The 144,179-nt window shown below is 43.4% G+C and overlaps 1 protein-coding gene across 1 annotated transcript; it reads right to left on the bottom strand.

Moving 5' to 3' along the window:
- Positions 1 to 50,633: 50,633 nt before the first annotated feature.
- On the bottom strand, positions 50,634 to 121,635 carry RBM19 (RNA binding motif protein 19). The gene is given in 26 exon segments (XM_044275319.1): positions 50,634 to 51,278; positions 52,331 to 52,413; positions 53,734 to 53,854; positions 58,437 to 58,542; positions 59,593 to 59,709; positions 63,276 to 63,331; positions 65,642 to 65,721; positions 79,944 to 80,004; positions 80,902 to 81,032; positions 82,039 to 82,153; positions 84,150 to 84,350; positions 85,774 to 85,884; positions 85,971 to 86,039; positions 86,041 to 86,068; positions 93,157 to 93,272; positions 95,292 to 95,422; positions 95,966 to 96,166; positions 99,901 to 99,972; positions 102,107 to 102,185; positions 102,809 to 102,883; positions 105,126 to 105,307; positions 105,649 to 105,844; positions 107,935 to 107,967; positions 118,575 to 118,700; positions 118,780 to 118,962; positions 121,514 to 121,635. Coding segments are annotated over 25 exon segments (2,706 nt in total). The 5' UTR covers positions 121,550 to 121,635; the 3' UTR covers positions 50,634 to 51,278; positions 52,331 to 52,333.
- Positions 121,636 to 144,179: the final 22,544 nt, after the last annotated feature.

Genomic DNA, 144,179 nt, shown 5'->3' with positions numbered 1-144,179 from the left:
ACACTGATGTCCCCTGCCTCACTTCAGAGTAGACAGGTGATTACTTTTTCATCGTCGGTCACCGTCATATGACACCCACCGCCCCCCACCCCTTGCAGCACTGGAGCTGCAATGCGCATGTATAAGGAATCCGGCCAATAGCACAGATCGGGGCTGCAAGGCGCCGGAAAAACCTCCCGCATCCCTTAGTTAACCTGGCTGCCTGCTCGGCAGAGCTGCTTTTGCACCCCAGTTCCCAAACGATTATGCCTGGTGGCCAGGTGTTCGTTGCGCAGTAATAGTATGGCGCTGGGTGGCAAGTCACGTCCCGCTGCACTGTACTATTATGGCGCTGGTCGGGAAGGGGTTAAAGCGGCCAACAATGAGGGGACAACACAATGTACAGTAACAGAAAACAACAACACTGGACACTAACTCTATAATCTACATAAAAAACAACTAACCAAATAAATAACATTATACTCTACTTAACTATCACTAACTAACCAACTATATAATTAGCATAAATATAATAACTAACTGAGATGTAAATCGGCAGTGCTTAAACAAATACTACACACAATGCACTAATTGCCTCTTAATCTGAATTGCAAGTAATTTTCTTTTTCTTTTTTTAACAAAACAGTACTCAGTAAATTTAAAACACTCCTGAATAATATGCAGCAGGAGAAGAAAACAAACAAACATGCAGGAGATCGAGGAGGGGCAGCGGCAGCTGACAAAGAAGGTGAAGGAGATCCATGAGCAGCAGTTGAAGATTGCAATTAAGGTGCAGCAGTTTGATGCGTTGCATCTAAATCAGATGCAGGAGTTGTGTGACCTGCATGAGCTACTTAAAAAGTTGCCATAGAGCCATGTTTGGCTTCAACTTTTGGATAAATAGTTTTTGCAGTTAATACGTGTGCGTACTTTTTTAATACTGTTATGTTTTCATGTAATTTTAAACGATAAGGTTGCAGTAAGGCCCCTTTAGTCCATAACAAACTCACCAGGATCAGGACAGACAGCAGCAGCAGCTGGTAATGGTAACGGTGGAGTATAAGGCCTACATATAACTCAGCAGGATCAGGACAGACAGCAGCAGGTAAAGGTAATGGTGTAGTATAAGACCTACACATAACTCTGCATGATCAGGGCAGACAGCAGTAGGTTATTTGCAGCAGGAATGTGTTCCCAGGAATGGGCCCCCACCAGACCGGGGCAACACCACAAATAAACGTAGGCACCTCAGACAGCAGCAGGTTCTTCATCTACAGCAGGAATGTGTTCCCAGGAATGGGCCCCCACCAGACCGGGGCAACACTACAAATAAACGTAGGCAACTCTGACAGCAGCAGGTTCTTCGTCTAGAGCAGGTATGTGCTCCCATGCATACAAAATGCAATATCTTCTGTTGAAATAGTTTTTTTTTCCCAAAGGTATTTTAACTTTGTAAAGCCCACAATAAATTAGTACAAATTTAGCTCCACACACTGCCCGCTCCGGTCTGCTCTCAGTTTCCATATCGGGCACATAGAGTCTGGAGCAGAACACTGCGGTAACGTCGTGTGCTGATTGCTCCAAGCCAGAGGGCAGCAGGACTGGCGGAGTTTAGCAGCGGCTCTCTTATCCTCCTTTTGTCTGTGGTTTTCGGGGATCCCTGGTGTTGTCCGTGGCTGGGGGGGAGGAGACCGAGGACGACATTTTCTTGGGCGATGAGCAGGAGCCAGGGCGCTCCACCGCTTCCAATTTAGTGCAAATTGGGGCCTTCATGATCCAGTGTTTGAAAAGGGACCCCCATATAAAAAGCATAAAGGGCAAGGACCAGTACTGGGTGGCAACATACTTAGACCCCCCGGTACAAGCACAAAATGGCGGACATGTTACCAGCATCACAGAGGGTTGTCAGAATGCAGCATTTCCAGGCCTTGCTGCGAGAGATACTGCATTCTGCTGTTGCGGGCTCTGGCAGAGCAATTTCCACCCACAGCGAAACAGGTGCGGGTACCAATGCTACCGCGCCTGCAAGAAGAGGGAAGGTTTAAAGATATGTTGGTCACTTCGGATATGAAATCATTCTTGCAGCCAACCCATCGACAGCCGCCCTCATGATCCAGCCTCAGCGAACACCTAGACCGACATGTGTCTGACTGCATCAGGTTAACAGCCGATGCGGACGCTCTGAGAAGCGAGGAACCCCTGGACTACTGGGTGTGCAGGCTTGACCTGTGGCCAGAGCTGGCATAATTTGCCATGGAACTCTTGGCTTGCCCCTCGTCGAGTGTCCTGTCCGAAAGGATGTTCAGCACAGCAGGGGGATCGTGACCGTTAAGCGCACTCGCCTACCTCACGACAGTGTGGACTACCTCACATTTCTAAAAATGAATGAGGTATGGATCTCGGAGGAATTCAACACCTGTGACGACCACGTGTAACTTAATTTCCTCATGCCAACCCACACATATCCGCCACCTCACAGAACAAAGAATGGTCCTTGTCTTATGTATATACAGCGGCATAAAAGGCCTTTTCGGTCAGGTGAATGCCTCATTTTTCGGGCCTCTACTCCAGTGGCCTACAGTAAAAAATTTATCCAGTGACCCTCTAATGTACCTTCAGCCACATCATCACAAGTTCTTTTCTGTCAGGGTAATGCCTAATTTTTGGGGCCTGTACTGGCCTACAGTAAAATTTTTAGCTGGTGACTGCCTAATGTACCTCCAGCCACATCATCACAAGTTCTTTTCTGTCAGGTGAATGCCTAATTTTGGGGGCCTATACTGGCCTACAGTAACATTTTTATCCAGTGACCGTCTACTATACCTCCAGCCACATAATCACTTGCTCTTTTCTGTCAGATAAATGCCTAATTTTTGGGGCCTGTACTCCACTAGCCTACAGTAAAATTGTTATTCAGTGACCGCCTAATATACATCCAGCCACATAATCGCTTTTTTTTTTCTGTCAACTTTCGGGGACTGTACTCCCGTGGCCTAAAATAAAATGTGTCTAGGCTCCAGCAGGGCACATTTTTGAGAGTTTCCCTTTATGATGCATAAAAATGGCCCCTGATTAAAATACATATTTTTTGTGGGAATTTTTGCCATTGATCCCCTTCTTTTATGTCACTATCCATGTTGTGGCACTATTTGTGCACTTCTAGTTAGTATTTGGTGGCTGCAAATATGACCTGAAGGTTTTTCAGGTTCGCCTGCCATTAAAGTGAATGAGGCCCGCCGCGAACACGCGGTTCGCGAACATTTGAAACGTCCTGGCCGATGTTCGTCCTTCACTACTAGAGAGGAAGGGTAGGGCCAGCCCTGCCTAGCTACTTAAGAACTTGCATTCCCTATACAACCTTATGGAATAGTAGTAGATGCATATAATACATGAAATACAGTGATATAAACACTTCAGTGCTTTGCAGTGTGGTTCAGGACTCTACACTAGCCCTTGCACTCTGGTGCAGGACCTCTGGATAAGCAAGGTCAGAAGTGAAGCCCAACCAGAATTCCACAAGTAAATGCCGATAATAAGTGGCATGGGAACTGAAACCTCATAGATGCCTGTGTGCAGAGTGAGCATCAAACAACCACAAGGAGACAGTGGCATCGCCTGTGGAGGGAGTTGAGAGATTGCTGTGGCCTGTCAAGCTGCCAAGACATTTTCATTACTTTTGACCAGATAGATACTATCAGAGAGTTGTTGCTCTGGAGTTGGGTACGATTCCTGCAGAGTCAGAGTCAGAAACTGTAAGCTTGTTGCCACTTATAGAGACAGTGGGGGAGATTTATCATGATAGGATTGTTAAAGGAGTTGTGTCACTTCAGCAAGTAGCATTTATCATGTAGAGAAATTTAATACAAGGCACTTACTTATGTATTGTGATTGTCTATATTGCTTCCTTTGCTGACTGGATTAATTTGCCCATCACATTCTACACTGCTCGTTTCCATGGTTACAACTACCCTGCAATCCATCAGCAGTGGCCGTGCTTTCTACACTATAGGAAGAAGTGCCAGCCTCTCTGGTGGCCAGGAGCATGGGAGCTCACCAGTGGCGGATTGGGCACTTAAAGTGGCCCTGAAAAAAAAAAAAAAGTGGCCCCATGTTGTAGGAGTGTATAAATTGACCGGAGGTGGGGCAACATTAGTAGGAAGGGTCAGCAATACCATAGCGCAAAATACCATATGCCACAGTGCAGCACAATGTATTGCCTCAAAAGCTTTCCCTCTGTGTTGGCCATCAATAGCTGCCATTTTCTTTTCTCCTCATGCTTCAGTTGTCTCTGATTAAGATATGGCGCAGGGGGCTTAGGAAGTGAGATGCGGGCCATAGTTGAATTCAGGAGGACATGTGCGGTCACTGGCTGGGTACATAAGTACTTGATTCTCACAGCATTAATGACTGCTGAGAGCTCATTATGTGCTCGGCCAGTAGCAGAGAGTGGGGCTTGGGTGGCCCCCTGAGCATCGGCCCACGGGAAATATGTGTCACGGCTGAGGATGGGGGAAACCCTCAGCCGTGTGCTGCCAGATGTTGTAGTGGCTACTCGGCCATGAGAACAGGATAGGGAGCAGGTCACCTCCTCACGCATCGCTAACCTGACCCTAACTCCTACCTGCATGGGCCGACCTTGATGGTAGGAGGACCCATGCGCAGGAACCTCGGAGCCCTGACTTACCCTCCACAGGTCCCTGAGCTAGGAGCTGGGTAAGACGACCTACTCCTCCTAGGCACGGAGGAGCAGGAGTCTCAATGGCCAAGCTGAAAAGGGGAACATGAACAGCCTTACGGGAATGGCAGACGAACGAGAAGTTCCACCAACCTGCCACAGCCTTGCTGACTGGATCCCTGAGCAGACAGGAATCCAGAACCGTACGCTGCACCAAATACATAGGAAGGTCCCAACAGAATATAACATACTACAGGCAAACTTAAACATAGCAAAAATACTTTATGACCACAGGGGTGGCTCTCACTGGCAAGGAAGATGGAGGTCACAGGCGGCTGCTCCAGCAAGCATGGCTGAAGCAACCCACTGAGCCATGCTAACAGTGAGGCTTTATAGGCCAAGAAGCCACACCCCACAGACAGACACACCCAGTGACACAACACACACACTGGGAAGGGAGTTAACCCTTCCAGCACCACAGAAGGGAAACTCACATAAAGGGGAAGTGTCCAACAGTAGCAACACACTGTGGTTGTTGCCGCTGGCAACGACATGGGTGGCAACCGTGTCCTGGGAGATAGCCCGAAGGCCGGGACACAGCCACCACATGTACAGACAGCCAGACGTTGCCACGGGCAACCACAGTGCAGGAAGAGTGTCAGTGCACACCACACATACTATACAAAGTGCACACAACACAGATATCACACACAACCGCATGCACAGCATAGCAAGCTGCCACATACATCCTGTTGCCAGCGGCAACCACAGGTGAGGCAAATACCACAGGCCTCACCTGTGATTGACAAGCAAACTAAACCGCTGACAACCGCATGCGGTTCAGGAGTCACGGTCATGGCCATGGCCGTGACAATATGCCTGTAAGTTCTATGGCCAATCGGCCCCTGGAGCTCACATAGGTTGGTGCTTTTTCCATTGCTGGATAGCAGGGTGGCAGTAACCATGGAAAAATGAATCCAGCCAGCAAAGGAAGCAATATGAATAACAATACAATAGTAAGTGACTTGTATTAACTTTCTCTACATGATAAATGCCATTTGCTGAGGTGAGACAAACCCTTTAACTCAGTTTTTATTTACATAATGTTTTCCAAATTTATCAAACATTATATGTTGTTTGATAAGTTTGTGCATCTTTAAATGTGTCTAGAGATAGCAACTGAGCAACTGGAGTGAGATTGTGCAATATTGTGCCTCATTTCAGAACTCCTGCTACTGTTACACTTCTGTCTGTTGGTTTCCTTAGGCCATTCTTGAATGGGGAGCAATGTATACCTCTCCCTGATCCAAAAACATCCTCATTAAGGCGTGACCCCCCTTACATAGTTAACATGTACTGCAGGTATTCTTCATAAAAGTCATGGAAAGTGTTTGAGACATTGAAAAGAAAATATTTTCATACACTCATTTGTACTAATGAAGCCAAATTCTACTTAAGCATATGATTTATAGAGCTCAAATCACAATGGTGTTGTTTACTGAGATCCAGCAGTATGCATTACAGGGTGTACCCAGCAAAGTACACACAAGGAATACGAATAAACATTGGGGGTCATTTATTAATCTGAAATACACCTAAATTAGGCATATTTCAGGCGTAGATGTCGGCGCAACTAACTGTTACAACTTTTACTGCTCACGCCAGGTCTAAAATTGTGGGTGGAGAAGGGGACAGACCGACAGGCCTGTCTCATTCATCATTTTCTACGCCTGTTTTAGGTGTAGAAAATTGTCTAAATGTAAGACAGCAAGGAACTTTGGCGGATCCACTGCCAGCTATGGCCCTTTATTAAAGGGGTTCTCCGGGAATTAAGAAAATAAAAATACTTAAATATTACTTCATTATAACTATATTCCCAACTACCTTATATTAGTTATAATGGCTCGTTTTGTCTGGGGAGCAATCATTAGGAGAAATAAAATGGCCACTGTCCTATTAATACACACAGAACCTGTCCTAATCACACAGGAGGACAAGTTACTTCACAACACTGAGGTAAAGAGCTGCCTCCTCCTCCTCATCCCCCTGCTCTGCTTGTCAGGAATTATGATCCTGAATACAGATGATAAGATCTTTAGCTGAATCTCTGTTGGAATTGAGGTCATGAGCAGATGTGGCTAATGAGCAGCAGCACTTGTATGCAGTCTCCGTTACCACAGCCTGTCCTGTCCGTCCTTTCTGTACTTCATGTCTCCTCATGAACTCCATTCCCACAAATATTCAGCTAAATATCATATTAAACTGTATTCAGGATCATAATCCCTGACAAGTAGAGCAGAGAAGAGGATGAGGCAGCTCTTTACCTCAGTGTTGGGAAGTAACTTGTCCTGCTGTGTGATTAGGACAGGGTTTGTGTGTACTAATGGGACGGCAGCCATTTTCTTTCTCCTAATCTTTGCTCCCTAGACAAAACGAGCCATTATAACTAATGAAAGGTATTTGGGAATATATTTATAATAAAGTAATATTTAAGTATAATAAAGTAATATTTAAGTATTTAAATTTTCGGAGAACCCCTTAAAAACTGGGGTCTAAAACACCGGTCTGAATAAATGTGACCCTTTATTTTCAACTGTAATGGATAAATCTTCTAATAATATAAAATGTTGGAGGGGGTACAGTGTTTAACATGTTTCTTTGTTTACATATGACTTAGCAACATCTCCTAGGCAACTGTTTTATATAATATTATATTCTTTATAAGAGGTTCTATATGTTCCTTGTGATGATGCTTTCATCACTTGCATCTGGAAGCAAGCTGCATAAGGTGCATCTGTCCTCAAAGCTGGGGCCATTATAGATGTCAATTTGGAATAAAGAAGGAATTTTTACCAACATTCTTTTAGCTTTTATAACTGGCTTGTACAACACATCTCCTTGACCTTAAAGGGGTAGTACAGGTTTAGAAAACTTGACTGCTTTCTTCCAGAAACAGCACACTTGTACATGAGTTGTGTTTTGTGTTGCAATTTAGTTCAATTTTAAGGGGTTAATCTGGAAATAATAATGATGACCTATCCAACCTATCTTCAGGATAGGTCATCATGTTCAGATCGGGGGGAGGGGGGGGGCAGTGTGTAAGCCCCAGCACCCCACCAATCAGCTGGAGCCAGGAGCTCCTTGTGAGCGCAGCCAACTCCCTGCATCTCTGTGCTTGGTATTGCAGCTCCATCTTATTCACTTCTATGGGACTGAGCTGAAACTAGGCCATATGACCAATGATATTTCAGGCAATTATCGGGAACAAACGAAATATAATTGTCTGATCGTCAGAGGAGGTGAGAGCTGCATTAACAAGCAGTAATCACCTCGGCTGTATGGGAACAAGCGATGAATGCAGTTCCTGGGCAGCAGATCACTGTATAGACAGAGCCGTCAGCTGCACTGAAATTGGATTTTTGGTGCCGGCAGAATGACAGGATCATCTCATGAATGAGCGTTTGCTGGCACCTTTACACAGCCCAATTATCGGGAACAAACAAAAGGCCACGTTAAGCTTTCTAGAATGTTTTTTCTACCAAGGGTACATGCACAGATTTCACAGCATTTCTGCACCAAAATCTGCATGTGTTCTTTGTGAATGTTAATGTGATTTTCCCCAGATCTCACCTTTTCCTTTGCAAATGGTGAAATCTGCAAATAAAATCCACATAAACAATTTAAATGCTGCAGATCTCAAAATCTGCACCAAAGGAAATTTCCACACTGTGTGCATGAGATTTTGACAATGTCATCTAGTTAGCTGGTACTGAATTACACTGCAGATTTTTCATATGAATATCTGTGTAGAAAATCCATGCGTAATACGCAAGCATGTGACCTAAAGGTCTGCAGTTTGTAGGCACACAGCAGTGCATTGTCCTTTTTATTGCTCATATTTCACCAAACAACCTCCACATTAACGTAACACATGCTAATATTTTTAGCTTAATGGACCCAACTTATGTGACTGGGTACTTTAATGCTGTACAATTTGTAACCACCTGATGGCAGCCTTGTGCACCTAGGATCTGTCTGATTGAAAAAGTCAACACCTTGTGTCAAGCATGACCACACAGCCATGCCCCTACATACTATTAGATTTAGTTTTCACACTTATATATGAATGCATGGTTTAGTAGGAAACTTTTTATTGCTGAATGCTACAATAGGAAACATGATAAATATAGCTTCTTATAGCTTTAAAACATTCATTAAAAAAAAGTTAATAGTTTTCTGCAGCAAGAAGACTGTCATTTTCTTGGTATAGTGTTGAATGTGTCTTATTGGTTGCTTTTGTCAATATTACTTTATGTAGCCTCTTATTGGTGAACTGTAAGAGAGCTGGGGATTTATAAGAGATCATTTTATCATCTGCTCCAGTAGAAAAAAATATGCTAAATTGTGGCAAAAGTTGCAATTGAGAGATCAACAAATATCATTGTTGTGCATCATTGTGTGGAAGTTGAAGATGAATTCCAGTATAAAGTGGGGAATAAAGAAAGAGAAACAGAGACTCACACCAGCAATGCAGGTTTAAAGGGATTCTGTCACCAGTTTTTTACCCCCCCATTCAAAAATATGGTTATGTTCATGGAGCTCTTGTGATTCCTAATGTGGTCTTATAACCTAAATCTGTAGGCTCATTTTGTCTAAAAAACGTTTTATCTAACCTGTCATTCATCTCACTAAGGTGCCCAAGGGGATGCTCGTGTCTTCCAGATGCCGCCCGCACCCGCCGCCCTTCGTGCCCAGCTCCTCCTTTGCTGTCATCAGCGCCGCCTCAGAATCCTTTGCTACGCCTCCGGCTCTCCCTCACTCCCCCCTCCTTCTTCTCTAACATCCCGCGCGTGCGCACAGGCCTGTGCCTGATGCGCCCGTGCGGACTTCTCCGTTCCGCTTCATGGAGCGAAGTGCCGGCGCATGCGCACTTCGCTCCATGAAGCCGAATGGAGAAGTCCGCACGGGCGCATCAGGCACAAGCCTGTGCGCACGCGCGGGATGTTAGAGAAGAAGGAGGGGGGAGTCTGAAATTCGCATTGTAGGTGCATTCCCACTCTGAGAGACAGAATAAAAATAAAAATAAATCAGGAAATCTCATTGTATGATTTTTAACCCCTTCTACCCCGGACCGCTCTTCTGCCTAGGCCATTTTTTGCAAATCTAACATGTGTCACTTTATGTGGTAATAGCTTTAGAACACCTTCACTTATCCAAGCAATTCTGAGAATGTTTTCTCATGACACATTGTACTTCATGTACAAATTTACAAAAAAAATTTAATAATTCTCAAACTTTCAAATTTCAATTTCTCTACTTTTTAATAAATAGTGATATCTAATATAATAGTTATTACTTTACATTTCTCATATGTCTACTTCATGTTTGGATCATTTTGAAAATAACATTTTATTTTTTGGGGACATTAGAAGTTTGGAAGTAAATCTTGAAATTTTTCGGAAAATTTCCAAAACCCACTGCTTAAGGACCAGTTCAGGACTGAAGTCACTTTGTGAGGCTTACATAATAGAAATCACCCAAAAATGACCCCATTTTAGAATCTACACCCCTCAAGGTATTCAAAACAGATTTTACTAACTTTGTTAACCCTTTAGGTGTTCCACAAGAATTAGTGGAAAATGGAGATGAAATTTCAGAATTTCACTTTTTTGGCATATTTTAAGTAATTTTTCCAGTAGCAAAGCAAGGGTTAACAGCCAAACAAAGCTCAATATTTATTATCCCTGATTCTGCGGTTTACAGAAACACCCCACATATGGCCGTAAACTGCTGTATGGCCACAGGGCAGGGCGCAGTAGGAAAGGAACACCATATGGTTTTTGGAAGGCAGATTTAGCTGAACTGGTTTTTAGATGCCATGTCCCATTTAAAGCCCCCCTGATGTATCCTTACAGTAGAAACTCCAAAAAGAGACCGCATTTTGGAAACTATGGGATAAGGTGCCAGTTTTATTGGTACTGTTTTTGAGTACATATGATTTTTAATTGCTCTATATTACATTTTATGTGAGGCAAGATAACCGAAAAATTGATGTTTTGGCACAGTTTATTTTATTTTTACCAACATTTATCTGACAGGTTAGATCATGCACTATTTTTATAGAGCAGGTTGTTACGGACGCAATGATATCTAATATGTCTACTTTCTATGATGTTTGTTTCAGTTTTACATAATAAAGCATTTTTGTAAACAAAAATTAGGTTTTTGTATCTCCATTTTCTGAACGCCCTATTTTTTATTTTTCTGCCGATCGTCTTGTGCAGGGGCTCGTTTTTTGCAGGACGAGTTAACGTTTTTATTGGCACCATTTTTGGGTACATATGATTTTTTTATCGCAGTTTTTATTTATTTATTTTTACAGCGTTTACTTGAGGGATTAGGTCATGTGACTTTTTTATAGAGCAGATCTTTACGGACGTGGCAATACGTAATATGTCTACTTTTTCTTATTTATTTAAGTTTGACACAATAATAGCATTTTTGAAACCTAAATAATGATATTTTAGTGTATCCATAGTCTGAGAGCCATAGCTTTTTTATTCATTTTTGGCAGAATGGGGTGACGGTTTGATTGGTACTATTTTAGGGGGTAGATGCCTTTTTGATCGCTTGGTGTTGCAATTTTTGTGATGTAAGGTGCCAATTATTTTTTTTACGGTGTTCACCTGAGGGGTTAGGTCATGTGATATTTTTATAGAGCTGGTTGTTACGGACGTGGTGATACCTAATATGTATACTTTTTAAAATTTATTTCACTTTAGCACAATAATAGCAGTTTTGTAATAAAAAAATTATGTTTTAGTGTCTCTGTTCTGAGAGCTATAGTTTTTTTATTTTTTGGGCTATTGTCTTAGGTAGGGGCTCATTTTTTGCGGGATGAGGTGACATTTTTATTGATATCATTTTGCGGAACATACGCCTTTTTGATCGCTTAGTGTTGCACTTTTTGTGATGTAAGGTGACAAAAATGGCAGTTTTTTTACGCAGTTTTTTTCTTTTTTTATGATGTTTATCGGACAGCGTGGATCATGTGATATATTTATAGAGCCGGTCATTACGAACGCGGCGATACCTTATATGTGTGGGTTTTTTTCTTCTGTTTTTTTATTATAAAATAAGGGGAAAGGGGTGTTTTTTTTCTTTTTTTACTTTATTAATTTTATTAAACACTTTTTAAAAAAAAAATTCGTTACTTTATTTCTTATGTTCACTTTTAGGGGTCTTATCCCCTCTGCAATGCATTACAATACATCTGTATTGTATTGCATTGCCTGTTCGTGTACTACAGTGAGTAGTACACTATCAGGTTGCCTAGGAGACCCAGCCTTAGGCTGGATCTCCTCGGCACCTGTAGAAGGCAGGTCCCAATGCTGTGCAATGCATTAGGCAGCCTCTGCACGGCACTGAGCTCCCTTGTGACACATTGAGTCTCCGCCACAGCAGCGTGAAGACTCGATGCGCTCCCTCACCCGACACAAACCCCTTCTATGTCGCGGTCTGCGCGGACCGGGGCATAGAAGGGGTTAATCCGTTGGCATCGGCTTTTACATTGATGATGGCGGATACAGCAGGGGCCCGGCTACCAGGGACTGTCAGGCCCCTGCAGTGATCACGCGCGCACCGCTCCGGACCCGGTAGATCATTTCCTGCAGATCATGCATTTCAAAGTTCCTCTCACATAAAACAGTTAATGGTTACTGGGTTAAGGGGAATTCATAAAGCATCTATACTCCTCAACACAAAAATTGCAGCACCTAGAAGGACAAGCAATAAAGTTATGCAAATAGGGGGAAATAGCAGGTGTTACTTAGATTTGGAGATGATCAAATTTTCAAACAACTAGCTCCAATCTGTGGGATGTAGGAGGGCATAAAAGCCAAATTAAAAGCAAAGTTTTTTAGCCACAAACCTCAAAAGTCAGATCGGCGTGTGGGATGATTGTGAGACGCCTTCTGGTCATCGCCGTGCCAGTTATCCCTAATTGTTGCAAATCGAGAGGAACACAATCCTTGACCTGAGAGACCTTGTCAGCACTGTTCAATATTGTGTGTCCCGGTGGTTTGGAGAATTACGACGAACTGGCATGACAGCAAGGGGTGCGCAGAGGCAAACCTGTTCACGGGCAGATCGTCTGATTAAAAGAATGGCACGTAGTGATCCGTTTTGTTCTGCAAGTGAATTAGGACATCACAACCCAAGCCTAGGGCGGCAGAGTGCCTACTAAAAAATCATCAGAAGGCTTTTGCACGACATTGGGCTCTGACCCAGATGTCTATCTATAGGTGTTCCATTGACCTTATGCCACCGATTTAAAATGCTATCATGGTGCACAGCAAGACAGAAATGGAGCCTGAAATGGAGGCCTAAAGACCATGTGGGGAACGCCATGAAAGGGCCTTTACAAAAGAACATCACACCGGTCCTACTTTCAGGATTATGGTGAAAAGTGGCATAGTGTATGGTATCCAGACACCTCTAGTATTCATTTCAAGTACACTAACAACTCAGTGTTACATTGATTTGACTGTGAAACCATTGGTATGGCCATTTCTCTAAGTGTCCTAGGAGCCATTTTTCAACAGTACACCAGGATGCATGTGCTATGGCTTTCGGAGTCTAGAGACTTGTCTGCCAGCAAGCACATCTGGGACGTCAATGGTTGGCAATTGCAAAGGGAGCTGCCAGTAGTGGATCATGATGATTTGCGTGCCCAAGTGCATTCAGCATGGCAGAACATTCGACAGACAACTATTAATAACCTCATTGATAGCATGCCAAAGAGTGTGAGTGTGTGTATTTCTGTGCGTAGAGCTCGTACTTGATACTGAATAAATCAAGTTATTTTGAATACTTTTTTTCTATTTTTTATCATCTGAATATCATTAACATGTCTTTTGAGCCTGTTATTTGCATAATTCCATGACTTGACCTTCTTGATGTTGAGGATTGGGTCATAGAGACATGTTAGAAGATCACATCAGTGACAATGAGCAGTCTGTTCACTGTTTTCATGGAGCCATCTACCTGCATACATCTACTTAGTAGAGCAGGGCATTGTGCTGAAGCTCTCTGCTTACAGCTGATGCCAAGTGTCAAGTCAGACCCCCGCCTATCCTGAGAATTGGCCATCAACATTCTGATCCCAGAAAAACCCTTTTTAATGTGATGTGCAAGAAATGGTGTATATTACTGTAGCAGCAATATTACTTTCTCTTGTAGATAGCCAGAATATCTTCAAAGCTTTCTTTGCATAAAAAGTGTGACAACTGCTGATTGGGCAACAAGAAGTTTGTTAATATAGGTTATATCTATTAATCTCATCTAGTTAGCAGTTATATTTTGACTGCAGAATTGCAGCAATGGAGCATGCAGAAATTCAGCTAGTTAGGCCAGGGGGTGTAACAGCTGGTTCTTTTCCTGCATGGTCATCTCACTGGAACACAAATATACCCTTCTTGTGTACCTGGAAGGAATAAAACTAATTTTACCTGTTATTTAAAGGTGTTTTCTGGGAGTAGATCATCAATATCTGATCAGTTGGGGCCTGATACTCCGCACACCCACTGATCAACTGTTTGAATAGGCCACTGCACTCCAGTGAGAGCTGCAGACAAGAAACATTGTATAGTGGCTGTGCTTGGTATTGCTGCACATAGGCCACGTGACTAGTGAACGTGCCATCACTAGATTAGAAAGAGGCCACTGTGCTCACTAGAGCTCCACAATCTCTACAAATAGCTGATCGGCAGGGGTGATGGGTGTCCGGCCATCACTGATCACATATTGATGGCTTATCCTAAGGCTTTCTCCATCATCTGCTATGAGACTTCCAAAAATATCTGATCACTGGCTCAGCTATTTTTAGATGTTTCATAGCTTTGACTGGAAAGGTGGCCGTGCATGCTTGACACCCTCTCCATTCACTATTATAGGACTTCCAAAAATTGTCAAACATGCTGGCTCAGCTATTTATGGAAGTCCCATAGAGGTGAATAGAAGGGTGGCCGAGCATTCTCTCCATTCAAGACAGGGGCCCATTGTTCAGATAGGAGCAGGTCCCAGAGAGTCAATATGCCATAAATGTCCAAATGGGACAACCCCTTTAATGCAATGAAGAATATTCTTTCTAAAGTTGAATGCGTTTATGCCTGATGTTTTTCAATGACTTCTTTCTGAGAAGAGTTCACCTCTTGTTATTTATGAGGGCATAAAATGGTTGTTCTCAGTGATAAATTCTAAACATTGAGTAAAATAAAAACATGACACGTCTGTATTCTTCTACATCCAGGCTACTGGAAAAGCATAGTAATAGAATATAACAAAGTCTAATAACCTGGTTTAATATATTTGACAGAGGTGGGCATCATGGCCCAAGAGGACCATAAATCCCAGAATTCAAGCCATGGAAGAAAATCTTACGTTGCCAAAGTTAAAGATAAAATGTATGTCTTCCTGGAGGTACAGGGTGGCTGGAGTTTAGAAAAGGCCAAGTTTAAAGAAAATACTAATCAAAAGCAGAATCCAAGTGCCAGATAGATATCCAATCTGGAAACAGATTATACATTAAATTAAGGTATTTTGCTATAATTAAGAGGAGCAAGGCTTTATGGGTTTCAGGATAATTCCTCTCTAATCCAGTCTACCATCTAATCCCAGATGCCTCTATCACCTCTCATTGTATTAAAGCTGTGTCTTCGAGAAATTTGTCATGGTACAGACTGGCTTTGTGCTGAACTGCCATTAATTGCCCTTACTACTACATTCTGCCTAGTGTCTACCTGCTGACACTCTTTCACCCTTTGAAACACCTCTATGAAACACCATACTGCAGGAAAATGGCTGCTGAAGGACTGCTTTGGAAAACTGTGAAAAGGTAGTCACTATCACAGGTAGTCTACTCCAGCAATAACAATGCAAAATGACCTAATCCTGACTTGCACGTCAGTTTCTAGTTTTATCATTTCTACAGAATTTCCTACAGGTAGAAAGAGAAATTTATCAAACCTAAAAAAGTAAAGGGGCTGTCACAATTATTTTTAAATGTAAAAAAATTATTCTTAAGATTCACACCGCCCCCCCCCCCTCCCTTCAGTGCTTCTACTCCATCCTCCCCGCTTGCAGCTGTGAATTGCCCATTTACAGTTGTGTTCAAAATAATAGCAGTGTGTTTAAAAAAGTGAATAAAGCTCAAAATCCTTCTAATTGCTTTTATTTCCATACACACAAATGCATTGGGAAAACTACACATTCTATTCCAAATCAAAACATAAAGAAAAATATCAGTATTGTGTTTTTCCTCTAAAAATGTTTTAAGAAAAGTGAATATTAGACTGTTAAAAAAATAGCAGTGTTTGTATTCTTCTTTACAAACTCAAACATTCACTATATAAACTGAAAAATGTTTGAAGATGTTGCTTTCCTTTGAATCACTTAACTAATATTTAGTTCTGAGAACTGCTGTACATCTGTGTTGCATGGAGTCAACCAACTTCTGGCCCCTGTGAACAGTAATTCCAGCCCAGGGTGATTGGACTACATTCCACAGTTCTTCTCTATTTCTTGATTTTGCCTCAGAAACTGAATTTTTTATGTCACCCCACAAGTTTTCTATTGGATTAAGATCCAGGGATTGTTGGTCTGGAACCAAGATGTTGCACGTTTACTGGTGTGTTTTGGGTCGTTGTCTTGTTGGAACACCTATTTCAAGGGCATTTCCTCTTCAGCATAAGGCAGCATGACCTCTTCAAGTATTCTGATGTATTCAAACTGATCCATGATCCCTGGCATGCGATAAATAGGCCCAACACCTTAGTATCAGAAACATCCCCATATCCTGATGCTTGCGCCACCATTCTTCACTGTCTTCACAGTGTACTGTGGCTTGAATTCAGTGTTTGGGGGTCATCGGACAAACTGTCTCTGGCCACTAGACCCAAAAACAACAATCTTACTTTCATCAGTCCACAAAATGTCTCTTTAGGCCAGTCAATGTGCTTTTTGGCAAATTGTAACCTCTTTAGCACATGTCTTTTTTTCAACAGTGGGACTTTGCGGGGGCTTCTTGCAGATAGCTTGGCTTCACATAGGCGTCTTCTAATTGTAACAGTACTCACAGGTAACTTTAGACCTTCTTTGATCTTCCTGGAGCTGATTGTTGGCTGAGTCCTTGCCATTTTGGCTATTCTTCTATCCATTTAAATGGTAGTTTTTCGCTTTCTTCCACATCTTTCAGGTTTTGGTTGCCATTTTAAAGCATTTGCGATCATTTTAGCTGAGCAGCCTATCATTTTATGCACTTATTTATATGTTCTCCCCTCTCCAATCAACTTTTTAATCAAGGTACGCTGTTCTTCTGAACAATGTCTGGAACGACCCATTTTACTCAGAATTTCAGAGAGAAATGCACTGTAACCAGCATGTACAACATTTGCTGCTTTCCTTCCTTAAATAAAGGCAATAATTGCCACCTGTTTTTAAAAGAATGAATGACCTCACTAATTGAATTCCACACTGCTATTATTTTGAACATGCTCCTTTTAATAAGTGATTGAATTACAGAGAATCGGCAGCATGCATGTCACAACTGTTGGGTTTCTATTACTCTACTACACCTGCTAGTAAATTATTTGCCATGTAGAAATATCATTTCTAAAAAAAACTGTGATTGATCAGGTTAGTGATATCTGACTGCTATTATTTTGAACACAACTGTACCACATGTGACTGCTGTGGCCAAATTGTTGACTAGCTGTTGGCATTAGTGATCCTGTGCTGTGTACCGCTAAGGCCAGTGATTGGCTGCAGCAGTCACATGCTGTATATGGGCATGTCATCTCTGCAGTCAAAACATGACATCATGGCTGCATAAGTGGGGAAGTGAGGAGCGGTGGCACTGGAATTGTATGATTATTATTATGAAAACAACATTAGGACAGAACATAAATATGCCTAAACAATCCTAACCCTAATTTCATATCAAATATGTTTTAGCTCCAGTAGATTAAGTTATAGCCTCTGTGCTGAAAGAGACTTTGGAGGAGACTGAGATGAATTGCAAATTACTTCTGGGGAGATTTCCCTGCAGGATGACTGAAATGTAAAAACAATTAGTGGTCTGGAAAATGGAAAATTCCAGCCTCACATGTTTTAGACTTCAATCACACCAAATACTTCTAAAATGACAAATGATCCAAAATCCAAGAATTAAATAGTAACAAAGAAAACTGTCACCTCACATGGCCTGGATGTCTGGAATTATTAGGCAGGTGCACATTTAGGTACATGTAACAAGGTTCATGTTAGCCCTATGTTTATACATAAACATATCTACTGTCTACAGGGAGGTCTCCTATTTGGATGCTACAACCATCACTCAGAGCAGTGGGCAGGGGCTGTGAAGCAGGTCAATGTAAAAAATAGAGGGCACTTCACAGTGAAGCTCCACCTCCAGGACACTTGCAGGAGTAGAATCGGGCATAATAAAAGCTGATATTCACTCTACTGCTGATAAGTGTCACAACCAGACAGCTGAGAAGCTCTGACAGAAGCCTTTCAGAACCTCCTCCTTGAGTTTTCTTTGTTGTGGTGTTCAGTTCCTCATCCCGTTAGCCTCTCTCAGCTGTCATGTAGTTGGACTGATTACATCCCTTTAAATTCCTCCCCATAAGGCATTACTGGGCGGCTTATAATGTCACGGACGGTGTACAGGAAACAAGACAATGCAACATGCATATATGACTCACTGGATCCAAAGCTAAGGAACCAAAAGGGAGACCCCTGCACAAGACCTGGCACTTTCCCTGGCTGCTCAGCCTATGCAAAAATCCCAAAGGTGGATGGTTGCATATCCACGTACCTCGACTATATAACACCTGAACACCCTACAATAGTGAGGGGACACGACCACCGGCTCCCTACACCAGACACGGAGGGAGTCAGGGTCACCTGGGATCCAGCAAACAGAAAATAACAGATAAATGTACAGCACTTAACTTAGTAGCAGACTGGGAAATAGGATCAGCATGCACACACACTCCAGGAAGAAGTATAAGCCGCCCAGTAATGCATTATGGGGAGGAATTTAAAGGGATGTAATCAGTCCAACTACATGACAGCTGAGAGAGGCTAACGAGATGAGAAACTGAACACCACAACAAAGAAAACTCAAGGAGGAGGTTCTGAAAGGCTTCTGTCAGAGCTTCTCAGCTGTCTGGTTGTGACAATAAGAAAAGCTCCACAAAGGGTATCTTTGTAATGCTCTCCCCAAAACTGCTGAGATTCCCTTTAAAGGGTTTTACAGGATCCAGTAGGCCTTCTTGATTACGGATATCTCACCTGTGGAAGAAAGCTTCTAATAAACTAACCGTGTCATAATTACGTAGATCACATGCTTGTGAATTCCGCCATGTTTACACCCTTGTATCTTTTGACATTGTGTCTTTTTTCAGGTCAATACAGCACTCCCAATTTTGGTGGCGCATGAATAGGATCCCACTGTTACATCAGACAAAGGGATGGGGTGTTTAGTAGATTAAATCTGCTGTGATTTTTATTTGCCTTTCAAACCATCTACGGGTGAAGTGCTGTGGAGTATGGGTCTGACAGAGCTGGCATTATACCCATTATAAGTGCGAAAACCATAAGGGTCTGTGACGAATACCGTACCCCGACTGACGTTGGACGTCAACTACGTAGAGCCAGCGAGATACGGTATGGTCACTGGTTACCAAGGCATGACGTTATGCCCTCCTGGAGGAGCGGGTAAGGTCAGTCTTGGTACATTTTTTACAGACTCCTCCTGTCCACACGGGCACAGAGAGGCAACAAGCTGAGAGAGACTTTTCACTGCCCCAGTGAAACAGCGCGTTCTCAGCCCAGGAAGACTGCCACCAGTTTCTTGTTTGATATAAGCCCAGTCCGCTAACGGGATTATATAGGGTAAGAAAACAACCCGCGGTAGCGTATAACTAGGCCGGAACATATACGTGGGGATTTGTGATCGAGATACAAGACAGCACAAGATTAAATGATATATTTAATCGCTTTAAGGGCTCACTAAACAATACACTATACATACAAGGATATATAGGTTACAAATACAGATGGCGTGGTACAAACAGGGTTCAGCAGAACAAAAGTCAGTTTACCAGGTATAGGAGTCCTTTGGGTTGTGATGAGTTTAGCTGTGGTCACATGGGAAGCAGTAATGTCAGCTGGTTGCAGGTCCCTCTAAACCAGTGTTTGCCAACCAGCGTGCCTCCAGCTGTTGCAAAACTACAACTCCCAGCATGCCCAGGCAGCCTTTGGCTGTGCAGGCATGCTGGGAGTTGTAGTTTTGCAACAGCTGGAGGCACGCTGGTTGGGAAACACTGCTCTAAACACATGGCCCGATGTGACCTCCCTTCAGAAAAAGACACGCCCGCTTGCTGGCACAAGCCTTTTAACCTGTAGCCGGCATCTCCCCTCCCGGCCTCTGGGAGGGGTCCACCCCTCTCTGCTGGGCTGGCAGAACATGAGCCACAAAACCGATTAGGGCTCATGGCTCCAGAACAGAATGTCGCAGGGAGGTGGTTCTGGGACCAATGGATCCACCTGGGTTCCGGCTACCAATAGAGTCCAAGCATGGATAACGTTATTTGGTTTCTGTGGTGAGATATGTATATCTCCCCTCCCTGGCATCCCACCACCAAGCTATGACTACAGGCCTGTTCATCGTGGCCACAGGGACACAAATATGCATCTCGTTTATGTCAGTGATGGACGGGCGGTTCATAATTCCTTATGAACCGCTGGTTCCATGATGTCTGATAATGTTCATTGAACTGGGGAATGGCCTAGATCCCCTGCAGGGAAGTTTTTCCTGTTCCATTAGCTGGGTCCCTGGCTGGCTGAATGGAGGTGAAAAATGTAAACAAAGGTGCTAGAGGCTCTCTGCCATCTGGCTGGCTTTGAAGCAGGGCCCCCCTGTGGAGCTCACTACCTTTGCTACCTTTCAGCAGATGGTTGGTGTGAGAACATGGCTGACAGTAAATACTAATCCATATTCCTCACATGGTCCATTCACACGTCTGCAACTGTTTTGCGGTCCAAAAATTGCGGATCCACAAAACACGGACACCGGCCATGTGCGTTCTGCATTTTTCAGACCGCACATGACCGGCAGTATAATTGAAATGCCTTTTCTTGTTTGTGGCTGCAGACAAGAATAGGACATGTTACATTTTTTTGCGGGGCCGCAGAATGAAAGTGCTGATGCGGACAGCACACGGTGTGCTGTCCGCAATATTTTTCAGCCCCATTAAAAATTAATGGGTTCGCACCCGTTCTGCAAAATTGCGGAATGGATGCGGACCCATTTTGCAGACATGCGAATGGACCCTAACTGTATGGTTAGGGATGGTAAGGGTTCATGAGCTCAGTAGTGGCAGTGGGTGTCAGCTGTTACACTGCTGCAACCATCAGCAGCCTTTATGTTCTCATTTTAGAGGTTTATTATGCTACTAATGTTTTAACCCCACTGAATTCATTAGGGGGGAAAACTACAGAAATGTGACAAGTGCTACAACAAAAACTGCAACATATTCTGAAAGAAAAAAATATGCGTGATTCTCAGTCACACTGTGTGATTAGGATTTTATAAAAATCTACTGTCTACACTGTAAGTAAAACAAAATGGCCATATTAAAAAGAAAAAAACACTGAATGTTATATTCTTATGTAATAACTATGTCCCTGGTTCCTAGATGGAGCATATAGGGAGGTACATACACGTGACAGCAGATTAATATTCATCACACATTACGCAGCAAAATATCCAATATGCCAGTCAACACAGCATGCTCCATTTTTCAAAATACGTTCGGTTTATGAAAATACACCTGTAAGAAAATATGCCATGGCTGAATGAATCACGCATTTAAATCCCTCCACATTCAGCATCTCTCAAACACATAGCTAAGGCTACTTTCACACTCGCGTTTTTGGCGGATCCGTCATGGATCTGCAAAAACTGATCCGTTACAATAATACAATCGCATGCATCCGTCATGAACGGATACGTTTGTATTATCTGTAACATAGCCAAGACGGATCCGTCATGAACTCCATTGAAAGTCAATGGGAGATGGATCCGTTTTCTATTGTTAAAAAAAAGACAAAAGTAATAGTGGCTCACTGTACCTTTAACAAAAGAAAGGTGCTACAAAGCCCCGTTGATCCACTCAACTAAAACAGGTATATATAAAAAAAACTAAAGATGGGCTGACCACTCAAAAACTGGAATAATATATATATATATACCAAGTGATAAGTTAAAATATTGAAAGTATTAAAATGTTTAATCCCTGCAAGGCACATACGATCAAAAGGCATTAAACAATTATAAACTGACATAAAATGACATAAAATAACATATAGGTTCTAAAATATGCTCTGCATTAAATGGATCCGAATACGACGGTATACTCCAATATCTTATCAGTCAATACTCCCACATCAAGGGGTTAAAATCACAGAAAAAAGCAGAATCAACACTGTTTGGTAAATTTCCACCTCAGGTTAGAATGGTAGGTGTGTGTGCACACCTCAAATTCAGTTAACCCGTATCATTGATTAATCTGCAGGTGTGTTAATCCATCTACAGGAAAATACCCACACTATTCCTGGTCAGGGTTTTATGAAAAGAATATCTATAAATACATCTATAAATGCACATGTATACCAGTTTGTAACATATTTTTTGTACCCAAATTATTTTCAGTTCCATTCAAAATGTTTTATGTTGCATTTAAGCAGCTCTGGTGATAAAAAACGCATCATATGGAAAAAAACGTATGAAAAATGCTGTCATTTTATGTCAGTTTATAATTGTTTATTACTTTTTGATCGTATGTGCCTTGCAGGGATTAAACATTTTAATACTTTCAATATTTTAACTTATCACTTGGTAAATATACACTCACCTAAAGAATTATTAGGAACACCTGTTCTATTTCTCATTAATGCGATTATCTAGTCAACCAATCACATGGCAGTTGCTTCAATGCATGTAGGGTTGTGGTCCTGGTCAAGACAATCTCCTGAACTCCAAACTGAATGTCAGAATGGGAAAGAAAGGTGGGCTACAACAGCAGAAGACCCCACCGGGTACCACTCATCTCCACTACAAATAGGAAAAAGAGGCTACAATTTGCACGAGCTCACCAAAATTGGAATGTTGAAGACTGGAAAAATGTTGCCTGGTCTGATGAGTCTCGATTTCTGTTGAGACATTTAAATGGTAGAGTCCGAATTTGGCGTAAACATGCCTTGTTACCACTGTGCAGGCTGTTGGTGGTGGTGCAATGGTGTGGGGGATGTTTTCTGGGCACACTTTAGGCCCCTTAGTGCCAATTGGCCATCGTTTAAATGCCACAGGCTACCTGAGCATAGTTTCTGACCATGTCCATCCCTTCATGACCACCATGTACCCATCCTCTGATGGCTACTTCTAGCAGGATAATGCACCATGTAACAAAGCTCGAATCATTTCAAATTGGTTTCTTGAACATGACAATGAGTTCACTGTACTAAAATGGCCCCCACAGTCACCAGATCTCAACCCAATAGAGCATCTTTGGGATGTGGTGGAACGGGAGCTTCGTGCCCTGGATGTGCATCCCTCAAATCTCCATCAACTGCAAGATGCTATCCTATCAATATGGGCCAACATTTCTAAAGAATGCTATCAGCACCTTGTTGAATCAATGCCATGTATAATTAAGGCAGTTCTGAAGGCAAAAGGGGGTCCAACACCGTATTAGTATGGTGTTCCTAATAATTCTTTAGGTGAGTGTATATTATTCCAGTTTTTGAGTGCTCAGCCCAGCTTTTTTTTTTTTTTATATATCTGTTTTCTATTGTCCCAGATTGTGTCAGAGAAAACAAATCTGTCCCCATTGACTTACATTTTGTGCCAGGACGGATCCATTTGGCTCAGTTTCGTCAAGCAGAATGAAGACTGATCGGAGGCAAACTAATGCATTCTGACGGATCCTTTTCCATTCAGAATGCATTAAGGCAAAACTGATCCGTGAACGGATCTCACAAACTGAAAGCCAAAACACGAGTGTGAAAGTAGCCTAATAAGAATAAAAAAGTACACTAACCAGTAATTAGGTTTCCTGGAAAGCTCTACAATGACACCCCTGAGATGGTCTTGCCTCTGTCAGAAACAGAAAAAAAACACACAAAGAGGTTACATTTTCCCTCCCACCTTTTCAAGAACCTGAGTAGGAAGATCTATGATTTAGATAAACTTAGATGCACTGAAAAGATTAAATATTATTATCATATCCACTCCAAACTAAAGGAAAGGAGACATACCCATCTCTACTATATTTTTATTTGTTAGGAAGGGAATGGAGACTTCCAGGAAACTTAATTATCAGTAAGTGTAATTACACTTTTCCACCAGTTGTCTCCACAATGGCCCCACTGAGATATATCAAAGATATATTTTTAGGGAGGTCCGATCACCTAAAGGACTTTGCGTCCAAAGGCCACATCCGTATTTGATGGTACATCCACTATGAATCGTTTTCCAGGTAGTGGTCCAGATTTGTTCTATAGAAGCTGATGTCCTCTCTGCCCAGGATATCACTACTGTCCTCATGTATGGGTCTTGAGACCCCTAGGAATTTATTTCCCTACTGTATTGAAAGAGGAAGCAAAGGTCTAGGCTGATCCACCAAAAACTTAACATTTTGGCAGTTTTTCTCCCTCTGTTTGGGTCTGTCCTTTGTAGATACATCAGTATCAATCTGCAAACATTGATCTTACATAATTCCCTCTCTCATTTTTCAATTTATCACAAAAAGAAGGAATAATAATATCTTATGAAAGGATGATACTACTTTAGGTAAGAAAAGAGGGGTTTAACTCTATTCTAAAAATAAGTCTATTCTCAAAGCTCTGAAAAAAAATGGAAAATTATAGAAAGAGCTTGGATCTCACTGACTCTATAAGCAGATAAAATGGCCATTAGAAACACAGTCTCCCAAGTAAGAAACTTGATTGGTAGGTCATCAATAGGTTCAAAGAGAGGTTTAGGAATACTGTTAAGAGCTATGTGTAGATTCCATCATGGAACCAGATTACGGAAAGAAGGTTTTAAGAATGCTGCTAACAAAACCCTAGCCACTAACATGCTCAGAAAGCCCACCTACATCTGGACATAACATGGATCCAAGGTTAATAATAATTTTTTTTTATTAAATATAGCAAAATACCATAATTAATAGATTAAAAACAAATAAAAATAGGGATTTTTCCCCAAAAAACTATGTGCACTTAGGTATAAAAACCGCAGATCATACATATGTTAGTACTTCCATAAACACCAAACTAACCAACTTAAATATAACGGGAATTAAAATAGACAGGTTATCACCAATGGCAATGTGACCTGATAATCATTCCTTGTATAATTATAGCCAAGATACCACCCGCGATGGGGATTGTAATCTACCGGGCATTCAAAAAGTCATTGGTAGTGCGTGCTAGTAGAAACACACCGATAGTATTGCAATAGTGGCAAAATATGTTCACACTAGTGATAACATGATAATGTATACCGCGATTGTAATTTATCACAATAACGCTTCTGCGTTTATAATCCTATCAGCGGCCTACTGCCATCTAACAGAAAACGCAAAAGTCCAGACCGCACCAACGCAACCTCTCTGCGTGGCCGAACAAGGTAAGTGCTCAGAGTCTTATCTGTATCTCATTTACTGTATATCCTATATCAATCAGTTCAAATGACGATTTGCATATGTGAAGCACTCAAATGTACCGTGTTACAATAAGAAATATTGCCACGATCCTACTGGTTAGTATGTATAATGATGCAAGTTTTTTAGCAATGCAAGTTGTTTGGGCTTCTATATACTGTGCAGATGATTTGTCAATTGTCCTCTATATTTAGTAGAGAAAGAAGTCCAGACAATAGTGCTTGTTGATATTGCTGTCAGTCATTCACAGCCTTATATGATCACTTGCATATATATGTATTTAGCCTTTGAATTGCCAGCTACTCACTGTTTGTAGACTTACGGAGGAGTTCTGTATCTGCTGTGGCGTCCCACGTGTATTGCAGCCTGGGAAACGCTTACCTCCGAATCTCCCTTCCAGTGAGTCCCGCTGCACTATGTCTGCTGGGCATATACTCGTGGTGTCAAACCGACATCTCCCGATGAGGAGTGATCTAATAGAGTCGGCGTCCCACGTGTCCTGCATAGTCCAGGTGTAACTTTAGTATGCTGGCAAAAAGCTGTACATTTCCCGGGAGCACTCCAGATTGTATTAATAAAACATACAAACTTTAGTTGTTTTCTCAAGTGGACTGTTCATACCAAACGCGTTTTGGAGTTAGTAGTATACTCCTTCTTCAGTGGCTAAGTCCTCTATGTTTTCAGTGTACTTAAATACTTTATTTAGGATCTGGATGTTGGATATATCCAAATTCTGGAGTGGATCTACCTATATAAATTCTCTCACCAATGGGGATTTATTAATATTGGAAAAAGATGGTGAGAGAATTTATTTAGGTAGATCCACTCCAGAATTTATATACATATATACATAATGTCCTTCTTTTGCAATTGTTAAATACGAAAGATAAAGAACTTACATCACAGATTAGGTATCATCTGGTGAAACAGCTGGGGAAATCCTTTTTACGGCATAGGCCAGAGGCTCAATCAGAAGAACACCAAGTTGATCCTACATGAGGCATCCCTCTATAGGTGAGCTTCTTCTCTTACCATGCCTTGAAAAGTCCTAATTTTTATACCATATTAAACAAAGAGCTAAGCAGCCTAATGTTGCAACTAGCGCAGATATATTCTACAGGTCATTGTGTTGTTCACCCCGTTTACTCCCGCATCCTTGAGTCGCCAGCTCCCAGATCCAGGATACTCACAAGACCATCCCCAGACATGGCTGGCTATATGCCTAGATAATACTCATTCTTATTTATAGCACACAAGGTTATATTTTATACAAAATATATAACTTACAGAACACTGCATTATAAGTTAGTGAAATAGGAATACTGAATACAGAATACTGTCTATACACTTTGTAACAGCAGCTGCTATGCGCCACTGTTCCCCTGCTTGCCGCCGCGGTCCCGGGTGCTGTGTTCAGCGGTGATCTGCGGCCGGTGCTTCCCACTCACCGCTGCAGTCCTGGGCTCTGTCTGTGTGGGTGCTGTTGTTCTGGGATCCGCTCCACAGTTTGCTCTCAGCCCTTGCCACAGCATGCTTGCTGCTTGTTTCCTGCAGCACTTCCTTAAAAAGGACCTTTCATCAGGCTAGCTCTAGTCTAATTACTATCCTACCTTATAGGGCGGCCCCCACTGATGCGATGGCACTGTTTTTTTTCTCTAAAGAATCCCCCGTTTGTCCGCTGTTGGCACTGTATATTTTGGCGCCTTATATTATAATGAGGCGACTCGGTTATACTAGGCGGAGACTTGCATTTTCCCTGGGAGTGGTTATCTAGGGAGAATGAGCTCAAGTTCTCGCGAGCGATTCTCGAAAGAACTTGAGCTCATTCTTCCTGGCTAAGAGCGGGGCGCTCTGATTGGATGCGCTCACAGCCAGGGAGAAGATAACCACTCCCAGGGAAAATACAAGTTTCTGCCTAGTATAACCGAGTCGCCTCATTATAATATAAGGCGCCAAAATATACGGGGCCAACAGCGGACAAACGGGGGGTTCTTTAGAAAAAAATAAAAAGTGCCAGGGCATCATTGGGGCCGCCCTATAGGGTAGGATAATAATTAGACTACAGCCTGATAAAAAGTCCTCTTTAAGGGCCGGCGCGAGTCACTTCCTGGGCTTTATGGGTTAGGTCATGTGACCTCGCTGACCTATCCTAGCCCTCCTGCGCATCTATAAGTGCCTCAGCCCCCTTTCCAGATGCCCCAGTGTCAAGGTCCTTGTGTCCTGCTAAGGTTCCTTTTTTCCGCTAGTGTTCCTGTGTTCCTGACTCGTATCTGTATTCCTGGACTCTGCTACCTGTTAGATTCCTATCTGCTTGCTTGACTCTCCTGTTGCCGACCCAGATTGCCTGACCTGTACCTGTGTCGCCTGCCCTGACCTTTTGCCTGTCTGACTATGCCTCGGCCTCATCCTTCGGTCCGGCACCTCTGGGACTTTTCTCAGGTACCTCCTTATCCGCCTGGACCTGCTGCCTTGTGTGCCTATCCTCCTCAAGAGGTAGCGACCTGGTGTTCCCCTCAAGAAAGTCTATCCCCACCATTAGGGGTACTGTGAAGATCCAGGGGTTCACTTAGACAACGCCCTTAGAGGAGGTAGGACACGTGGCACAGTGAGTTCACACGCGCTGGTTTGTGACACACTTGTCCAAATGTCACAACGGGGAGTGGGGGAAACCCCCCACCTTGCGGTGCCAAAGGGTAAAGGGGATCAGCCAGGCCAAAAAGGAGTGATAAGGGAGCAGGTCACCTCCTACGGCGTCCCTAATCGTCTCCCTGATTCCTCACCATATGAGCAGACCCCGATGGTGGGACGGCTCATACAGGGGATACCTAATATCCTGAGTCACCCTGGTAATCCCTCACATAGGAGCAGGGGAGAGACTACCTGTTCATCCTCAACACGGAGGAACAGGAGTCTCTAACTAAGGCCAGGCTGCTAGGAGGGGAAACACATACAGCTAAAGGAGATGGCAGGTAAGTGAAACCAGTAACACACTTACCTGCCACAGACACACTGACTGGAACCCGTGCACAAGTGCTAGTGTCCACACCAACATAAAAGGACACCGCACACACCACAAACCACACAGGAACCCAGGACACCATAGCTGAAATAACTTGAGACAGGGAAATGACTAGTAAACATGACACCAAACACAACCAGACATGTAACACCAAACTAGAGACACACCTGCTACAAAAACACCCTGCACATAACCAACTCAATGCAAATAGGGACAAGAAGCGAAGGAGAGACCGGGATGACATAGAACATCTATGACCACAAGGGTGGCCCTCACTGGAAAGATGGTAAAGCCAGAAGCAGAGAACCACCAGCATACACCAAGGCTGGAAGAACTCAGAGCTTCAGGCATCCAGCAGAGGCTAAATAGCCCAAGCAGCCACACCCACACCCACACCCAGTGTTCACAAAACACTAGGAAGGGAGTTAACCCTTCCAACACCAGACAAGGGAAGGAAGCCACTTAAAGGGGAAGTGCACACACAAGCAAACTAAGCAACATGTTACCACCGGCAACAGCATGCATGGCAACCATGTCACGGGAATCACCCAGAAGGCAGAGACACTGCCACCGCATGCTCTCACAGCAACACGTTTCCGCGGGCAACCGCAAGTGTGGCAACAGTGTCACAGCGCAAACCAAAGGCCGTGACACCAACCTTGTTCAAGGAACAATAGATTACACATAACACAAACATGAATACTGAATGCAATGAGTGCATTAAGAGTCATTCTAATATGAAATGTCTTCTGAATATAAAATGGAGTCTAAATGATCATACAGTCCTGATCAAAAGTTTAAGACCACTTGAAAAATGGCAAAAAATCATATTTAGCATGGCTGGATCTTAACAAGGTTCCAAGTAGAGCTTCAACATGCAACAAGAAGAAATGGGAGTGGGACAAAAAAAATTTTGAGCATTCAATTTAATTTAATGAAAACAATGAATAAACTGAAACAGGCTGTTTATCAGCTGATCAAAAGTTTAGGACCACACCTCCCCAAAAAACTAACCCCCCCAAAACAGAAATCCAACTTCCAAACATGAACTCAGTAATGAGTAGCTCCGCTGTTATAGTTTATCACTTCAAAAATTCGTTTCGGCATGCTTGATGTAAGCGTTTCCATGAGGTGAGTGGGAAAATTTCTCCAAGTGGTGAAGACGACCGCACGAAGGCCATCTACTGTCTGGAACTGTTGTCCATTTTTGTAAACTTCCCTAGCCATCCATCCCCAAAGGTTCTCCATTGGATTTAGATCAGGGGAACACCAGGATGGGCCAAAAGAGTGATGTTATTCTCCTGGAAGAAGTCCCTTGTCCTGCGGGCATTGTGTACTGTAGCGTTGTCCTGTTGAAAAACCCAGTCGTTACCACACAGACGAGGGCCCTCAGTCATGAGGAATGCTCTCTGCAACATCTGGACATAGCCAGCGGCCGTTTGACGCCCCTGCACTTCCTGAAGCTCCATTGCTTCACTGAAGGAAAAAGCACCCCAGACCATTATGGTGCCCCCTCCACTGTGGCACGTAGAAAACATCTCAGGTGGGATCTGCTTGTCATTCCAGTAACGTTGGAAACCATCAGGACCATCAAGGTAAAAAAAAAATCATCAGAGAATAAAACTTTCTTCCACCTTTGAATGTCCCATGTTCGGTGCTCTCTTGCAAAGTCCAAACAAGCAGTTCTGTGGCGTTCAAGGAGATGAGGTCTTTGAAGACGTTTTTTGTTTTTGAAGCCCTTCAATCTCAGATGCTGCCGTCTGATGGTTATGGGGCTGCTGTCAGCACCAGTAAGGGCCTTAATTTGGGTCGAGGATCGTCCAGTGTCTTGACGGACAGCTAATTGGATCCTCCGGCTCAGTGCTGATTACATTTTTTTGGGTCTTCCACTTGACTTTTTTGTTCCATATCCCTCAGGATAATTTAAGAAATTCCAACTGACTGTCTTACTGCGTCACACCTCAGCAGCGATGGCGTGCTGTGAGACACCCTGCTTATGCAGTTCAACAACCCGACCACGTTCAAAAAGGAGAGTTTTTTTGCCTTTGCCATCACAACGTGTGACTACCTGACAGAAAATGACAATGAATCTACATATTTGCACAGATTTGGCCTTTTAAAAGGCATGTGGTCCTAAAATTTTGATTAGCTGAAAAACAGCCTGTTTCAGTTTAATCGTTATTTTCAATTAATTGAATGCTCAAAATTTTTTTGTCTCACTCTCATTTCTTCTTGTTGCATATTGAAGCTCTACTTGGAACCTTGTTAAGATCCAGCCATGCTAAATATGATTTTTTGCCATTTTTCAAGTGGTCTTAAACTTTTGATCAGGACTGTATATAATCATTCACACATTAAAGACTCAAATCAAAAACATTCTGAAACAAATTTAAAATCACTGGAATACAAATAGTTTTGTAGTCTCAGTCCCCAGAGACACACCTGCTACAAAACATTCCATAATTGACAGCAAATACTATTAGTAGAAGATTTACAGTTTGCCATCAAGGTACGTTTCTATAACTTTGTCAGAATGTCCCTTGGTTTCTAGGTGTGCTCGTTCTACATTCATGCCCTCAAACCTAGAGAACTGAGGTCTGGATGAAGTATTGGTTCCTGGGTTACAAGCTGTGGAAAAAGAGGTAGCATCAGAAGACACAGCCAACATAATCTGGGCCAAAAATGGGGCTATATATAGCACTTTGGCTTTTTCCCTCTGAATCTTTTGTAGTACTCTTGGAAGTAGACTGATAGGAAGGAATGTGTAATAGAGATGTTGAATCCATTTTATTGAGAGCACATCTATGACCAATGGCTGATCTTATGGCATGAGCAAAACCTCTACAGATTCTTGTTTGTTCTTGTGGTGAACAGATCCATCCATGTAAGATCTGAGGTTCTTATTGTCAGTTTGACAATACCATGGAAGAACCTGTTTAAATCTGCTCACAAGTTTTCCCTTTACTTTTACATGAACTGCTGATAATGGCAGATGTTTCTCTGCCAAATTAATAATTTCCCTAATAACTTCTCCCTCCCTGATGTTGACTGAACGCTACTGCTGTAATGCTGTCTCAATATACTTTCAGATGAGTTGCTGTGACTAGGTGTGCTAAGACTCTTAAGGCTTGCCAAACCACTCAGAGTTCTCTGTGATTCGATAAGGGTTTGGCTATGTGATCATTCCTTGTTCCTTGAAAAGAGTAATGATTTATGTGAGCTCCCCATCCTCAGACATCCACAGTCATCAATTGTATCAGTTCTGGAATCCAGTTTACTCCTTTCCCTAGATGTGTTTTCTTCATCCACCATGCTGGTGAATTTTTCACCTGATTTGAAAGAGTAATGGTCTGGTCTAATCAGAGAAGAATTATGTTACAGTTTTCTAACACCAACTTCTGTAGAGATCTGGAATGATACTGAGCCCAGGGAACTGCAGGAATTAACATTTCATGTGTCCCAAAAACTGCACCGCCTGCCTTATCGATACCTTGTTTTTACTTTGATTTGTCTGATGAGACCCATCAAATTCACTATCTTGCCCTGAAGTGGAAATGCCTTTTGGGTCCCTGAATCTAACATCATCCCCAGAAATTTCTTCCTCTCTGACGGGATTAAATCTGATTTTTGCCAGTTTATTATCCATCCTAGATTTTGAAGTGTGGAAAGAACCAACTGGATCTGATTCTGAAAACTTAAGTATTTAGACTCTATCAGTGGCAGGTTGTAAAGATAGGGTACCATTAGTACCTCATGCAGTGTAAGGAAAGCTGAGACCTCCACCATAACCCCTGTAAATAACCTAGGTGCTGAAGAGATCACGAAAGGCAGGCACACAAACTGATGACAGACTTTTTTCACCTCCTGGACTGCAAACTTGAGATATCTTTGATGCTATTCATCAGACCTATAGTTACCATCCTCGTATTATTCACTATTAGCAGTATCACCATTTTTATGGAGTCCAACTGGAATTTAACATACAGTATATACCGGTATGTTAAAGGAATTGTAACATACAGTATATACCGGTTGAGAATTTTCAGAGTGATTATCGTTCGAAAGGATCCATTTGTTTTGTGTTTTTTACTAAGAAAAGAGATGAACTGCAGCCATGAAATCTATCTTCTCTTGGAACAGGTTGAATAGCACCTAAACATAGGAAATCCTCACTACCCTATAACAGTTTTTTCTGAGTAATTGCACAGGGAAGGGAGGTTAGTCAGAATTCTTCTGGAGGAGAAGCTACAAATTGTATTTTGTACTCTTCTTGTAAAACCTGTAGAATCCAAAAGTTTTTTGCAATTTCTTGTGATTGGAGTAGAAACTAAGCTAACCTTCCCCTAACCCTTCTGGCATCATTTAGAGTACTGTTGCTTGGGATCAAACAAAAAGGGCTTGCTTTTATACCTCCTATCTCCTACCTACCTATAGCTCCACCTACCTGTTTTACATTGTCGAATCTACTTTGGCCCTGAAAGTTACTTTTTTTGAATGGTCTACCTCTACAAGATCTATCCTCTGGAAACCCCTTCATTTTATCAGAGCCATTGAAAAGGGATGGAACATATCTTTGTTTTTCAGGCCATGTCACCTTTCCATGATCTCAGCCATAAGACTTGCATCACCGAATTTGCCTGTACAGATGTCCTGCCATAGAAACTAATTCAGCAGAAAAATCTGCTAAAAACTCTGAAGCTATCTGATCTGATCCCTAGGCGTTTTCTTCATTATCTAGCCAGCCACAGAGAGATTTAGCCACACAAGTAGAAGATACTCCTGGTCTAAGCATGGCAGAAGTCATTTCCTATGTCTTTTGGACCATACCCACAGCTTTTTTTATCCATAGGATCCTTCAACTGTGTGGCAGAAGCCAAAAGACCAGCACAACTCGGGCTGCAATCCATGTTCAGAAACAGGATCGGACGCCCCAATAAGATGTTGGTAAAATCGTCTCTATCCTGCATGATCCAGCCTGCAACCTCCAGAGCATGGCATGTGCTAGTCAGAGGCTTCTGCCCTCTATTCATGCCGGTATCAGATGGTGCTCCCACATTCCATGGCCTGTTTCACACAAACCCAGCAGCTGCTTGGAGATGCCACCTGCACTCCAGTCAGTAGAAGCTGCATCACTTACCTATGAGATTCCAATGTTGGCAATACTGCCATAATCCTGGAAGTGTCCATCAGAGCGTCAAATTAAATTCTGTCTTCACCAGGGCCTCAGCCCTAACCTCTCAGCGTATCCTCCCTGAACGGACACAGGAAAAACAGTGAGGGTTGGGAGGGGAAATTTATCCTGTGTGTTTTTCCTATCCCTGATAAAGGCAGACCATCTTAGGGGTGCCATTGTAGAGTCGACATGGGGAAATAAACTTTTCATAATACGTTTTTCACTTTTTCGTTTTAATCGTTAGTAATAACTGGTGACAGATGCTGGAATACCTTCCAACTTTGATCGTATAAGGCCGGTTTCAGATGTGTGCGGTCCGTGAAACAGTCTGTGTTACGGTCGCATTTCATGGACCAAACGCTGTTTGTCTGACATATACAGTATTTTTCACCCCATAAGACGTACTTTTTCCCCTCCAAAAATGAGGGGAAAATGCCCCTGCGTCTTATGGGGCAAATGCTGACATTTTTACAGGCTGCGATGTATGAGCGAGCGGGGAGGGACTGAGAGGAGGAGCTGGGGGTCGGCAATTGCGGAGGGGCCGGTGCAGTCACTGTACTCCGGCCCTGCCGCTCCACTGATGCACTATACAAATAAAAAATGTCTCATTCAATTAAAAGGGATTAAACATGCCCCCCTACTTTTAATATTACCGTACACCCTAACAGCTTCTGTAGAATGCAGGCAGGCCGGGCGGCAGCGTAACTCCCTGATGTCACGTGCCTGCGCCACCTACTTTATGAATAAAGCAGGCGGCGCAGGCACGTGACGTCAGTGAGTGACGTGCCGGCCGCCCGGCCTGCCTTGTACAGAAGCAGTTAGGGTGTACGGTAAAATTAGGAGTGAGGGGGCATGTTTAATCACTTTTAATTGAATGAGACATTTTATATGTGTATGCTGCAGCACTGGAGCGGTGTGTGTGTGTGGGGGGGGGGGGGGGAATCTGTGGATGATAGTTTTATGGGGACATCTGTGGATGGCACTGTTAAGGGGTGGGGGGTCTGTGGATGGCACTGTTTTGGGCTGGGGGATCTGTGGATGGCACATATATAACAGTGCCATCCACAGATCCCCCATAACAGTGCCATCCACAGACACCCCCCCTGTAACAGTATCCTTCACAGATCCCCCCCCCATAACAGTGTCCGTCACAGATCCCCCCCATAACAGTGCGTCATCCACAGATCCCCCCATAACAGTGCGTCATCCACAGATCCCCCCCATAACAGTGCATCATCCCCAGATCCCCCCCATAACAGTGTCCTTCACAGATCCCCCATAATAGTGCCATCCACAGATCCCCAGTAATAGTGCCATCCACAGACCACCATTAGTTCCAAACCCACCAAAAGCACACCTTTTGGTTAAAAATATTATTTTTCTTAGTTTCCTCCCCAAAAACCTAGGTGCGTCTTACAGTACTCACTTCATCATAGAGATCTATGACACTGTGAGTTCCAGCCCGACCATGCATCTACTGACCCATACTCACATGATGCTCTGCTGGATCGGTGCAGACCATGTCTCGCAGATTGCACAAACTTGTCTGAAACTGGCCTAAAGATTTCCAGCAATCTTTATGCAGCCAGTGTAATGCTAAAATGCACTTTACTTCACAGTTTGTTAGCATGGAAAATAATGATGTCTAAGCATAAGGGTAAGGACCAAAGTGAAGTAACAGCACATGAATAACAGTCACAAGGATAATGTGCACAGTTATTAAGGTCACAGCGTATCACAGTACAGGGATTTTACAAAATACCACTCTCTGGAGCTCTGGGTGGGGTCTGACCCTTCTAGTCAGCGGTGAGAATGGGTCCTAGAGGAGAGGGAGCAGACTGTAGGCACTCCTGTCCTCAGGCATTCGCTTAGAAGCATCCAGAGACTGACAGTTCCTCATGTGTCGTCTACCACTTATACAGGAGGAGAGAGAGAAGAAAAAGGAGAATTTCAAAGCTACAGTGTGTGAGTCAGATAGGGAATCAGCATCAAGCATTACAGGCCTTGCTGCAGTGGAGGGAAAACAGGGTAAAGACAACCTTTACACTTCAGGTATGATTTTGGACAGTCATATCATAGAAAGTATGACTGTGGACATCGTGATAAATTGCTGTGGTTAGCTGGAAATCCTAGGATTAGAGACTGTAGCAGTAGCTTCCATCTACTCATACGAATCCTGCTTGTACAACTGTATGGACTTTGTACTCTGTGTGCATAAAGACCAAATGTACTATAACTCCTATTTGGTGTATAGTAAAGGGAGACTTTGATTCAATTTAATCTGCCTGGTTATTGACTCTCCCAGCATCACAAACTGGCCACTGCCTCCCCTGAGAGCCCTGCCTTGCACCCACTTGGACATAAACCAGGGCACCGACTCCAGGCAGCCTGAGGTAGGATACAACTTAGCAGAACTACATGGGTCTGAGTGTTAAAGCCATGATACAGTGTATGGTGGGTGGACACATCTTCAAGGGATTGCACAGATTTAGGATAACATAAATGCTTTCTTCCAGAAACAATGGGACACCTGTCCATGGACTGTGTATGTTACAATACCACACACAACTGTAGGTAGTTGTGGCATTAGAAAGCAGACATGTTTTTCTAATCCTGTACAACCCCTTTACCATGGCAGGTTTCATCGGTTGTTTTCTGCCAATGACAAATGAAAAAAATTGAGGAAAAATATAGTAAATCTACTGCATGGAATACCTGTGCAGCTCTGCCCACTTTTTCCAACACCCTGCGAAAGTATGGGCCAGCTGGTGAGCCGTGTTCTATGCTTGAGGGTATTGAGCTTGCTGTATATTCCTCCCTAATAAGGTAATTGAAGGGGTGAGGGCTTACTGTTCCTGTTCTTTCTGCAGGCAAAGTATATAGGCAGTATGAACAAAATGTTCCATAGGTGCAAGAATACAAACTCAGGAACATTCAATGAGTTCCATTTGTAGTGATGGCTAAACTTTGTGAATAGTCTATAGAAAATTATTAGTTTTTTTTCATATAAATCCAGATACATTTAGAACAAAGAAAATGTCTTGACATTAGGTAATTGTCATTAATTCTATTTGCTTCGATTATTTCCAAGATTTAACCCCTTGGCGATCTTCGCCATACAAGTACGGTGGTAGTCGCCACTTTAAACATGGCGCCCACTGTTTCAAATAGCAGAGACCTGGGACAGATGTATGCGATCAGTCCTAAGTCTGACTGCATACATTAAACCCCTCAGATGGTAAAATGTGAACGCCCCTAGTAGCGTTCCCCGGCTGAAACCGGTGAAGCTGTTATGTTACAGTAATAACCAGGAGCCTCAAGCAGTCTCCGATAGCTAATACTGGAATATACCAATACAGGTCAGCAGGCGGTATATAGTAAATGGTGTGGTCTGTGATTGCCAGTTATAGTCACCCAGGGTGACTTAAAAAACTGTAAAAAATTAATAAATTATATATATTGTATATGTTTAAACCCCCCAAAAATAAAATAAATAAAATTATAGGCATCATCATGTCCAAAAACGCTGTACTATTAAAATATAACAATATTTATCCCAATGCCATAAACAGAAAAAGAACTCAAAATGGGCAAGTCGCCATTTTTTGTCATTTAATCTCCCCAAAAGTTTTTTTTCCCCAGTATTAAAACGCAAGAAAAACTATACAAGTATGGTATCGTTGTAATAGTACTGACCTGGAGAATGAAGGTAACAGGTCAATTTTACCTCATAGAGAACATCTTAAACCCCCCCCCCCTCCCCCCCACCCCATAAAACTGTGACAGAATTGCTTTTTTTTTCCAATTCCACCCCATTTGGAATTTTTTGCAGTGCCACACAACATCATATGCAACATTAAATAGTGCCATTAAAAAGTACAACTTGTCCTGCAACAAACCAAGCCCTCATAAGGCTATGTGAATGAAAGGATAAAAACGTTTATGGGCTCTGGGAAGGCTGGGAGTAAAAAACAAAGATGCAAAAAGTGAAAATCGCATGGTCTTCTAAGGGTTAAATAACTACATGAACAAACACCAGAAGAAGAGTTAGGAGATAAAGCTCATAGAAATATCAAGGATGACTCTAAAGAATCTTAATAGAATTTTGCACAGGAGAAGTGAAAGTGATGCAGATTTCACATGGACATAACACAGCTACATTTTAATGTCCATATTGCCATAACATATGCCCCATATGCCCCATATTCCCCACCCCCACCCCTCCGTGGTTCTAATAGTTTATTCAGAAGAACCACAGGGGGTCCTGATGTTGCAGCACTAATGTAGATGAAAAAATGTGGCCTATTGATTGTTTGGGTCTCAACAGCCTTGGTCTATCAAGGCATGATCTCCACATGATCTCTGAAGGTATCCTGTGGTATCTGACACCAAGATGTTAGCAGCATATCCTAGGGGGAGCCTCCATGGATAGGCCAGGTTCACACTTCATTTATTTGGTCATTTATTTCCATAAGTTATTGGGAGCCAAAAACATAGAACACGTGCAAATATTTCCATTATACCTTATCTCTGAGTCGGCCTCACTGCTGGTTTTGGCTCACAATGGCTGATGGAAATTACTGATCAAATAACTGAAGTGTGAACTTGGCCATAGGGATTATTATTCCAGCACAATGCTCAACTTGATTGAAATCTGAAGGCCAGGTCACAATTTTCAACTCTGCCATGTTCCTCAAAACATCACTGAACAATTTTTGAAATGTGGTAGACAAATTATCTTGCTGAAAGAGGCCATTGCCATTCAAAGAATACCTTAGCCATGAAGGGTTGTACTTGGTGTGGAGTAATGTTTATTAGGTAGATGGTATCAGTCAAAGTAATATTACATGAATACCAGGTACCAAGGTTTTCCTACAGAACATTGACCAAAGCACCTTCTTTAGTGTATCCTGATGCCATTTCTTCCCCAGGTAAGCAATGCACATGAACTTGGCTGTCCATTTGGTGTATAAGAAACCATGATTCATCAGGCCAGGCCAGTTTTCCCTTTTCTCCAGTTCTGATACTAATGTGCCAATTCTAGATGCTTTTAGCAGAAGACAGAGATCAGCATGTGCACCCTGATTTGTGTTTTCTGTCACCTTTCTGTTTTTAATTGTTTTAGCAATTTATGCTATGGTAGCTCTGTAGGATTGGACCCTCACAAACTGGCTCCCTAGTTTTCCTACCTTGGAACACAGTTGGTAGGTAATAACCACTCCATACCAGGAACAGTCCCATATGTCTTGCCGGGGGTGTGTGTGTATGACTGTAATCATTGTAAAGAAGAACAAAAAATGTAAGAACTATAACAGCAGAGTCCATACTATAGATAAAGTACTATAAGAGAGGTCTGTACAGAGTTTTGACAGTCTGTTCAGTGAGACAGAAATACCGGGATGCCCCTGCCAATGACGCATGCGGGTTGGCGGCTATGACTATGTTGAGACTACTAAGAGATAAACATAAGAACATATAACTGATCCATCAAGTAGGCAGATCCAGTAATAAGCAATGGCAATAAAGTCAAACCATATCCAAGAGAAGTCTTGAGAAGGTTCCTTGTGGTCTAGTGAAGGTTCCTTATCTTCTCAGGGAGCATGATCGCAAGGTCAGCCATTCGGTGTGGCGAGATATTGATCTTTCGCCATCAACAACATAAAGCCTAGCAGGATATGCCATAGAGTATGGTATATCGATTTCTCTCAGATGCCTCTTGACATCCATGAATGTGACAGGTTGTTTCTGCAGCTCTATGGAAAACTCCAGGAAAATAGATACCCTGGAATATTCATACTTAAAGTATAACTGTCGTATTTTTTTTTTTTGAGTATTGGATTGTGGTGATTAATATCTCCTTGGTGGCCCTATTTCAACTTTTCACTGTGTATTCAATTACCCCTTAATTCCACATTTTTGTTCCCTGTACTGCCTGCTTTTACCTGTGCTTAAAATCAGGTTGCTAGGCATGGTCCGTCTATGTGTTGAAGGACGGAGGACGCAGAAGCACACAGCGTGCAAGGTCACATCCCTGACAGCCAGGGACTGTAAGCAAGTGATTAAAGCCAGGTCCTCCCCAGCAGCTGATAACAGTGCCTGGGCTGTGCGCACTTCTCCCTGTCCCTGCGCTTGGCAGACGCTCCCTCACTCAGCAGAGCTGGAGAAGTAGAGTTGAAGCAGCGCAGACCAGGGAAGGGGGATCTGCCGTCTGCTCAGTGTATAAATGAAAGCAACATGTGGTAAGAGGACCCCTTTGTGCTGCAGGAGATTAACCCTTTAGGGGGAGGGCTCTGGCTACTGACACTTTTGGGGGGCTATTGTTACTGGCTAGTGAGGGCAGGCTGGATTAGCCTCAGGGTGAGGGCAGTGGTGGCCATCTTAACTGAATAGTGGAATTGCAGTTTTATGCAGACTGGTTGCTAAGGGCTGAATCTTATTAAATATGGGGTAAGTCAGTCTAATAGTAACTGATTCTGGAATATCATGTTATTAGTAACTACATATATGAAAATTGAAATTAGGGTCTAAGTGTGACAGTTATCCTTTAAGATCCTTTTGCTAGCCAGACAGAAACAGGAGATTCTCTCGGTCTTTGCAGTTTAGGAATCTAGCCTAGGAGGGGACCCTGGAGGGGGGTTTAGCTTGTACTCTATGTCCCCTTTCAACAGCAAAGGGCAGGGAAAAAGTTGCATCTGAGAAAATGCTTCCTAGTCTCGGATTAGGCATTGAGGTCTGAAATGGACCTTGGAGCAACAGCATCTTCTATACGTGAAATCTGCATGTTGTCTCTCAAGTTGTGTAGGACCTGGCCCAGGAACCCCAGGTCAGGACTTAAGCAGATACCTGCTTAAACAGGCTGACATGGTTCAGAGCTAAACCCGAACATAAGCTCCCCTTCACTTTTTTAGCCTGTATGAGTGGAGCATCTGCTTCCCCTTGCCCTGAGCTGCATCATGTAGAGCAAGGGCTTTTTCTTCCCTACCAGTGGCTTACCGGGCTTCTTATGGGTATGCTAGGCCGAGGCTTCCACTTAGCAGTGAGCCTGGTGACTAGGGATGAGCGAATCAACCTCGGATGAAAGATCCAAAGTCAATTTTCATAAAAATTCATTAGAATACTGTACAGAGCAAGCTCTCCATACATTATTAGAATGTCTTGGCTCCTATTAGCTGAAGTTATTCCTTTGCGAAGTCGTGCGAGACTTTGTGAAGTAATAACTTTGGCTCACAGGAGCCAATACATTCTAATACTGTACGGAGCGCTCGCTCCGTACAGTATTCTATCAAAGTTTAATGTGAATCATCATGAAACATCCGAAGTCGATTCGCTCATCCCTACTGGTGACATCACCAGCACAAATGGGCGGTCTTTAGCACTGCCCTAGTCTATTTTACAAGATGGGGCAGTGCTAAAGACCGCCCATTAGTTCCAGTGACGTCACCACAAGGTGGAAGCCTCTAGCATACTGAGAAAAAGCAGTCACCGGCAGTAAACAAACAGCCCTTGCTCTGTGCTATGCAGGGCAAGGTGGGGCATCAGAGCTAGAAATGCTCCAATGCTCCACTCATCAGGTTAAATGAGTGAAGGGGGGCTTATGTCTGGGTTCAGTGCTGAACCCGGACAACGCCTTTAAGGGTATATTCATCAGAATCCTCCTGAGGAACATATCAGCCACTGTGAATTCTGTAGCAGTGCTATCTCTGGTGTGAACAGGGCACTGCAATAGAGGAGTAAACCCTCCTCTGGTTGTCGTCTGCCAAATTCACGCTGACGTTCAATGGCACTCTGTTCCTTCTGTGGAGTCATTTTGAACTGCGTGTTGCAGTAAAGCAAGGTAGTCAGAGAAGCAAGTAAAGCAAATGGTGGATAAATAAGTAGTATGATTAGCCAAGGGACACAGAGTCACTGTGTAAAATCACTGCAATAGTATAATACTGCCGATTGGGGTATGCTCAGAAGGTGTATAACTTAAGATATAACGAAGCACTCACAGTCAATCCGAGAGACCTCTGCAAAACAATGAGTTGAGTGTGGTAACTTATTGAGGAGCACTGCAAGGTAGTTAGCAGACTGAGTCGCAGCAGCACATTAAGTGAGGCCCTGCCTTTCGTCTCAGTGCTGAGTCTGGTTGAGAAAGTGGCCCTGTGGCGGGGAAAACCATGCATCAAGTGAAGATAAGTCCGCCAATGTGGTTTTACCTCCAGGACGATTCATCCCATCACCAAGGACTCCCCAAGGTCGAGGCCCTCAACGCAAAGGGGGACACAGTGCCAGGAAGATGCCCCCACGATCTCCAAGCAGCACTGTCCAGAGCGCTCCAACAGAAGAGAGGATATTGGCTCCCGATAAGCAAGTTTCAGGTAAGTGCTAGCTCTGGTTCCGGGTGATATCCGCAGCAGCTTGGATGCAGAAGGAGATTCAAATGTGGTCAAATTAGCTCAGGATTTATCCTAGCAGAGCATACACTGAGGAGCCCTGCTCAAGCATGTCCAGTCATCTTAGCTGCTAGCCAAACCATCCCCCATAGTTGTAATTACACCTGCTTCCCGCTGCAGTTTGCGATGGTGAGCAGGTAAACACAGAGGGCAGTGCTCGTATGTGCGCTGCTTTCTCTTCAAACAGCTGATCGGCTAGGGTGTCGGGAGTCGGTCCCCCCTCTGTTTAATCTGAAACTGATGACCTACCCTGAGGATAGGTCATCAATATAAAAAGGCGCACAACCTCTTTAAAGAGCTCCTTTCACCTGGATATCCTTACTCTAATTATTATCCTACCTTATAGTGCGACTCCAACTGATGTCTTGGAACTTTTTTTTTTTCTAAAGAACCCCCCATTCGTCCGCTGTGGTCCCCGTATCTTTTGGTGCCTCATATGCTAATGAGGCGACTCTGTTATACTAGGCGTGGACTTGTATCTCTCCAGGGCACGGCTATCTTCTCCCTGGTTACAAGCGCATCCAATCAGAGCGCCCCGCTCTTAGCCAGAGAGAAGGAGCTCAAGTTCTCGCGGGAGAAGGAGCTGCGATTCTCGCGAGAACTTGAGCTCCTTCTCCCTGGCTAAGAGCGGGGCGCTCTGATTGGATGCACTCGCAGTCAGGGAGAAGGTAACCGTGCCCAGGAGTCCACGCCTAGTATAACCGAGTCGCCTCATTAGCATATGATGCGCCAAAACATACGGGGACCACAGCGGACAAACGGGGGGTTCTTTCGAGAAAAAAAAAAAAGTGCCAAGACATCAGTGGGGGGTCACACTATAAGGTAGGATAATAATCAGATTAAGGATATCCAGGTGAAAGGTCCTCTTTAAGGCATTCAAACACTGGGATCTGAGATTCAAATACATGCTCTACATTGAGCTCTCACATCAGGTGAGTGAATAGGTTTCTCCCTGGTAGAAGCCCCATAAGCTGTATACTTTATCTTACTGCCCCGAGAGAATCAAGTAGAATGATGGAGCTTGTACTGGCTGAGATTTTGCACATCTTTTAACATCTTTTGAAAGTGAGGACAGTTGTAATTCACATGCCCCTTGGGGAAGGGGATCTGTCCCATCCTGCCACCTCTTAATAAACAAAGCATCCTTTTCAACCAAGATCTGTAGCAGAAGCACTTCCAGATAGTGTTAATCCCCCTGGCTTTGATCAGACAAGGAATGAGGGGGGCATATGATGCTGATGCACAAATGTCATTTCAAACTGAATGCAAAACATACTGCAATTGGATATACGTGATTTTATATATATATGTATATATATACACATAAACACAGAGTATAGCTTGTGCTCAGCACTGATGGTATAAGGAGAAATGTTTTTTTTTCTTGTTCATAAGAAACATGCCCCTTGTTAAAAAGGTTTACTATTGCAGATGCTGAACAGTAAAGAAGTTGCGGTGTGCGTTGTGCAGCACATCCTACTAGATCACATTTTTGTCACCTCTATATTTTTAGGCTGACCTATGGCCTGACAGGCTAGGCCCATGTTAGATATATGTTTGGGGCGACTGACAGTTTCTTTAGGGTAAGAATTTGATGTACCGTGTGGGGTATCCATGCAAAGTACTGACTACAGCCCTGGCCAATCAAGTCTCTTAAGAGTCTTCATATAGGTTAAGGTATAGGGTTTACCCCTACGTTGACTGGTCTCTGCTCCTCTTCACAAGCATTCATCAGCTATGCTCGCTGTGTTTTTCTTTATATTAATCATTAGTCAAAATAGTTATTCTCCTGTTTCCTCCCTGTCCATTCCTTTCAGATTTCATGTTTCCCATTTTCTGCCTTGCCGCATCATTTAACCGTATTGTCTTCTTTCAGCGCTTTGACGGATTTTCATTGTTAATTTGTATTTCACTTGGTTAACTAACCAGTATCACATTCTATGCAATAATGCAGCTCTACAGTCTCTGTTATTCCTCCATGCCTACCTGTTCTTGTCTGCCTTTTTGCCTGGTCTTATTCCTTCTCTTTCTTGTCTCTGCCTTCCATCCCTCATCCACCCGCCACCCCCTTCTCCTCGCTCAGCTTTCTCTCACTGAGCAGTAAAACTGATTAACCCCAGGTCACCCCCCTCCCTCTCTCTCCCGCTCCCTATTGCTTCTGGCTCTTCTCTCCTCTGATTTACACGCTGCGTTCCGCTCACCACATTTGCATATGGTTATTGCGATTTTATTCTACATCAGGATTTGTATTTTAAAGGAACAACTGCATAAGAAAAATGAGCCTTGGGGGTTGGGAGGGGAGAATGAATGATACAAATGTAAAAGGGATGCACAAGTGCCACTCAAACAGTTAAGTCATTCTGTAAGGTTAGCCTTCCAATAAATAAAGAGTCTGCACCTGTAGATCCCAAAATGGTTTTAGTTTTCAGTCCAGCGCTGAATGAGTTAACAGGCTCTCACAAACCCACACATGCTTATACAGTGTTGGGGCTATAAATCTGCTAGGTTTCATGATTAGTGTGGAGGACATGCAATTTCTGCAGCAATTAGTCATTTTAGTGGTCATGGTTAAGGTGTGTTCTGTGCCTACCAGACTTCTGGTTGTATTGGTTAGCATCATTTATGAAAAGAAGCGAATGGTCACAGCCACAGATCGCCACATTGTTATAGGTACAAACATACATAGACATTTGGATGCTAGGAATAATAACTTTCAGATTAAATATAAAAAATAAGAATTGGGAAAGGACTTTTTTTTTTTTTTGCATTCCACAGAAGGAATGCAACTACTTCAGTTTTTAGCGCTAAATACCCAGCCGTAACATTGATCTGCAACACAAGCCATGTGTAGTGTGTAAGGCCTTATATAGTATATTACAGCCTATAAGACCTAAAGGGCATGTTCTCACTTGCCGTATGGCATTGGTAGCAAGTAGTTGTAAGTAATTACCAAGTGGCAAAATCATGTTTTTGACCACATAGCTTTTATACCTGAAAAAAATTGATACAATAAATGGTCTAAAAACTGGATCAGAAAATCATAGCATTTTGCTAAAAAAAAAAAAAACTCACAGTGCAAGTTGGTATGCAAGAATGCACCCTACCTCGTTAAAGGGAATGTCATCAGAATATTACCTATTGTTTAAAAACATTTTAATGTATTTTTTTTGCATTTTTGGTAATTTTTCTTCAATGTTCCATGTCATCTATAATTTTTTTTTTTTTATCCTCATATCCAGCAATTTTCGCACTGCCAACTAAGCCTGAGGGTCCATTCACACGTCCGCAAAATGGGTCCGCCTCTGTACCGCAATTTTGCAGAACGGGTGCAGACCCATTCATTTTCAATGCGGCCGGAATGTGCTTTCCGCATCCACATTTGCGGATCCGCACCCGAAAAAAAAATAGAACATGTCCTATTCTTGTCCGCAATTGCGGACAAGATTAGGCATTTTGTATTATAGTGCCGGCGATGTGCGGTCAGCAAATTGCGGAATGCACATTGCCAGTGTCCGTGTTTTGCGGATCCGCAGAACACTTACGGACGTGTGAATGGACCCTGATATGTTTTGACTTTCTGTTGTGTACTGATCACCTTGCAGCAGTCATCTCATTATCATCACAGGCAAGATTACAAATGACAGATGATACACAGGATCCACCATTTAAAATAGGTGTTGGACATGACTTATCTAGTCCTTCCTTTTAGGGTCCATTCACACGTCCGTTGTTTCTTTCCGGATCAGTTCCATTTTTTTGCAGAACGGATGCGGACCAGTTGCATACCCATTCATTTTCAATGGGTCCTGAAAAAATTCCGTTGTTCCGTTCCGCACGTCCGATAAAATATAAAACTTGTCCTATTATTATCCGCAAAAATCGGTCCCTGGTACAATACAAAGTCAATGGATCCGCAAAAAATGGATGACATACGGAAACATTTTCAGGAACAACGGATCCGCAAAAAACGGACCAAAATTCGGGATATAGAAAAATACTGACGTGTGAATGGACCCCAACAGTGACCTCCGCATAGAGGATGCCTAGACTGTCCCATAGCAGTCAATGAATTAATGAGCATCTGCTCAGTGTGCCTATGGTCCATGTGGTTGCTGTCAAAGAACAGGAAGACTTGACATAAGGCCTAGTGACCAGTACGAAACGTGCCGCATTTTAAGATTTTTTTAAATACACATAGTGGAATGGAATAATAAAAAAACAACAAAAAAAAACACAATATTAAAAATAAAATATAATTATAATCCAGTGGCTCTACTATAACTAGGCACAGTAATGGTGCTCACTTCAGTAGACACCCTCGTTGTCTGAAGAATAGTTAGTAGAAAAGTGACAATCAGTTCTTTTCTACTAAAAATAAAATATGTTTAAGGGTACTTTCACACTTGCGTTGTTGGATTCCGGCAGGCAGTTCCGTCGCCGGAGCTGCATGCCGAATCCGGCAATCTATATACAAATGAATACCATTTGTAGACTGATCCGGATCCGTCTCACAAATGCATTGTAATACCGGATCCGTCTCTCCGGTTGTCATCCGGAAAAACGGATCCGGTATTTATCTTTTTAACATTTTTAAAAGGTCAGCGCATGTGCAGATTGCAAAACCGGATCCGGTTTTCCGGAACACTTGGGGCTGGATCCGGCGTTAATGCATTTCAATGGAATATAATGCCGAATCCAGCATTTCAGCAAGTGTTCCGGAATTTTGAACAGAGAAAATACAGCAGCATGCTACGGTATTTTCTCTGTCCAAAAAACGTACAGTGACTGAACTGAAGACATCCTGATACATCCTGAACGGATTTCTCTCCATTCAGAATGCATTAGGATAAAACTGATCAGTTTTTTCCAGTATTGAGCCCCTAGGACGGAACTCAATGCCGGAAAAGAAAAACGCTAGTGTGAAAGTACCCCAACACAAAAATGTCATTTAAAAATGTCATTTTCTGATAGTACACTGCAAGGAATTTCAACCTGTAATAACCAGACACAGTTCACAAAGGTTCTGGCAAAACCGTAGTTTATGTAATTATCATCATCTATAGCGGCTCTCCAGCTGTTGCAAAACTACAACTCCCAGCATGCCCACACTGCCTACAGCTATCAGCCTACAGCAGGGCATTGGGAATTGTAGTTTTACAAGAGCTGGAGGGCTGCAGGTTGGCCACCCCTGATCTATAGTGACCTTGATCACTAGAACTGAGCAGCCTCAGTTATAGAGAGGGAAAAAAAAAAAGTTTTTGGGAAATTAACTACACTTGTCACAGTAAGTGCCAATTCTGGTTTACTAAAAACTGCTAAGCTTTGGCATACTGGTACTGGTAGCTGAAAAATCATCAATCATCCAAGGAGAATGAAAATATAAAAGTGAGGGATAATTTGGCAAAATAAACACAAAATAAAACATAAATGTACACAAAGTTGAGGTAATCCAGCGGTAGTTTGAGCACTTGGTTTTTAATACATCCATCAACTATGGCAGGACACACAATTTTACTTCTGACATTGTGATAGGGTTGACAGGGCATACGGAAAGAATGATAGAAATAATCTAAAACAACATCTAGCTCACAAACTTTTTGCATCTAATTGGATAAATGAAAAAAGACTAGAAATAGGGGCAATCAACTGAAGTTGTCAAAAATCAATATATCTTTAAAATCATACATGTACAGTATTTAGACAGAAATATAGGACATAACAGTACATCTTCCCAGTCTTTACCTAACTCACATAGGGGGTCATTTACGATCAGAAATATGCCTATATTAGGGGTATGTCTGGTGCAGTTTGTCACGCAAAGATTGTTTGCACTGCAATTTGTGAATTTTCCCCACCAATGCTAGGTATCAAAAAGTGGGCGTGACATGAGGGGGGAAGGGGGGGCCTGTTTTAGGCGTAGAAAATGGTCTAAATGTAAGCCAGCGAAAAAGCTGGCTTACATTTAGATTGGCGCTGGATACCCCAAAGTTATGTAGAGGCCGGCGCCTCTTCATAACTTCAGTGGATTCACCACCAGCTACAGGGGTTATTAAGCCCGACGTCTAAAACGCTGGTCTTAATAAATGACCCCCACAGTTTTTTTTTAGGTTTGAGTAGTTCTGCAGAAACTGGTGATCTGCTTCCCATTTATTTGGCCTTCTATTTCCAACACAGACAAAAGCAAATATGTCGGGAGCAGTTATATTATCACCATTTAGTCCAAACTCCTATCCCATCCAATCCAATTCTCTAAAGGGAGTGTGTCATCAGAAAATGACATTTCAATCATTTCTTTCACTATCCACATAAAAAGCATACTAAAATATTGCCGATTTCACTCAGGTCACTGGGGCAGGCACAGTACGATAATGCTTCCAGCTTTTTGTAGCTCACTTGACAGCTTTGTTGTGTAAACTGTGACAGAATAAGCAGAGTCATATTGCTATCAATAGAGGGTGGGCGCTATTGTACTGGTTGAGGCCTACATAAGGCAGGGCACCAACACTACACGCACAACTATTGATCTCTGGGGGTTGGGTTCTGAACATCATCACTTTCTAGAGTCTAACAGACTATGAAATCTGTCAATTGATTTTTATCTTGCCATAAACCACACATCCTGCTCTACACAGTCTACCCATAGACAATACACAAATTAAATGTACGGTATAGCTTCTATATGGCAGGCCCAGTAAAGTATAAAAAAAAAAAAAAACAAGACTAACAACAAATTTATCAACAAGGCCAGTTTTGATACATTAGACCTGTTATTTCCCTTCTATGGAAGTCCGTTTTATCATTTAACTATCCTTATTAAGGAGATGTGGAGCTCTCCCCCTATAGAAATATAATATTCGCTTAGCAGATCCGTCCAACAGATTCCATAAACACAGATACCAAAGGAAGGACATCTGTTTGCATCTCTTTTGCACAGACTGGACAGAGACAGATGTGGATTTTCTTTAACATTGAAGTCTATATAAAACAGTTGCAAATGGATGCCCTTCCGTTGTCATCCGTTTTTTAGGTATCTGTTAAATGGATCTGCTAAGCGGATGACAGAAACGTGATAGATGGGAACCTAGCCTATGGCTGCTTTCATACAGTCAGTGTTTTGGTCAATGATTTCCACCAGTGATTGTGAGGCTAAAGGGTCCATTCGCATGTCCGTGGTGTATTGCGGATCCGCAATACACCCGGCCGGCACCACCCCATAGAACTGCCTATTCTTGTCTGCAATTGCAGACTAGAATAGGACATGTTTATTTTTTTGCGGAACCGCGCTCCTGAAATGCGGATGCGGAGAGCACATAGAGTGCTCTCCGCATCCCGTTCTTCCTCATTGAGAATGAATGAGTCTGCACCCGTTCCCGATATTGCGGAACGGATGCGGACGTGTGAATGGACCCTAAACCAGGAGCAGAGTCTACACAGAGATAAGATGTAAGGGAAAGATCTGCTCCTGTTCTATGTTAAGAGCAGCACCTGGTTTTGGCTCAAAATCACTGATGGAAATCACTGACCGAACACTGACCGTGTAAATGCGGTCTTAGGATACTTTAACATGACAAAGAAACCATTTCAGAACCATCGAAGTCTGTTGGTCTAGTCAAAAAGTCATTTTTTTTAACGGGCCTTAAATACCTGTTTTCACGGACCGACAGCCCCTATGCAATTCAAGACGGACGTTTTGAATGGCCATTTTTCAGAAAGGCATAAAAAATGCTGTATGAATGTACATCACAAACTGCTCAGGCTGCTGCTCCATTTTGTTTGACAAGATGTCGGATATACGGGATCGTGCTCGAAGAAAATGCAAACTACGACTACATACACGATACAGGATTCGATCGGAACCAAGGATTGAGAAAAATCCTACAATTAAAACCTGTCGCACCATATAATGAATACAGTTGTGAGTAACTTAGTTTATTGTATCAATCCCAATATTATTGTAATAAAGCTAAATTTAAGTAACTTTCTATGTTTTCTTTCTGCTATAAAATTCTTGACATTTTTGAATTACCCGGCAGCGGTTGTGGGTACAGTCTTGGTGCCTTCTAGCGTTTAGGCTACTGCATGGATACCCCAACATGGTGCAATGTACAGACACAGTATAGTACGAGGCTGCAGACGTCATGCTGTATATGTGAAATGACATCCTATGTATATCTGTGTGTCGGTGTAGAAAGACAACAGAACGACAATGGAATACGCTCATTGGGCCAGTATAAAATGATAGTAAAACCGGTAGCTTAGAAATAAATAGTACTCTGTCCCATGGCTGGACATCACCTCTGCCTGGTTTTGGATGAGCAGGGATGAAGCGAAGGGTCCCTTGAGCAGCCGCCCCCACCCTGGGGAAGGGCTTCGCACTGACAGGAGGCCAAAACCATTTAACATCTCATCAGGCAGCATGGCGGTCCGGCTGTCACCGTGGCAACGCTGAGGCTCAATTTCACAAATGTCACATTGCGTTAACATCTTCACACTGCCCCACAACCCAGGGATTAACCCTAGACAGTCTGTAAAAGGTTATAGCTCCAATACTAGTAGCCACTTCTACTTTGATGATTTTTTTTTATTAGTAATAAATGGCATTAAAAATATATTAACACTCATAAAAAAAAAGAACATTGTGCCCATATTTACAAAGATTATGCTGATACTAAAATCTGAATAAGCCTCTCTCTTTCTCCGGTATGATATTTCTATAGACTGGGTGTTTTTTTTTCCCCCCAAGTTCTCAATATTTAAAGGAATCAAGGACCATAAATATGGAAAAAGCATATTTTAATTAAACAAGCAGGTCTTCTAACTGCCCCCCCGGGCCTATGATTAACAGGACATGTCAGAACCGTCAAGTCCCATAATGCACTGAGAGGGTAATGGCTGACCCTGTTAACCATCTTGGAACCTAATATATGCCCTAAACAGATTACATGGTAACAGAAGCCGATGATGGCTCTCACGATTGTGCTTTTACATTTTATCTTTAAAACACATCTTAAAAAAAAAAAGAAAAGTCCATTGACAGCAAGCTGCAGGTAACGCCCGTTCTGGTATAAAATGCTCTCTTGTATTAAAAGTCACAGTGGGCCAGAAGTCACGCAATTCCATCAGTGTCCAATGAAGGCCTTGAAATAGGGACTCAGTCGTCCACAGATGTTATAAAGGATGAAAATGGCTTCAAAGCCATGGAAACCTATATGTTGTGGGAGAGAGAGAAGGTACAGTTAACCAAAAAAATAATAAAAAATACAAGCGGTGAAAATCAGAAGCTGGCAGGCATGATATTTGAGAGCCGACGGCTGTGCCTGCCAAACGCGTGACAGGCCATTGTAAATGCATCCAGAAAATGGTATTACATTTTACACGCGGTGGAATATTACGATCAGCTCAAAACGGGGCAGGGGTAAACAGGTAAATAGCTAACCAAAAAGCGGATGAAAGCGAGAAGAGGGAAAGGAGAACAATTAGCTGAAGAAGGAATACAGAAAATGTACAAGTGAAGTGTGTGCTAGAAAAGTACTGTGACTATAAGTAGAGGGGGAGGAGATCCGGAGCAAGGAGAAGAGAGCAAATACAAACGATGGACAGAATGGGCATCCAGAGGAGAGAGGCTGCACTTGGGTGAGAAGGGGGAGAGGAGCCCATCTGGCCACCGTGTTACACAGAGATTGCTGGTATTAAAGGTTCTCTCGGCTGAGTGGAATCAGGGGACGGCTGGTAATGAGATGACAAAACGCTGGCAGTCTGGGAGGAGCGGCTCGGTCACAGCGCTGCGCGCTCAGCTGGGTCATTTGTAAGTGTCAATCACATGGTGCCCAGGGGGAGGAAAAAAGGGGGGCATCGTCCCATTTCATCTGTCCAAGCGGAAAGCTGTAGCTCGACCAGGTTTTCCTAGCTACCTGCACTATGTGCTGACACCACCTGTCAGCATGGGCATGCATAAAGGTAGATAAAGGCATTTGCATACAAATATAAAACACATTCATAAATTAGTGCCAGGCTAGACCTGTGTAATACAAAAATACTACAATACAAATACAAGCAAAGAACAGGAGCAAATCATCGGAATATGTCTGGCACAGATAAACAGCTGTATTATATATTTATGGGGCAGACAGTGGCAAATAAATGGCACTGCTGCACAGCGTATTTACTGGCTGGCGTTCTGTTTGCGGGTGGACGTGGACTCTATCGCCCTCCCTAAATGCAATAAGATGTTGTTGTCAGGAAAACTATAAGCCTTACATCTTACTCATCCGCATCATCCGGCTCTAAGCTCCCCATAAAATCCTCCATCAGGGCAGAGGATTTCTTCTTTTTCGGCAGACCTGTATAAAGGGAAATGAAAAATCGGAGACTGATCAAAGATTTCGTAAAAGACGTTTATGTGTAAGTGGCATTGTTGGCCAATCTGAATATTCAAGGAAAGGTTTTTCATGGCAACAACTGTAAGGTTAGTATGAAAAGTTCTTTATGCACATGTATGGATTACACCTGCAAACCAGAGCAAAATGCCCATCTGAAGCTCCTGGCCAAAAGACGTGCTTAAGTAGCTCATGCACTGGAGGGTGACTGCCTGGATGAGTGGCACAGCTATATTCCCCAAATCCCCGGCATTATTTCTCACTGTTGCCCTGCTGTCTTCTCCAGGGAAGTTCCTTCCTTTGAGGATGGAGTGGGAGGCCCCACTGACTGACATGTTTACAGAATGCAGAAAACTAGTCAATACTAATTAACCTGCTAGGAGACACAGTTGCTGACAGAGAAAAGCAAGGAGGGGGAAGCGAAACACAGATGGAGTAGGAGGAGAGGTCTGCAAGAATTTGGAAGAAAAGTGAGAGTGACTAGAGGAAAGTATGCAAATGTAAAAGGACAAAAGCTTAGGAAAGGCATGAGCAACATAAATGGGACCTGGGTGAAGATTACAATTTAGCTAGCAGAGATTTCTAGATATTAAGATCACAAAGTAACAATATAATAGGGAAAAAGCAGTAGGGATAAAAAGGAGAAAGATAAACGGCTGGTAGCACAAAGTAAGGATTAAAAGATAAAAAAAATAAAAATACAAAAATGCCCATCTCACCTTTACCAATGCCGTTCTGGTCCCGGCTCCAGATACCAGGAAAAGCCCGCTCAGCCACTCACCGCTACGGTGCATGCGTGGAACCGTACACCGATGAGGATACAATGTATGCTCAGTAGGAAGAACCCCGAATGATCAATGTTCTGACTACTGGGTCCCTGGCATACTATCCGTGCAAACCGTAAAACCATGGCGGCCCCCAGCACCACGTGATCGGGTTCCAAGGAAAGAAGAATGCAACCACATTTCAACAGTAAGCAAGTTAGTAGTAAGTTGGTGTGGGGATCTGAGGGAGATGGGAAAAAAAAAAGTTGCCCTATCCCTTTAAATGAAATAAAGAAAAAACCCTATAAAACTAAAGAGGTGGTTTGTAGTGTACTAAAAAAGGGAGAAAGACTACCAAAAGATCCTACTGTGGCAGCACATTTATAGAAACGAGCACTCCTCCTTTAGATCGGTGTATACTATAAATGCCCCTGGGTAGTGGTCAGGTTGGACTCCTGTGGATAAGTACATTTCACAATCTACACCTTTGGACAAATTAAATCCAGAATTGACTACTCACCATGATACTGCTCAGCTGTTTTTCTCCTGAGAGATTCCACACTCTCCTCTGTGTCTGCCCACTCCAGGACTAGCCTACGCCCGTACAGATGGGTACTGTGACAAAGAGCATCGAATGCTCTCTGGGGAGGAAGACGACATTCAACAAGTATTAAAATGGAAATCAACTAATTCTGTACAGAAAGAATCAAATGTGAACAAAACAGACATATTCACAGGATATGACATGAACGTCTGATTGATATGGGTCGTACATCTAGGACCTGCACCAACTTCTACAACACAGGTCTTCTGATCCCATCCCACTGGATCCAGACTGCAAGGTGGCTGGGCTTACATAAAAAGCCAACTCACTGTGCTGCACTGTTTCTGCATCTCACAAGTTAGCACTGACTTACAGAAACCATGAATGTGAACTCTAGTGCTCCTGCTCACCTGGTTGCCGCAGGCATCGGGGCCAACTCGGAGGACCTCGATTCTAGAGGCAGTAGGGGATCTTAGAGGTGGACCCACATCTATGAGACATACCCTGTGGAGGGGGACCAGTACTTACCATGTGGATATACCATAAATGTTGGTAAGATGGTAAATACCACTTTCATGTCTACAAGGTTCCCAACACTAGACTACTGGTTATCTAGAAATATAAGTGATGCAACAATGTAGTAGAGATGATATGTCATCCTTCCATGTATGACCAACATTCAACTACAGAAAAAAAATGGACTTCAAAAATCCATACATCATTTCAAATATTTTTTGGGTAATCTCCTTCTCTAATTGTAAATTTACAAACTCCTAATAAAAGAAAGCCAGGGAGCAGGGGCTCTATGATGACTTCAGGTGCTCCCCAAGTTCTAAAGCTCGACTGCATGTCACTGCCTTAATACAGATCACAATCCCCTGAAGAAACGATAGGATTGAAACTTGTTTAGGTTCTTGCTCATGTGACGTTTGTGGTTTTATGTAGAAATGAACGTAATAAGGTTAAAGGGGTTATCCAGGAATTGATAATAATGACCTATCCTAAGGAGAGGTGGTCATCATTATCATATTGGCGGGGGTTCGAGTTCCTGGCAACTCTGCCGATGGGCTGTTTCAGGGAGACGTCGTTCTCACCGCTGCTCTGGTGAGCATAGCTGACTACCGGCAGCTTTCCAAGCACAATGCTGTACATTGTATAGTAGCTGTGCTTGGTATTGCAGTTCAGCTACATTGACTTGAATGGGGCTGAGCTGCAACTAGGTCATGGGACCAATGTACGGTGATGTCACATGGCCCATGAAGAGGCCATGACGCTCACAGAGTGCTAGCCTATTCTGACAGCTGATCTGCAGGCGTCCACAGGATACGTCATCAATATAAATTCCCATATAATCCCTTTAATCAATCCAGCTGTATCCACTTATCAGCCCAATTTGAAGATTTTGTTGCCTCCAGTATATAAATAAAGATCTTCTCATTCACTGACTGTAAAGACATCTTGCCAATGGTGAAAGACGTACTACAAAGTGTACTAAAAACACTGCATAAACATATAACCAGAAAATCCCTTCCAATAAAAGCACATTTGTACAATATACACTGAACCACATTACATCTGTTCATAGAATACCTACCATCGCCACAGTCTGGAAAAAGCTGAATTCACTATAGTCAATTTCTACCTATGTGGACGAATATCTTTCCATGATCTGAAGCCGTGTGGGTATCAAAGGATTGCCTGGTACTAGACTAGTGTAAAGTCACAGCGTTTCAAGTTCAGAGAGGTGAGGCATCTTTATATAGACTTATGGTCTTGAGATTCAAAAGCATTGTTCGATTGTGTTGATATTTTGAAGACATCTAGGTACTAAAACTTGCTCAATATCGTTACCCTTGTTAGACAGGAACATGCACCGATTAGCCAAAATATAAAAAAATGTGTAGGTCCTCCCAAAACACCCAAACAGCTCTGCCAGTTAAGACAAGGTCTCCTGTGGTATCTGACACCAGGACGTTAGCAGCAAATCCTTCAAGTCCCATAAGATGCAAAGTGGAACCTCCATTGACTGGACTTGTTTTTCCAGCACATCCCACACATGCTACATCAGACTGAGCTCTGAGAAGTTTGGAGGTATTGTTCACAGCACAGATGATTCCACAGTGGGAAAAAGCAACTTGAATAACGACTCATTCGTCGCTCGATCGAATCAATTATCTACTTGTGTAATGGGGTCTTCAGGTGTCTACATTAGCGATAACAAGAACGACCAACTAAATGATTATCGCTTGCCATTCACTCATTCAATGCTTTTACACTACTCGATAATTAATCACTTTCACTCGATTTCATGATTTTTCAAACGATTATCTACTGGTGTAAAGGGGCCTTAATTCAGCATCTTTTTACGCTTTGTAATGGTCCTCTAACCATTCCTGAACAATTTCTTACAAAAAGTGGCCCGTGCCCTTAGGGAATACCATGTAAAAGTAACATGACTGCTAGGGTTTTGGAGTCGCTCTGACATAGTCATTTGGCTGTTGACAAAGTCATTTAGATGCTTTCAACACACCAACCCAAGAACTGACTGCCTAATATATCCCACCTACCAGCATACGCCAAAGCTTTTGGTTTGTAAATATTAATTAATAACAAAGTTTTAGGCAAATTGACTATCAATCTGCTGGACATTTATTATCTACCAGAAACTTTCCTTCAACTGTTTTTGGTTTGATTGGTGGCCAAAAACTCTGTATGTTATTCCAGTCCAAGATGAAACCATGACTAGGTGCATTTTGGCCCGTAATTAATATTCAGTGGCGCATGCTACCAGTGAAATGCATTTACACTGTATATGTGATTCGTGTTATATGGGTCTGCACATGTGGCATTCTATTTATTCTATGTAGTTACCTAGGACTGCATCCAAGGGCTCATGCACACGTGTGCGGCCCGTTCCTATTTTGCCTGCAAACAGCAGGTCCGCAATATATGGGCGCCGGCCATGTGCGCTCTGTATGAGGGATGTGGACCCATTCACTTGCATGGGTCCACAATCTGCAAGATATGGAGCAAAGGCACGGAGCAGAAGCCCACGGAAGCACTGTGGAGCGCTTCCAAGGGATTTCGGTCTGTGCCCCCGCACCACAAAAAAAAAAAAACAGAACATGTTTTTTTTTTGCAGTGCAGACTGAATGTTGTGGATCACAGACCCCATTCAAGTGAATGGGTCTGCAACAGCAAGCGGCAGGCACACGGTGGACCGCAGCATGGGCATGGGGCACAGACTTTTGTGTGCATGAGCCCTGCTGCAGATACTGCAATACTGGGGAAAGCAGACTGCATCAACTAGTTGTGAATGAGAGACTAACACACTAATCACGAAGTTTGCACGTTCATGTCCTTTTACATCTTATAACTGTGTATACAACATATATAGATATATACGCTATAGAAGTGAATGGCTACTGTTATATCACGTTTGTACACTACTTTGATTTAACTTTTAGAAATCCTTTTAAAACAAGCCTTTTTATACTATTAGGAAGCATTAGATTATTAAAGGGGTTGTCTCACTTCAGCAAATAGCATTCATCATGTAGACAAAGTTAATACAAGGCACTTACTAATGTATTGCGACTGTCCATATTGCCTCCTCTGCTGGCTTGATTCATTTTTCCCACACATTATACACTGCTTGTTTCTAGGGATTGCAATCCAGCAGCGGTGGTTGGGACCGTGGGAGTGCACATAGGCACGCATGCACAGCAGCTCCCATCCCTGGAAACAAGCAGTGTACAATGCAATGGAAAAATGAATCCAGCCAGCAAAGGAGGCAATATGGACACAATACATTAGTAAGTGCCTTGTATTAACTTTCCCTACATGATAAATGTAATTTGCTGATGTGAGACAACCCCAAGTGTGTATTACTATATAGCACATTGATTCAAAATGCCTGAAATGTTCTATACAATGGACTAGGTAAACGGTTTCCAAACCAGTTGACAACAGAATGAACCATAAAGTGCACTGATGAGGATTATCGTATAGTAAAACAATAAAAAGGCTTTTGTTAAAAACAGAGGTCTCCTTCAATACAAATGTCACACAGGTCAAGGACATATGGCCATACATGTGTACATCTCTGAAGAGCTCAAGGATTAAACATTCAGATCTCTAGGGATGTAAAAGCAGTGCTAGTTTCCTGGGTCACAGGTTGTGTTTGCCTGAGCCTAGTGCCAGCGGCTGTGCTGTACCAGCCTGCACAGGCATAACGACCAGGTCGAGGCACAGTGTGAGCCAAACATTGCCAGACCTGAGAATACAAGGGTATAAATGAGGATGTAATTGGAGGATCCTGCTCAACATAAACAGCATCTAAACCTCGCCCCCTCTGCCTGTTTATTTACACAGATGCATCACTTGTTAATTGGGAAACAGGCGGTGTGAAAACAGCTATTTAAGGGGGGGCATGAAAACAGGACCCCCATGTCTGGAACGGGAAGAGGGGGTGGGGAAGTGATGCACGAGATGAGATGTAGAAACTGAAAAGGGTAAATAAATAGTACAAGCGGTGTAAGCATGACGCTAGTAAGACCTGCAAGGACACAAATAGGACATCGTCTTGCAAAAGCAAGACAAATGTTACATCTAGGGTCCTTTAAGACAGTTCATGGATAACATATTATAGGAGGCATCTCCTAATGTCTTGTTCTCACCTTGGCATCTTTTTTGGTTACAAAGTCCACAAAGCCGAAACCCCGGTGAGAGCCGCTGCCAGCCATCTTCCTAGGCAGACGAACGGTCTTCAGTTCACCAAAGGTGCTGTGGAGGAAGTTAGCAATGAAAGTCACCCTGTTTGATGCAGTATCCAGTATCTTAAGGCCAACATAAAACACCCAAATTTTATAGATTCTATCTAAGGGCTCATGCCTTTTTTTGCGGTCCACAAATCGCGGATCTGCTAAACACGGCATTTTACTGAACGGAACTAGATGGGCCAAATGGTTCTTATCTGCTGACACATTCTATGTTTCTATGGAACGTCCTGCCTATAATAGAACGGTCCTATCCTTGTCCTATTCTTGTCCATATTACGGACATGTTCTATTTTTTGCGGGTGCCGCAAACGGATGCGGCCCCATTCAAGTGAACGGGTCCGCATCCGACCCACAAAAAAGCGTATTGGATGCGGACTATAACGACAAGTCCTGATGTATTGAAGACGGCTTTCTTTTATATGATTCCCCCCCTATGCCATCATTCAGCCATCAGAAACAATCAACCCAAGACATTTAGAGAATGCATGAGAAAACATTTTATCCCCCCTTTCCCAGGTCACAGTCTCCCCTCCACCCAAGGTTCCAAAACAAATGGAGGATGCATTAAATCCTCACAGGAACGTTACAAGAAAAGAAGCATCAGTGACCAAGACATCTTGCTGCATTCTTCTCACAAAAAGCTCCTGTACACCTCAAAAGATACCATCAGCCCCAGAGATTTTTTTAAAAAAATAGTGTTTAGTCCGCACAATGTGTCTATGGTGCATACCAAGGACACGCGGAAAAACAAAGATAGTCAAGCGTGAACGCTGCAGTGATGCCAAATTGTGACATGAATGAGACACAAGGTCACTCAGTCCCAATAGGTACGATAGTACTCACTGCTTAACACAACAATACACAGATAGTCAGAATCGGAGGTGAAAAGATGACAAGATGTAGGTAAGGTTACACACTGCATACTAATGATGGAATCTCCACACATACGTTGCTTCTCGGCAGAATATCAGATCGTGCTGCAAATAAACGCAGTGCTAGAGCTCCCCCTGGTGACCAAAATGTAATATTACAAGAGACTGAAGTGACCACTGACCTGAACAGCTCCTGGACTTCCTTAACCATGGCCTGGAAGGGAACATTTCGAACAAGAATCTTTGAGCTCTTCTGCTTTTTGTTCACCTGCTTCTTATGATTGGTGGATACTGCTGGTCTGCAAAGTACAGAAGCAAATAAGTCTCTGCAGTGCCAAAACCCAAGAAAGGTGACCTGCTTATAGAACTATTGCCCATCGTACCACCATCATATCCTAAACAAGCAGATCATGGGGAAAGGTGTATACATTGCAAGAGCCATGGACGATGCCACTGTAATGTGTACAGGAGACACTACATTAGTAATCTCCATGTTCTTTATAAAAATAAATAATAGGGGTTTTCCTAACAAACATTCATGGCATATCCACAAGTGGGGGTCTCCCACATGACTCATTGATTGGAAAGGGCTGAGCACCACCTCTCCGTTCAGTCTCCACCTGGATATAGCCGCCTTTGCCCACCTCGGCAGGTGAAAATGTGACCCCCCCTTCATTCAGTGGTTGGGGGTCTAAGAAGTGACATGTGGATGATAAGGAGGAACGCTTTAATGAGCGGCCTCCAAACTCAGTAAAGCCTAATAACTATATTATTTGTAGATTTTTTCCTTATTAGGCCTAGTTCACACGTCAGTGTTTGATCAGTGATTTCCATCAGTGACTGTGAGCCAAAACCAGGAGTGGAGGCTACAGAGACATAAGGTGCACCTGGTCTTGTCTCGCAATCACTGACCAAATCACTGAAGTGTGAACTAGGACTTAGGCCTCATGCACACGACCGGTGTGCATCTGTGGCCGTTGTGCCGTTTTCATTTTTTTTCCGCGGACCCATTGACTTTCAATGGGTCCGTGGAAAAATCGGAAAATGCACCGTTTGGCAGCCGCATCCGTGATCCGTGTTTCCTGGCCGATTTTTTTCACAGCCAGCGGTTCACGGACCCATTCAAGTCAATGGGTCCGTGAAAAAACACGGATGCACACAAGATTGTCATCCGCGTCCGTGATCCGTGTCCGTTTTATTCCATCATTTCAATGGCAAACTTGACTTAGATTTTATTTTATTTTTTTCATGTCTGTGGATCCTCCAAAAATCAAGGAAGACCCACGGACGAAAAAAACGGTCACGGATCACGGACCTAGTTTTTGCGGACCTTAAAAAAAAAAAAACGGTCGTGTGCATGAGGCCTTAGGCTACTTTCACATTCGCGTTTGGTGCGGATCCGTCATGGATCTGCACAGACGGATCCGTTCAGATAATACAACCGTCTGCATCCGTTCAGATAGATCCGTTTGTATTGTCTTTAACATAGCCAAGACGGATCCGTCTTGAACACTACTGAAAATCAACGGACGACGAATCCGTTTTCTATTGTGCCAGATTGTGTCAGTGAAAACGGATCCGTCCCCATTGACTTACACTGTGTATCAGGACGGATCCGTTTGGCTCAGTTTCATCAGACGGACACTAAAAAACTGCAAGCAGCATTTTGCTGTCCGCCTCCACAGCGGAATGTAGACTGAACTGATGCATTCGGAGCGGATCCTTATCCATTCAGAATGTATTAGAATGCAAACTGATCCGATTTGGACCGCTTGTGAGAGCCCTGAACGGATCTCACAAACTGAAACCAAAGCGCCAGTGTGAAAGTAGCCTCACTATACAATTTATTTGCTTCTTCGGTTTTCCTCTTAATTTATTTGGAACTTGTTTTACTAGACATTTTAAACAGCACATGACAAATGTTTTGTTGGCTTTGGGCTTATGGATTGCCTTAATTTACCCAACAGAAATCGGATTATGTTTATGGTCCTTAAAATACAGCTCTCAGGGGGTAATGTTTCTCCTCGCAGAGAGCACCAGAACTGGTGAAGGGAGTCTTATAGGCCAGGAGCATGGATATGAAGACTGAGTCTCTTCCAAGATAAAGAAAGCCATCACTATAGTGCCACCTAGTGGAAACAGCCAACCTTACACTCAATGTGTGAGCCTTTATCAAGTCATGCAGTATATTATTATTGCTTTTAGCCTGCAAAAAAGTATTTATTACGCTTTCTTGTGATCCAATTCATCAACTGCAAACACACAACTTGTATTCCAAATGTACTAGAATATAACACAAATGCGTGTACGGTACATTTTCCACTGTGCACATATCTAACAGATTTCTGATTTGTAACTTTTTTGGAGAAAGCACATATTGAAAATATTGTGGGGGAATTTACTATGACTGGCGTTCCATAAATTTTTTGAAGTCTGAGCACCAGGAAAGCAAATAGCTCTTAGGTGGTGTCATTTACGCCAGTTATTTTAGTTGAGTAACCCGGTCAGGCCATGGCAGACCAGCCGACTCTCAAAAAAATAAAATAAAAAAGGGATGTGAGCAGCATAAAAAAACCTCCAAAATATGCAAACGTCACAAATGCCACAATAAAGTCCCCCTACTCCAAGCATATAAATGTTCCAGATGTTTATCCTCCATGTGCCCTCAGAAGGCAAATGAGCAACCCTCCTATGAGGCTTTGCCAAGAGTGCAACAGTATTAAAGGGGTGTCTCATTTCAGCAAATAGCTTTTATTATGTAGAGGAAGTTAATACAAACCACTTACTAATGTATTGTGATCGTCCATATTGCCTCCTTCGCTGGCTGGATTCATTTTTCCATCACATTATACACTGCTCGTTTCCATGGTTACGACCATCCTGCAATCCATTAGCAGTGGGTGTGCTTGTACACTATAGGACAGAGCACTACGTGAGCTCACACGCCACCAGAGAGACCAGCGCATTTTGGTTTAGGCCTCTTTCACAAGAGCGTGACGGGTAGGCTCCGGATGCGTTCAGTGAAACTCGCACCATTTTGCAAGCAAGTTCAGTCAGTTTTGTCTGCAATTGCGTTCAGTTTTTTACAGGCGGGTGCAATGCGTTTTGATGCGTTTTTCACGCACGTGATAAAAAACTGAAGGTTTACAAACAACATCACTTCGCAACCATCAGTGAAAAACGCATCGTATCCGCACTTGCTTCCGGATGCAATGCATTTTTCACTGAAGCCCCATTCACTTTTTTGGGGCCCGGGCTGCATAAAAAAACGCTGAATATTTTTCACGCAACGCAGAACTGACGCGCGTGTGCTATGCGTTCAGGTCACGCATTGTACCTGCGCAGAAAACTCACTTGTGTAAAAGGGGCCTTAGTGTGCAAGCACAACCACCGCTGATTGATTGCAGGGTGGTCGTAACCATGGAAACAAGAGGTGTTTAACGTGATGAAAAAATAAATCCAGCCAGCAAAGGAAGCAATATGGATAATACAAATACATTAGTGTCATGTATGAACTTTCTCTACATGATGAATACCACTTGCTGAAGTGAGACAACCCCTTTAAGCTGGCCATACACATGGCATAACGGTCAGCCGACAGTTTGCTCTGCCAGCCCTCCCATATATATGCATGCGCACATATATATATATATATATATATATATAGTGAATGGGGAGAAAGCTGCTGACAAGACACATCTGGTAGCACCTCATCTCCCCGATAACAAAAAGGATTGGGCGTTGAAAACCAATTCTTATCTGGGAGAGTGAGGAGACTCCATACCCCATAGATCTAATGTGTATGGCCAACTTTAGAGATCATTAATATCCAATCCATGTACCAGGGCACTGAATGCACACTCACCTGATTGCCCGTTCTGATAGTTTAACTTCTAGCTGGTGATCGTCAACTGTACAGTGCTAAGGTAAGGAAACAAAGAACACACATTTCACAGCTTGTATGTGCCACTGAGATAATGAATGCCAACAGTCAGCATCAGAGCAAGTGGACTAAGCAAAAGCAGTGTACCTACCATATAGGAAGGCCACATGACTGCTTATAGGCCGATACAGAACTGCTTCCCCTCCTTTCCGGCACACAGCTACAGTAGTTGGTGCAGGCCCCACTAGGAGAGGCTCACTGCATATCTCACTATCTGCATACATTCTTTTGCAGTGAGCTCCCCCTAGTGGTGGCTGCATAAATCAGAACCATGCCTGCATGTCTGAGGAAACCTCAGCCCTTCCGCATCAACATCACTGCATTCCTTGCCCTAGAAGAAGACACTAAGGACTCCTTCACACCGGATTTGCTCTGGATGTTATACGGGAAAATAATAAAATCTACAGAACGCCTAACCCAAACCCGAACTCCAGTGAAGAAATCCCGGTTCCGGTCTGGGTACCACATTCAGTATTTTATCACGCACGTGCAAAACGCATTGCACCCGCGCAATAAAAACTGAACAACGCAACGCAATCAAAACTGAAAAAAATTTAGTGCGTACTCGCGTGGGCTTCCCGCAATGCACCTGGAGCAAATCCGGGATGCCCGTCTGAAAGAGGCCTTAAGGCTACAATGTAATGACAGCCCATGTGGCCCTCTCAGGTTTCATGCTAAAGTAGTGGAGTAACATCACTAACCAATGAAAAGAGGAGATGTTTGTGGAAAGAAACATGGCTGCTCTATAAGTATATTATGGATGTGGTGTTTTAGAAAGTGAAAGGAATTTAACAGGATCGCAGATAAACATGGGGGTTTGCAATCGTAGGCCTTTATGCGACATCCACAGGCATATCCATGCTTGAGAAGCGGTTTTAGAGATGAATGGACGACGCTGCATGTGCATGGCCTTTGCTCCATTCATAGAGGCCGCAGGACGGGTTTCAGAGCTGGGAACTGCACCTCAAACATTTATGGCATCACCTGTGGATAAGTGATAGGTGTCCAAGTTGGGAATACCCAATAGAATTATGAAAAGGTAGGTAGGTCTCAAGTCAAATGTCCCAGCACTGACGGGGTCACATAGCATTATATTGATTTATGATGCTATATAACCCTTACAGTTCTGGAATGTATGGGATAACGTGGCAGCATTATGTGTTATACAATACATTCCAGAACTGTAAGGGTTACATAGCATCATAAATCAATATAATGCAATGTGACCCCGTCAGTGCTGGGAGGTCAGGACCGGGAGCTGCGCTGCGCACTCGCAGTGCGAGAAACGCTTGTCTGCAAGGAGCCGAAGGGTTTTAAGGGTCTGAGAGTTCACACAAAGGTTTTTGCTGGCGTTTTATTTTTCCCTGCGCTTTTGTGTTTTTAATGGCATTTTTGCTCCAGATGCTAGTTGCTGGTTTCTTTTTAAAAAAATTATAAATGCCGTAGCTCTTGGCATAGTTTTCAGGCTTTTTCACATCACCTTTTCTATAGGGGAAAAATGCCCTGATAAAAAAACATTAGAGGTAAGACACACTGTGTGCAAAACATCGCCATACGAACTTCATGTTTGTAGTGACCCTAAAAGGGTGTTCGTGGAAACATTTATCTATCCACTCCATATATCTTAAAAGGGGTTTTACATACTGATTACCTATCCTCAGGATAGATCATTAACATGACACTGGCAGGGGTCTGACTCCTGGGACCCCTGCTGTCATTAGAGGCTGCAACGCTCAGTGAGTGCTTAGGCCTCCTCCTAGGCCCTGTGACGTCACCGTACATTGGTCACATGGTCTAGAGGCAGCTCACCCCTATTCAAGTGAATGGAGCTGAGCTGCTATACTAAGTACAGCTGCTACACAATGTATGGCGCTGTGCTTGGTAAGCTGCGAGATGCCCACGGCGCTCATGGGAGCACTGTGGCCTCCTCAAACAGCTGATCGGCACGGGTGCCAGGAGTCAGCAATCTTACATTAGTAGGTTAAATAATCAATATAAAATCTCAGAGAACCCCTTTAAATCTTAGATTAGTAGAGGTCTGACCGCTGGGGTACCTTCACCTATTGCAAGAATGGTCTACCCTCTGTCATCCACACCCGCACTACCACATTTAGAAGCAGTTTGTATTATCAGGGATCAAGTAAACGCGCTGCATTACATACAAACTTCATGGGACTAATGGAAACAGCTCGGCTAATGAATCAGAAATGGAAGCACAAGACACATACAAAAGGAACAAAACTCGCATGACATAAGTCTCATATTGTCCAGACCCTAAAAAGACATACCTGCAGCTGTCGTAGAGCTTTTTGTGCATGTTCTGGCTTCTGATACTCTACAAATCCAAAGCCCATAGACAGAAGGGCACCTAAAAAGAAACATCACCTAAGTATTGCTATAATGGCAGCCATTTTGTATTAAAGGAAAATATAGATTATGGCCATGAAAATGTGAAAGAGGCATTACAACATATCTTCAAATAGGAAAAAGGTTTAATAAGGTCACAAAATAGTTGGCTTACACACGTGGACAAAATTGTGGGTACCCTTCTGTTAAAGGAAGAAAAACCCACAATGGTCACTGAAATTACCTAAAACGGACAAAAGTAAAAATAAATAAACTGTTACTGAAAATCAGACATTGCTTTTGAATTGAGGTTCAACAGAATCATTTCTAAAACAAACACATTAAACTAGCCTGGACATAAATGATGGTACCCCTAAACTTAACATTTTGTTGCACAACCTTTTGAGGCAATCACTGCAATCGATTTCTATAACTCTCAATGAGACTCCTGCACCTGCCCACAGGTATCATGGCCCACTCCTTGTGAGCAAACTGTTCCAGCTGTCTCAGGTTTCATGGGTGCCTTCTCCAGATTGCATGTTTCAGGTCCTTCAACAGATGTTCAATGGGATTAAGATCAGGGCTTATAGAAGGCCATTTCAGAGTAGCCCAAAGCTTTGCTCTTAGCCATTTTGGATGTTTTTTGCCCTGTGCTTTGGGTCACTATACTCTTGGAGGACCCATGACCTGCGAGTGAGACCAAGCTTTATGATGCTGGGCAGCACATTTTGCTCCAGAATGTCTTGAGATTTCATTGTACCCCGCACAGATTCAACTTCAGATTTGTTCACCTTTTCTGGCGCAGGAAACCATAAAAAAAACGGCATAAGAAAGGGTCTTCTTTTATTTTCTTAATTAAAATAAAATAAAAAGCAAATAAAAGACGAGTTTCGGGGATCAGTCGGACCCCTTCACCTGGGCAGAATTGCATACAAAGTAATGTGTGGATTGTGGAGATATATATATATATGCAGAAGGCGACAAAATTAAGGAGGAGGAGGGGGGGTGTCCATGTGAGAGAAGAAAATGGTCCAATTGATAGATTTGATGGTAAAATTGAAGAGGTCATATTAACTGGTTGCCGACCTAGGATGAGAATGCTCGTCCTAACTGACAGGTACTTAACGCCCTAGGACGAGCATTCTCGTCCTAGGGTTAACCGGCTGCCTCACACGTGCTGCCGCAATCAGCAGCAGGGGCCCGGCTGATAATGACAGCCGGGCCCTTGCTGTATCTGCCAGCATCGGTAAAAACACCAATGCCAGCGGATTAACAGATGTATTGTGTTGTATTGAAACAGGGATCTGACACTGAAATGTTGAAGTCCCATAGTGGGACAAAAATAAAAGTGTTTTTAACAGTAAAAAAAAATTGTTTCAATAAAAAAAAAAAAAAAAACTCCCCTTCCCCATAAAAAGAGAGCTATAAAATATGGAAATTAAAAAAAAAAAAAAAAAAAAAAACATTATGTATTGCCGCATCCATAACAACCTGCTCTATAAAAATATCACATGATCTGGTCAACACTGTGAAAATGAAAAAAAAGCTAATTTTTTCATCTTTTATCACAAAAAGTGTAATACCAAAAAGAATCGGCCAAAAAATAAAAAAAAGATATGGTTTTCAGAAAATGGAGACATAAAAACCAAAATATATTTTAAAAAAAGACATATTGGGTATCGCCGCATCCGTAACAAACTGCTCTATAAAAATATCACATGAGCTAAGCCGTCTGGTGAACACCGTAAAAAATAAATAAATAACCTTACATCTCAAAATACCAAACGATCAAAAAGTAGTATGTACCCCCAAATAGTACCAGTTATCTCATCCCGCAAAAATGAGACCCTAAGGCCTCTTTCACACAGGCATCATGTTTTTTGCCCGGATAAGGTGCGGGTGCGTTGCGGGAAAATGCATGATTTTTCCGCGCGAGTGCAAAACATTTTAAGAAAAACATAGTAAGAAAAATCGGCATCTTTGGTACCCAAACTTCTTCACAGAAGTTCGGGTTTGGGTTAGGTGCTCTGTAGATAGTAGATCCCTTATAGTAGATCCCTTATAATATGGTTATAAGTACCTATGGTCAAATTATTTTCAATCTTTTACAAGGCCAGTTTTATTAGTTATTTTTTTTTTATTATTCTGTGGAGCCACAATTCAAAAGCAATATCCGATTTTCATTAGCTGATTTTCTATAAATGTTTATCATTACTTTTGTCAGTTTCAAGTTATTTCAGTTACCATTGTTGGTTTTTCTTTCTTTAACAAATGGGTACGAACAATTTTGTCCACGTGTAATTTATTCCACACCATTCTAATACGGTATGTTCAGACAGTGCTGCTGGGTGTGGTTAAAAAAGCAACAAGTAAATGAGTAAAGGACGCTGCATTTTTGCCACAGATTTAGATGTGGATGTGGTTTTGAATCACAACAGATAGGCTTGTGATTGATGTAACCGCAGCACCTGAATATGCTTTAAGAAAATAATTTTTTTGAGCTTTTACTATATGGATTAAATTAGTTCTAGCTTTTTTTTTTATATGTTAGGATGCGATAAAGGCCTTAGTTTTTTGCAGGCCGATTTTTTTTGTTGTAAATATATAAAAGTCTTTCATTTAGATTAACCACTTCAACCCCGCTAGCTGAAACCCCCTTAATGACCAGGCCACTTTTTACACTTCTGCACTACACTACTTTCACCGTTTATTGCTCGGTCATGCAACTTACCACCCAAATGAATTTTACCTCCTTTTCTTCTCACTAATAGAGCTTTCATTTGATGGTATTTCATTGCTGCTAGTATTTTTACTTTTTTTTTGTTATTAATCAAAATGTAACGATTTTTTTAGCAAAAAAATGAAATTTGTCACTTTCAGTTGTAAAATTTTGCAAAAATCATCCAGATATAAATTTTTCGCTAAATTTATTGTTCTACATGTCTTTGATAAAAAAAAAAAAATGTTTGGGTAAAAAAAAAATGGTTTGGGTAAAAGTTATAGCATTTACAAACTATGGTACAAAAATGTGAATTTCCGCTTTTTGAAGCAGCTCTGACTTTCTGAGCACCTGTCATGTTTCCTGAGGTTCTACAATGCCCAGACAGTACAAACACCCCACAAATGACCCCATTTCGGAAAGTAGACACCCTAAAGTATTCACTGATGGGCATAGTGAGTTCATAGAACTTTTTATTTTTGTCACAAGTTAGCGGAAAATTATGATTTTTTTTTTTTTCTTACAAAGTCTCAAAATCCACTAACTTGTGACAAAAAATAAAAACTTCCATGAACTCACTATGCCCATCACAAAATACCATGGGGTGTCTTCTTTCCAAAATGGGGTCACTTGTGGGGTAGTTATACTGCCCTGGCATTTTAGGGGCCCAGATGCGTGAGAAGAAGTTTGCAATCAAAATCTGTAGAAAATGACCGGTGAAATCCGAAAGGTGCACTTTGGAATGTGTGCCCCTTTGCCCACCTAGGCTGCAAAAAAGTGTCACACATCTGGTATCGCCGTACTCAGGAGAAGTTGGGGAATGTGTTTTGGGGTATCATTTTACATATACCCATGCTGGGTGAGATAAATATATTGGTCAAATGCCAACTTTGTATAAAAAAAATGGGAAAAGTTGTCTTTTGCCAAGATATTTCTCTCACCCAGCATGGGTATATGTAAAATGACACCCCAAAACACATTCCCCAACTTCTCCTGAGTACGGCGATACCAGATGTGTGACACTTTTTTGCAGCCAAGGTGGGCAAAGGGGCACACATTCCAGAGAGCACCTTTCGGATTTCACAGGCCATTTTTTTCACATTTTGATTGCAAACTACTTACCACACATTAGGGCCCTTGAATGCCAGGGCAGTATAACTACCCCACAAGTGACCCCATTTTGGAAAGAAGACACCCCAAGGTATTCCGTGAGGGGCATGGCGAGTTCCTAGAATTTTTTGTCACAAGTTAGCGGAAAATGATGATTATTATTTTTTTTTTCTTACAAAGTCTCATATTTCACTAACTTGTGACAAAAAATAAAAACTTCCATGAACTTACTATGCCCATCACAAAATACCTTGGGGTGTCTTCTTTCCAAAATGGGGTCACTTGTGGGATAGTTATACTGCCCTGGCATTCTAGGGGCCCAGATGTGTGAGAAGAAGTTTGCAATCAAAATCTGTAAAAAATGACCGGTGAAATCCGAAAGGTGCACTTTGGAATGTGTGCCCCTTTGCCCACCTAGGCTGCAAAAAAGTGTCACACATCTGGTATCGCCGTACTCAGGAGAAGTTGGGGAATGTGTTTTGGGGTATCATTTTACATATACCCATGCTGGGTGAGATAAATATATTGGTCAAATGCCAACTTTGTATAAAAAAAATGGGAAAAGTTGTCTTTTGCCAAGATATTTCTCTCACCCAGCATGGGTATATGTAAAATGACACCCCAAAACACATTCCCCAACTTCTCCTGAGTACGGCGATACCAGATGTGTGACACTTTTTTGCAGCCAAGGTGGGCAAAGGGGCACACATTCCAGAGAGCACCTTTCGGATTTCACAGGCCATTTTTTTCACATTTTGATTGCAAACTACTTACCACACATTAGGGCCCTTGAATGCCAGGGCAGTATAACTACCCCACAAGTGACCCCATTTTGGAAAGAAGACACCCCAAGGTATTCCGTGAGGGGCATGGCGAGTTCCTAGAATTTTTTGTCACAAGTTAGCGGAAAATGATGATTATTATTTTTTTTTTCTTACAAAGTCTCATATTTCACTAACTTGTGACAAAAAATAAAAACTTCCATGAACTTACTATGCCCATCACAAAATACCTTGGGGTGTCTTCTTTCCAAAATGGGGTCACTTGTGGGATAGTTATACTGCCCTGGCATTCTAGGGGCCCAGATGTGTGAGAAGAAGTTTGCAATCAAAATCTGTAAAAAATGACCGGTGAAATCCGAAAGGTGCACTTTGGAATGTGTGCCCCTTTGCCCACCTAGGCTGCAAAAAAGTGTCACACATCTGGTATCGCCGTACTCAGGAGAAGTTGGGGAATGTATTTTGGGGTGTCATTTTACATATACCCATGCTGGGTGAGAGAAATATCTTGGCAAAAGACAACTTTTCCCATTTTTTTATACAAAGTTGGCATTTGACCAAGATATTTATCTCACCCTGCATGGGTATATGTAAAATGACAACCCAAAACACATTCCCCAACTTCTCCCGAGTACAGCGATACCACATGTGTGACACTTTTTTGCAGCCTAGATGCGCAAAGCGGCCCAAATTCCTTTTAGGAGGGCATTTTTAGACATTTGGATCCCAGACTTCTTCTCACGCTTTAGGGCCCCTAAAAAGCCAGGGCAGTATAAATACCCCACATGTGACCCCACTTTGGAAAGAAGACACCCCAAGGTATTCAATGAGGGGCCTGGCGAGTTCATAGAAAAAATTTTTTGAGCATAAGTTAGCGGAAATTGATTTTCTTTAGTTTTTTCTCACAAAGTCTCACTTTCCGCTAACTTGGGACAAAAATTGAAATCTTTCATGGACTCAATATGCCCCTGACGGAATACCTTGGGGTGTCTTCTTTCCGAAATGGGGTCACATGTGGGGTATTTAAACTGCCCTGGCATTTTAGGGGCCCTAAAGCGTGAGAAGAAGTCTGGAATATAAATGTCTAAAAATGCCCTCCTAAAAGGAATTTGGGCCGCTTTGCGCATCTAGGCTGCAAAAAAGTGTCACACATGTGGTATCGCTGTACTCAGGAGAAGTTGGGGAATGTGTTTTGGATTCCGTGAGGGGTATGGTGAGTTCATGTGAGATTTTATTTTTTGATTTAGTGGAATATGAGACTTTGTTTTTTCTTACAAACAAAAAAAAAATTATTTCCGCTAACTTGGGCCAAAAAAAAATTCTGAATGGAGCCTTACAGGGGGGTGATCACCCCCCTGTCATTGATCACCCCCCTGTAAGGCTCCATTCAGACGTCCGTATGATTTTTACGGATCCACGGATACATGGATCGGATCCGCAAAACACATACGGACTCTGAATGGAGCCTGACAGGGGGGTGATCAATGACAGGGGGGTGATCAATGACAGGGGGGTGATCAATGACAGAGGGGTGATCAGGGAGTGTATATGAGGTGATCACCCCCCTGTCATTAATCACCCACCTGTAAGGCTCCATTAAGACGTCCGTATGTGTTTTGCGGATCCGATCCATGTATCCGTGGATCCGTAAAAATCATACGGACGTCTGAATGGAGCCTTACAGTGGGGTGATCAATGACAGGGGGGTGATCAGGGAGTCTGTATGGGGTGATCAGGGTGATCAGTGGTTCATAAAGGGTTAATAAGTGACGGGGGGGGGGGGTGTAGTGTAGTGGTGTTTGGTGCTACTTTACTGAGCTGCTTGTGTCCTCTGGTGGTCGATCCAAGCAAAAGGGACCACCAGAGGACCAGGTAGCAGGTATATTAGACGCTGTTATCAAAACAGCGTCTAATATACCTGTTAGGGGTTAAAAAAAATCGCATCTCCAGCCTGCCAGCGAACGATCGCCGCTGGCAGGCTGGAGATCCACTCACTTACCTTCCGTTCCTGTGAACGCGCGCGCATGTGTGCGCGCGTTCACAGGAAATCTCGGCTATCGCGGGAGGACGCGTATATGCATCCACCCAGAAGAGCAGGGCCGCAATCCTGCGTACGGCGGTCCTGTAGCGGTTAAAAGGGTTTATGAGCTGTCATGTGTATATACACAGTTTATTAAATAAAGTCCCTTTTAGGAACCCTCGGGATATTATTAGTAATAACGCATCTATGGTCTATTCAGACCCTAAATTCCCTGTAGGGGTCCCTAACTGAAAGAAAAAATATTTCTTTATTAGTTATTATTTTAAAATAGATAAACCAAACAACTATAGAAAACTATTAAAATTATCAGTGTCTGATGGAGGGTACAATTGGAGTGTGTAAATATATTTGCCTTTCTCACATGTAGCCACTATAGAGTGCAGTGCCTCCCATTCATTTATATGGGGTATAGCTGCACTTACAAGCCTCTGCTGTTACTTTGGTTGTGCATTCATACAATGTGATGGCAGATTGGGCGCTCCTATTAAGATCCTTTTATCGTTCGGCCTTTATATTCAGGCTGGACAACAGTAAAACAATGTTGCTAGGTTTGTGTGTACTTTTGAAGCTGCCACTAGTCTGCTCAATTCACTTGTCTCTAGGCTACACTCTACACTTTTGTGCTACTGACTGCTCTATTTCATCCATAGAAGTCACTGTTCGCGCTAAACCGCTCATGTGGCATGCTCAATTCCACTCCTCAATGTCTGGTGCTGTCTCTGCAGCGTACTCTTTTATTACTGGTCCCTAACATTTCAGGCACTGTTTAAAATACAGGACGTCATACCACCCCTCCCGACATGTTTCGCCACGCTCAGTGGCTTCGTCAGGGGATGTGGGGTATGTGGACGCCGTGCGCATGTCTCGACCCTCCTAAATAACTTTCTAGGTCCCGCCCACCTATCCCAAGTTTCCCTACAGCCAATCACTGTGGGCGCTCCGGTAAGGTCCTCAAGTCAAAGCACATGATGTCTCTCTGACGCACATCCTGTGTACTATTCTCCTCCCCCTTGATGACTCACTGCTGACGTCACGTTTGTTTCGTCAGATGACTAGTGGGGCGGTACCCACCAGGGCAGTACCCGGTAAGGTCCTCAAGTCAAAGCACATGATGTCTCTCTGACGCACATCCTGTGCACTATTCTCCTCCCCCTTAGTGACTCACTGCTGACGTCACATTTGTTTCGTCAGATGACTAATGGGGCGGTACCCACCAGGGCAGTACCCGGTAAGGTCCTGAAGTCAAAGCACATGATGTCTCTCTGACGCACATCCTGTGCACTATTCTCCTCCCCCTTGATGACTCACTGCTGACGTCACGTTTGTTTCGTCAGATGACTAGTGGGGCGGTACCCACCAGGGCAGTACCCGGTAAGGTCCTGAAGTCAAAGCACATGATGTCTCCCTGACGCACATATTGTGCGCTATTCTCCTCCCCCTTTGTGACTCACTACTGACGTCACACTTGTTTCGTCAGATGACTAATGGGGCAGTACCCACCAAAGCGAATTAGGTGAGATCGTCACTTCTCTCCACCTTTTGTTCGCCCAACCCCATCTCCTTCTCCTTAATTACACTTTTAACCCATCCATGTCCCTCACTGACATACTATATTTAATGCATGCCACCTTACTATATACACCATTAGGTGCAGAATTAGTCTGCAATTTACATTCTGTATGAGGGGCACGGACAAGCAGCGTTTTTGGAGTATGGGGTTTAACACTCTGTCAGTCACAATGGATTAATGTTTTAATATTAATTATATTTTCCATATAACATATGGAGTCCCCACTATTTTTAAGGATATGTCCACAAGGGCTCCACAGACATCTGACCTGTATTTGGACCCATTCTCGGAGCTGCCTATATCAGTTGTCCACCATACTTTATACATAACCAAGAGAGCTCTTTTGCTCTAATTCATATATATCCATCCATGCGTATGATGCTACGGCTGTCTCTTTTAATATGGATTAGGTGGTATTTTGATAATCGGGCCGCAATAATTCCTCAATTAAACTGGGGTCTGAGATGCAATTTTTCCTAGTTTATTGCTTCAATTTTTTATATCACAAATTATTTTAGTTTGCAATCAAGTATGTGTATTTCCTTAAATTGTGCCATGTCAGATAAAGGCCATATATGAGAAACCCTCATTTAGGCCGCCCGGACTCATAGTTTGTAATCTGTGTATCCATCTGGCCTCCTCCTGCAGAAGCTTTATGTCCAAATTCCCACTCCTAGGTTCCAGGGTTTTTCTCTCCAATCCCCAGAACTTAAGGACTTCCAAATTACCACCATGTACATATGTTATATGCCTGTAGAGTGACGTATCTTTACCCGTGTTGATGGTGCTGATGTGACCAGATATTCTACGCCTCAATTCCTGAGTGGTTTTACCCACATATAACTTGGGGCAGTTGCATGATGCAATGTAAATAATGCCACTGCTTCGGCAATTAAAGAACTCTCTGATCACATAAGTACGTCCATCCATGGGGTTTTTAAATTGTTTTACTTTAGGTAGGAATTTGCAAAAGGTACAGTTCCCACAGGGGAAGGATCCAGTGATACTGGATTTCAGCCAGCTTGTGTTTGTCATTTGTCTTTCAGGTAGGAAGCTATGGACGAGTTTGTCCCTCAGATTTGGTCCTCTCCTATACGTCACACTGGGGTATGATGGTAATACGTCTCGCAGTTGTTCATCACTGGTAAGTACCTGCCAATGTTTCTTAAGAATCTTCATCACCTGTTGGTTGCCACAATCATAAGTTCCTATGCATCTGATCCTCTTGTCTTTTCCTTCTCTCTTCTGATTGGTTTTATATTCCTGAGATAGTAATTCATCCCTATTTGTGCTTTTAGCACGATTGAATGCCTTCTTAAGGCATTTGCGTGGGTAACCCCTGCTCCTAAATCTATTATAGAGCTCATCTGCCTCTTTCTTAAAAGTCTCTTCGGTGGCACAATTCCTTCTGGCTCTCAAATATTGCCCCGTTGGTATTCCTTTTCTTAATGCCACTGGGTGCCAGCTCGTCCAGTGCAGGAGACTGTTTGTAGAGGTAGGTTTTCGAAAGATCTCTGTAAGGATTTGCCCATCTGCATCCTTCTGGATCAACAGGTCCAGGAAGCATATTTGATTTGGATGAATTTCGGAGGTAAAGTGCATTCCAATGTCGTTGTGGTTGAGTCTATCCACAAAAGTGATGAATTCATACATACACACTACATACTGGTCAGTTTTCCCGTCAGGTTGCTCAGCCATGATGGCATATCTTAGGGAGTATGAAATTCAAAAAAAGGGGGCACATCAAAGTTGAAATAAGAGTGCCGGCCCACAGGGTATATAATACACAATGTAGTTAAAAAAAAGAAGAAAAGAATACAGAGATGAAACCGCACATCTAAAAAGGATCAAATTTAAAGCAACAGACACGACAGAAAATGGGTTAAAATTATTGTATACAATAAAACAAGGTCATGTGAACCAACCATGTACACATGCCACCCTGACTCACCACAAAGCCATAAACATGCCCCCACATATATGAATATATAACAATTTAAAGTGCATGAAATCCATCAACAATAAATAATGGAAAGCTATAATACTTATCATTTAAAGTAGCATGGTGCGGGTATGCGTGGTGGTCAGGAAAGAAGCTGTCATCTGTTACCAAGTGGCATGTGACCAAGCAGTAATGTGCTGATCGGCAACATTATATATATATATATATATATACATATATATACACACACACATACACACTACATACTGGTCAGTTACCCGTCAGGCTGCTCAGCCATGATGGCATATCTTAGGGCTCTTTCACACTTGCGTTGTCCGGATCCGGCGTGTACTCCATTTGCTGGAATTACACGCCGGATCCGGAAAAACGCAAATGAACTGAAAGCATTTGAAGACGGATCCGTCTTCAAAAAGCGTTCAGTGTTACTATGGCAGCCAGGACGCTATTAAAGTCCTGGTTGCCATAGTAGTAGTGGGGAGCGGGGGAGCGGGGGAGCGGTATACTTACAGTCCGTGCGGCTCCCGGGGCGCTCCAGAATGATGTCAGAGCGCCCCATGCGCATGGATGACGTGCCATGCGATCACGTCATCCATGCGCGTGGGGCGCCCTGACGTCACTCTGGAGCGCCCCGGGAGCCGCACGGACGGTAAGTATACTGCTCCCCCGCTCCCCACTACACTTTACCATCGCTGCCAGGACTTTAGCTTCCCGGCAGCCATGGTAACCATTCAGAAAAAGCTAAACGTCGGATCTGGCAATGCGCCGAAACGACGTTTAGCTTAAGGCCGGATCCGGATCAATGCCTTTCAATGGGCATTAATTCTGGATCCGGCCTTGCGGCAAGTGTTCAGGATTTTTGGCCGGAGCAAAAAGCGCAGCATGATTTTCTCCGACCAAAAAATGTTCCGGTCCTGAACTGAAGACATCCTGATGCATCCTGAACGGATTTCTCTCCATTCAGAATGCATTAGGATAAAACTGATCAGGATTCTTCCGGCATAGAGCCCCGACGACGGAACTCTATGCCGGAAGAAAAGAACGCAAGTGTGAAAGAGCCCTTAGGGAGTATCAGATCATTACCATCTATTATAGAGCAGTGAGTACTGAGGCCCTGTCTCCACAACCTTGTAGGCAGCTCTGCAAGTGGAAGCTACCAGTCCTCCTCACATTCTAGGACAGATGAATGGCAGCCATTTTAACTCATTCCTGGAGAACCCCTTTAAGTAGTAAACAGGAAAAATGTTAAATAAACCAGAATAGGTTTAATATTTTAGATTCTTCAAGGTAACCTCTTTTTGCCTTGATGTTGTGTCACACAACTCTTGGCATTCTTGTCACCCTCATGAGGATTCGCCAGGAATAATTTTCAGTTGTGTGGTATGCCTCATCATGAGATATTTGTGGGATTTCTTGGTTTCATAAAGTGTTTAAGACTATCAGATGTGTTGTGTAGAGTTAGGACTGGTTCTATACAATGTTTAGCTCTATTCTACTACTCTCATAATCTACATTATGGCAAGAACCACTCAACTAAGTAAAGAGAAACTAAAGTCCATCACTGCTTTCAGTCTTCAATTCCAGTCATGAAAACCATTAAACTTAATGATGAAACTGGCCCTCATGTGGACTGCCCTGGGAAGGGAAGACCAACAGTTACCCCTGCTGCAGCGAAGTTCATTAGTTACCAGCCTCAAAAAACCACAAATTAACGGCAGCTCAAATCAGAGCATACATAAATGCTTTACAAAGATCAGAGGAGACTGCAAGAATCGGGCCTTTATGGTCAAATTGCTGCAAAGAAGCCACTACTGAGGAACAACAAGAAAATTTCTTGGGCCAAGAAACAGAAGGAATGGACATTAGACCACGTGATATTTGTACTTTGGTCTGATGAGACAAAATTTGAGATTTTTGGTTCCAACTGCCAGATCTTTGTGAGACACAGAAGAGGTGAATGGATAGTTTCTACATGTGTGGTCCCCATGATAAAGCATGGAGAAGGACGTGTTATGGCGTGGGGGTGCTTTGCATATGTCACTTTTTAATTTATTTTTTATTCAAAATTCAAGACACAATTAATGAGCATGGCTAACAAAGCATTCTGAAGAGACATGCCAGCCTGTCTGGTTTGCGCTTAGTGGCATCATCATTTGTTTTTGACCAGGACATTGACCCCAGGGCTATCTGACCAAGAAGGAGAATAAAGGATGCATTAGATCAGGCAAGCTCAACCTGCGGCCCTCCAGCTGTTGTAAAACAACTCCCACAATTCCCTGCTGTAGGCTGATAGCTGTAGGGTGTTCGGGCATGCTGAAAGTTGTAGTTTTGCAACAGCTGGAGGTCCGCAGGTTGAGCATGCCTGCATTAGATTATATGGCCTCCATGATTACCTGACATTAACCCAATTGAGATGGTTTGGGATGAGTTGAACTGCAGAGCAAAGGAAAAGCAGCCAAAAAGTTCTCAGCACCTCTAGGAATTCCTTGAACACTGTTGGAATTCCATTCCAGATGACTACCTCATGAAGCTCAGTGAGAGAATGCCAAGAGTGTGCAAAGCTATCATCAAAGCAAAAAGAGGGCTACTTTATAGAATCTACAACATAAAACATATTCTGGTTTGTTTAACACGTTTTTTGGTTACTACTAGTATTGAGCGAACTTGCGATTTGCAAGTTCGGCATTCTGGTTATTGAAGAATTCCGTTACTACGGACCATGATGGAATTCCACGACAACATGCACCACGAAAGCCTATAAGAGGCATCCCGTATTGCATTCCGTCATAATTAGAAGTCTATGCTGGCCATAGACTTCTATTATGACGGAGTGCAATACGGAATTCTTCTTATACGCTTCCGTGGTGCATTTCGCCATAGAATTCCATTATGGTCTGTGGAATCCATTACGGAATTCTTAGATAACCCGAACGCCGAACTTGCAAATCCCAAGTTCGCTCAATACTAGTTACTACTTAAAGAGGACGTTTCACCACTCCTGACATGCCTGTTTTAATTCTGGAGCATCTATTCTTAAAGGGAACCTGTCGCCTGGATTTTGTGTATAGAGCTGAGGACATGGGTTGCTAGATGGCCGCCAGCACATCCGCAATACCCAGTCCCCCATAGCTCTGTGTGCTTTTATTGTTTCAAAAAACCTATTTGATACATATGCAAATTAACCTGATATGAGTCCTGTACGTGAGATGAGTCAGGGACAGGAGTCATCTCAGGTTAATTTGCATATGTATCAAATCATTTTATTTACACAATAAAAGCACACAGAGCTATGAGGACTGGGTATTGCGGATGTGCTAGCGGCCATCTAGCAACCCATGTCCTCAACTATATACACAAAATCCCGGTGACAGGTTCCCTTTAAGGCTCTATGTTGTGCCATTCCTTAATAATTTCAACTAGAAGTTATGAATGAATTGCTAGCAGTAAGGGTAGAGGGGTGTTGCCAGTTGGGGGTGTACCTGCACACACACACACACACTCTATCCAATCAGTGCTGCCATTTTCAGTCTGTGCAGGTACACCCCCCCCCCAACTGGTTACCTCCCCTCTGTACCCTTACTGCAGACTGCTGGCAATTCTTTCATAACTTCTAGTTGGAATAATAAAGGAATGGCACAACATAGAGACATAAGAATAGATGCTCTAGAATTGTTATTACATGGGGAATGCACGAAGCTATTAAAACAGGCATGTCAGGAGTGGTGAAAGGTCCCCTTTAACTCATTTATGTGTTTCTTTATTGTTTTCATGTCTTCACTGTGAATCTAAAATGTAGAAAATAAAACAAAAGAAAAACCATGGAAAAAAAAGATGTGTCCAAACTTTTGACTGGTACTGTACATGCTGTATAATTAAACGCTATCAGCATAATTTCTATTACCCTATCATGTCTGATTGCTGCCATACCTGCGACAGCTTTGTGTGACCCAATAATGTACTAATATACAATGGTATTGTATTTATCACAATCATTCTTCTATTTCACACCTGCATTTTATTACTGCAGTTTTTAAAACATTAGCAAAAAACTGAGGGGTTACAAACCTTGCTTATCTTTTTTCTTAGAAATGGTACAGGTTTTCACAGCACCAACTTTTGAAAAGACCTGTAGTAAGAAAACATCATATATAGTTTAATCTAGAAGTTTTTGTTAGTTGCATTTGAAATTAATGTGAACATTAACAACTAAAGTTCATTGACAAAAGAACAACTGACTCGTGTAATAATTAGATACCGCATGTCGTGTAACCTGATTGCAGTAATTATCTTTACGCTCAAAATGATGTTTTTTGGTTTCCTAAGAAAAGGACTTCACCTCTGGTCATGGACAGAAGTCAAGGGAAAGGAGGTCCCACCCATAGGTAGCTACAGAAGATGACTCCAAGTCCTGGTAATAACTTATTTATTAGCCATCCATGGTTGCATCCTCTTCTGTAATGGCCCAGTTCAACCAATGTCCAGCACCTGTGCAGAAGAGGATTCAGCTGCGGATGGCCAAGGAGGAGGTTATGTGAGTAAACTGTGCTATTTTTCTTCCCACCGTCTTAACAGCAGTGCAGAAGATCTGAAAGCAAGCTAGGAGTTTATTATGCCCCAGCATGGCCAGTAAGAATATATACTTATAAAGTGGCCAAGCTATTAAAGTTAGTGGTAATGTGCATAGAGGTTAAAAGGTTTGTTAGAATGGTAAAGGGCAATTTTGTAGCAGAATTAGGGTCTTTTTCCAGCAGAATTGTGGCGGACATCCAAGTTGAAATTCTGCCGGCAGCCGCGCCCTTTCTACCTCCCATTCTTTTCAATGGAAGGAAGTGCTGAAAACAGCAGAACGGCAGTTTAAAGCTGTGAACACACCGAGAAGGAACATGAAAAGAATGGGAAGCAGAAAGAAAGAAACAGGTGTCCTAGCCAAAATTCAGGCTTTTAAAATTTAATTTGATAAACCACAAAAAAGCTTCCTCAGACAGTAGGTCTGTGCCATATATAAGGCAAGTACAACATTTACCTCTTTAAGAGTTTCCTCACTGGTACTAAAGTTCAGGTTCTTAATGAACAATGTGCAGCCTGGAAGTGTTTCTTCATCTTCTTCAGACTCCTCCGACTTATCTTTGTCTCCTGGTTTTTCTTCAACACTCTCTGAAAGAGACATAAGGAATTCATTTTGTTTTCTGCTTTAAAAGGAGAAGGTTGCCACTCCATGTAAGAACATGGGAATAGACCACCAATGCCTTCCACAACGAGAGGACTCTACAGTGACTATAAACCCCGCTCACAGGTTTCTGTTGCTAGAAATCTACCACAGGATTCTAAGGTTTGTATTACACTGCCCGATGTTCAGGCAGTGCGAGCACCTATTGATAACACATCCATCGGCGCTTGTTTGCACCAGCCTGATTACACAGCCCGAAACACCCTGAACGTGGAGGAATGACTGCTACCACAATCGGTGCTCCAATATTCAGTTCTATTGATTATCAGCATCACATCCCTGATGACGCAGGGAAATGTGCTGCCAATAATTGGAAATCTTTTATCCTGATGAAAAATGCCCAGCAGCCATCAAAAAATTGATGATGTGGGCCAATAGATGATTATTATGTTCCTGATAATTGACCTGAAAATTGTGCAGTCTAATAGGGCCCTAAGCACTGCTAATAGTTTTAATAGATCTTTACAACAGAGATCTATAAGCAGTGCTGAAGAGTGCCCTTTCATTTTAGAAATCAATAGTACTAGAGATTTGGCAGTAGTATTAGAGGTTTAATCCTAAGTTTACATACTGCGGAATTAAAGCAGATTAGTGGTGCGGATTCTGCACTCCAAATGTGTGACAATTTACAGAACAATGTATGTGGATGAGGTTTTAAAAACCCCATTCACATTTATAAGAAAAAGCTTGCAGTATTTGTGGCAAACTATGTGAGAGTTTTTAATGTGTGTGTGTGTGTGTGGACATACCACACAAATTAATCACTGTAGGAATGCCCTTTAAATCACACCAGTGGGTTTAGCTAAAAAATAAAAAAAAATAAAGCATCAAACTACAGCGGCTTTAAAAAGAAAATAATAATAATAATAATAATAATAATAATAATAATAATAATTGTCTAGTAATCTAGAGAAACCAGTGTGAATCACCTACCTTTGCTTTGCTCATCTAACTTGCCAACCTGCACTGGCTCAGTTGTCTTCTCAGCAGGTGCGCTACTAAAAACATTCATAGGTGCCCACTCTAAGTAAAGGGGGACATGCTGAAACTGAACAGGAGAGAGAGGGAATGCTATTACATATGCAGGAATATATAGGAGAAAGTGAAAGGAGATAACCAAGAAAAAAAATAGCAAAAAACATCACTTCAAATTCTTTTATGCTTTAAAGGATAACTGTCACACTTAGACCCTAATTTCAATTTTCATATATGTAGTTACTAATAACATGATATTCCAGAATCAGTTACTATTAGACTGACTTACCCCATATTTAATAAGATTCAGCCCTTAGCAACCAGTCTGCATAAAACTGCAATTTCACTATTCAGTTAAGATGGCCGCAACTGCCCTCCCCCTGAGGCTAATCCCGCCTGCCCTCACTAGCCAGTAACAATAGCCCCCCAAAAGTGTCAGTAACCACAGCCCTCCCCCTAAAGGGATAATCTCCTGCAGCACAAAGGGGTCCTCTTACCACATGTTGCTTTCATTTATACACTGAGCAGATGGCAGATCTCCCTTCCCTGGTGTGCGCTGCTTCAGCTCTGCATTGTCCCAGTCTGCTGAGTGAGGGAGCGTCTGCCAAGCGCAGGGACAGGGAGAAGTGCACACAGCCCAGGCACTGTTATCAGCTGCTGGGGAGGACCTGGCTTTAACCATTTACCTACAGTCCCTGGCTGTCAGTAATCTGACCTTGCACGCTGCGTGCTTCTGCGTCCTCCGTCCTTCAACACATAGACGGACCATGCCTAGCAACCTGATTTTAAGCACAGATAAAAATAGGCAGTAGAGGGAACAAAACTGTGGAATTAAGGGGTAATTGAATACACAGTGAAAAGTTGAAATAGGGCCACCAAGGAGATATTAATCACCACAATCCAATACTCCAAAAAAAAAAAAAAAAGATGACAGTTATACTTTAACTCCTTCCAAACAGAGCTAGACTTTATGTAATAAAACTTTGGAATGCATTTACTTATCCAAACAATTCAGAGAATTTGGAAGAATTTGCAATTTTCTAAATCTGAATGTATCTGCTTTTAAGACAGATAGTGATACCTCATAAAATACTTATTAATTAGCATTGGCAGGACTCAAAAAGGTAAGGAGCGCCATTCTCCTTTTGAAGGGCAGACTTTGATGGAATGGTTCTCAGGTGCAATGTCACATTAACAGAGCCGCTGTTGTATCAGTACCGTGTAAAACCTCAAAAAGTTACCCCATTTTGGAAACAAAACCCTTCAAGGAATTTACCTAGGGGTATAGTGATTGGTGTTTCATAGATTTGTTTTTAAAACTAGGGCATGAAATGAAAAAGTATTTCAATTATATGTAGTTTCAGCTTCAAATGTTTCATTTTTACAAGTGGTAATGGGAAAAATTATATAATAAAATTTCTTCTCCTAAGTACAATACCCCCTTATGTGGTCATTAACTGCTGTTTGGGCATCCTACAGGGTTCAGAAGAGAAAGGAGCACCATGTGCACTTGAGGCCTAGTTAAATGCTTTATATGGTACTGTCTGCCAACAAGTGCAGAGGCTCTGAGGTTAAATAAATAATAGAAAGCTCCCAAGAAGTGACCCCATCTTAGAACCGACCACCCCTCACAAAATTTATGAAGGGGCATTTTGACCTCACAGGTGTTTTGCAAAAATGAATGCACAGCAGATGGCGCTAAGCGAAATATCATGTTTTGGTGTTGCCAATTAACTTAAAACTTTGGGTTACCAGTTAGAGGTGCGTCTCTACCCCATCTGATACTGTCCAATCAAAGCTGAAAGTGTCAAACTAAGTAGGCACAAACGACTGACAAAAGTTGTCAATTTACTCATAAATTATAATGAGGAATGACACAGAAATGCCAAAGTGCAGAGTTATTAGAAAAAATGCTCCGGAACCAGGAATGGCGACAAGTCCTGTTCACATTTAAATAGTCATCTGCACACGGTGTGAAGTGATCCCAAAAATGTTGTGTGTGATTATTTGCCAAGCAGAGCTGTACAATAAAACTATGTGTCACCAAGCGCCAGCACACTTTCACCCACTTTTGTATACGCCAATTTCCGGAAAGCTTGCTTAGCTTCAGTTGGTTCAAGAAATTCCACAATGGCCGTTATTCCACCTTCTGGCAGCAAAACTCTTCCCAGATCTCCAAAGCGTCCAAACACCTCCTGAAGTTCTGCCACCTGAGTACCAGCCGGGAGGTTCTTAACAAGAATCACTGTCTTACTGCGTGGTGAAGCAGCCTGATGCAGAGAAAAAAGGTAAGAAAAGTTCAGACAAAAATGTTTTATTATAACATCACAATAAATAATTAAAGGTCAGTAGAAACTTAATGCTGCTGTATATGAGTTGAATCCCAGAGGACGACAGCAGATGGAGCATCTTTGGCCATAGTATATTTACTCTAGAATGTATTTAAAAGAGGGTTTTCTGAGGCATAAATATTAAAGGGAGTCTGTCAGCAGTTTAAAGGATTTAAAAAGGACCTGTCACCACTCCTGACATTCCTGTTTTAATAGCTCCGTGCATTCCCCATGTAATAATAATTCTGGAGCACCTATTCTTATGGCTCTATGTTTGGCCATTCCTTTATTATTTGCACTATACATTATGAATGAATTGCCAGCAGTCTGCAGTAAGGGTACAGAGGGGAGGTAGCCAGTTCGGGGGTGTTTACCTGCACAGTCTGACTCTATCCAGTCAGTGCTGCCATTTTCAGTCTGTGCCGGTACACCCCCCAACTGGTTACCTCCCCTCTGTACCCTTACTGCAGACTCCTAGCAATTCATTCATAATTTCTAACAGAAATAATAAAGGAACGGCACAACATACAGACATAGGAATAGATGCTCCAGAATTGTTATTACACGGGGAATGCACGTAGCTATTAAAATAGGCATGTCAGGAGTGGTGAAAGGTCCCCTTTAAAACTGCTGCCAGAGCTATGTAGGAAATGGAGAGAGAAGTGTACACATAAGTATGCACATGCTTCTTGCATGATTGAGAAATCTAAGTTTCAACGCTCCAGGCACTGGGATCACAAGCGGCCATGAGGTGTTCTCCTTGTGTGCAATGCCCACAAATGGCCCCACACCCTACTCTCTTCTTTGACTGATGGATATAGCTGTCTCAGGAGAGTCAATCAAGGACTATGATATACAGGATCCTCATGAACCAGTTTGTGCTTACACAAGCACAGAGCCATAGATACCAGTCTAGATGTGTGCAGTATTGCTGTTCAGTCCCATTCACTTGAATAGGTGTTCCAGTCCCAGCATCCTGCTAATTGATGATGGACGGGAGGCAGTTTTGGATGTAGCAGGTCATTAGTATTTAAGTCCCTGAAAACCCCTTAAAAATGACAGTGTAGGTATAATCACAAGCAGGACCTGCACTAGGGATATAGGGCAGGGATCAGCAACCTTCGGCACTCCAGCTGCTGTAAAACTACAACTCCCAACATGCAAACATGATTGGCAGTTCTAACTCCCACAGAAGTGAATGAAGCATTCTTGGAGTTGTAGTTTCTGGACAGCTGGAGGTTGCTGATCCCTGATACAGGGGATCACTAGTCTTGCACACACATACAGCAGCAAATGATCAGTCTCTGTCAGTGAACACACAGCAGGCAGAAATGTGGAAAATATGGATTATTAACACCATTACCTGACTGAAAGAATCCAGAGAAACTCCGTTATCTAGAAGGAACTGACGCACATCTTGAACAATCTGGGTTTCTCCCAATGCAACTCTGACAGCAACGCTGCCTTTTCCTTCCTAAAAACAAAAAACAAAATTATTTGATAGTGGACAGAATACTTTTAATACTGCCAGTAATGCAAGTAGTCAGGATGATAACTCACATGATCCAGTACTTGGCTTTTGCTAGTGTTGTACTTTTGAGCAATGACCTCAGCCACTGAGCTAGGTCCCCATGAACAGTGTATTCCAGTTGTGAGAACTAAAGGTGGGGGGAGAAAAACATATTATACAGTATGCTCTATTAGGCTTTTTGAGGCGGGGGAAATAGCTGAAATAGGCTTACTCTTGAGTAAGGTGCACCAAATTTATACAGGCTCATCCCATGACTTATGTAGATCAGACATCATATAGGACATGGCACCCTCTTTCTAACAAAGCCTAGAACCAGCCTTGTACCTCACATGGATCCAGGTATATCCCCATTATTTGCTCTGCTAGATTTATATCAGGCTGGCAGCTCAGGGGGCGTGTCTTTTCGCCTGCAGATAAGGAGGTGTGTCTCAGCTCTCCCTATCACAGCTCAGGAGGAAACTGAGCATGTGCGGCCGACTCAGTAAATTGGACAAAGAAATAAGAAAAGATAAAAACAGCAGGTGGTGCTATACAGATAGATTTTACTGAATAACTCAGTGGCTATACTAAACTTTTAATTACATGTCATTTCAAAAGTATTCAGATACAGGTGCTGGTTTAAAAACTGTAAACTATTTTTCATGGGAACCCCTTGGCATATCTTCTGCCAGTCCATGCATCAGCAAATGTAAACTACAGCACTTATGAGCTGACATAGATTTGAGCTATAAACTTACATTCATTACTGACATAAAGTAACTCTATTAGGCGGACGGAGACCACGGACCTCCCACTAAGCACTGCCAGCTTTCCCCAAAAGTGGCTAAATCAGCATAAAAATATATGCGTGAAAGCTTGTGTATCTGCTTTTATAAATTCCCCTCTGTGTGCCAAGCAGCAGAACAGTTCAATCTGCGGGTGTAACCTGTGTTTTTAGGTGATGGAGATTCAGTAGTGTCACACGCGCTCAGAGCCCTTTGACACTGGCCGAGCATCAGGCCAATTATTATCACCAGCAAAGGTTTGTATGAATGCTCATTCCCCATAACTAGGCTCATTTAAAGGGGAAGCCGATCAATCAACAAAAGAGCAGAACGCTTGCTGGTTAGGTGATGGTATCTTTCATGTGACATCTATTGCCAACACTATGCAAACTGAAAGGGGGATAAACAATTATAACAATGTCCCTAGACACACCAACTGATTGAACAAATGGATACATGACCACCTATTTAGGGCTGGAGTCACACATGGAGATTTTGTGGCAGGTTTGGAGCCAAACAGTTGATCCAAAAGAAGGAAAAATAATATAGGCTCAAAACAACTCAATTTGCAATTCCAGGCCAATACTGAATAGAAATCAGATTTTTGGGTGTCAGGGGGAGGCTACATCTACATGTGCCTGAAAATGCAGCAGCAAAGTCTGCTGTATTTTTTGCCAGTTTCAAAGAAAAAAAAAAATGAAAAAAAACACAGCAAGAACCACATACGGTTGCAAGATAAAGTATGTGAACCCTTTGGAATGATATGGATTTCTGCACAAATTAGTCATAAAATGTGATCTGATCTTCATCTAAGTCACAATAATAGACAATCACAGTCTGCTTAACTAATAACACACAAAGAATTCAATGTTACCATGTTTTTATTGAATACACCATGTAAACATTCACAGTGCCGGTGGAAAAAGTATGTGAACCCCTAGACTAATGACATCTCCAAGAGCTAAGTGGAGTGAGGTGTCAGCCAACTGGAGTCCAATTAATGAGATGAGATTGGAGGTGTTGGTTACAGCTGCCCTGCCCTATAAAAAACACACACCAGTTCTGAGTTTGCTTTGCACAAGTATCTTCAAAAGCCTTGTTGTTCAGCTGACTGAGGGAAGAGTGAGCATCGGACGTCACTGGGCTCGGCGCATGCCCAGTGACGAAGATGAAGCTGCTGCCCTCAGTCTCCTGCTGATCGCACAGGCGCAGCCCTCAGTGGGTACTGCGCCTGTGCGAGAGTTCGTTCGGCGTGAGGGAGGGGGAGGAGAGGCTGTGGCAGGCTGGAGGCGGCGGTTAGACAGTACAAGGAAGGCGGGCTGGGCACTGAAAGAGGGGCGGTACTGGGCTCTCTAAGAAGAAAAAAACGCCCCTCTGGGCACCTTCAGGACACATTTACATATCAATCAAAGTTGTTTTTTGCAGTAACTGCTGGATGGATTTCAAGATCAAAGAACACAGCCTAATCAAGGTAAGCTGTGCTGCATGGCTGCTTTAAAATCGTTTTTTGACTTAGGGGAGGTGACAGAATCCCTTTAAGGCCATCTGTCCACCAGCTGAAGCTCAATAGAAGATGGATGTTGCAACAGGACAACGACCTAAAGAATAGAAGTAAATCAACAACAGAATGGCTTAACCGCCTCCGGACCGCCTAACGCAGGATTGCGTTCCGGAGGTGGTCGATTTGTTCCTCCTTGACGCGCCAGCGCGTCATCTCGCGAGACGCGAGATTTCCTGTTAACGCGCGCACACAGGAGCGCGCGTTCAAAGGATCGGGAGGTAAACGAGTGCATCTACAGCCTGCCAGTGGCGATAATTCGCTGGCAAGCTGTAGATGCGATTTTTTTAACCCTTGAAAAGGTATATCAGACGCTGTTTTGTTAATAGCGTCTGATATACCTGCTACCTGGTCCTCCGGTGGTCCCTTTTGCTTGGATCGACCACCAGAGGACACAGGAAGCTCTGTAACTAGCACCAAACACCACTACACTACACCCCCCTGTCACTTATTAACCCCTTATCACCCCCGGTCATTGATCACCCCCTGTAAGGCTCCATTCAGACGTCCGTATGGGTTTTGCAGATCCACGGATACGCAAAACACATACGGACGTCTGAATGGAGCCTTACAGGGGGTAATCAATGACAGGGGGGTGATCACCCGATATAGACTCCCTGATCACCCCCCTGTCATTGATCACCCCCCAGTAAGGCTCCATTCAGACGTCCGTATGTGTTTTGTGGTTCCGCAAAATACGGACACCGGCAATGTGCTTTCTGCATTTTGCGGATACGCACATTGCCAGAACTATATAGAAAATGCCTTTTCTTGTCCGCAATTGCGGACAAGAATAGGACATGTTCTATAGGCTCTACAAAAAACGCAGTGTTCGCACGATCAGGCCTGATCTTGTGCGCACACTTGCGTTCAGTCCGCCCCACCGCAGTGACAGAATTTTTTTTTTTTATGATCACTGCAAAAACACCGTAAAATCGATGCGGCGCTATAAAAAGATCACTTTTAAAAGGGGCATGGCGAGTTCATAGAAGATTTTTTTTTTTTTTGGCACAAGCTAGCAGAAATTGATTTTTAGACATTTATATTCCAGACTTCTTCTCACGATTTAGGGCCCCTAAAATGCCAGGGCAGTATAAATACCCCACAAGTGACCCCATTTTGGAAAGAAGACACCCCAAGGTATTCCGTGAGGGGCATGGCGAGTTCCTAGAATATATATATTTTTGGCACAAGTTAGCGGACATTTTTTTTCTTTTACAAAATCATTTTCCGCTAACTTGCGCAAAAAATAAATAAATATTCTAGGAACTCGCCATGCCCTTCACGGAATACCTTGGGGTGTATTCTTTCCAAAATGGGGTCACATGTGAGGCATTTATACTGCCCTGGCATTTTAGGGGCCCTAAAGCGTGAGAAGAAGGCTGGAATCCAAATGCCTAAAAATGCCCTCCTAAAAGGTACTCATTGGAATGTGGGCTCCTTTGCGCACCTAGGCTGCAAAAAAGTGTCACACATGTGGTGTCGCTGTACTCGGGAGAAGTAGGGCAATATGTTTTGGGGTGTATTTAAATGTAAAATTTTATTTTTTGTCACAAGTTAGTGGAATATGAGACTTTGTAAGAAAAAAAAAATAAAAAAAAAAATAAAATAATCATTTTCCGCTAACTTGTGACAAAAAATAAAACTTCCATGAACTCACTATGCCCATCAGCGAATACCTTAGGGTGTCTACTTTCCGAAATAGGGTCATTTGTGGGGTGTTTCTACTGTCTGGGCATTGTAGAACCTCAGGAAACATGACAGGTGCTCAGAAAGTCAGAGCTGCTTCAAACTGCGGAAAGTCACATTTTTGTACCATAGTTTGTAAACGCTATAACTTTTACCCAAACCAATAAATATACACTTATTGCATTTTTTTAAATCAAAGACACGTAGAACAATAAATTTTGAGAAATTTATATAGAAATGTAGTTTTATTTGAAAAAATTTACAACCGAAAGTGAAAAATGTCTTTTTTTGCAAAAATTTCTGTAAATTGCGATTAAAAAAAATAAAAATAAAAATTGCAGCAGCAATGAAATACCACCAAATAAAAGCTCTATTAGAGAGAAGAAAAGGAAGTAAAATTCATTTGGGTGGTAAGTTGCATGACTGAGCAATAAACCGTGAAAGTAGTGTAGTGCAGAATTGTAAAAAGTGGTCTGGTCATTAAGGGGTTTAAGCTAGGGGAGCTGAGGTGGTTAAACAGAATAAAATACGCCTTCTGGAGTGGCCCAGTCAGAGCCCTGACCTCAACCCGATTGAGATGCTGTGGCATGACCTCAAGAAAGCGCTTCACACCAGACATCCCAAGAATATTGCTGAACTGAAACAGTTCTGTAAAGAGGACTGGTCAAGAATTACTCCTGACCGTTGTGCACGTCTGATCTGCAACTACAGGAAACGTTTGGTTGAAGTTATTGCTGCCAAAAGGAGGTTCAACCAGTTATTAAATCTATGGGTTCACATACTTTTTCCACCTGCACTGTGAATGTTTGCATGGTGTGTTCAATAAAAACATGGTAACATTTAATTCTTTGTGTGTTATTAGTTAAGCAGATTGTGATTGTCTATTGTTGTGACTTAGATGAAGATCAGATCACATTTTATGACCAATTTGTGCACAAATCCATATTATTCCAACGGGTTCACATACTTTTTCTTGCAACTGTATATCACTCCTGGCCAATGACCTTAGAGTGCACTGCAACACAACCAAGTGAATAGGGTTGCACTGCAGATCCCTGCACAGCTGGTGGCGCCACAGTGCAGGACAAATCCACGAAGGAGCCGCACTGCAGAATCAACAACCCTAATTCTCAGGGTTAGTGTGGTTCCCCCCAATACTAGCACTCCACCAATCAGAAAGTGTTGGCATATCTCTTCTCTTCCTTTAAGAAGTGATTTTCAGCTTAAATACGGACATTGTTTTCTGTAAATTTAAATAGATTTAAATAGTAGGTAAGAAATATTGCTCTCTTCGCAGGGCAAGGCCAATGCTTCCCTTCATGAATACACTAAATATACTGAACTCAAACTGTGTGTCCGGTGTATTCTCTGATTGCTTTTATTAGCCAAACAGCACAATATCTTTTTTACCGTATTGGTTACTAGGAGAGCTGACATGTCCCCCATACTATGCTGCGCTTATCACAGTCATAGTCTAATCACAGCTTTAACCCCTTCCTGGCAGCGATTTCCTGTTTTTTCGTTTTTTTTTTTACTAGAAGGCATAGCTTTTTTTTACTTTTCCGTTTACACAGCTGTACGAGGAATTGTTTATTTTGTGCGGGACAAGTAATACTTTTTGATGGCACCACTTGCATAGGATGTAGTGGGAAGCTGTAAAAAAATAAATAAATTCGAAATGTTGTGGAATATTTAAAAAAAAAAAGAAAAAAAAGAAAGAAAAAAAAATTTCCACCACAGTTTTACAGGTTTCGTTTTGTACGGTGTTCACTACGCAGTAAAACTGCTCATCATTCTCCGGGTCAGTACGATACGTCGATAACACATTTGTATAGGTTTTCTTATGTTTTAATATTGAAAAAAATATACAATAAATAAACTTTTGAATTTTTTTTTGCCGTATTCTGACCCCCTTCCCTTTTTTTATAGCTACATCTACAGAGCTGTGTGTGGGCTCATTTTATGCAGGACGATCCGATCAGTAGTTTTTATTGATACCATTTTGGGGTGTGTATGACTTTTATTTCACCTTTTATTAAATTTTCTTGGGGATTCAATAGCATCTTTAGTTAGCTCAGTGGAACCATAGAAGCCTCGATCACTAGATCAGTGTTTCCCAACCAGTGTGCCTCCAGCTGTTGCAAAACTACAACTCCCAGCATGCCCGCACAGCTAAAGGCTGTCCAGGCATGCTGGGAGTTGTAGTTTTGCAACAGCTGGAGGCACACTGGTTGGGAAACACTGCACTAGATGACAGTTGTCTCTAGAAATCAGGATGGAACCATATCCTGGATGTTTTATTTTTTTGCTTCATGTCTGCAGAAGTGCAGATGCTTTTTCTTCTCTTAGGCCCCTTTCACATGGGCGAGATTTCCGCGCGGGTGCAATGCGTGAGGTGAATGCATTGCACCCGCACTGAATCCGGACCCATTCATTTCTATTGACCATGTGATGAGCGCAGTGACGTCAAAGGTCCTATTCCTCAAAGAAGACAGAAGAGAAGCTGGGCTGCGCGAGAAAGTGGATTAAGGCGAGTTAAATTATTTTTATTTATTTTTTTAACCCCTCCAGCGCTATTTTACTATGCATTCTGTAGTAAGAATGCTATTATTTTCCCTTATAACCATGTTCGTCTGCAAGGGGCCTTAGGGCTCGTTCACACGAACTGTGTGCTGCCTGTTCCCGTATTGCGGACCGCATTTGCGGATCCACAATACACGGGCACCGTTCCGTGTGCATTCCGCATCATGGGTGCAGACCCATTCACTTCAATGGGTCCGCAAATCCAGAGATGCGGAACAGAAGCAAGGAATGGAACACTACAGAAGCACTACGGTCAGTGCCCCTGCATTGTGGACCGCAATTTGCGGTCCACAGCACGGGCGTCACACGGTCGTGTGAACGAGCCCTTAAAGTGCTCCCAGGCTCCGGCCACTACCGGGACCAGCTAAAGACAGCATATACAAGGTGGCTGGGATGGGAGAGAGCTACTGCGCATGTGCAGCTATGCATGCTCGCTTCCACGGATCCGGCCACCAAACAAGTCGCTGCTTTACTACTCAGTGGGCAGATGCAGCCACCGCTGCTCGATTAGCGACTTTTATAGCGCATGGCAATTTTCACGACGGCAGTCAGTGTTTACTGGATGACAATAATGAAAGTTGCCTACGCAGTCACTTCTCACACTCCACTTATGGACAGTACCTGGAACTGTTGGCTTTGTCCTTCATAGCTTTTTGTTTCTTATAACCAGAATCTGCTCCCACCTCACCCTCATCTTCCTTTTTCACATTGGAGGGAAGAACATGAAGCATTCGGCCCTGGAGAAAGGTCAAACTAGATTATGAAATGAAGTAGCAACCATTTTCACTCCAAGCAACTAATATTTGCCATACATTACAAGGGTATGGCCACACAGCGTTTTCTGGAAAATCCAGCATTGTAGCATTGAAGTGCATGCGATAAAAAAAAAAATCTTCTTCATACGTGACAGTGTCCAAACCAGAATCTGCTAATTACCTGCTGCGGATATAAATCTGCACCACATCAGGTTAATATATGCTGTGGATATGTGCAGCGGATTTCACCCTTTGCTGTGTATTTGCTGCAGACTTTGCCTTCTCCATAGCATTTTCCTACCAGAATCTGCACTGTTGGTGTGGATGATGCCACTGTGGACTCGCTATGTGTGGCTGTACCTGCACCGAGTTTACCTGCAGGGTCTTTTGTTTCCGTTTCCTTTCTCTATACAGGACCCAAATTATTTGCGGATTAAAATCAGCGCTTCATATTTTTATGATAAAAAGTACAGTAGCTTTCTAATAGCTTTTGGGTTTCATTCTGTCACTAGTCTCTTGCCCACATCCAGAAGAAGAAACATGTATTTTATGTAAAATTTGCTAGGTGTATCAGTTAGCGCTTACATCACATAGGACTGCCTACAGCAGCTATGCAGATATATGTATTCTATAGTACCAGTGGTCCCCAACCTTTTTTGCACCAAGGACCAGTTTCATGCAAGACAATTTTCCCAGGGACCGGGTGGGGTGTGGTGGGCGGGGCTTAGGTGGATGCTGTTCGGCGCTGACTGACTCACGTACATAACAAAACACAAGGTGCGTATTAAAATATATAACACTATATAACGATTACATTTATTATTTAAAATGTGACTCAACTCACCATAATGCAGAATCAGTGTGAAATAGGTCTTACTATGACATTGATATCTCCCAGCCTTTATTTCAGGCTGACATGGTAACCATACCTGAATTGGCTGCACAAAACTGACTAGGGTCCAGACTCGAGGTCACTGGGCTCTGCCGCACTGGGCTCTGCCGCACTGGGCTCTGCCGCACTGGGCTCTGCCGCACTGGGCTCTGCCGCACTTCTGATATTTTCATGATGACATGGAAGAGGAACTGCAGGTCATTCCCCCACTCACTCCCTCAGATACTAGCTGATGGCCACCCTCGGGCCGTCATGTTTATTTCCATTGGTGGGGCAGTGGGACCTAACCAATCCCTGCCTCACTAGCCCTTTTCAAGCATTTTCATTGGTGGCAGTGGCTGGCATGCATCACAGTGGGTAGGAAGGAACGCTCTCCTTCCTTACCGCTGTACGGCCGTGCGCTGTGTGTGATGTGCCTGGAGTCTCCGCTCCTCTGTATTGCCACGGCCTGGCAAACAATCTTCCAGGGCCCGGTCCTGGGCCTCGGCCTAGCAGTTGGGGACTATAGACAACATTCATTGAAAGCACTTTTCCACTTTCTCCAAACTTTGTAGCCAACATCAAATCTCCTCTTAGACTCACTAACACTAACCATAAAATGCTGTGGTTTTTTTTAAATAATAGTAGTATCTTGTGATGTGCCTATAAGGCAGTGATCTATAACTCTCATCCTGCCAATAGGGCATGATGGGAGTTTAATTTTGCAACAGCTGGAGAGCTACAGGCAAAAATAGATAAGCTTTGACTATCACCTAATGTCAATGGCGGATCCTGTCTTATCTAGACACATAGGTGTTATCACTCCAGGCAGGATTAGAATGACAGATAAGTAGGTAACTGCAGTAAAGTGATATGTACAGACCAAGAAGTGAAGCCTATTATTAGGCTTAGTGGCCAGTGCCAAAACTGCAGGAATTTATGGTTTTTGCTTAAATATAGATATTGACCTGGAAAATTAAAAACAGAACCAAACAAACATTCTTTAAAAAGATGTTAAACGTAAAAACGTTATTTAAACAATAGGTCATTTTTTTTATGACACCTTCCCTTTAATAAATCAGTAAATCAACTCCTATAAGTTGAATGAACTCGTCAAGTAATCTACCCACCTGAAAAATGTGTCCATCAACCTCTGTATAAGCTTTAACGGCATGTTCCGTAATCAGGAATGTAACAAAGGCAAAACCCTTAGGCTTTTTTGTTAGCTTGTCAATTGGAAAATGGATTTCAGAGAGAGGACCTGAAGAAGGAAAGAATAGGAAGTTATTGAAGAAATCAATAAACTTTACAACATAAATGTTATAGGTGCTATTTTCTCATCTTTGAACCTAATGACATGTGACCAGGATACGCCAACACTTTCTTACTGCTAGGACCCCACAATCCTGAAAACGAGTGTGTTGCACCCCATCATAGTTTTTCCTTACGGTCATATAAAAGTGGTGAGCTGATGACATGCAAGTGTGGCACAAAACAAATTTCTATGTAGCGGTAACTAAATACAGACCAACTAAACCAGTGTTTTTCCTTGCAAGTACAAACTTTTCCCATATACTGTATTTACCCTCAATCTGTAGTGCACCCTAACTTTCTGAAACTTTGAACAATGTTCAAACATAGAATTTAACATATTGTACGTTTATCGGGTTCTACAGATAAAGCCTGGTGTAAACACTAGTTTATCACCTTCACACCTCCTCAGACATATATATACAGTACATTTATACTTATGATGCTGAACAAGTTTTGTTATGATGGTCTTTTTAAAAATTTCAGATCCTACCGTATTTGGAGAATAAAGCCTCCAAGTCTGCCTCTGTACAGGTATAAGGAAGATTTCTAACAAAAAGTCTTCCGGAGTCGGACAAATCTTCCTGTAGCTCAGAATCCTTTTGACGCTGTTCCCATGGTCTGTTTTGTGATTTTCCTGAGGGACGTGGTTCTTTTCCTTGCTCAACCTGGAACACCTCAATGTATCTTCCACCTGAAAAGGATTTGAATGTTTTGGCTAATGGTTCATTTTGTGCTTACACAGGTTGTTTTTGCCTTATATTGAATATTGTTCGAGGGCCTGAACTATGTGATGTCACAACACTGGTTGCTATTTTCAGAGTGAAAGCAAAGGAATCAAACCCCCTTGGGGTCATTTTAGTATTTACGGTACACATCAACAGTGCATGAAAATACTGCATGATTCACTGAAGGTAAAGAACTTTGGGGGGACATTTATCATGAGAGGAAGTTTTAAAGTCAGTTATGCACGAGGCTGCAATGCCGTTGTTTGCACCAAATGTCACACAAGGTTCGGTAAATTTGTTGCATCTTTAAATCTAATACGTCTGCCTTGAGATGTTACTCCCCTATCTACACCACCCCTTTAGAGTAAAAGGGGTTATCCAATTTCCCCCCTCCCCCACCCCCACACACGTGCCCCTCACCAGTAATATACTTACCCCGCGCCGCTCCTTCTCCCAGCTCATGGATGAAAACGTCCGGTGTCAGGGACATGGCAGACGTGGATGGGGACCAGCCTCCCTAGCATCTGCCTGCCATTGGCTGCTCCTGTTCATAAATCTAGCATAAATTAGCTCAATAGGCTAACCATGCCCATTCTCTCACTCACTTTTCAAAACTGTCATGGCTGGCATAAAAAAAAATGCAAAATGTACCAATATTGCATTGCAAAAGAATTGTCCTAATAGGTTTTTATAAAAAAATGTTGCACCATTTGTCTTCTACAGCTGCTTGGTTTTACATACACATACTAAAGGCTGGTCTGTCCCCTGTTCAGAGAAATCCACTGGAGAAACTGTCTGACGGCTCACTCAGCTCTCTCTCTGTTCTTCTAAGTGTTATAAACACTCATTTAAAGGAGTTTTCCCATCTCTGACAATAGGGGCATATCTCTAGGATATGCCCCCATTGTCTGATAGGTGCGGGTCCCACCGCTGGGTCCCGCACCTACAATGAGAACGGAGCCGGGAAGTGAACGGAGGGCGCACTGCGCAGCCTCCCTCCATTCATTTCTATGGGGCCGCAGAAATTAATAGGAGCATAGGGTGCGCTCCCATTCACTTCTATGGGAGAAGCACTTGGTGGTGGACGGACCCCGGGAAATCCGGGGTCCTCCAGCCTCAGCGCTCCCTGCTTTGTTCTCGTTGTAGGTGTGGGTCCCAGCAGAGGGACCCGCACCTATCAGACAATGGGGGCATATCCTAGCGATATGCCCCCATTGCCTGAGATGGGAATACCTCTTTAAGTTTGTGTGTAAAGAGCTATAGAACACAAACGTAGGAACATTTTTAATGAAACCTTATTATGAAAATTATTTTTAACCCATAACAGGTGCAATGCAAACATTTTTAAAAAAAAAAAATCAGAGAAGGTGTACACAGCCTTTAAAAATAAGAAGGGGTTGGCAAGTAATCCACCCATCTAGACTCCTGTGCCATGCAATAACAATTACAATTTAATTGCAGTATCTAGGATACACCATATATAAATAAGATCCACAATTTCTATGAAGTTTTATTGCGATGGTATTTCATCAACTGCGTAGTTCCCATTCACTGAAAGGGGAGTTGCGGAAACAGAGGACCACTGCCCGGATCAACTGTTTCCGTAAGCCTGGCACATTGTGTCCCCTCTGCTGGGGCATTCATAGATCAGCTGTGATTTGTGGGAACCGAAACCAAGTTCGGTTTCAAGCTTTCAACTACTGAAGTTATTCAACAAAGTCATACGTGACTTTGCGAATAACTGACTTCAGCTCATGGGAGCCCATACATTCTAATACTGTACGGAGACGGATCTCCGTACAGCATTATTCCGAAGTTTTGAATGAAGCAACTTCGGATGAAGCATCTGAAACTCGCTTCCCTCATCACTAATGCTGATCATCAGGTATGCTAAAAAATTTCAAGTGTAAGATCCGCAAAATGCTTTGTGTAAAAACTGCTTGACGGTCTGGCAAGTAATCCTGCCTCTGAACCATGCGATCACAATTTCATTGTTTCATAGGAAACACCATGTGTAAATACGAGCCCCACTTCCCATTAAGTTATATTGTACTTGTATTTCATTGATTTCAACTATATATATATTTTACAGGGTATATGTATGTATATACCGTGGGAGTTAGCTCTGATAGAGGCAGGAATTGGCCGGCTTGCGGACAGTCAGAGACAACGACACACGGGAGAAATTCCAAATAAAGTTCCTTTTTATTGTGGTTTTAAGAGCAAAAATAAATAGCCTTTACATTTCAGACAAAACAAATCCTGCTATCTGAGCACTAACTAGACAGCATTTCTCTAACTGTACTAGGTATCGTACTGCCGGCACTGAAGATCAAGCTACTCACAAGCTCTGGCATGTCACTTCCAGACATCATCCAGCTCTCTGCCTGGGTTCTCTTTATGCATCTGCTGAAGGTGCAGCTAATCAGGCAGCAGGCTAGATCTCTACCAAAAGTGAACTACCGATTAGGGAATCCGCCCAACTCTTCCCCAATCCAAAACTCCAGGCCCTATGCCGGCTTTTCTAGAAAGCCACCTCACGAAAGCTTGGGCTTTCCACTACGAACTGGGCACTTCCTGCAGCTAAAGCTGCATAGGACAGGATTCTGGGGGAAAAGTACCTGCCATCAATCACTCTTCCTGTCACTGTCTCACAACACATAAACATTTATATATTAGTGCAATATATAATCTACAACAATGAAATTGCAACACCAAAAAGGACAATCTGTAAGGTTATGAAGTAGCAGGTATTGGTAAGATCTGCAGATGAGCAAATTTTCAAGAACCATTTATGTGGGATGATTGTGTGATGCCTCCTGTTCATCGACCTGTTGCATGACATTTGGCTACGAGCCAGATGTCCAGCTACAAAAGTTCCACTGACCTCAGACCATTGCTCTCAAAGGCTGTCCTGGTGCACAGCAAGACAGCAATGGAGGTCTATCCTTTTGAGTGATGTGACCCTCTTTTGTTTTGGGTGCAATGATACCCAGAGATTGGTCTGGGGACCATGTGGGCAACGCCATGAAGAGGCCTTACAAGGGAACATCAAACCCGTCCTACTCCCAGGTTTTTAGTGCAGGGTGGCATAATGTATGGTGTCCGAACCACTCTAGTCTTCATTTCAGGTACACTAACAGCTCCGTTTTAATTTAATTTGTTCTTGGAACCAGTGGTACAGCCATTTCTCTACAGTGTCCCAGGAGCTGCTTTTCAACAGGAAGATGCCAGGCCACATGTTGCTCGTGCTACTGTGAGTGGCCTGCGTGGCCTAAACATGGTACAATGGCCTGCAGCATCTCTAAAATTGTCTCCCTTCGAGCACATCTGGGAAGTCATTGGTCAGTAACTGCAAAAGGAGCCAACTGCAGATCTTCATGATGGCAGAACTTTCCGCAGACAACCATTAGTAACCTTACTGATAGCATGCCAACGTGTGTAAGTGTGTGTATGTCTGCACGTGGTGCTTAAACTGGAACTGAATAATGATGTTTCCATTTTTTTATCATTTACAGATCACTAACATGTCTAGCGATCCTGAGGTTCCTAATTCCACATACAGAAAAAAAAAGTCAATCACAATCAGGATTTTCAAGAAAAATGTGACTTATAATTGGAGCCTGGCTTTCCAATTTAAATAAATACAGTGACAGTATATATTATCTTGACTATCACAAATTCTTCTATGTTAACTCACCCATATAATCTTTATTCTTCTTCAGAGCTTTACGTAATTCATCTTCACTGTTCAGGTCCACAAAAATATAACCTGAAAAAAATGGGTAGAAAAAGCTGTCAGCAGGAGATGGGAAACAAAACAAAATCAATTTCTTGCCCCTAGGACACCTTAGAGAGTCACTGAGTTTCGGAAAACTTTTACTATGTCACAGATACATATCAAAAGTTTTGGTTGGTGAAGTCTGAGTGCTGAGATCTCCACCAATCGCTAGAACGAGAAGAGAGAGAAGCTCAGAAGCACTTGCGTATTGCGCTCTCTCTCTTTCCTCACTGCAGGAGAGGAAATTAAACTGAATCCATGGAAAGTCCCATCTTGTTTCTGCCTCTTGCAGACAGAAGAGAAAATGCGCTATGCAGGGGTTCTCTCTTCATTCTAGCGCTCAGTGGGGGTCTCAGCACTCAGACAAGAGCAGACAGTGTATAAATTACAAGTTTTACTGAATCTTTTTCCCACAAAACCATATATCAATCTGCTCAGCTTCTCCTGCTCTAGAACATGCTGCCTGCAGATTGCACTGTATTTCTTGGTGGTAGGATTTCTTTAAGGTTATGTACACCTTCGGAGGCAATTTTTTTTTTTATGATTGCATGCTGCTCATTATTGGCTAAAAATCATATTTTCTATTGGTCTTTATTAAACATATTGAGCTGTTCTGTCACAAAGGGTGCTGTGTGACTGGTACTTTCCCTTTGTAATCTAAAAAAACACATCTCTAAACTACTGAGAGGTCATAAACACTTATTTAAGCCACATTCTTATCAGTAAGATAAGAACTGAGCTATAATGAGTGTTTAGGAGGTCAGAGCGCAGAGATAAGGAGCTCATCTACTCCTGGTCTGATGGAAAAGACAGAAAATCCAAAAGGGTGCTACGAGAGCATCTCAGCTCTGTACAGAAAAAAGGACGCCATATTTTTAATAAAGAAAATTTAAAAAAATTATTTTAAATGTGTACAATGCAATAATAAAAAATGGCCCCCAAAGGTGTACGCAGCAATTAAAGACATTGTCCACTATATCTTTACTGATGTACTAGGAACAGCACATAAAAGCTGTTAGACTCGTTATTAAACCACTGGCGCCAATATCTTAAGGTGGTTCTCCAATTTCGTAATGAAAATATTTTTATCTGCCCAGAGAACCCCAAACACTGCATATTTTTCATTTCAGTACTTTCCTTCACCGTTTTCTGATCATGGGATCTGAGTAGGATGTTTATGTGCAGAACATCCTGTTTTCATCAGCTTCCTGTTGGGTTTTCTCACCAAACAGCATGCTTTGCCCTAATGTTTCGCAGGGCTTGCTCTGCCCTCTACACTTCCCCATGTTAGCTAGGAGAAGCAAACATTACAGAGCAAAGCATGCTGGGTTTGGCTGGAAAACACAACTGAACGTTCTGCATGAAAACACCCTGCCCAGACTAAATCACGCAGTGAACGGAAGGAAAACACAGATGTGAAAAACTAAACTTTGGGCATAGCATTAGGAACTAGAACATGCACTGTGCCAGGCATAGTGTTAGTAATGGAGGCTACTGATGGATGGGACTGGTCCCATGTACATCCATCAGAGTCCTTTTTCGGGACCAGTGTGCCAGGCTCTAAGTAATAATTAATGCTGTAAACAAGAAATTTAAACCATCGAACATCTGCGCCAGATTACTACTAAGTGCCTTTATATGTCCAACAATAAAGATATGGTGGCAGATTCATAATTTACCGTATTTTTCACCCTATAAGATGCACTTTTTCTCCACATAAGGGTCTGGTGTAGGTATCAGTATAAGTGCACAGACTGTGGATGCTGTGCCTAATTTATAAGGAGGCGTACATCTCATCATGAATTAGGCCGAGGACCCTGCTAAGCGCTTTGTTATACGCTGCCAGTGTATGATAAACCTGCCCCTTAGTGGCCAAATCCTTTAAAGACAACCAGCTGCATCAGGAGCTTCCACCTCTGCCATATAAGCTCCACTCGCCTGGTCGTTCATCACCCAGAAAAAGCAACAGATCAATGGGAAATTATTCTGTGCTGTCTACAAGACGCTTTCCTTTAGGATCATGCAGAAAAGTCGTGCAGACTGAGAGACACAGGAGGGACAAAATTATCTCTAGCCTCATTCACTCAACAATATCTTCTAGCCTTAGAAGCACACAAGAACTTACCAGTCTTGTTTCCATGAGTATTACGCACTATTCGAAAAGCTGCCGGTTTTAGTGGTAGAAGAAACTCCCGAACGTTTTGCTGAAAATACAAAAGCATACTTTGTAATGGGCAGGTAGTTCCTAGTTATTTCTCCAGTTCTAAACAAGGACTTGTGTGTGCTTAGACCAATATGGTGAATCATTTTCACCGGCGACAGGCTAGGCCTCATGCACACGACCGTTGTGCGTTTTGCAGGTCCGCAAAACACAAATGGCGTCTATGTGCGTTCTGCAATTTGCGGAAAGGCACTGACAGCCTTTAATATAACCTGCCTATTCTTGTCCGCAATGCGCGGACAAGAATAGGACAGGTTATATTATTTTTTTTGCGGACCACTCTGTGTGCTGTCCGCATCTTTTGCGGTCCCATTGAAGTGAATGGGTCGGATGCGGACCAAAACAACGGCCATGTGCATGAGGCATAATGCAGATTTTGCTGCATACTTCACCCTTTGTATCGGTGATGCGGCTGACAGATAGCAAAACATTCTGTAAAATCCAAGCTTCTCCACAGCGTGTATGCACTGTACTCCAATGTAAAAATGCCCAACAAACTACATAAATCATATCTTGTCAACATGTGCAAACATGTGCACACAGTACAGAGTTGCACGGTGCAGTCTCTTTTTCTATAAGAAAACTTTACCAAGTGATAAAACGTACTTCGGTTACATTGAATGGTGCTCCTCTCAGTTTGACAGTATATGGTGTTGTAGGCTCATTCTGAACAGGTGGTTTCTGAGGGAAAAATCTGAGAGTTAAAATTATATACTTTATATACAGTATAACTAAGGCTACGTTCATACCCTCGACATGTAGATCTGGCCGCCGGATCCAGCATAGAATGCAGGGAATGGGTCAGACACAAACCGCAGCATGCAGCGGTTTGTGTCCAGCTGAGCCTCAGCGTTTTTGCCGGAATGGGGCCGGCGGACATTCCGTTTGTATACCATAGTGCCGGATCCGGACATTTCCAGCAGGCTCTTCTCTGCTGGAATACACGCTACAGGTGTGAAACTAGCCTAAACCATTGCTCAGCATGTACAGTAAGGATCCCATATACTTTCTATGACTCTGTGATCCCCATCCTCGAAAAACCAAGCAGAGCCGATGAAAGCCCCTTCATGTTTTCAAGGTTTTGATACATTTTAAGGGAGGATAGGTCATCAATATTCGATCACTGGGGTCCGACACCTGGCACCCCCACCAATTAGCTATCCATGCGGTCCTGGGCTGGAACTAGCTCTTGAATGCAGCAGGAAGCACCTCTCCATTAAAAGTGTAGCAGCTATGATGGGTTACTGCAATGTAGCTCCATATGAAACGAATGATAGTGCCATCCTTCCTGATCCATTCACAGTGCTGGAAGCCGCCATAAAAACAGAAAAAACACGTACCAATATCTGGTTTTAAAGATTCCCTGTAAGCAATTCCAGTGGTGGAGGCTGCATGGAGGAGCTGATCAGTGGGGGTGCACAAAGTCATATCCTCACTGAAAGGATATTTATCATAAATATTAGAAACCTAGAAAACTCCTTTAACCCTTAGGATACCAGAGGTTTTTTAGTTTTTGTGTTTTCATTTATGTTCCTTGAGCGATAACTTTTTTATATTTCAGTTCACATAGCTGTATGAGGGCTTATTTTTTGCAGAAGAAATCGTACTTTCTAATGCCATCATTTATTATGGCATACAATGTAGTGGGAAGCAGAAATTCCAAATGGGGTGAAATTGGAAATAAAATGCAATTCCTCCACCGTTTTACGGGTTTTGTTCCCACGGCGTTCTGTTTGCAGCAAAACTGAGCCATGCCCTTCGTTCTCTGGGTCAGTATGATTACAACAATACCACATAAGAATCGTTTTTTTTTTAAATGTCTAAATAGTGTAAAATAAATGTAAACCTAATAATAAACATTTTTTTTATTTACATCACCATATTCTGACTCCTATAACTTTTTTATAGTTGTATCTACTGAGCTGTGAGCATTTTTTGGGTAAAAAAAAACAATGAAAAAAATGGCAAATTGGCCATCTTGACCCTTTTTTCCGTTATGCCATTCGCTGTATTGGAAAGTTTTATATTTTAATAGTACAGGCGTTTTTCGTTTTTTGTCACAGTGATACGCATGATGTTTATATTTTTTGTTATTTATGTATTTTTTTTTTTATTATACGGAAAGGGTGTGTGATTTAAACTTGTATATATTTTTAAACTTTTTTATTAGGATTTTGAAGCTCACATTTCAGCCTATAAAATCCAATTGTTTGTTTTTAATTCTGAACACTCATGGATTTTTTTATTTCCATTTAAAATGTCAGAATTTCTCATTTCTTATGTTGGCCTGCCATCTGCTGGCCAAAATGAGAATTGAAGCTTAGATGCACAAGGTCACTTTAGCGAGACCCAGCGTATTTAAATCAATTACCAGCATCCTCTTTGGCCATCTAAACTTGACCAAAAAAATAAATAAAATCCTGAAATCCTGCTGCTTTCACACTGGCCAATAAGCCTCATTACTAGGGATGAGCGAATCGATTTCAGATGAAACATCCGAAGACGATTTGCATGAAACTTCGTTGGAATATTATATGGAAAACAGATTTTTATTTTTTTTACCAATATCTGGTTTTAAATATTCCCTTTACGCAATATGCGTGCAAAGAAGGCTTGTAACCAAGTGGACACCATCATCATCAACTGAATCTCCACTTGAAGTTGAGAAAATCGGCTCACTGTTTGTCATGATGAGCAGAGCACTCTGCAGATGTATTACTGATTGCTTAATATTCAGGGTATATTCAGTGTGTATGAAACTACAACCCCCAACATACTGCATTCACTTCTACTGAAGTTCCAAGTACAGCCAAGCAAGTATGCATGCTAGGAGTCGTAGTTTCACCACAGCTGGAGTTCTGGAGGTTGCTGCTCCCTGGTGTACTTATGTGGGATATCATGGGAAGGGTAGACATTTACTAACCTCTTTCTTTCCTGGTCTACTCTTCTCAGCAGACCCAGCTACCTTACTCTTGGTAGCGATTATCTCTTGGTCTGCCTCTTTTTCTTCTTCATCTTCAGGAATGGCAGTTGAGGGCTCTCTCACTACCTTGGATTTTAGGTAGTCCATATCTGAAATCTCGGATTGTAAGGCAAGCTTCTCATCTACAAATAACGATACACTTCTTAATACGTTATTGCTGCGCACGCGTACAATGTAAACCAACATCTGCATTTTGTCGCTCATTTATTAGAACACCCTGAAACACCAGTGTCACTTCAGCTATGGTGAAGTGCAGAACATAAAGACCATGCTGGGACAGTTTAACTATGTAGTAAACATATCCAAATCCCCACACCATGCACAATGCACTCCGGTAGACTGTGTATCTAGGCAAAGGCCAACTCAAAGGTTCCCCGAGTCCACAGAAACCCCGACACGATCCAATATCAAGGTCAGGTTTCTCGCAGCTACCAGGGAGTACAGAAAATAAAATCTCTCATACCTGCATTTTTTTTTCCATCCTCACTCTCATTACCAGATTCTTGTTCAGAATCGGAATCAAAGTTGAGGTAATCATCCTGGGAACGGCTCTTCACCTTTTCCATAGGCTCAGCCAGTGTGTCATTAGCCCATGTAGCTACCTTGCTCCTGTTTTGGTGCACACTGAGAAATTCTTTGAAGCCGCTGTCTTTTTCCAGCTGCAGGTAAAACAGCAGACATACCAGGTCAGCATGTTAAAGGGGTTATCAGGGAACCTGATATCAATGGTCTATCCATATCAGATTGGCAGGGGTCCGACTCCTAGGGCCCCCATCAGTCAGCTGTTTAAACAACACTTAGTGAGCGATGTCACCATACATCGGTCATGTGGTCTAGCTGCTGCTCAGTGATGGCGCAGAGCTGCACTACCAAGCATAGCCGCTATCCAATGTACGGGGCTGTGCTTGGTAAGCGGTGCAGAGGCCACACTGCTCACTGGACCTCCGGTGACAACAGCGGCATCTTCACACAGCTGATTGGTGGGAGTAGGACCCACGCCGATCGGAAACGGATAAACTATCTTGAGGATAAGCCATCAATATAGAGATAATAAAAAACTTTTACACATTAGCTGAACTGAGATGATAAAATTGCCTTGTGTTCAACATATCACTTATCCTAGGGTCCAGTCAGGTCAAAGCAGAGAAACTTTTCCTAAAAGTTTTATCTGGGAAATGTTTTCCCTCTGGTGGCTGGCAAGATTCAATCATATTTGGAAACCAATCTAATGTGCACTTTATTTTTTATTTTTTTTAATCAAGACTTTCATGGGGAAAAGAAAAGCATCTAATATTATACTATCAAGTTCTTAGTTAAAGGGGTTATCCGACCCTAATGCCCCCCCCCATACGCCCGGGCCCCTCACACCGATTCTACTTACCTGGCTTCCCTTGTGTTCCCCACACCGCCTACCATTGGCTGCAACCCCTCCCCCCCCCCCCCCCCCCTCTCCACACCGGATGTTTTCATCCGCGCACAGGGAGAAGCAGCGGTGACGGTGCAGGGAGCCTGGTAAGTAGAATCAGTGTGAGGGGCCCGGCATACGGGGGAGCATTTGTTAGTGTTGGATAACCCCTTTAAAAACTGCTTTTTTTTTTTTTTCTTTTAATAGCTACAGCTGTCCATGGGTTGTGCCCGGAACTGCAGCTCAGCTCCACTGAAGTGCTGCAATACCAGACACAACCCATGGACAGGTGTGGTGCTGTTTCTGGATGAAAGCTAGATTTTTCTTAAAATGTACAAGCCCTTTAACAGTCTATAGAAATGTTGTAACTTTATTGGAGCTACACTTCATCTATACCTCTTTATTGTACTTTTCTGTAAAAGCTGCAGAATGTGGTGCGTGCTGCATAATATATTGAAGCAAGTGAACCATTTTCCCACAATTGTCATTTATCAAGGATAGGTGATAACTTTCTGATCGCTGGGAAGGCCACAATGATTAAAATAGGGGTCCCGAGCGGTCGTGCAGTCAGGAGGAGATTGAATGGAGCAGCAGATAAGTGTGCGCAGTGTGCTCCATCCAAAATCTATGGGCCCTATTGGAGAACAGTACAGCGCTCCAGTGTTTCCGCCAGCCCCATAGACATTGAATAGAGCAGAAACACATTTCCTATGGGTAGGTAATAAACATTGATTGTGGAAAATCACTTTAACATGTACCGCCAGTGATATCACGCTCACTGCTCCAGCACTTGTTGCTTTGTCTCACCGTACCACATAGTATAATTAGTTTATACACTATTTCTTCATGTTCATCAGACTGGTCCAAAGTTTTAAAGGGGTTGTCCCGTCTCACTGTTAGTAAGGAGAGATGGGCCTAAGTGCACACCACTAGGTGCCCAGGAAACAGTGGGGCAGGTGGGTGGGCCGCGGTTTCAGTAGCTTCGACTGCAGTGCTTTGGAGCTACAGAATCAGTGTAGCACAGCAAGCTATTCTGTTTTACATTTAGGGAAACAGGATAACTTGGTGCGCCATGCGGTTTCTGTAGCGCTCATGTACTGCAATGGAAGCTACTAAACTGTTAGTGGCGGACCACTCCTCCGTTTCCTGGAAAGCAGGTGGTAAGCGCTTAGTCCCATTTTACCTTACTAACGGGGAGATGGGATGAGCCCCAAGTTACTGGGAGACCCAACTACAAGCAGTGTGGCCACATTCTGACTTCAGGCAAGAGAACTAGATATGAAGCTGGCAATACAATTAAAAGGAAACTTCTTTACAGTTATCAAAAATATGAGGAATACCTACATCCTCCAAAACGGAACTCTTCTTTGTTGTTGCCTACAGAAAATAAAAAATGATCCAGTTAACAATGTGTAACACAAAGCAGTCATGCTACCAAATTACTTTTCTTTGAAGAATGGCTCTATTGGAGATAACAGAGTACAGTTCTCTGCTATCTCCAGAATTCATACGTAAATGAATAGGGCGGAGGCACGGATTTCCAACCAGCAGCTCCATCTATTTCAGGGAGCTCCACAGGGTACAAGGCTCCTGCTCTAGTGACAGGGGATAACTTTCTGTAACCAGAATACCCCTTTAATATATGTAGAGGCCCTCACCACATTGGGCCTTGACAAATCTCCCCTTATGTATTTTAGATAATTTCCACGCAAAATTTGGCACAAATATATCGCAATATAATTTGAACTATGTGCAATAACGATATATATCGCAATATATATTATTTTCTTCTCCATTATTATTATCATCCATGTTCCCCACCCAGCGCCATCAGCCTCATGCCATTGCTATTTGCAATCAACCATGTCCCTCAGCCAGATGCCATAGCCATCCTCCAACCCAACCCACCCCCCGGGGGATACGGGCCCCTCCTAATATACTTACCTTTCCTGCAGGGTGCACAGCTGACTGATTAAGTCCGCAGGAGACGGACCGAGTCTTCTTCCCAGCATGCACTGGGAGGGACCTGACATCACACACAGTGACAGCAAGCGCGCTGACGATGTGTGCACGCAAGGCCCTGGCCAGTGCAGCGCGGTGCAGAGTCGGGAGGCCACGGAGCGGTGAGTGAGAAGTTTCTTCAATTCACTATCGCTCCGTAATCATCTATCGCGATAGGGCGATATAGACAAAATCTATATCGTTGCCCAAAAATAACGAGATTTTTGTATAACTTACCAGTAAAATCTCTTTCTCGCTCTTTCCTTGGGGGACACAGAAGACCTTGGGTATAGCTCATCTCCATAGGAGGCGTGACACTAAGTGAAAAACTGTTAAGCCCCTCCTCCACAGCTATACCCTCAGCCTGGAGAGAGAGACTGCCAGTTGCGTGTCCAAGCAGTGAGAAAAGGCAAAGCCCAACAAGGAACCAACAAGCCAACTACCCAACGGGTAACAAAAAACTCGGAAACTGTACAGAGAAAAACAATGAATGGGTGGGTGCTGTGTCCCCCAAGGAAAGAGCGAGAAAGAGATTTTACTGGTAAGTTATACAAAAATCTCGTTTTCTCGCCCAGTTTCCTTGGGGGACACAGAAGACCTTGGGACGTTCAAAAGCAGTCCAAAAGGGGGAGGGACCACAGCACCAAGGTGAAGCACCCGAAAGGCATCAATGAACCGCCGCCCGCAAACCCAGGCGGGGCAGGCAGCATCTGCCAAAGTCAGAGTATGCACCCTGTAGAACTTGTCAAGGCGTGCAAGGTAGACCTGTGGCCGCCTTGCCCAAATGCATGGCCGAAGCCCAATGCCTCCGGCCCAGGAGGCACCGACCGCTCTGGTGAAATGAACGGTGACACCAAGACAGAATCCTGCCCTAGGTGCGGAAACCTCAGCAATAGCCAATCTGAGCAAGCGGAGGACAACCACCCTGGAGTCCGTCAACCCTATGCACAGACCTCCTGGAAACCCAAGAGGCCGAACATCTACAAGAGTCGGAGATCTCCAAGTAAAAAAAAAAAAACGGCAAGGCCCAAACAACGTCCAAATAGGTGAGGTGTTGAAGCGAAAGGCAAACACCACCTTCAGAAGGAAGGAAGGAACGAAGAAAAACGGGATGTAGAACAGCCCTGTCCTGGAAAAGACAGAAGGCTCGTAACAAAAAAAGGGCCATTCCGGCACCCGTCAGAGACACGACTGATACAGAACACAACCGTACCGGACAGAAGGGGTAGAGAGAACCTCTGTAACGGCCCCAAGGACAAGATTGGAGCGCCGAGAGCTCAGTATATAGTCCCAGGGCGGTACCGAAGGACAGTACAGAGGAACCAAAGAGCCACTCCGAGGAAGAAGGTCTTGGCAGGCCCAGAGGGCCGGGAACGCTGGAAGAGGAAGAACAGCGCCGACACTTGACACCCCAAGTAAACGACAGAACCATGGGGAGAGAAATTCAGAGTGGGGAATGCACAGCTTCCCACAGAACCCCATACAAAAAACCCTAAGCCTTACGACAGATCCTGGACGAAACACAGCCAGGAGTGGACAGTAGCGAACCCGCTGGAGTCGCCTGGCAAGCGGGCGAAAACCCAATGTGATCAGGCGCAGACCAGTAACACGGGCAGAAGGGTCGACAAAACTAGCCCCGTCGGCCCTCGAACAACGTTGTCCCGTATCCACCCGAGTGGGGGAGCAGAGGACAGATGGAAAGAACCCAAAGGATCCGCCAGATACCAGGAGAAGACAGGCAAAAGTCCATGCTGATGTAACCACGTTGTACAGCCCCGGTGTGGGAGATCAAAGGACAATCTGGATCGAAAAAGGTAGTCCCCCCAAGTTATCAAGAAGGCAAGTCTACAGCAGGACCATGCAATCTGCACTCAGCGGGAGGACAGCACGCGGTAGACTCGGTAAATAGGCACACAGCTAATACAGCCAGTGTGAACCAGGGAGACAGCACGAGGCCAAAAGGAACACCGGAACCATCCACATGAACAACCATGCTCTCCCCAGAGGGGAGGACAGTGAAAGAACAGCCTCTGAAGTCCGGCGGGAAGCCACATCGGAGTGATCCGTACCGAGCGGGAGCCAAACAAAGCCGGCGAGATAAGGCAGTGGAGACAGAGGCCGGCATAACACCCTCCAACCGAAAGGAGGAGGGGTGGGCAACAGGGAAGCCATAGGCCAGCTGAAAAGCAGAACCCGCTACACTGAGAGACGCCCGGTCCACCGCCTCGCAGAAGGCGAATACCTTGGAGAACCCAAGGCGGAGGTCCTCCGGACCTGGGTAATCGAGCACCCAAGAGAAGTTGGGTGACCTTCCAGAGAATAGCAGCCCGAACCTGGCAGCAGATCAGACAGAAGCGCAGAGGCGCCAAGAGGAAGGACTCATACCACACTGCATCCGAAGAGGAGGAAATTGCAGCAGGCAAGGGAATCGCAGTCCTGCACGAGCCAACGAAGAATTCGAGAGGCGCTGCAGACAACAGCACTCTCGAGCATGTGACCACTAGCGCAGGGGAACAATGCCGCGGGAGGACGAATGGGTACGTATCTAGGGACCACGAACACACCCCGGGTGGAAGGGCCACGAAAGGAATGAGTACCACCCAGCTAGGTGCAGTAGCGAACAAGTAGAGCCCGTCTACTTATAAAAAAGGTATATACCTTGAATACATTGGGCATTCATCTGCTGTTTGTTGGACACCACCTCAGGCCCACACAGTTGGACCGAATGAGCTCTTTAGAGAATAGTGCAAGGCTTGCTGGAAGCACCATATCCCAAGAGAAAAAAGTACATCTCAGGATAAAGGGGGGCATACGGACGAGTAGCCCCGTAAGCAGTGAGAAGGCCAACCCACCTATGGGAGGAGAAGGCATACACGGCCCAAACAACGGATAGAGCGCACAAGAAAGTCCGCCCACTGCAAAAAATAGTCACTCAGCGAAGAATCAGCCAGAGTCCAACCGTAACAATGGAAGTGCAAAGTGCAACCCGAAAGGTAGTCATGCACAAGACTAGTACGGCATGCGATGGAACGCAAACAGTCCGCCCAGAAAAGGGGGAAAATGTACCTGGCAACCACTGCAGAGGCCTGCCCAAAAAAAAAAGGGGGGGGTGCCAAGGCCAGTACCTACTCCGGAAAGGTAGGGCATACCATACTCCGCCCAGAAGGGGGCCATGCCCATGGCAGCACATATCCAGCAGAACGCAGGAAGGTCCACTTTAGTGAAAGGGGGCATGCACAGGTTATTCTATCATTAAGTGATTGTGCAAAAATCCACCCAACACCGAATGTCGTGAGAGTGCACCACTCCGCCAATGAAGGGGGACGTGTACCAGTCCAGCACAGCATAAACAAGGACAGCCGTGGATCGTGTGAGCGTGCAAAATGCCGCCCATGGAATAATGGGGGGTCATGCACAAGACCAGCACCGTATCCAATGGAAGTGCCAGCATTCCACCCAAGTTAGAGGGCATGCTCATGACCGGCAACGCATCCAGTGAGTGCAGTATTCCGCCCAGAAATGGGGGTCATGCACATGGCCAGCCACGCATCCAGTGAGAGCGCCGCCATGGATGAGAGTGCACGTATGTCGCCTGAGGAAAGGAGACATGTCCATGGCCGGCAGCGAATCCAGTGAGAGTGCGGCACACCGCCCACAGAAGGGGGGGGGGTGGTGGTCATGCAGATGGCCTGCAACGGATCCAGTGAGAGTGCAGTGTACCTATGAAAGGGGTTCACGCACACGGCCGGCACCGTATCCGGTGAAAGTGCAGTATTCCGCCTAAGGAAGGTTTCATGCACATGGCCGGCAGCGAATCCAGTGTTCCGCCTATGGAAGGGGAACGTGCACATGGCCGGCACCGTACCCGGGGAAAGTGCAGTATACCTCCTTATCCGGGGAGAGTGCAGTATACCTCTCATGGAAGGGGTTCATGCACATGGCCAGCACCGTATCCGGTAAGAGTGCAATATTCCACCTATGGAAGGGTTCATGCACATAGCCGGCAGCGAATCCAGTGAGTGCAGCGTCCCGCCTGTGGAAGGGGGTCGTGCATATGGCCAACACAGCATCCGGCGAGAGTGCAGCAGTCCGCCTAGAAAAGGGGGATCATGCACGAGGCAAGGCCGCAGCCAGGGAGAGTGCAGTATTCCGCCTAGGAAGGAGGGTCATGCACCTGCAGCCACCAGAACTGGAGTGGGTGACGAAGTCTGGTCAGAAAAAAATCTGCATGCACTTGGCCAGCGCCGAATCCCGGGAGAGGGCAAGAAAAAACGCCTGGGAGGCGCCGCGGCCGGGGAACACGACACACCGCCTAAGAGAGGGGGGCATGCATACAGACAGCAGTACTGAATGATGAGGCTGCCGCGTCCTGCGCAGCCCACAAGTCCAGTTATTTAAAACAAAATAATAGTATTCTTTTTTTTTTTTATTATTATTTTTATTATCATTATTATTTATTTATTAATATTAGAGCCTCCCTGAGGCAGAAGGGGGGCCACCATACAGGGGCACAGGCCCTCAGGAGCCGGCCAGTACCCAAAGGGTTAACAGGCATCTGGCCTGGGGGCGGCGCAGCGAAGCCCTGGGGGTGGGGGAACCTCCAGGCGGGAAGAATCCGCGCCTGGAGAGTTCCCGCCCCCCCCCCAGAGGCCAGAATGTTGCGGCCTAGTAGGCCGTGAAGCCGGGGCCTAAATTTTAGCGTCGCCCGGCTGACCGGGGCCGCAAGTATTTAAAGTATCGGCCGGGCCTAAGCCGGCCGCGGGAGCCCCCGTACCGGTCGCGGGTGCCCAACCCGAGCGCCGGAAGTGCGCAGCAGGCCGCGAAGCCTGAACAAACTATGCAGCGCCCCGGCCGGCCGGAATGCACCGACGGCCGGCCGGGACCTGTTGGAACACAGCGCTATCCAATGCCGGCTGCGGGAGCCCACCCGGCAGCCGGGAGAATCAGGGACCCGAGAGGAGCGTGGAGGTGCGGCCCAGTAGGCCGCGATGTCTGGGCCCAAAGTTGCGGCGTCCGGCCAACCGGACGGATGGTCGGCCGGCCTAGTTAGAGCATAGTGCGCACATGCAATGCAGACCGCGGGTGCCCACCCCGCGGCCCGGAAGAGTCAGGGGCCCGAGGAAGGAGCACCGGATGGTGCGGGCCAGCAGGCCGCGAAGCCTGGACTAAATTTTGGCGGCGCCCAGGATTACCCATGCCGTCAGGAGCGGCAGCAGGTCCTGAGCAGCGCACCGGTAAGCGCCCCCTCTTTGCGCGCGTCCTGCACCAGCGGTATGATCTATGGCGGGGAAGAGAGGAGCAGATTGCCGCCTTGCGGCACCCCAGGGACCACCCTAGGTCCAGCAGGGCCACCCTATAGCCACTCTGCTATAAGAGACAAACATTTTAAATCTGTCTTTGGTAAAGCAATGGAACAACAAAGGAGAAAACAGCCCTGCAGTAGCAGGGAGTGTCTTGCCTCCTTGGACACTAAGCAAAAACTGGCAGTCTCTCTCTCCAGGCTGAGGGTATAGCTGTGGAGGAGGGGCTTAACAGTTTTCACTTAGTGTCACGCCTCCTATGGAGATGAGCTATACCCAAGGTCTTCTGTGTCCCCCAAGGAAACTGGGCGAGAAATATTGTTTATATCGCCCACTCCTAGTGTAAAGTTACATTTATCATCTAGCAACAGCCTCGTTGATATACGTAGCACATCTTTAAACTGTCTGGTCTACACTGTCTAAATATAAGACAAATGTTCCCCACAGCCCTTATACGATAGCACGGGGATCAGCAACCTCTGGCGCTCCAGCTGCTGTGACACTGCAACTCTCAGCATGCACATTTACTCAACTGTTCTTGTTACTAACATAGACTTGAAAGGAGGATTCTGGGAGTTGTAGTTTCTGAACAGCTGGAGTGCCAGAGGTTGCCGTTTCCTTTTATAATCTTATTTTTTCTGGCAATAAAATTTTCTGTTGGGGAAGCACTCTATATAGGGGGGATCCTGTATATAGAGGGGTGCACATATACATTAGAGGGTGGACTGGAGGAGGGTATATAGTGTATATAGAGAGGAATGGAAGACGTATATAGCGCATATAGAGGGTGGACTGGAGGAGGGTATACCATGTATATAGAGGGTAGACTGGAGGAGGGTATACCATGTATATAGAGGGTGGACTGGAGGAGGGTATACCATGTATATAGAGGGTGGACTGGAGGAGGGTATACCATGTATATAGAGGGTGGACTGGAGGAGGGTATACCATGTATATAGAGGGTGGACTGGAGGAGGGTATACCATGTATATAGAGGGTGGACTGGAGGAGGGTATACCATGTATATAGAGGGAGGGCTGGAGGAGGGTATACCGTGTATATAGAGGGTGGACTGGAGGAGGGTATACCGTGTATATAGAGGGTGGACTGGAGGAGGGTATACAGTGTATATAGAGGGTGGACTGGAGGAGGGTATACCGTGTATATAGAGGGTGGACTGGAGGAGGGTATACCATGTATATAGAGGGAGGGCTGGAGGAGGGTATACCATGTATATAGAGGGTGGACTGGAGGAGGGTATACCATGTATATTGAGGGTGGACTGGAGGAGGGTATACCATGTATATAGAGGGTGGACTAGAGGAGGGTATACCATGTATATAGAGGGAGGGCATACCGTGTATATAGAGGGTGGACTGGAGGAGGGTATACCGTGTATATAGAGGGTGGACTGGAGGAGGGTATACAGTGTATATAGAGGGTGGACTGGCGGAGGGTATACCATGTATATAGAGGGTGGACTGGAGGAGGGTATACCATGTATATAGAGGGTGGACTGGAGGAGGGTATACCGTGTATATAGAGGGTGGACTGGAGGAGGGTATACCGTGTATATAGAGGGTGGACTGGAGGAGGGTATACCGTGTATATAGAGGGTGGACTGGAGGAGGGTATACCGTGTATATAGAGGGTGGACTGGAGGAGGGTATACCGTGTATATAGAGGGTGGGTGGACTGGAGGAGGGTATACCGTGTATATAGAGGGTGGACTGGAGGAGGGTATACCGTGTATATAGAGGGTGGACTGGAGGAGGGTATACCGTGTACATAGAGGGAGGGCTGGAGGAGGGTATACCGTGTACATAGAGGGTGGACTGGAGGAGGGTATACCATGTATATAGAGGGTGGACTGGAGGAGGGTATACCATGTATATAGAGGGAGGGCTGGAGGAGGGTATACCATGTATATAGAGGGAGGGCTGGAGGAGGGTATACCATGTATATAGAGGGAGGGCTGGAGGAGGGTATACCATGTATATAGAGGGTGGACTGGAGGAGGGTATACCATGTATATAGAGGGTGGACTGGAGGAGGGTATACCATGTATATAGAGGGTGGACTGGAGGAGGGTATACCATGTATATAGAGGGTGGACTAGAGGAGGGTATACCATGTATATAGAGGGAGGGCATACCGTGTATATAGAGGGTGGACTGGCGGAGGGTATACCATGTATATAGAGGGTGGACTGGAGGAGGGTATACCATGTATATAGAGGGTGGACTGGAGGAGGGTATACCGTGTATATAGAGGGTGGACTGGAGGAGGGTATACCGTGTATATAGAGGGTGGACTGGAGGAGGGTATACCGTGTATATAGAGGGTGGACTGGCGGAGGGTATACCGTGTATATAGAGGGTGGACTGGAGGAGGGTATACCGTGTATATAGAGGGTGGGTGGACTGGAGGAGGGTATACCGTGTATATAGAGGGTGGACTGGAGGAGGGTATACCGTGTATATAGAGGGTGGACTGGAGGAGGGTATACCGTGTACATAGAGGGAGGGCTGGAGGAGGGTATACCGTGTACATAGAGGGTGGACTGGAGGAGGGTATACCATGTATATAGAGGGTGGACTGGAGGAGGGTATACCATGTATATAGAGGGAGGGCTGGAGGAGGGTATACCATGTATATAGAGGGAGGGCTGGAGGAGGGTATACCATGTATATAGAGGGAGGGCTGGAGGAGGGTATACCATGTATATAGAGGGTGGACTGGAGGAGGGTATACCATGTATATAGAGGGTGGACTGGAGGAGGGTATACCATGTATATAGAGGGTGGACTGGAGGAGGGTATACCATGTATATAGAGGGTGGACTAGAGGAGGGTATACCATGTATATAGAGGGAGGGCATACCGTGTATATAGAGGGTGGACTGGAGGAGGGTATACAGTGTATATAGAGGGTGGACTGGCGGAGGGTATACCATGTATATAGAGGGTGGACTGGAGGAGGGTATACCGTGTATATAGAGGGTGGACTGGAGGAGGGTATACCGTGTATATAGAGGGTGGACTGGAGGAGGGTATACCGTGTATATAGAGGGTGGACTGGAGGAGGGTATACCGTGTATATAGAGGGTGGACTGGAGGAGGGTATACCGTGTATATAGAGGGTGGACTGGAGGAGGGTATACCGTGTATATAGAGGGTGGGTGGACTGGAGGAGGGTATACCGTGTATATAGAGGGTGGACTGGAGGAGGGTATACCGTGTATATAGAGGGTGGACTGGAGGAGGGTATACCGTGTACATAGAGGGAGGGCTGGAGGAGGGTATACCGTGTACATAGAGGGTGGACTGGAGGAGGGTATACCATGTATATAGAGGGAGGACTGGAGGAGGGTATACCATGTATATAGAGGGAGGGCTGGAGGAGGGTATACCATGTATATAGAGGGAGGGCTGGAGGAGGGTATACCATGTATATAGAGGGTGGACTGGAGGAGGGTATACCATGTATATAGAGGGTGGACTGGAGGAGGGTATACCATGTATATAGAGGGTGGACTGGAGGAGGGTATACCATGTATATAGAGGGTGGACTGGAGGAGGGTATACCATGTATATAGAGGGTGGACTGGAGGAGGGTATACCATGTATATAGAGGGCGGACTGGAGGAGGGTATACCATGTATATAGAGGGTGGACTGGAGGAGGGTATACCATGTATATAGAGGGAGGGTATACCATGTATATAGAGGGAGGGCTGGAGGAGAGTATACCATGTATATAGAGGGAGGGCTGGAGAAGGGTATACCATGTATATAGAGGGAGGGCTGGAGGAGGGTATACCATGTATATAGAGGAAGGACTGGAGGAGGTTATATAATGTATATAGAGGAAGGACTGGAGGAGGATATACCATGTATATAGAGGGTGGACTGGAGGAGGATATACCATGTATATAGAGGGTGGACTGGAGGAGGATATACCATGTATATAGAGGGTGGACTGGAGGAGGATATACCATGTATATAGAGGGTGGACTGGAGGAGGATATACCATGTATATAGAGGGTGGACTGGAGGAGGATATACCATGTATATAGAGGGTGGACTGGAGGAAGGTATATAGAGGAAGGACTGGAGGAGGATATACAATGTATATAGAGGGTGGATTGAAGGAGGGTATATAATGTATATAGAAGGAGGACTAGAAAAGGGTCTATAGTGTATAGAGAAAGAGGACTGGAGGAGGGTCTATAATGTATATACAGGGAGGACTGTATATAAAGTATATAGAGGAGGAATGGAGGAGAGTATCTATATACATTACATACCCTCCTCCATTCCTCCCTCTATATACATTAGATATCCTGATGCCCTGGTTCTCAGCAGCCATGTGCAGCCGCGGATTCCGTGGGCTCATTCTGGTTCAATCTTCCTTAGTCAACTGGTAGGGATACTCTGCAGCAGTGCCCTCTCTCTACCATACCTGTCTCCACCTGCCCCTGCAGCCAGCTCCCGCTGCGATGTGGAGGGGTGTATCAGCGCAAAATGTGTGGCTCTCTGCAGCCCGTGCATGCATTAAAGGGGCTGTCTCACCACAGACGATAGCCATATGCCCCCCATTGTCTGATGAGTGCGGGTGGCTGAATGAAAGTGAATTAATTGAATTAACTTGTTTAATCACACAGCCCTACTTGTCACCTTACCTTCTCACTGTCTTCTGCTGTCTTTGCTACACGCTCATTCTTTGTCACATCCTTGCTTTTACTCTGAGAGTACTTGCTCCATGCCTTTCCCTTAGTAGGATCACCAAATGCTTTACATAGTTCCACCTATGGGGGGAAAAATGAATGAAGTAACCAGATGCATCATCCTACTCCTGACCATCAGCGATATATTTGGCTTACTCACAGAAATACGGGATGTGTCAATGAAGCTCTTGTTGAAGTGGCTCAGTGCTGCTTTGGCATCATCTTCTGAGCTAAAACCAATGAAGCCAAATTTTCGGAACTTGCCATCGTTCGTATATTTCAGGGTGCAATCGGTTAAATTCCCAAATGCAGCAAAAAGTTCTCGGAATCTATCTTCCTTCATCTTACGAAGACAAGACAACAAAACCATTGTGTATTAAATACATTTTAATTTCTGCACTCATCAGTTACAGTAAAGCATTTAAAGGAATTCTGTCATCAGAATTTAGGCCTATAAGGCCTCATGCACACGACAGTATTTTTTCACGGTCCGCAAAACGGGGTTCCGATGGTCCGTGATCGTTTTTTTGGTCCGTGGGTCTTCCTTGATTTTTGGAGGATCCACGGACATGAAAAAAAATTGTTTTGGTGTCCGCCTGGCCATGCGGAGCCAAACTGATCCGTCCTGAATTAGAATGCAAGTCAATGGGGACGGATCCATTTGACGTTGACACAATATGGTGCAATTGCAAACGGATCCGTCCCCATTGACTTTCAATGTAAAGTCAGGAGTCCCTTTTATACCATCGGATCAGAGTTTTCTCCAATCCGATGGTATATTTTAACTTGAAGCGTCCCCATCACCATGGGAACGCCTCTATGTTAGAATATACCATCGGATTTGAGTTACATCGTGAAAACTCATATCCGACAGTATATTCTAACACAGAGGCGTTCCCATGGTGATGGGGACGCTTTTAGTTAGAATATACTACAAACTGTGTACATGACTGCCCCCTGCTGCCTGGCAGCCCCCGATCTTTTACAGGGGGATATGATACGCACAATTAACCCCTCAAGTGGTATTTAACTCACAGTGTGCACCCCCCCCCCCCCCCCGATCATTGGTGGCAGCGGAGAGTTCCGATCGGAGTCCCAGTTTAATCGCTGGGGCTCTGATCGGTAACCATGGCAACCAGGATGCTACTTAGCAATATTAGAAGCATCATACTTACCTGCTGGCTGCTGCGATGTCTGTGACCGGCCGGGAGCTCCTCCTACTGGTAAGTGACAGGTCTGTGCGGCGCATTGCTTAATGATCTGTCACTTACCAGTAGGAGGAGCTCCCGGCCGGTCACAGACATCGCAGCAGCCGGTAAGTATGATGCTTCTCCACTGCCACCAATGATCGGACAGGATACACTACCTCTTGAAGCTCATCAAGAGAATGCCAAGAGTGTGAAAAGCAGTAATCAAAGCAAAAGGTGGCTACTTTGAAGAACCTAGAATATGACATTTTCAGTTGTTTCACACTTTTTTGTTATGTATATAATTCCACATGTGTTAATTCATAGTTTTGATGCCTTCAGTGTGAATCTACCATTTTCATAGTCATGAAAATAAAGAAAACTCTTTGAATGAGAAGGTGTGTCCAAACTTTTGGTCTGTACTGTATATACACACACCACAATGGGGGCACTATAAATTTTAATTATATATACTATATACACATTTGTACGCACATGCATCCCCGCTATACACAAACAGTCACGTGCACTACTGGTTATTGTGGACATGCATCCCCACGATTTACAAACAGTCAAGTGCACTCCTGGTTATCACGGATATGCATCCCCGCTATACACAAACAGTCACTTGCACTCCTGGTTATCGCGGACATGCATCCCCGCGATTTACAAACAGTCATCTGCATTACTGGTTATTCCGGACATGCACGAACTGTGTGCAGAAATATCGCTTTTCAGGTGCTCACTCTCAGCGAGTGAGAGAGTGAGCACCTAAGCTGAAAAGCGATATTTCTGCACACAGTTCTTGTTCAGAGTGCACTGTATGTAAAAGTGTGCTGTGCAGCTTACATGCACATTTGAAATCAGGTCACATAGGTGATGACATCCGTGAAGAGATGGTCAGTGTTAGGTCCGTGTGTCCGTTGTTTCTGCCCTCTGTCATCCATATTCCACTTGCACTGCTAAGGTGACAAAGAGATTTCCAGAGCATCTCCTACTAGTGGTCAGGGAAAACCTCAAATAGGACCTATAGAGTTAAACGTGTGTGTTTGGCCCAATGTAGTGCAGGTGTCTGTTTTTCCACGGTCGGTGTAAAACCACTGACGTGTGAATAACACATTAAAATCAATGGATCAGTGTGCAGTCCATGGAGAACGAATCCATGATGAGAGGCTTATACCTATGAAGCAGTGCTTCACATATTCTACCATCTACAATTAAACAGGACCTGTCACCTCTCCGGACGTCCGTTTTAGTAACTACTTGCGTTCCCCATGTAATGATTCTGGAGGCTCTATTCGTATATCAGTTGTGACAAGTCTAAATATGGCCTTTAATTTAAACAGGCCTTGCCACCTTCCTGACGCTTGCCTTCACCATGTAATAAGTCTAGAGCATGTAACCTTCTGACTCTATGCTGTGCCATTCCTCTGTTATTCCTACTAGAAGTTTGTGAATTTATTGCAAACAGTATGCAATGAAGATCCTTTTCCTCAAGACAGAAGCCCCACAGAAAACACGAGTTGCTGCTAATTGATCCATTTGAAAAGGCCGGCTCAACGAGATATGAACAGCATCAGGAAAGCTCTGATGATAACTTAGTGACCGAGAGAAATATGGACACATGAGTACACGTGAAAGCCATAAACACGGCAGCAGTCCCTGACAGCTCTGGGAAATTGACATCGTTAACTATTAAACAAATACCCCATTCGGGAGATTCTTGACGATCAATCGCGACATCTTGCTTGATATATGAAATATCAGGTGGTAGCCGATTCTCGAAGTAGCTTCACGTTTTGGCCGTGGGCGCCGCCATCTTGGTTTACATCACGTGACCGGTGACGAGCTCTCGCATGGAACGAGACTGACAGGCGCATGCGGTGGGGGAGTGGCCTGCCAGAGGTGACGCGCAGTGCTGCAGGGGGCGCTCTAGTGCACTGTGGACTGAGCCTGGTATGGGCGAGCGGGGCTTTACTAATTACTTCCGGTTTCCGTGAATGCGGCCGCACTCCGTCACGAACTTGTTTGTACGTAAAACGGGCACGTTAGGAAATTCTTTAGAAAACAGATAAAATAATTTCAAGGTTGTTGTGAGAGAAAGTTGGTACTGAGATAAAAAACAACAACATTCTTCTCCACACTAAACAATAGAAGAGCAAGCCGCAGTCTTTAGGTAATAAACAACCACTGTGTACTCCCATTAGAAAGTAATGTCACTGGGGGAGATTTATCAAACTGGTGTAAAAGGAGGAATCTGATTGGTTGCTATGGGCAACTAAGCCAGTTCTACTTTACACCAGTTTGATAACTCTCCCCCAGTGACATTACTTTCTAATGGGAGTACACAGTGGTTGTTTATTACCTAAAGACTGCGGCCTGCTCTTCTATTGTTTAGTGTGGAGAAGAATGTTGTTGTTTTTTATCTCAGTACCAACTTTCTCTCACAACAACCTTGAAATTATTTTATCTGTTTTCTAAAGAATTTCCTAACGTGCCCGTTTTACGTACAAACAACGTGACGGAGTGCGGCCGCATTCACGGAAACCGGAAGTAATTAGTAAAGCCCCGCTCGCCCATACCAGATACCAGACACAGCAAGAGGTCCCATACGTTTCAGCAGCTGTCACTAGGGATGAGCGAATTGACTTTGGATGCTTCATCCGAAGTCGATTCGCATAAAACTTTGATTTTATACTGTACTAGCGGGCGCTCCGTACAGCATTAGAATGTAGTGATTCCGATGAGCCGAAGTTATTGCTTCGCGAAATCTCGCGAGACTTTGTGTAATAACTTCGGAAATTAATTTGTACTGTAAAAAACCTTTGTATCAAACTTGGGTTCAGTTGCAAGTGGTACCTTGGAACCCGAGTTCGGTACAAAGGTTTTTTTTACAGTAGAAGTTAATTTACCAAGTTGGTAACACTAAAGTGGATAGCTCACCTTCTTTATGGTATGGAGCTGGTGCTCTAGTCCAAAAACTGATCACCCAATCAGTGTAAGGGAATATAGGTTAAAATAGTGTGAGACTGGCACTCAATTATGTGGATCACACAGAACGTGGCAATTTATTGCAGCAATAATTGATATAAAAACACATGTAAAAATAAAATACAATAATAAAAATACAATTAAATCATACAAATAATCGCAGATAGTGTGCACACTGGTGCAAACTGCATGGGGTGTATAGATATCTGGTCCTTCAGCTGATTGACTTATAAAAGCACAATAAGTTCATAAAGAATACATCCAGGTATAGGGCTAGAGGAGTTGAATCGATATATATCCCGTTTTGTAAAATGTCTCTGCGTACCTTTGATGATATTCCCTGTATTAGGGATGACATGGACGACAAGTATGGTCAGAGGCGGGACCTTGATCTTCCGGTTGATGTAATTATTGCGTGTGGTTTAGTGGTAGGGCGTGAGGTAGTGACTTACCCCCGTGATATCGGGGAAGCCGCTGAAATTTCCACTCACCACTCAGTGCCGGCGTCTCCTCCTCCCGCTTAGCGTCCTCTACCGAGACTTCCGCGTCACGTGATGTCTGTCTCGCGGGACTTGCTGTTTGGTCCGGTCTTTCGTACCGCTGTTACTTTCAAAGATTTGTATGGAGCACTCCGTAGGTGATATAATCTTTAGTCCTGTGCACTAGGTCCGGATCTTTCTTTATGGGGGTGAACTCTGCCAGACGCGTTTCAGGGACCTCTCTCCCCTTCCTCAGTGGCTCAACCCCCATTCAAATGTCACTTCCTTTTATAGTTCACCTGGAATTAATGAAAATCTGGACAGGAATCCGCTTTTTTCCATTATCTGAATCTCAATGCGTTTTATGTGCGGTTTTTGATGGCTTTCTGCGTTTTTTGCATATTCTTCCCATCTATTTGCAATTAGATCATGTGCTAAAAGAGATATCTCTATGATGTTGCTATCTCATAAAACATTAAAAAATACACTAAAGAATATGTAACAATATAACAATATATAAACATATACATATAACTATATATTTATTCCATGGGTATAATACCCATATATATTTTATAAACCACGTTCACATAAGGGCATCTGCGATGAAAAATTTAAAAGAGATTTAAAAAAAAAAAAATTTTTTATGACAATACAACATGTGTAATGCTTTAAAAAGACGACCATATAAAAATATGTATAAACCAATAAAAAAATCACTGCCAATAGTGGAATATCTTTGGAGATGAAGTGTCCTACAACAGAGGGGACAAAAACATAGCCTAATTCAAACCATCTTGTCTCTGATTCGTACTCTTTCTGTTATTGTTGTAGGAAAGGAGGATGGGCCCGCCTCCAAGGGGGAATCAGAGTGCCAGTAAACGGCCAGACATCTGATCCCCCATTGGATGGGGGGCACACCCCCCATGATCTAGAGAAAACCAAAAATTTCAAGTTCAGCATTCAGGCCTGCCGGTAATAGACTTCCAAACTCGTATATGTGTCGGGATTCTGCCCTGGACATTTTTTCTATTTTCATCCTCCTTTCCTACAACAATAACAGAAAGAGTACGAATCAGAGACAAGATGGTTTGAATTAGGCTATGTTTTTGTCCCCTCTGTTGTAGGACACTTCATCTCCAAAGATATTCCACTATTGGCAGTGATTTTTTTATTGGTTTATACATATTTTTATATGGTCGTCTTTTTAAAGCATTACACATGTTGTATTGTCATAAATTTTTTTTTTTTTTTTAAATCTCTTTTAAATTTTTCATCGCAGATGCCCTTATGTGAACGTGGTTTATAAAATATATATGGGTATTATACCCATGGAATAAATATATAGTTATATGTATATGTTTATATATTGTTAGATTGTTACATATTCTTTAGTGTATTTTTTAATGTTTTATGAGATAGCAACATCATAGAGATATCTCTTTTAGCACATGATCTAATCGCAAATAGATGGGAAGAATATGCAAAAACCTCAGAAAGCCATCAAAAACCGCACATAAAACGCATTGAGATTCAGATAATGGAAAAAAGCGGATTCCTGTCCAGATTTTCATTAATTCCAGGTGAACTATAAAAGGAAGTGACATTTGAATGGGGGTTGAGCCACTGAGGAAGGGGAGAGAGGTCCCTGAAACGCGTCTGGCAGAGTTCACCCCCATAAAGAAAGATCCGGACCTAGTGCACAGGACTAAAGATTATATCACCTATGGAGCGCTCCATACAAATCTTTGAAAGTAACAGCGGTACGAAAGACCGGACCAAACAGCAAGTCCCGCGAGACAGACATCACGTGACGCGGAAGTCTCGGTCGAGGACGCTAAGCGGGAGGAGGAGACGCCGGCACTGAGTGGTGAGTGGAAATTTCAGCGGCTTCCCCGATATCACGGGGGTAAGTTACTACCTCACGCCCTACCACTAAACCACACGCAATAATTACATCAACCGGCAGATCAAGGTCCCACCTCTGACCATACTTGTCGTCCGTGTCATCCCTAATACAGGGAATATCATCAAAGTTACGCAGAGACATTTTACAAAACGGGTTATATATCGATTCAACTCCTCTAGCCCTATACCTGGATGTATTCTTTATGAACTTATTGTGCTTTTATAAGTCAATCAGCTGAAGGACCAGATATCTATACACCCCATGCAGTTTGCACCAGTGTGCACACTATCTGCGATTATTTGTATGATTTAATTGTATTTTTATTATTGCATTTTATTTTTACATGTGTTTTTATATCAATTATTGCTGCAATAAATTGCCACGTTCTGTGTGATCCACATAATTGAGTGCCAGTCTCACACTATTTTAACCTAATTTACCAAGTTATTGGTGACTGTGACAGCTAGTAGAGCATTCGAAAAAAGTAGAGGGTCACAGCAGCATATCCATCCAAAAATCTTTATTGTGCGAGATACCATGGCACAGTGTACAAAATCACACAACATTTCGGCTAGGTTAAAGGGAACCTGTCACCGGGATTTTGTGTATAGAGCTGAGGACATGGGTTGTTAGATGGCCGCTAGCACATCCGCAATACCCAGTCCCCATAGCTCTGTGTGCTTTCATTGTGTAAAAAAAACGATTTGATACATATGCAAATTAACCTGAGATGAGTCCTGTCCCTGACTCATCTCATGTACAGGACTCATCTCAGGTTAATTTGCATATGGATCAAAATCGGTTTTGTTACACAATAAAAGCACACAGAGCTATGGGGACTGGGTATTGCGGATGTGCTCGCGGCCATCTAGCAACCCATGTCCTCAGCTCTATACACAAAATCCCGGTGACAGGTTTCCTTTAAGCCTTTGTCAAGTGTAAGGCTTAACCTAGCCTAAATGTTGTGTGATTTTGTACACTGTGCCTTGGTATCTCGCACAATAAAGATTTTTGGATGGATATGCTGCTGTGACCCTCTACTTTTTTCGACTGCTCTGTGGACCGCCTTGGATCTGGGGTCTCCTGTCCAGCTGCTGCATCACACCATCAGAACTCTGCATAAGCCGACTGCAGTGCTGCTCCTAACTTCTATTTCTCCTAGCTAGTAGAGCATGTCAGCATTGTACAGAAAAAAGGATTCCATATTGTTAATAAAGACCAATTGAAAAAAATGTTTTTTAGCTCAAGTATAATGCAGTAATAAAAAAAATTGTCCCCAAAGGTGTACATAGCCTTTAAAGGGTTTCTACCACTTCAGGTTGACCAAATTAGCTTTCAGACACTAGCGATCTGCTAGTGTCTGATCTCCATAACTATGCAATTCTTATTGACCTGTGTGTGGAGCCGTTTGATCAAAAAACTAACTTTTATTCCTATGCAAATGAGCCTCTAGGTGCTATGGGGCGTCTTTTCAGCACCTAGAGGCTCGGTCTACTCACACTGTATGCCCGCCCATCTCGTCTTGAATGCCTGCCTCCATCACAGCCATTGGGCGAATTCACCCGCCTGCGCCGTTCACTTCTGTCTTCGGCACAGGCGCAGTGAGTGAAGGCCGCTCTCCTGATGCCGGCTTCCTCACTGTGACGTAGTCGGCGCAGGCGCAGTGAGGAATCCAGCACCAGGAGCGTATCATTTACTCACTGCGCCGATGACAGACGTGAACGGCGCAGGCGCGAGAATTCGTCCGATGGCTGTGATGGAGGCAGGCATTCAAGACGAGATGGGCTGGCATACAGTGTGAGTAGACAGAGCCTCTAGGTGCTGAAAATACGCCCCATAGCACCTAGAGGCTCATTTGCATAGGAATAAAAGTTAGTTTTTTAATCAAACGGCTCCACACACAGGTCTAAGAATTGCATGGTTATGGAGATAGACACTAGCAGATCATAGCAGATCGCTAGTGTCTGAAAGCTAATTTGGTCAAACTGAAGTGGTAGAAACCTTTTAAAGTATAACTGTCATATATATATTTTTTTGGGAGTATTGGATTGTGGTGATATCTCCTTGGTGGCCCTATTTCACTGTGTATTCAATTACCCCTTAATTCCACAGTTTTGTTCCCTGTACTGCCTACTTTTACCTCTGCTTAAAATAGGGTTGCTATGCATGGTCCGTCTATCTGTTGAAGGACGGAGGACGCAGAAGCACGCAGCGTGCAAGGTCAGATTACTGACAGCCAGGGACTGTAAGTAAATGATTAAAGCCAGGTCCTCCCCAGCAGCTGATAACAGTGCCTGGGCTGTGTGCACTTCTCCCTGTCCCTGCGCTTGGCAGATGCTCCCTCACTCAGCAGACTGGGACAATGCAGAGCTGAAGCAGCGCAGGCCAGGGAAGGGAGATCTGCCATCTGCTCAGTGTATAAATGAAAGCAATATGTGGTAAGAGGACCCCTTTGTGCTGCAGGAGATTAACCCTTTAGGGGGGAGGGCTCTGGTTACTGACACTTTTGGGGGCTATTTTTACTGGCTAGTGAGGGCAGGCGGGATTAGCCTCAGGGTGAGGGCAGTGGCGGCCATCTTAACTGAATAGTGAAATTGCAGTTTTATGCAGACTGGTTGCTAAGGGCTGAATCTTATTAAATATGGGGTCTAATAGTAACTGATTCTGGAACATCATGTTATTAGTAACTGCATATATGAAAATTGAAATTAGGGTCTAAGTGTGACAGTTATCCTTTAAGTCTGACATCTAGAAAATAAATAAAAACCATGTCAACATATTCTGACAACCATAACTATTACTTTTCCATCTAGGGAGCTGTGTTAGGGCTCATTTTTTTTGCAGGGTGAGTGGCAGTTTTTAATGGCACCATTTTTGGATACAAACGACTTTTCAATCACCTTTTTAATGCAATATTTGGGGTGCGAAACATGACCAAAAGCAGCAAATCAGCTATTTTTTCCCATTACGGCATTCATTTCTCATGATAAATATTGTTTTTTATATTTTAATAGTTCATAGGACATTTTTGAATGTGGTGATACCAATTATGTTTATTTTTATATGTAAAATTTTGAAAGGGGGCTGATTTGAATTGTTAATATTTATAATCTATATATTTTTTTTTACTTTTATTGCTGTATTTTTTAGTTACCTTAGGTAACTTCAATGGGGTTTTCACCTCTATGGGATTTTCACTGGCTGCCTGTTAGGCAGCTCGCTATGACAGCCCTGGGGGTTCTTATCGGAAGGCAGAGGGAGCTCCTTCTCTCTGTCTAACCACACAGATGCCACGGTCACTATTGACAATTGCATCTGAGGGGTTGACCTATGAGCCCGCTCCATATATCTCCTTAAAGCTCATGACATATGGGTACGTCATGGTGTGTTAAGGGGTTAATAACTCATCCCCTATGTCCTGAATGACAGTTTAACACAGAGGGGAAGTAGTGAAATAAAATCTAAATATTGTCATTTAAAACTAAAACTGATAAGTTACTAAAATGAAAGTGAAAAGATCCACGCCTAGATAGCTCAGGAGGTGGGTACCAAATTGTCAAGTATGGTGAAATTCTGATGCTTGAGAGCCTTCTCTCTTTTAAAGGGTTTGTCAGGGATTGGGGACATTGTTGTATGTGTATAATAGTCCCCTAAATATTACATTCATGCCTGTCCTACTTTTGACAGACATTTCTGAAGCCCCTTTTGCAAGTCACAAAATCTCATCCGGAAGTGCCGTTCTTCTAAGAGTCAGTGACGTACTGGGTCCCTTTCTGCAGAGCAAAGCCTCTTCTTCCGCTTCGCAAGGAGCCCGGTGACGTCAACGTCAGCCAAAGTAATTATTCACAGCGTATGGATGGGCGGTAGCTAGGCGGCAACAAACCATGCTAAGCCACGCCCCTCTGGTCCGGTGACGTCACCGGGCAGAGTGCTTTATTATCAGTGAAGGAGGCAGAGTTTAGGGGCGGGAAGGGGGAGGAATATGTGCGGCAGGAGGCGGCATATTAATCAGGGGGGCGGATACACGGAGGAGCAGACAGTCACCAGAAACCCTGCGATGCTGCTCTGCGCTGGGACCCAGAAGGTAGTGCGGCAGGAAGTTATTTCACACATAAACATAGATGTCACCAATCAGTGGGGGACTGTCGGAGCACTGCTGATGTCGAAAAATACATAAAAACATCTGGGGGGACCTTGAAACACCTATTAATAGTGAGTAAACTGTTTTGTAGAAAATATTTTGATCCCGGACAACCCCTTTAAGGGGAGCGGTTATTAGCCTCATAAAGGGGTTTTCCAAGATTCAAAAAACATGTCTGCTTTCTTACAAAAATAGTATCACCTCTGTCCATGCGTTGTGTCTGGTATTGCAACTTGGCTCCCTTGGAGTTACTGGGGCACAGCTACAATACCGTACACAACTTGTGGACAGGGACAATTCAGTTTTTGGACGAAAGCAGCCATGATATTTTCTAATCCTGGGCAAGCCATTTAATAACCCAGACATTTTTCTTTTTCATTTCTTCCTCCCCACTGAAGCCAGTTGGCTTAAGAGTATCACGTGACCATGCCATGAGGAAGAAAATAAATAACGGAACAGAACATAGAGACGCGGTAGGTAGCAACGAGGACTGAAGCAGCGGGGAGCCCTGAATGGAGCTTAGCCGCGCCCAGGCCACTGATACTAGTCGTGACGTCACTGGGCCTGCGGTAAACAGCGATAAGGCCACGGCTCTACTGCCAGCGCTGCTGCCTTCTCAAACAGCTGATCGGCGGAGGTCCCGGGTGTCGGACCCCCACCGATCAGATACTGATGATCTATCCAGGGGATAGATCATCAGTTTAAAAAAACTGCAGCACCCCTTTAACATAGTAATTTACTGTGTTACAACAATCACTAAATACACATAGTATACATTTTTCTTTATGAGAGCAATTTATTTTTGTATTTTTAGATGAACAGCAGAGGGCAGTAGTGGTCTTACAATAATGCAAACCTTTTTTCGTGTAAAGTAAACCTGTGCTTCAAATTGCTTGGGAATTGGCAGTAAAGTGTTTATACGGTTATAACAAATCATTTACAATTAAATGTGTCTTTATGTAGTCTTTATATAAATATTAATGCAATATTTTTGAGCAAAAACTGAAAAGTTATAATGTTACTTTTTCAATTACCTGCACAAAAACATACCCAGCCCTTTTGTCTTAAAATGCGTGCTTAAGGGCTCATGCACACAAACGTATTTTCTTTCCGTGTCCGTTCTGGTTTTTTTGCGGACCGTATGCTGAACCACTCCTTTAAAAAAAACGGAAGTTACTCAGTGTGCATTCCGTTTCAGTATGTCCGATCCACAAAAAATATAGAACATGTCCTATTATTGTACACATTATGGACAAGGATAGGACTGTTAGGGGCCAGCTGTTCTGTTAAATAAAGAATGCACACGGACGTCATCCGCATTTTTTGCTGGTCCGTGTTTTGCCAACCTTAAAATACATATGGTCATGTGCATGAGCCCTAAAGAGAATCTCTCACCAGCGACCTCCCTATCTAACAGTTTGCATAGACACATTGCTATGGGTCACCTGATTAAAACTCTCTTTTTCTTTTGTTGATCCGAGGCTCCTTTTCGTAATATGCAACCGTTTGTCATCTGCGTCCGTGTTTCCAGTCCGTGAAAAAAATAGGACCTGTCCTATTTTTTTCACGGACAACGGTTCGCGGACCCATTCAAGTCAATGGGTCCGTGGAAAAACACAGATGCACACAAGATTGTCATCCGCGTCCGTTTTTTTCCTATCATTTGCATGGCAAACTAAACTTAGATTTTTTTTAACTTTCCTTCATGTTTGGAGAACATCCAAAAATAAAGGAAGACACATGGAAACAAAAATGGACACGGATCATGGAACCCCTTTTTGCGGACCACAAAAAAATACTGTCGTGTGCATGAGGCCTAAATCGGGTGAGCTTTCCACTGCCCAGTCACTATGCTGCAGTCTTATATATTTTGGGTCACTGAAACTAGAAGTTGAAACTTCCTGTCAGAGACTTTATGTAATAGACTTGGTGAAGTCACCTACTGCATCTTCTTCTATGCCCCTCTACATTGCTATAAACAAGACTCTAGACTACCAGGAAAACTCCAATGAAGAGGCAGCAGAAGATGGTGCCAGAACAAAAAAGTGATGGGGACCAGAGCTCCTGTTCAAGAAATTGAAATGGATGAGTTACATCATTTATTCTCAGACGAGATCTAAAATACAGAACTTACTGAAGAGCCATACAGTTTTTATTCTTTCATAGCAGAAATATAGCTAGGTGCAGGACTAGAAAATAAATGGAGTCTGTATTCAATGGACTTGGGTGCAATGGACTTCTGTGTAGGCATAGAGTACAGTAAGCTTATTCACACGGTTTTGTAACCTTATTCATATTCTGTGACTGCGATTGTCACACCCCTGACAAATGTTTCCCCAGAAATTCAGAGTCAAGTAAAACTTTGCAGTGTCCGGCGACATCAGGAGAAATGTCAGACCACTAAGGGTCCATTCATAGGTGCTTAGTTTCCTAATACAAGTCAAATTCAATGAATAGATTCACATGGCTGCATTTTTAAAGGAATTTATTTCTGTATACATTCCTAATTATGGAGTTTGAAAAATGGAGTTCACATCTGTGTCATGGTTTCTGATAAAGATGGAAGCCGCAGTGCTGGATCCTTCATACATAAGGAGACCAACAGTGCCTGTGTGGTCCCATTCTGTTGGACCTCATTCTCTGATGCATATGTTAACATGGCTTAAGATCAGCACAATTACAGTTAACTGGTTGTCTGCCTAGGAGCACTATAAAAGAAAAAAGCCTCTCCCCTGTCCACAGTCCCGCTGTTCCAGCACTGCTAGCCCATCTCTGCAATTCTGGTGCCAGCTGAACTGGAAATGGCTTAGTCCAGTAACCAACTAAGCGGTCACATGTGCTAGTGACATGCCGTTCAACCACATGTGATTGGTGAGGGCCATGACTGGCTGCAGCCATCGTGGGACCAAGCCACTTCCTGTCTGGGCGGGATCAGGGAAGCAGCACTCAAATGGCAGAGCTGCAGACAGGTGAGTTGCTTTTTTTTAATGGGGCACACCTTCTGACCACTGGGGTTGTTGGCTACTCCTAGGCCAGAAAACCATTTAACAAAAAATAATTGACATCATATAGAACCCCTACTTGTGTAAATTAATATAAATACATATTTTACTGTTAACTATTCACCACATCATTGATTATCTTATGACAATGGCACCTTTTAAGGGGTGGGATATATTAGCCAGCAAGTGAAGAGTCAGTTCCTTAACTACCTCAGCCCCCCTAGCTTAAACCCCATAAATGACCAGACCACTTTTTACACTTCTGCACTACACTACTTTCAAGGTTTATTGCTCGGTCATACAACTTACCACCCAAATTAATTTTATCTCCTTTTCTTTTTACTAATAGAGCTCTCATTTGGTGGTATTTCATTGCTGCTGACATTTTTACTTTTTTTGATATTAATCAAAATTGACCGAAATTTTTGCCAAAAAATGACATTTTTCACTTTCTGTTGTAAAATTTTTCAAATAAAACTACATTTCTATATCTATTTTTCTGTAAATTTATTGTTCTACATGTCTTTGATAAAAAAAAAATGCAATAAGTGTATATTTATTGGTTTGGGTAAAAGTTATAGCATTTACAAACTATGGTGCAAAAGAATTAATTTACGCACTTTGACTTTCTTAGCACCTGTCATGTTTCCTGAGGTTCTACAATGCCCAGACAGTAGAAACACCCCACAAATGACCCCATTTCGGAAGTTAGACACCCTAAGGTATTCGCTGATGGGCATAGTAAGTTCATGGAAGTTTTTATTTTTTGTAACAAGTTAGCGGAAATTTAATTATTATTTTTTTTTCTTACAAAGTCTCATATTCCACTAACTTGTGACAAAAAATTAAATTTTTCATGAACTCACCATACCCCTTACGGAATACCTTGGGCTGTCTTCTTTCTAAAATAGGGTCACTTGTGGGGTATTTATACTGCCCTTGCATTTTAGGGGCCCTAAAGCGTGAGAAGTAGTTTGGAATCCAAATGCGTAAGAAAATGCCCTGTGAAATCGTTATAAATATCTCTGTAAAAGACAACTTTTCCCATTTTTTTATACAAAGTTGTCATTTTACAGAGATATTTATCTCACCCAGCATCGGTATATGTAAAAATACACCCCAAAACACATTGCCCTACTTCTTTTGAGTACGGCGATACCACATGTGTGACACTTTTTTGCAGCCTAGGTACACAAAGGGGCCCAAATTCCAATGAGTATCTTTAGGATTTCACAGGGCATTTTTTGCGCATTTGGGTTCCAAACTACTTCTCACGCTTTAGGGCCCCTAAAATGCCAGGGCAGTATAAATACCCCACAAGTGACCCCATTTTGGAAAGAAGACACCCCAAGGTATTCCGTGAGGGGCATGGCGAGCTCCTAGAATAAAATTTTTTGGGGCACAAGTTAGCGGAAAATGATATATATATTTGTTTCTTACAAAGTCTCATATTCCACTAACTTGTGACAAAAAAATTAATTTTACATGAACTCGCCATGCCCCTCACAAAAATACCTTGGGGTGTCTTTTTTCCAAAATGGGGTCACTTGTGGGGTATTTATACTGCCCTGGCATTTTAGGGGACCTAAAGCGTGAGAAGTAGTTTGGAATCCAAATGCGTAAAAATTGCCCTGTAAAATCGTAAAGGTACTCATTGGAATTTGGGCCCCTTTGCACACCTAGGCTGCAAAAAAGTGTCACACATGTGGTATCGCCGTACTCAGAAGAAGTAGGGCAATGTGTTTTGGGGTGTATTTTTACATATACCCATGCTGGGTGAGAAAAATATCTCTGTAAAATACAACTTTTCCCATTTTTTTATACAAAGTTGTCATTTTACAGAGATATTTCTCTCACCCAGCAAGGGGCCACAATTCCAATAAGTACCTTTTAGGAGGGCATTTTTAGACATTTGGATTCCAGACTTCTTCTCATGTTTTATACTGCCCTGGCATTTTAGGGGCCCTAAATACTGCACATTTTGGAAAGAAGACACCCCCAAGGTATTCCGTGAGGGGCATGGCGAGTTCATAGAAGATATTTTTTTTTAGCACAAGTTAGCGGAAATCGATTTGTTTTAAGTTTTTTCTCACAAAGTCTCCCTTTCTGCTAATTCTGGACAAAAAGTTCAATCTTTCATGGACTCAATATGCCCCTCAGCGAATACCTTGGGGTGTCTTCTTTCCAAAATGGGGTCATTTGTGGGGTGTTTGTACTGCCCTGGCATTTGAGTGTCTCCACAATCATTACATGTATGGCCAGCATTAGGAGTTTCTGCTATTCTCCTTATATTGAGCATACGGGTAATGAGATTCTTTTTTTCTGGGCTGAAAGAAAAAATGAACGGCACAGATTTCTTCATTCGCATCGATCAATGTGGATAAAAAAAATCTCTGCCAAAAAATTTGCAAAAAAAAAAAAAAGGAGGGGAAAGGCATCTGCCAGGACATAGGAGCTCCGCCCAACATTCAAACCCACTCAGCTCGTATGCCCTGGCAAACCCGATTTCTCCATTCACATCAATCGATGTGGATGAATAAATCATTGCCGGAATTTTTATTTTTTTTTTATATACAAAGTGTTTGCCAAAGCATATGAACACCGCCCCTCAGCTCATAAGCCTCGGCAAACGTATCATTTTTACTGCAGAGGAGAAATCTCGTCTTGCAGCGCCGCATACACCGACTTTTGTGTAATCTGACAGCAACGCAATGCTTCTGTCAGAATGCACATCAGTGCTGCAGCTGGTTGATCGCTTGGTCCACCTAGAAGGTAAAAAAAAAACAGGCAGCAACGCAATAAATTTATTAACATTAACTTTATATAACATTTAAAACAGAACATTAACTTTTATAAACTTTATTAAACTTTTGGAACATTAACTTTTTTGCTTACCTGTGATTTTTATTTATTTTTTACCTTTTATAGGACAAACCTCTCCTTCCCCATGGGACAATGTGCAAAGCGCAAATCGCCCAGAGATTTGGCAAAGTACATTATGCACTTTGTCCCAGGTGAAAGGAGAGGTTTGCAGCAGCTCTGTGTGAAAGGGCCCTAAGACCCCTGTGTGCCTGTCCTGTGTCACGCAATCCCTATACTAAGTGTACCTGTGTGTGGTACTTCCGGAAACACTCCCCTAAGCATAGGGCAGGGTGGTCAGGGCAGTCAGGACAGAAATAGCGGGTGTCACACCTTATTCCACTCCTGCTACAGACACGACATCTTTTTCGGGGTGACGCTTGGTTTGAGGTACCAGCAACAACATTGGGGAAATATCACTTGTGTAGACGGCTCACTACACTGGTGGTTGGGGCCACGGAACCTCCTGGATACAGGAGGTTCTCGATGATCTCTTCCTGAAATTTGAGGAAGGATCCTGTTCTCCCAGCCTTACTGTAGAGAACAAAACTATTGTACATAGCCAATTGAATTAGGTATACACACACCTTCTTATACCAGCGTCTGGTCCTACGGGAGAGTAAATAAGGAGCCAACATCTGGTCATTGAAGTCCACCCCCCCATGAGCAAATTATAGTTGTGGACCAAGAAAGGGTTTTCAATGACACTGGTTGCCCGTTCAATTTGTATTGTCGTGTCTGCGTGAATGGAGGAGAGCATGTAAACATCACGCTTGTCTCTCCATTTCACCGCGATCAGTTCTTCGTTACACAAGGCAGCCCTCTCCCCCCTTGCAAGACGGGTGGTAACGAGCCGTTGGGGGAAGCCCCGGCGACTAGGTCGTGCGGTGCCACAGCAGCCAATCTGTTCTAGAAACAAATGCCTGAAGAGGGGCACACTTGTGTAGGAATTGTCCACATAAAGGTGGTACCCCTTGCCAAATAAGGGTGACACCAAGTCCCAGACTGTCTTCCCACTGCTCCTCAGGTAGTCAGGGCAACCGACCGGCTCCAGGGTCTGATCTTTACCCTCATAGACACGAAATTTGTGGGTATAGCCTGTAGCCCTTTCACAGAGCTTATACAATTTGACCCCATACCGGGCACGCTTGCTTGGGATGTATTGTTTGAAGCCAAGGCGCCCAGTAAAATGTATCAGGGGTCTATGCAGATGTTTTGCTCAGGGGTATACAAATCTGCAAATTTGGTGTTAAAGTGGTCTATGAGGGGCCGAATTTTGTGGAGCCGGTCAAAAGCTGGGTGGCCTCTGGGACGAGAGGTGCTGTTATCACTAAAGTGCAGGAAACGCAGGATGGTCTCAAATCGTGTCCTGGACATGGCAGCAGAGAACATGGGCATGTGATGAATTGTGTTCGTGGACCAATATGACCGCAATTCATGCTTTTTTGTCAGGCCCATGTTGAGGAGAAGGCCCAGAAAAGTCTTAAGTTCGGAAACTTGGACGGGTTTCTACAGGAAAGACTGGGCATAAAAGCTTCCTGGGTTGGCGGCTATAAATTGAGTGGCACACCGGTTTGTTTCTGCCACGACTAAGTCAAAGAGCTCCGCAGTGAAGAACAGCTAAAAAAAAAACAGTGCCAATCCGATCTGAGCTGTCTCAACCCGAACTCCAGACTGGGCGGTGAAAGGGGGAACTACTGGTGCGGCTGAAGATGGGGGCTGCCAATCAGGGTTTGCCAGCACCTCAGGGACTCTAGGGGCTCTACGGGCCTGTCTGTGCGGTGGCTGCGACGGGGGGACTACTGCACGTGCCACCGTACCAGCTTCAACTGCCCTTCTGGTGCTTGCCACTTCACCATGTTCTACGGCAGTGCTGGTACTAGGTCCAGGATGGGCTGCGCTGCTGGTGTATGCTTCACCACGTAATCCGCCAGCCCCTCTCTGCTGCCCTTGAAGTGGATCCTGCGCAACCTGTGGTCTAGCAACACGGGGCCGGGTACGCCTGGTGGTATCAGGGACCTTAACCTCATCGTCTGAACTTTGGGTCAGACTGCCACTGCTTTCTACAGGTTCGTGTTCTGACCCGCTGGATTCGTCAGATGAGGGTTCCCATTCCTCTACCGACTGGGTCAGAAGCCTGTAGGCCTCTTCAGAAGAATACCCCTTCCTTGCCATTTGGTCAACTAAATTTAGGAGGTATTCCCTGAGACTACCCAAGAAAAAAAGCAAGCCTGTCTTACAGATGGGAGGCTAGCGAAGTACAGGAAGCCGCTGCGATTGATAAAAAATATCAAAACTGATTTTTTTATCGCCACAGCGCTTGTGTAGTGATTGTGCCTGATCGGGCAAACACTGCGTTTTGGGTGGAGGGCGAGCTAAGGTGACACTAATACTATTATAGATCTGACTGTGATCAGTTCTGATCACTTACAGATACTATAAAGTACCAATGCTGATTAGCGATACGCTAATCAGCGAATCAGTGACTGCGGTGCGGTGGGCTGGGCGCTAACTGAAGCTAACTACCTATCAAAGGGGCCTAAACTAACCTAAACCTAACAGTCAATACTGGTGGGAAAAAAAGTGACAGTTTACACTGATCACTTTTTTCCCTTTCACTAGTGATTGACAGGGGTGATCAAGGAGTTAATTGGGTTGATGGGGGTGATCTGGGACTAAATATGTAGTGGTGTACTCACTGTGATCTGTGCTCTCTGCTGGGACCAACCGACGAAAAGGACCCAGCGGAGAGCACAGAAGCCATTTAACACATTATATTTATAAATATAATGTGTTAAATGGCTGGTGGTTTGTTATTTTAAAAGTCACCAACCTGCCAGCGCTGATCATTGGCTGACAGGCTGGTGACCAACTCCTTGTGCGCCTTTTGCCGACCCGCACTGCGCATGTGCGGGCCAAATATGCATGTAGTCTCGCGAGATGACGTATCGATGTGTCAAGGAGGAATAACCCGGCCGCCCGCAGGACGCATCCCTGTGTTAGGCGGTCGGGAGGTGGTTAAGGGCTGCATTACACCAAAAGATTATCTGACCAATCTGTTCAATCAGACCAATAGTTGGTGTGTATAACAAAAGATCTGTGTGTGTAATAGGCCATCTGACCAGTGATTGGTCAGATAATCTGTTGTGTAAGGCTGAGTTCACACGGGCGAGATTTCCGTGTGGGTGCAATGCACTGAATCTGGACCCATTCATTTCTATGGGGCTGTGCACATGAGCTGTGATTTTCACGCATCACTTATGCGTTGCGTGAAAATCGCAGCATGCTCTATATTGTGCGTTTATCACGCAACGCAGGCCCCATAGAAGTGAATGGGGCTGAGTGAAAATCGTGCAAGTGCGGATGCGGTGCGATTTTCACGCATGGGTTCTAGGTGACAGTCTATTCACTGTATTATTTTACCTTATAACATGGTTATAAGGAAAAATAATAGCATTCTGAATACAGAATGCTTAGTAGGTGATCAATTGAGGGTTAAAAAAATAAATAAAAATTAACTCACCTTCTCCTCTTGATCGCATAGTTCCCGGTCTCTTCTTTACTTCTTTAATGATGAACTACCGGCTAAAGGACCTGTGGTGATGTCAGATCACATGCTCCAATCACATGGTCCATCCGTTTTGGGCCGCTTGTGAGAGCCTTGAAACGGATCTCTCAGGCGGACCCAGTAACGGCAGTGTGAAAGTAGCCTTAAATAAACTTTTGTACTCTCTTAATAGTCTTCATTAAAAATGTCCTACCATTTTGCTTCTGCAGAGCCTGTGTACTTCCTAGCTGCTGAAGTTGCAGAATCTGACGTAAATGCATCAGGACTCCTCTGTTTGAGCCCCACAATTGATATATTTTGGTTTGCTAATAGTGTTCCATGCAACACAATCCAATTTGATTCAATACATATAGTTGATGTATGTCACCTTTGCAAAATTAGACTTGGAAGGTGATTAGCTCATTTTTTGCAGCACTGTTTTATGTGCTGATTTTGGAAAAACACAAGACAGCTTTTCTTTTAGACAGTTTCATAAATCGGCCAGATTTGTGTTTCTCTCGTGGTAAATATGGTAAGTTATTGAACATCTATGAATAATTGTGAATGGTTGCATATAACATGTAATGTCCAATCTATCTTTAAATAATTTATTCTTCTTGAAAAATTAGGGAATGGCTACCTGATCAAATAATTGACTAGCAAAGTCTGATTTTGTTTGTCAGATAGATACAGTATATTTGAAACTCAAATGCCTTTTGCTAATTTTCAATGTATCAAACTCTTGTTAAAAGATTAATATAAACATTCATTTGTCAAGGTGACCTCTTACTGGGGGGCAATGAAGACCTCAAAATCTCATGTTAATCTTCAGCAGGACAGGCGAAGGCAGAATAACTGTGAAGCCCTGTGACAGTACCACTTCCCCTTTGTGAGAACTGTCATTGTTGCTGTCCAGGCTTCCATAGAAGGACATATGTTGCCTGCAGGCTGCTATGTACCATGAAGGTGACCAGCGAAAGTTACAGAGAAACCTGCTCTTTTGGTCCCTGTGTCCCCTAAGGTGACTAATGTCATGCTCTGTGTCTACTTTTAAGTGCCACCACCTTTTAGAGTCAACAGTGCCTCTGGCATATTACAGTATTGTGATTTGTGCCACATAAAGACTTAACCTAAAAACACTGCTTGACCTCTAGAAAATACATTTTTATTACCTAAACACCAAACAACAAGGCAAATGGCGATTTAACCATTCACTGCAATTGAGATCTCTACAGTTCTAGTATTTGTATTGAAATTGTAATTTTTTTAAAACTTACCTTGTCACATCAGAGCTTCATGTATGCCTATACACAAGAGTGTAAAGATTGGTTCTCATATCTTCTCATTAGTTCTTCTCAGGGCAGCCACACACATTCAACAGCTATCATTTGGCCAACAGCTATCTATACTGACTCCCCCTTAGATATACACATTCAGTGTTACAGCAGTCGGTAGGGACGACACGAACAGTGAGCCCTAACTGGAACCCCACCTGCTTTCTCTACCTGCTTGCAGTGCTAGCCCTAGGTGGCAAGTCCACAACTGGTCGACTTTTTCTACCCTACTAAGGTATAAGGCCAGGAAGGGGTTTAAATATGCACGCGTCCCATGATCAGAACCTGATCGGTTATGACCCAGAGCTCCATTAGTCCGGACACTAGCACACAGGAAAAGAGCAGCTGAGCAATCAACCCACTGCTAGTCTCGTCCAGCACATGCCCGCTGTGGGGAGAGAGAGCATTGCATCCTGTTGTTAAGATGCTGTCGGTCACCAGGGGGCATGGCTTAGCAGCATGTTTATCACAACACAGTCATGCTGAAGCTGGAGGTCTTGCCGCTGGAGCCCAGACAGGACAGCTTGTGACAACACCTACAGTAAGTAAAATCATACACTAATCTCCCCCAGCATGCATACGCTGTAGGGAGAAACAGAGCAAAGTTCCCCATACACATTAGACTGTCGGCTGAACACGCCTTTCTCAGTGGATTTGGCCGACAATACACTAATACAGGTGTCTCAAACATATAAGTCGAATAATGCCCTTGAGGCAGTTCTCTGCAGCTCACGACCAGTAGCTCTGCATCTGCCATGAGGCTAAATGAGCATCTCTACTCAGACGGCAGCCGACCTGCCTCTAGGGGGGGGGGGGGGGGGCAGTTTACGGCAGGTTATAGGAGCCTATGGCTCCCATCAAGCCTCATAGAATGCAAGCTACTATGCCTGAAGCCTATGAGGAAGCAGAATTACATAGGGGTTTGCGATTACATCATCGCAACCTCCAGCACTGGGCCTCAGGTGGCACAATGATGTGGTCACAAATGCCAGCGTCCTGACCATGTCATCTGAGACCCGGTGCAGAAGGTCACGGTGATGTCATTGCTTGCAACAGCTCAGTCCAGAAGAGGCGGCGGTTAGGAGAGCAGGAGTCATATATATTAGGGGTGCACCGAAATGAAAATTCTGGTCCGAAACCGAAAATTCAGGATGCCCCTTGACCGAAACCGAAACTGCCTTTTTGCCCAAATACTTTTAAAATACTTTTTTTTAATGATTTTATTAATAATTCTTTTTCATGAATTTAATAAATCATATTACCCACCCACCCCATAACAGTGCCATCCACAGACCCCCACCCACCCCATAACAGTGCCATCCACAGACCCCCCCACCTCATAACAGTGCCATCCACAGACCCCCACCCACCCCATAACAGTGCCATCCACAGACCCCCACCCACCCCATAACAGTGCCATCCACAGACCCCCCCACCTCATAACAGTGCCATCCAAAGACCCCCACCCACCCCATAACAGTGCCATCCACAGACCCCCCCCCCCCATTGCCGCTCCAGTACAGACTAGTTATAAAATGTGTACAATTAATAGAAAATAGCGGGGAGGGACTGGGAGGAGGAGCTGGGGGCCGGTGCGTTCACTGTGCTCCGGCCCCCAGCTCCAGTAGTTATAAAATGTGTACAATTAATAAGAATTCTATTCATGAGGCCCCCTCTGCAGTAGAACATTCAATATAGCCACATCCTACTCACAGGGCTGTTATCTTAATGCTGGCCGGCCGGGCAGACGAGCGGCAGCGTCACGACTGACGTCACATGCCTGCGCCGCCTCCTTCATTCAGAAAGTAGGCCGGGCACATGACGTCAGTCGTGACGCTGCCGCTCGTCTGCCCGGCCGGCCAGCATTAAGATAACAGCCCTGTGAGTAGGATGTGGCTATATTGAATGTTCTTATATAAAAAGTGGAATCAAATTCTGATATTGTAAAGCTCTGTGGTGCAGTGTGCCGCATCTTCACTTCAGACTGCTGTACACAAAAATACAAGGCCTCGTACATGACTGTGGTTTTCATCCATGTGCTATCTGCATATTTTGTGGCTAGCATACTGACTCATTCACTTATATAGAGTCATGTCAGTTTTTCTCCTATTGTTGTCCATATTGTGGACAGAAATAGCTCTTTCTATGATAGGAGAAAAAAACTAAATGCACATGTAAGGTGTCTTTATTTTGCAGACCCAAATACAGACACAGTTATGTGCATGACTCCTAAGACAAATTCACAGCTTTAGATTTATTTAATTGGCCAAAAATATACTGGTCATAAATTTGACACAAAATAAAAATATATCAGCCTCAAAGTGTTTCTGTTGTGCAAAAGTAGAAAAACATAGAAAAGTGATATCAGTTTGGTATTGCTGCAATAGTATTGACCCAGATAATACATTTATATTGATATTTATATAGCAAAAATTAGTAAATGTTATATAATACATGTTATATATACCCAAAATGTCGCTATTAAAAATACAACTCATCACACACGGAGAATTTAAACTATGCCCTTGAAATGTGGCAGTTAAAAAATATTGATTAAATATAGTTACTTGGTCAATAAGACCCAAATCAGGCTGGTTACTAAGGGGCTAATACTTTTATTCCCTGTAACAATTCGGAAGCATTTTTTCTTAGAACTCTACATGTGCCAGTCCTCAGTTATTTCTAGAAATGTATACATCAGCTAACATCTGGGTGTTGGGGGTGTGCCCCTATATTGTCTGTCACTGTTCAATCATTGTTTCCACCATCAGTTTGAAAGGACACACCCTCTTGACAAGGAGAATGGCAATGCCCAGTTGCCATTTTATCCATTCATTTCTACGAGGAATAACAGAGGAGCAGCACAATGCTGAGTTAGAAGAAAAGATGCTCCAAAATTATTTGATGGAGAATGGAAGTCTTTTCTAGGACATATCAAAAGAGCTCACAGCTCAGTAGGGCACATCTATAGGATAAGAAATGTTACGAACTGGCATGTGGCAAAGGCGACCTTATGGGTGTGGCTGAAAGATGTGAACTCAATAATTGGAAGGGATGTCCACATTCTTTTGTTGAAAATGGTTCCATAGAAGAACTGAAACGTTGCTGATCCTTGGGTGAATAAATTACTAATATTTTCTCAAGAATATTTTGGAGTGCTGCTTTTTTCTTTGAGGACATTACTGTGGGCAGAATCTGAGTCTAACCTTCTAAGGCTTGCACCCATTTTAAGGCCCCTTCACATATGTCCGGTGATCAAGTTCAGTTCCCCGCCGGGCTGAAGCAGTAACCGCTGGAGGGGAACTGAAGCTAGAACTGATCCAATAGTTCTCCAGTTCTTATACACGGCATGCAAAATAGTGTCAGACACAAAAACTCTGCATGCTCAGTTTTTCTGTCCCGCGTTATCAGTGTATAGATGCCACATCTGTGCACCGACATACAGTACACATATATCAGTTGTATCTGTCTCCAGGCCTAAAACAATTGGCTGACACAACTGATATATGTGAAGCGGGCCTGAGTTGTTGTTTTTACTGTGCTGCTCCACACTTATTTTGCACATTATATTTTTTATATCAATCCTTTAACAAACAATTCTTCCACAATGAAACCACTGGAAATTGAGGCTTAAAGGAAATGTGTCGCCAAAAATTGTATCTTCCAGTTTAAACCAGATAGAGACACATCTCCTTTTTAAATCTCTTTTTATTTTCTGATTGCAGATTTTTTAAATTCTAATTTCCTAAACATGATTATGGGGGCGGCCATCTTGCCTGAGCTGTTCTTAACTGCAGTTAGAAAGCATTAAGGAAATTGCTTTACGGCAGCCCTATGAAGGGTAGACACAGTGGTCTGGAGGGGACCTCATTGACTTTTATGGGAGAGTTTTCTAGACATGCTCTGTGACCTGTGCAGAGGTCATTGTATGAGGGAAGAAAAGATAAGCTCTGACAATCACCTATTGTAAATGGTGGATCCTGTATTATCTGTCATCAGTCACCTGAAATGGTCTTCCAACAGTCTTGAAGGAGTTCCCAGAGATGCTTAGCACTTGTTGGCCCTTTTGCCTTCACTCTGCGGTCCAGCTCACCCCAAACCATCTCGATTG

This window comes from Bufo gargarizans, chromosome 1 (genome assembly GCF_014858855.1).
Source record: "Bufo gargarizans isolate SCDJY-AF-19 chromosome 1, ASM1485885v1, whole genome shotgun sequence".
Classification (NCBI taxonomy): domain Eukaryota; kingdom Metazoa; phylum Chordata; class Amphibia; order Anura; family Bufonidae; genus Bufo; species Bufo gargarizans.
This window is presented reverse-complemented; position numbering and strand designations above follow the sequence as displayed.